Source organism: Perna viridis, chromosome 2 (genome assembly GCF_037379345.1).
Source record: "Perna viridis isolate PV_CMFRI_1.1 ecotype Kerala chromosome 2, ASM3737934v1, whole genome shotgun sequence".
NCBI lineage: Eukaryota > Metazoa > Mollusca > Bivalvia > Mytilida > Mytilidae > Perna > Perna viridis.
Window position 1 is genome coordinate 49,483,128 of NC_142446.1, and position 103,527 is coordinate 49,586,654.

At 34.1% G+C, this 103,527-nt stretch overlaps 5 protein-coding genes across 19 annotated transcripts; 4 read left to right on the forward strand and 1 right to left on the reverse strand.

Moving 5' to 3' along the window:
* The first annotated feature begins 13,091 nt into the window (after nucleotides 1–13,091).
* On the forward strand, nucleotides 13,092–25,997 carry LOC148625594 (glutamine synthetase-like). The gene is made up of 6 exons (XM_088571061.1): nucleotides 13,092–13,239; nucleotides 21,637–21,801; nucleotides 22,480–22,662; nucleotides 23,127–23,263; nucleotides 25,049–25,248; nucleotides 25,634–25,997. The coding sequence occupies exons 1-6, from the start codon at nucleotides 13,092–13,094 to the stop codon at nucleotides 25,995–25,997; spliced, it is 1,197 nt and encodes a 398-aa protein (XP_088427187.1).
* A 1,225-nt stretch (nucleotides 25,998–27,222) lies between these two features.
* Nucleotides 27,223–39,473, forward strand: LOC148625595 (glutamine synthetase-like). Of its 6 annotated transcripts, XM_088569192.1 has the most exons (9): nucleotides 27,223–27,511; nucleotides 30,859–30,965; nucleotides 31,462–31,497; nucleotides 32,777–32,926; nucleotides 33,418–33,582; nucleotides 34,073–34,255; nucleotides 35,660–35,796; nucleotides 37,568–37,767; nucleotides 38,967–39,473. In XM_088569192.1, exons 4-9 carry the CDS (start codon nucleotides 32,779–32,781, stop codon nucleotides 39,325–39,327), a joined length of 1,194 nt encoding a protein of 397 aa, XP_088425318.1. In that variant the 5' UTR covers nucleotides 27,223–27,511; nucleotides 30,859–30,965; nucleotides 31,462–31,497; nucleotides 32,777–32,778; the 3' UTR covers nucleotides 39,328–39,473. The 6 variants fall into 6 exon arrangements, with proteins under 6 accessions (XP_088425318.1, XP_088425321.1, XP_088425319.1 ...); XM_088569195.1 differs by lacking the exon at nucleotides 32,777–32,926; XM_088569193.1 differs by lacking the exon at nucleotides 30,859–30,965.
* A 5,655-nt stretch (nucleotides 39,474–45,128) lies between these two features.
* LOC148625596 (uncharacterized) lies at nucleotides 45,129–82,720 on the reverse strand. Of its 3 annotated transcripts, XR_015919955.1 has the most exons (7): nucleotides 82,601–82,720; nucleotides 81,768–81,799; nucleotides 78,292–78,350; nucleotides 77,858–77,914; nucleotides 74,272–75,052; nucleotides 45,653–45,758; nucleotides 45,129–45,269 (listed from the first exon to the last, which is right to left on the reverse strand). XR_015919955.1 is itself a non-coding variant. In XM_088569205.1 (6 exons), exons 2-6 carry the CDS (start codon nucleotides 81,791–81,793, stop codon nucleotides 73,834–73,836), a joined length of 936 nt encoding a protein of 311 aa, XP_088425331.1. In that variant the 5' UTR covers nucleotides 81,794–81,799; nucleotides 82,601–82,720; the 3' UTR covers nucleotides 73,721–73,833. The 3 variants fall into 3 exon arrangements, 2 of the variants coding, with proteins under 2 accessions (XP_088425331.1, XP_088425332.1); XM_088569205.1 differs by lacking the exons at nucleotides 45,129–45,269; nucleotides 45,653–45,758 and adding an exon at nucleotides 73,721–73,846; XM_088569206.1 differs by lacking the exons at nucleotides 45,129–45,269; nucleotides 45,653–45,758; nucleotides 78,292–78,350 and adding an exon at nucleotides 73,721–73,846 and having other exon boundaries at nucleotides 82,601–82,716.
* Nucleotides 61,419–72,598, forward strand: LOC148625597 (uncharacterized). 3 transcript variants are annotated; one of them, XR_015919956.1, is made up of 4 exons: nucleotides 61,419–61,606; nucleotides 69,671–69,743; nucleotides 71,321–71,457; nucleotides 71,743–72,598. XR_015919956.1 is itself a non-coding variant. In XM_088569207.1 (4 exons), exons 2-4 carry the CDS (start codon nucleotides 69,741–69,743, stop codon nucleotides 72,007–72,009), a joined length of 456 nt encoding a protein of 151 aa, XP_088425333.1. In that variant the 5' UTR covers nucleotides 61,422–61,606; nucleotides 69,671–69,740; the 3' UTR covers nucleotides 72,010–72,598. The 3 variants fall into 3 exon arrangements, 2 of the variants coding, with proteins under 2 accessions (XP_088425333.1, XP_088425334.1); XM_088569207.1 differs by having other exon boundaries at nucleotides 61,422–61,606; nucleotides 69,671–69,792; XM_088569208.1 differs by having other exon boundaries at nucleotides 61,423–61,606; nucleotides 69,671–69,768.
* Nucleotides 82,236–98,856, forward strand: LOC148625598 (glutamine synthetase-like). Of its 6 annotated transcripts, none has more exons than XM_088569198.1 (8): nucleotides 82,662–82,765; nucleotides 86,207–86,562; nucleotides 89,215–89,373; nucleotides 89,720–89,884; nucleotides 90,229–90,411; nucleotides 91,469–91,605; nucleotides 94,445–94,644; nucleotides 94,889–98,856. In XM_088569198.1, exons 3-8 carry the CDS (start codon nucleotides 89,229–89,231, stop codon nucleotides 95,241–95,243), a joined length of 1,185 nt encoding a protein of 394 aa, XP_088425324.1. In that variant the 5' UTR covers nucleotides 82,662–82,765; nucleotides 86,207–86,562; nucleotides 89,215–89,228; the 3' UTR covers nucleotides 95,244–98,856. The 6 variants fall into 6 exon arrangements, with proteins under 6 accessions (XP_088425329.1, XP_088425328.1, XP_088425324.1 ...); XM_088569201.1 differs by having other exon boundaries at nucleotides 82,687–82,765; nucleotides 86,207–86,251; XM_088569202.1 differs by lacking the exons at nucleotides 82,662–82,765; nucleotides 86,207–86,562 and adding an exon at nucleotides 82,238–82,386.
* The last annotated feature ends 4,671 nt before the right edge of the window (nucleotides 98,857–103,527 follow it).

Below are 103,527 nucleotides of genomic sequence, written 5' to 3' on the forward strand. Positions count from 1 at the left end.
AGAGACAATAAAAGTGAAAGTAATTAGATCAAGGGATCAATGGATAGAAGAAGGTGTAAAGCCTACACAATTTTTTTGTGGCTTGGATCAAGAAACTTTACTAGTAAAATTATACCCAAGATTGAAAAAGAGGATGGTACTATTGTCACAAATCAGTTCGATATACTAAAGGAGGCTAAACTTTTCTGTGATAATCCTATGAACAGATGTACTGTAAATACATTAAAATATGTTATATATAAATATATTTTTAAGATTTAGTTTGTAGAAAATTAACTGAAGAAGGAAAATTATATTTAGAAGGAGAGATTAATGTCACTGAAGCCGGTTTAACATTACAAAAAATGAAAAATAATAAATTATCTGGTTCTGACGGCATTTCTTCAGAGGTTTTCAATTTTTTTTGGAAGGATTTAAGACTTTTTATTGTGGATTCTTTAATTTATGGCTTACATACTGGAAAATTATCAGTCACACAAAAACAAGGAATAATCACTTGCCTTCCCACAGATAATAAACCAAGACATTTTCTGAAAAATTTTCTGTATTAAATTCAATATCTTGGGACTTTCGTATAAGTGTTTTGCAGTTTTTTAAATTTTAAATTTTGGCGATTCTATTATTAGTTGGGTTAAGTTTTTTGTTATAAAAATATTAGATCAACAGTTATACAAGGAGGTAATCTATCTGACTTCTTTAACATTTGCCGTGGTTGTAGACAAAGAGACCCTTATCTTTTTATTTTATGCTTAGAAATTTTAGCTATTAAGATAAGGGGAAATAGTAGGATTCAAGGTATAGAAGTAACACAAGTAGAGCATAAGCTATCACAATTTGCTGATGACACTTCCTTTATTTTAGATGGAAGAGAAGACTCTCTTAGTGAAGCTTTGGGAGAACTGGATTTTGTCACAACAGAAACTTGTCATGGGGATCAAATACTTTCTGACATTTGGGTATTACTTTTGACGTAAATCTAAATAGAATATTAGCAATAAACTATGAAGATAGACTGTTTCAAATAAAAAAACCTTGCCATAACTTGGTCCAAAAGAAACTTGACAGTTATTCGGAAAATATCTGTAGTCAAAACACTTATGCTTCCTGTTCTGAATTTTTTGTTTTTGACATTGCCTAATCATACATAGATATTGTTAGGAAAATAAATGAGATATTTTTTTTTGTTTTGTATGGAATTCTCCAGTTCATAGAATTAAGAAGGGAGTTTTATATATGGATTATATGCATGGTGGCTTAAAGATGGTAGATGTCGGTTCTTTTATTACTGCACTTAGATACACATGGATAAGAAAAATATTCAATTCAGAATGTAAATGATAAAATATTCTGTATACCAAGTAAGATAAAGAAAGGTTACATAAGTTAGGAAATAACTATACTACTAAAATGTTATCAAGTATAAGAAATAAATTTTGGTATGATGTATTCAGTGCATGGCAATTATTTTTAGAAAGAGAGGACAATACAGATTGGAATTATTTATTATTTACACCAATATGGATGAATAAGAATATTCTTGTTGAAAATAAATCTATATTTTATAGAGAATGGTTTACAAAAGGAATTATTTTTGTTAATGATATAATGAATGATGATGGAAGTTTTCTCTCCACTCAAGAATTACGTAATAGATTTAATATTTCCCTAACCATTATGAAGTATAACAGTGTTATATCAGCACTATCTAGATTAGCAAGATCATATTCATTTGGGAAAAGTAAACTTCAATGCTCCTTTGTTCCATCAGTCATACAAACTATTATAAAAAAGACAAAGGGTTCAGAAGCTATTTATCAGGTATTCATACAAAACATTATTCCAAATGGACAGAAAAGGTGGGGGTGGGGGGATCTGTTAGAATATAGTGACAATGAATGGAGAGATATATTTATATATTTAAACTTCCATTTTAGTTACGAAAAATACAAAATTACAGTGGTTACAGTTTTGAATAACCACATAATTATAGCAACAAATAAATATTTATACAAGATTAAAATTTCAGACAACCCAGTTGGTACATTTTGTGGTGATGTCACAGAAACAATAGAACATTTATTTTGGAATTGTTTTTATTGAAGGTATAGACTACTGGTTTTTATCGAATGGTATAAGCCTATCGTTTAATAATAAGATTTTCTTTTTGGTGATGTAAAAAAAAGATTTGTAAAGGAGAAGCCACAAACGTAGTTTTTTTAAGCCTGAAACAGTATATTTATAATATGACATATTTTTTAAAAAGTATTTAGTATCTGTACCATGAAAAGGACGTTGAAAGATTTATATTTGCTACCAAAAACAAACAAATTACAAAGTTCAATGAAGAGTGGAACAAATTTGATTTTGCAACACACATATGATTTGATTGTTAAATAATAGAAACATTGTTTTTTTATAATATATAGTATATAACAGGAAATATATATATCTAATCAAAAACAAACCATTATTCATATTGTGTTGCTAACATGACCCACCATCAGACAAATTTATACTGGACTTTATTAAGTTTCTTTTAGGGAGGAGGTTAGTACATCAGTATCCTTTTCATACTATACAAATCAAAAATCTTTTTTGTATATCTGCACTTTTGTCTTAAGAGTTTATTTTGCTATCGACAAAACATCTATTTGTCAAATATTGTTTTTTTTTAAATATTAGCATGCTATAGCATGCAAGATCAAAGAAGTCGTCAACGGTATCGCTTTGTCTTAATTAGGTCTACCGGGCTTGTTTTTTAACATAACACAGCGGCAAAGAAAGAACGATACAAAGTGTGTCCATATTTTAGTAGCACCCTCCAGTTCAAGTCCTGAAAAATAGTATACAAAGTAGTTGTGTATTCACCACTCGGTGATGTATGCCTAACGAAAATGTAAAGCCTAGTAAAGTCCAGTGGACCACTCTGCACCGTATATAGTGGCTATTTTCGAAGATTTATTAATCTTTTTTCGGGCACGTGTATACATTTTCAATGTACCTAAATGGAGATTGAGAACCAATGACGTAACGCTTCCATATATGGTCATTGAGCGTTACTTCCGGTTTTCACTTATGCATATTTATTAGGTCGTCGTGAAAACACAAATAACACTTTTCACGTTGACGTACTCCCAAACAGTTAGAGTGAGGAAACGCTCTCGGACCCACGTGGCGTCTTGGAGTAGGCTAGAGCGTCCACAGAGCACCCCAGCCGCTAGTAGGACATACTCTGACTGAGTTCTTTGGTCAGGTATCCCGAAAGCTGGGCTTCGTTACCTCCAACTACTAACACACATCTACTAACACAATCCACGCAAGGATAGTCAAGACCGAATAAACCACCAATCGAATCGAACACAAATAAATTACATTTTATTTAGCTCTAACCTGATGCGAAAATGTTTGTTACACTCGTCTGATACTCGCTGATAATTACTGTCACCGAACGCTTTGATATAAACATTATATATTGTTGTATATTGTATTTATTGTATTAAATATTTTTTTTCTGGAAAGTCTTTTTAGGTTATAATGCTTCTAGCAAAAACAGGACACTTACCCTTCCGATGCACCCGATACATGTTCCCTGTTTTGTGGAATTCGGGAATTTCTTTTGTTGTTTCTATGTGCGTGTAGTTTTGTTTGTTTCATATTTACAATGTACATGTCTATTTTCTTTGCCTAGTTGTTATACCTCACTGATGTTCTTTTTTTTTCGTTCGATATCATGCATCCCTTGATTTTCCTACCCATCTTAGTGTTTTCTAAATTAGTTTTATCCAAGTGTTGTCTTAAGAATAGACATTGAGGTTTTGAAAGCATTACTGTCTATACAGAATATATAAGGGTAACAAAAAAAAATACCGAGCACTAATCAGATTTAAAATCAAGTCAAGTCCAAATAAATCTTGCAAAATAGATATTACATCATCGGAGCAGCTGGTATCGCAATGGTCCTGTCGTGGTATAGGCACTTCAAACGAAATGGTGGGTTAAATATAGTTTCACAGCGTGCTGAACCTCCCTCTTCCATTGTGGCGTGACTATACCAATGGTGATTAAAAATCATTTGCATGCTATTGTCATAATAGGTAAATCAGCGGTCACAACAACAAAGAACATTTAACAAAACAGTAATCAAGGGAACCAAGGCTATAGAGGTAATCAAAAGAATGTAATCCAGGGACAAAGACCAGACATGGAAAACAGACATACACAACAAAGGACATAAAGTAACTAAAATCATATATACAAAGTAACAAAAGTAAATGAGCAACTCGGACTCCACTAAAAGCTGGGAGCATGGACCAGGTGCACCGGTAGGGTAAGCGTCCTCTGCTTTTCTAGAAACATCCGCCGAGTTTCTCATAAAAAGTCAAGTTCGGGGTAGACAAACGAGGAAAGGAAAACTATGACCCGTTGAATAAATCAGTTTTCATGGTGCTGATGGATACATTATAACGATCCACGAGTTCATGATGACGGCCATAAAACTTCTGTAGTGATGACTTTAATCTTGTAGCAACATAACTCATTTCCCTAAAATCCTTGAGTTTTCTTTAAACATTCAATTTCAAGTGATCTAGTATATTAAAATTCTCGTTAAGAAAGGAAGTAAGGTAAAATTGATTAAAATACTTTTTTATGTAACTTAGGCAAGCTTTAATAAAGATAGACGTTATATATTTGAAAGATTGTCATTACAAATAAGCAATGACCCCTTGCATGTTTTTCTATATTTAAATGAAAGACAAATGTTTAGTGCTACATATAATTTTTGTATAATGTACTACGCTAAAGTTCGGTTTAATAATATTATATAAATCATAATGATTTAATTAAAATCATGAAAATCGTTATATAAGACTTTCAAAAATCTTAAATTTCCAGTCTTTTATTCCATACTTGAGTTAAGGCTATATTTGAGTATCCCCGTTTCTAGATCTGTTAATGTAAACGGGACACAAAAGTTAAAAGTAACACATATCAGTAATTTCAGTTCATTACATGAGAATTGATCACCCAAACAACAGGAGTGTCTCTGTAGAAAGAGAATTATCAAATAAATACATGTTGGCCTGTTTGTATGTTGAGGTGAAGATATGTGGTTGCAACAGAGAAACCAATCAATCTATGGGAACATAATAAATAGTTCTTAGGTAAAAGACAACATGATTGTTAAAAAAGATCTGTAAGAAAAAGTTTCGGATATCTTTTTTTATAACTGTAAGCTCCAACAGAAGTATTATATAAAATGCATTGGCTTATTTTACCTGTAATAGACAAGAATAAAATGTTTTTTTTTATTTCGTGTCCTGTTGGTTATATTTCAAAGCATAAGAAGAATTGTTTTCTAAACAGTCATATGTAAAGACGCTACATTTTTCAGTGGGAGTACCAGATAGGTCCATGTCCAGGGGAGACTATTGGCGACCACCTGAACATTTCTCGGTATATACTGCATCGATTGGCAGAGATGTTTGGGTTGCGAGTGTCTTTAAGTCCTGTAACTTCCCCTGATATACCATTATAACCACTGCACATCGGAATTTTAGTACAATGAAAATGAGTGAAAAAAATGGAATAATGTTAGTAAATTACTTACGTTTTAAGACTTTACAAGCTGATGTTGTTTATGGTAAATGGTAAGATAATATACATAACGAATGTACCAAAAAATGAAAGAAAAAGCGTCTCATGTAAACTAGTAAACTATGGGAACGATCTTATCGTCTTCAATATGCAGTGTTGTCTTTGTTTGTTTGTTTGTTTGTTTGTTGGGGTTTAACGTCCGAGCAGCAATATTTCAGCTATATTCAGACAATGAACATGAAATGGATGATAAAATGAACATGAAATGATAAAAACAGGATGGGTCACAAGGATAATAGGGTCGACAAATTTTGATTGCCACTGGAAAAAAGGGCGGATAGGTAAGGTCGGGCAATTTAACCTCCTGTGGCGGGGCGCAAAGGTTCCTACTCCTATCGAATACCACAACAGGGTTCTTTAACGTGCGAGTAACGTGGCATCTTTCCCAACAGAGCGCACGGGTCTGAAAGTGTTGTCATTTGCACGATCACTGTACGACAAAAAGCATAAATAAATATTCATTAAACATTAAATACGCCTTCGTTTCTTTTATTACAGGCCCCGTGCAGGTCCGGGTGTTAAAAGAATAGGCCTGCAGCAGCGCTAAGCTTGTCGTAAAAGGCGACTAAATAGTGCTCAGAAACCTAGCCGGGGGCTAGGCGCTCTGCCCACAGAGCAACTTGGATGTGTGCCCCAGGTGGTGGAATGGGGTACCCCTGGCGTGTTGCATGCTGGGGTTGTCAGGCTTTAATACGGAAAACCTGACCGCAAACCATAGTGGTGCACCGTGTTGGGAAAGATGCCATGTTCATCGCACGTTTAAGAACCCTGCTGTGGTATTCGATAGGAGTAGGAACCTGTGCGCTCCGCCACAGGAGGCTTAGTTGCCCGACCTTACCCATCCCCCTTTTTCCAGTGGCAATCAAAATTTGTCGACCCTATTATCCTTGTGACCCATCCTTTTTTTCATTTCATGTTCATTGTCTGAATATAGCTGAAATATTGCTGCTCGGACGTTAAACCCCAACAAACAAACAAACTTTTATTACAGATTTATTCATCGTGCTATCGATCTTCTCGCTAAGTCTGAAGAAGGACCATTAGTGGGTATGTATGACCTTACCTTGACAGGAAATGATATAGAAAGACTGAAGACCTTTCGTAAGAAAAACCCTGAACTAAACAGTTTTAATGTAAATGTTGGCAAAATAAGATTTACAACTGTTAGAATTCCTCCGCTTGTTGATGTAAAAGGTTGTGGATATTTTGAAGACAGACGACCTTCAGCAGCAGTTGATCCTTACGCGGCAGCAGAGGGTACTTTGCGCGCTAGCATATTTGGGGACTATTTGAAACCCGGTTACTTACATTTGAAGGATTTAAGTTTTTGGGACAGTGTCCAATAACGTTAAGTATGTCATCAACCTTACAACATACCAACATTTAATGTTAAATATGTTTTAATATCAAATTTTAAAGCAGCTTCATATCTCTATTTGCTTGATAGTTTTACTGGTATAACAATGATAAAACAAATTTTGATATTAATAGGTGTAAAACCACTATTAAAAGTTCCATTACTTTCTATGTTGAATTGAGCAATTTTTTTTAAGTTGTTAAAATGAACTTTAACAGGTTTCATCATAGAGGCGACCCTTTAAAGACTCTCTCATAAAAATACCAGCATATGCAGCATACCTTTAATGCTTCTAAGAAAGAACGTTGAAATGAAAGTAGACAGGTACTAAAAATACTACTTTCGTTTGGAAATCAATGGGCTTAAGATCTACACTCTAAAATATTTTCTCTACATCAGAGTTAAAAAAACTGTTGTATTCAGTGTGTACCTTACATGATAAGCTTTCAGATGATACCCTGTTTGCATATACTGGATAAATCACAAAAAAATATACAATGCATCCTAGGAACTACTTTATTTTTTTACGGACTACTTTCCCTGGTTCCCTTTAATACTGGTATTATAGCTTAAAACGAAATACGTTCTGAGGTGTAACACATGTGTACAAAAACTACAAAACATTACAGACTAAATGATGTCCGAAGGAGTGCCCGAAAGGAGATTTCTTACGATCGTTTTTAAAGCAAACAAAAAAATAAACAAAACAAAAAAAAAAAAAAAACAAAAAACAAAACAAAATAAAACTAAACTTAATTGAACAAAAGAAAAGAAACCCCCCAAAAAACTTAGATTAATTCGCTTTGTTTACACAGGAGAAACGGGACACTTATACATATGAAGCCAAGCAACAGCTTAAAGGTTGATTATATAAGCACCGAATGTTCTTACTTCTATATAAATAGACTGAACTGTCATGCAGGGTAATATACTATCGCTTTCCACTTTTTTCTTAGGAAATGAACGTACATTATCAAACACCAACGTTAAAAAATCCATGTATTCGACGCTGAAACCGTAAAACCCTCGTTAGGGGTAAGAAACGGTGAGAGAGGGTTTTGCATTTTTGCTGTAACCCAACAAATCTTACAAATATCACATGCACATACTAAAGTCATATATACTCCAACAATGCAACAGAAAGTCGCATTCTTCTTATTACTAAAACGACTTTTCCCGCACCCATGATTAATGATTAAGTAGTACTCCAGCTACGAATCATGCAAAATGTGATATTTTGTTTAAAATGTAATAGTAAACAGAAATGTACATGTGGCTTTTCATATAGCCCCTGTTCATAGGAGATATTAATAATCAGGAATGTACTGTAGAATTCAGAATTAAAGGAGATAACTCTGTCAATAATACTGAAATACAATGGAAAGTATTGAATTTTCAATGTGAATTATCTTCTTAGAGCTAACGGATTGGAATGAATGATAATACAGTTCAACATATAAACAAACAAAAAATGAAAATGTGTAGCCTTTTGTTAGGTGTATCACATATTACAAAGTTTGCTTGATTCATACTAAGACTGCTACTTAAGTAATAATGCAGTTACGGTTTTTACAACATTACAACATTTTACAACATGAAAATTTAACCTCCATATTGATTTAGGAGGTGCACAACTAGAATACGTTATGAAGATTCTGCGAAAGTTTCATTAAATTCCATTCAGACATGCAGGAGAAGTAATGGATAAGAGATGGATACCCCCGTCTACATATTCATAAATGAAAAAGTTCATGCTTTGAAATGTGAGGCACTATTTGCACCTTTTCCCACATTGAACCCATATGGTAAAAATCAAACTCACATTTTCCTACCGCATCAGGTGTAAAAACTGCTTACATACACAACAATTTTCTCCTCTGTATTCTTACTATCACGGTCTAACTCTGTATCTTCACTTACATACACTGGTGCTTGTCCACTAAATCATGACTTCTATGAATCTCACAACATTGCAGTTTTTAAACATTCTATTCACTCTTTTTTTCACTCCAGCCACTTCTTTTCCTGTTGTTTGTGCTTAGAGTTCATAATGCTTATCTTTCTACTCTCCTCTTTACCTTTTACATTATCAGTTTTCTTGCAAGCATACTTTTCGACGTACTCCTTTAACTTTTTCGGACCTTCATCGTTTGTCATGGACTAACCACCAACTACTTTACTAAGTACATTTCTCTTCATAGTGTCCCTCTCTCCTTTAACACTCATGCTCTCACTGCCACCTTTAACTTCTTTTTCAATACTAGGTATCTGCAAACTACCCTTCTTAAACTTCAGTACTTTTTAACACCACTACTCTGTACAATATTAACTCTTCCAACAATTTCCATGCTCTCAGAAACACACTCAGCCATGTCTGAAAAAAGAAGATTCAGATGGTAAAAGTGGTGAAATATGTATAATGTAATTTTAAAATTGATAAATTCCGCACTTCCTTAATGCAGTTTGCAGATTTGCTTCGGAAAACAGTTCTGTATGCCCTGCATGCCACCCATCTTGCATATTTTTAATGGCACATATCTGCATGGATTTGTTGCAGAAATTCTTTTGAAGTGGACCATAGCAACCGACATCAATTGGTTGGTAATTCTTTTATAAACAGAATTAGATGGAACTGCTTAGTCCAATCTATTACACTTTTACTCATGTGTTCTTTAATCATCAAAAAGCATCAGTAGTGCGTGGTATGTCTTCTACAAAATAATTTGATAAAGTCTTAAAAAAAGAGTATCGACTTGGATCATCCAGTCTCAGAAACTTTGTCCACATACTAGAAGAAATTTTCAGCAACTTATCATTCATCCTTTCTCCAAGAAAAAATGAAAATTAGGAGGGAGAGCATTACCAGTAGCATTTCAACATCCTATATTTGCTACTGTTTGACCGTTACCAAATGTTCCCTCTCCTATACGTGAATGTGCTTGAAAAAGCTGAATTTTTAACGACATTGTAGATAAGGTTGATCGGCTAATACTTAGTTAATGCATTTTCGGGTTCATTTACTTATTTTTTATTTGTTGGATTGGCAGTTTTTGTCAACAGCGTTTCATGATTGATTGATTGATTGTTGGGGTTTAACGACTGAACAGCAATATTTCAGCTCTATCCAGGCGATGAACATGAAATGAATGATAAAATGAACATGAAATGATTATGAAATGAAAATGGGAAAGGACACGTTGACAATAAGGTCGATGGTTTTGATTGCCACTGGAAAGAGGGAGAGGTGGGTAGGATATGGCAATTTAGCCTCCTGTGGCGGAGCGCGAAGTTTCCTACTCGATAGAATACCAAAACAGGGTTCTTTAACGTGCAAGGAACGTAGCATATTTCCCAACACGGTGTACCACTATGGTTTGCGGTCATGTTTTCCGTATTATGGTCTTGCAACCCCAGCATATAGCATGCAAGTTGTCCAATTTCATCACCCCGGCCAGGGTTCTGAGCACTATTCACCTTTTGTGACATGCTTAGCGCTGCTGCCAGCCTATTCTTTTGACACCCTCAAGTTCTTTAGCGATTGAAGCGGTTATATATTCTATACCAACTTAATCATTCAACCAGGCTGGTGAACTGGATTGAGCTGGAATAAAATTTAAAAATCATGGTATTAACACATAATTAATTTCACAATGTATCAGTTTGACATCTATTTATAATGTCGAATAGATATATGCGGTCTTAACACAACTCGACAAATAAACATTGGGGAGTTAATGCTATAACTATCAAAAGAAGCAAACTTCAGCAATACAAACTCATTACTAAAATGACAAATCCTTGTTACCCTGAAAACCAAATTTTTGAACTCGTAGATCGTTATGGTGTATCCATCAGCACCATGAAAACTGATTTATTCAACGAGTCATAGTTTTCCTTTCCTCGTTTGTCTACCCCGGACTTGACTTTTTATGAGCAACTCGGCGGGTGTTTCTAGAAAAGCAGAGGACGCTTACCCTACCGGTGCACCTGGTCCATGCTCCCAGTTTTTAGTGGAGTCCGAGTTGCTCATTTACTTTCGTTACTTTGTATGTATGATTTTAGTTACTTTATGTTCTTTGTTGTGTATGTATGTTTTCCATGTCTGGTCTTTGTCCCTGGATTACATTCTTTTGATTACCGCTATAACCTTGGTTTCCTTGATTACTCTTTTGACAGTCGTTTAATTCAAAATACTACTAAGTCGAAAGGGTACAAAAGCCATGCAAACAGGATGATGAAGTGGTTATAATTAAATACCATAAAAGTGATGAATTATCAAAAGTATTAAAACCTTTGACTCACTCTAAATTTCTTTGCGGCTTTTCGTAGTGTTTTGGTGTTTTATCTATGTAATTTAATATACATAACATTTGTATATGGTTAATGTATTGCTTTAAGTAAGGTTACTTTATAGAATTTTTCGGAAATCTAGGAAAGATGACCTTGAATGAACCTACTTTAGAATTTTAATGTAAAAAATATAGGTCACCGAATTTGATTTCGAGTAAATTTAGTCTTAATAAAGGAAATTTTTACATAGATTGAGTGGGGAATTTTACTATTTCACAAACTATCACAAAAAACTGGTAGATAGATTTCTTTTAAATTAATAAAATGAACACTTTACTAATATTATTTCATATTTCAAAAAGAAAATTGAGGGTCATCGAACCTTTTTATTGTAATATTATAAAAACTAAGAATCCCATTATATTTCTACTGAACATCTCCCCATTAAAGAAGCTTTATACAATAAATGTATGTATTTTTACCAAACAATCAGTTGTGTCAAAAAATCTTTTAAAATAATAATGTAAAAAAAATTCTTTTTACATTATTTTAAACATTATTAGTTCAGTGAAAATATATAAGTCTGTATGATTTTTAAGAACACATAAACAACACTCAGTATGAGAGATATGCGTGTACTCATGCTACCGGTGCATCTAGATTATTTTTGATTAGCGTTCGAATCCTTGTTCCCTTGATTATCTCTGAAAACGATCATATAAATGAAAAGTATGTTTTATTTTATTGAATACTAGCATGTTCATTTAAAAATGGTAAAAGGTTTTAATTTAAAATGTAGATATTTCAGTCGCTACAAAAACAGGGATTCTAAAATGAACATACTTTTTTATTATTGTAATAAAAGGTCGCATGTTAATATTTTTTTCTGTAAAAATACAATTTTAGTGCAATTATGAAGGTAAAATAATATTGCAACTACTTTAAAGTTCAATTAAACTATTACTTCTCTATAAAAGATCACGCACTAATGTATTCTGATGTTCCAGATTAAATGCCCTGATATCGTCAATATATAACAAATATTGATCATTCAGAGATTTCTTATCTTCGATAAGCCTTTTCAATATGCTTGAAAAATATCTCTCACCAGAGAACAAGTCAAATATAATCACAGAACATCTATAAAAGGACATTAATGGCCACAAAAACTAATTCGACAATTTATATGTATATATTCATGATTTCTAAAAACTCAGCTTTATCTTGGGCATCAATCGTAAGATTCTGGGAGGACATGTAAATTTTCCCCGGACAAGACATTTAACAGGATTCTGGCTTTTGAGAAGAAAACGTGTTTTTGAATTCTTAGTGAAGAACAAGGAGGGCTTAGTGTCGTGTTTAAAACATAGGGACTAGTAAATATGGTACGTGGTTTCTTCAATTATGGTAAATATATATAAAAAAAACTACATGACTTAAAATTCAATTCAAACGTTGAAAAGTAGGCTGCATGAGGTAAATGGATCGTTTATGTAACATAAACGTTAAGTTAAGTTTTTAAAATGAAAATTTAATATAATAAGATGCATTCTCATATGCAATGTGTTCAAGCATTATTAAGAAGTAAGAAGTGAATGCAGATGACTACATAGAGTTGCTACTAAAATTAAAAAAAAATATGATTTCAGCATATTTATATTAATAAGTCTTGTCAGCGGAATTGATTATACTTTACCATAGATCGTAAAACTGAAGATGAAACGCATTTTAACATGGCCTCTATATGCCCCTCCAGCTGCTTGCTTGGATGTTTAATGTTGTATTTCAGATGTCTACCGACAAGTATGAGTTATTGCTTCCTGATATTGATTATAAAGGGGACAAAGTGGTTTTAGAATACGTCTTCATCAGTCATACTGGGTACGAATTGTGCACCAAATCGCGTGTTGTAGAAAAGGAGCCAAGGAGTGTTGAAGGTAAGCAAACATCACTATTGAAATGGAAACCAGAAAATTCATAGACAAAACCAAGTATTACAGATAAAAAGTTTTGCAGTTTCGTTTTAAAACAGAAAATTCCATTAAATAATACTACATTCGGAGCTTAAGGTATAAATAATACGCCTTAATTTCTATAGGAATGAGAGCCAAAAACCTGTTTCAATTAGAACCAATAAAAAATATTTCAAAACCATGTTGTGGTTCATTAATTCTGCATATATCACAGGCTCCATTGACAATGTAAACTTTTATTTGTTTCCAAAAATGTAGATAAAGCAAAACGCATTGAATGAAAATGAAACTTATTTTGGGGATTTGGTCATGCTTAGGTAAGTGAGCGTTTAATGTCTAATTTTTGGCGAGATAAACCACGCGTCATGATGGTGATAATTACCTTATGTGAAAACTAAGTTAATAAAATAATTATCATCTTTTTTTATATCTCGTGACAACTAGTGCATTGAGGGTACATCTAAAATAATTGTTCTGACCTTGAAAAGCTTTAAATATTTAATTGCTCGAAGATTTTGTGTTAAGCTGCATAATTTAACAAATGATTAAAGTTCCCCCTTCGTACTGATCACTTTTCAACATGATAACAACATTTCAAGAAACGTCAGTCATCTTTTGAGTTTGTTCAAATTGAAATCGATTAATCTTTATGATTACAAATAACTTTATGTCTATCGTCAGCTCTTGAATTTTATGAACTGATTTATTCATTCAAATACACTATAGACCATTCAAATTTCCCATGGACTATCCACTGTGTTTCTTTGTTAAATATTGAATTATCCAATTACTTTTTATATTTCAATTCTTCAACATTTGAATACTAGAAAAAAATTAGATACAATATTCATCTAAATAAATATTTGCCGATTTTTCCTTATTGTGTTTTTAAGTTTCAAGAAATATATCATTTTTTTCATTCACGGTCGTTCTAGAACAGCAGAGCACGCTTACCCTACCGTTGCACCTGGTCCATGCTCCTGGTCTTTGTCCCTGGATTACATTCTTTTGATTTCTTTTATAGCGCTGCGGACAGGTATCAAAAAGTGCTTTAGTTTTCGAGTTTAATGGGCCTAGAAGGTATACGGCTATATCGTATGTCAGTGGAAAGATACATCAATGTAGTTTTTGAATATCGTACTTATCAAAGTGAAAAACGGTAAAGTTTTCTGCTTTTTTGCATTAATTAGGGGAAGGGTCAAAGATCAATCGACCCCAATACATTTTGATAAGTAATGTAAGTGAAATCGTTTATTGCAGGTATTGGGAAACAAGTAACATACAAAGATCACATGCATAGAATTTCAAAAAATGCAAGAACTTTTTCTGACAAATTTTGACCTTTTAATCACAGAACAAAATTGCCCATAAAAATGGATGTATTTTAGTGCGTTTTTAATGATTAAGAGACACCGTAGAATATTACAATGTATATCTAAATATTCTTTACTGAATAACAAATAAAATAAACACAACATTCTCGATTCGATCTGCAATATGAGCTTTATAAAACGTGTTTGAGGTTACAAATTTTCCCATATTTTAACTACTAATTAATAATTTCCCGGACAACCTGTTCTATTTCCGAACTGTTAGTACAACAAAAAAGCATGACTATTATAAAAAAAATAACTTATTTTTTGACCTGATCAATATTTTAAGTGCTTTTTTAAGCAGGCAGATAAAAGTTTGACATATATTTTTTTCTGTTATTCAATAATTGAGCTTTTAACAATGTTCGTTTTGAGGAAAATGGAATGAAGTAAAGGATATCCATAGTCATGACAACGCCTCAAAAAACAAAAAAAATAATAGTCATAAGAATAACATATATAAATTTTAAGAATTGATTAGCAAGCCAAACTGGGTGTTTGGACCAGGTTCATTGGTAGGATATTAGTTTTGACGCCTTTTCTCTGTTTTACCTTAAGCGCCCGTCGATCTGTTCTTATACAAATGATGTCATTCCGGTTTAAACGAAGGAGGGAAACTCTGGCATTGGTTAAAAGTCATCTAGTATGTGACGGTGAAAAGGAGAACGTTACAAAGATTTTTCGTACATGGATTATTTCAAATAAAATCGGCCTTTACTATCATATAGAATGCTGAAAAGTTTCCAAGTATATGAGTGGCTTACTTCCGATCTAGATTTTACAGCATCTTAGCTAGGCAAGGGTTACAGTCCTACCCCTCCCACTGCGTGACAGGAGTGGGCATGACCGTAACCCTTGGCTAGCAAAGATGCTTTTACAGTTGTGATGCCATATTCAGTTTAGTTCTTATTGACATTTAGATTATAACAAATCAGAATGCGAGTGGCTCACTTATTCATTCTTTGTTTGAAGCAGACAGACGTGATTGGTTGCCTGAAATTTAAAATTATGACATTGCAAATGTTCAAAACAAATTTTCTACCTTGTCAAAATATGACAACAGAAGTAACGCACAATACAATGCACAAACCACTTACTGCAACTGCTCTGTACATGTATGTTTACGCCGCAAAAAAAGTAAGCTTATAACAACTTATAGACAGTAAATATAGCAAACGATAGATTGTATCTCCTGTTTATCAACGTCTTGATCAGAGCCTCTCTCTTTTTCTAATAATCTTGATCCGCCCCTGGCCTGGACAATGATGTTTCATTTGAACTAATATTCTGTAACGACTATATTACCATTGTGTCCTATTAATACGGGTACTAAAACTTGAGTCTTTTTGAGAGGTAAAATAAATCTTAGAAGTTTTTATTGCGTCTGAACTTCTTTCTTCTTTTTGCGTCAGAATTTTTACAAGGTATCTGGTTTGTTTTTAACAACTCGTTTAGTAAAATCCGTTCAGAGCAGCGGCGGTTCCAGAGCGGATGCATTTTATTGAAAAAATTGTTATTTTCATGTGTAAAATTGACAAAAAAAAACGGAAAATGATATCCAAGCACAACCCCCTTTTTGTGAGGAACCCCGGCTGGCACCCCTCCTTTTCATAGTGTGGATCCGCCACTGCAGAGGATATTGCATTACAAGCATCAACCTGACCCACAGTTAAACATCTTAAGACATAAATATTGTGATAGCATGCATGTACATGTTCTCTTCACATGCATCCATGCAAAGTTCAAAGTACACAGTTTATGTACTGTCAAATTTATTATGAAATCCAGCCTTATCATGAACCCCCGAGTTGCATTTTTCGTTTGAGAATCCCTCATTCATGGTTAAATCTTTCACGTTTTATTTAAAGTGCAAGCATATAAAGACAAATGCATAGAAATATGCATGAGAGTTTCAAAACCTCAAATCTTTTCATCAAAACGTAAGGCAGACTCGATACTTTACATGTGTCTCTGTTCATAAATCAGTCCGGAAACGATTCCGTGTTATACAATTTTAGTACATTCAATAATTTAAATACGTGAAACCCCGTGCAGGTCCGGGTGTTAAAAGAATAGGCCTGCAGCAGCGCTAAGCTTGTCGTAAAAGGCGACCAAATAGTGCTCAGAACCCTAGCCGGGGGCTAGGGCGGCTCTGCCCACAGAGCAAGTGGGATGTGTGCCCCAGGTGGTGGAATGGGGTACCCCTGGTGTGTTACATGCTGGGGTTGTCAGGCTATAATACGGAAAACCTAACCGCAAACCATAGTGGTACACCGTGTTGGGAAAGATGCCAAGTTCCTCGCACGTTAAAGAACCCTACTGTGGTATTCTTCCGGAGTAGGAACCATAGGGCTCCGCCACAGGAGGCCAAATTGCCCGACCCTACCCACCTCTCCCTATATCCAGTGGCAATCAAAATTTGTCGACCCCATTGTCCTTGTGTTCCATCCCTTTTTCATTTCATCATCATTTCATGTTCATTTTATCATCAGTTTAATGTTCATCGTCTGAATATAACTGAAATATTGCTGCTCGGACGTTAAACCCCAACAAACAAAACATTAAATATGTGAAAATTTGCAACTTTAAACTCATTTTGCAAAGCCCATGTGGCAGATCGAATCGAAAATGTTTTGTTTATTTTATTTGTTATTCAGTAAAGAATATTTATATATACATTGTAATATTCTACGGTGTCTAATTATCTCTTAATCATTGAAAGAGTAATCAAGGGAACCATGGTTATAGCGGTAATCAAAAGAATGTAATCCAGGGACAAAGACCAGACATGGAAAACAGACATACACAACAAAGAACATAAAGTAACTAAAATCATACATGCAAAGTAACAAAAGTAAATGAGCAACTCGGACTCCACTAAAAACTGGGAGCATGGACCAGGTGCACCGGTAGGATAAGCGTCCTCTGCTTTTCTAGAAACACCCGCCGAATTGCTCATAAAAAGTCAAGTCCGGGGTAAATAAACGAGGGAAGGAAAACTATGACCCGTCGAATAAATCAGTTTTCATGGTGCTGATGGATACACCATAACGATCCACGAGTTCATGATAACGACCATAAAACTTCTGTAGTGATGACTTCAATCTTGTAGCAACATAACCTTGTTCCAAAAGCCTATTTGTTAGAGTTCTAGCGCGATACAAAAAGTCTGCGTAGTATTGGCAAGCTCTGGCATAACGTATGAGTTGTGATATGAACACTCCATACGCAGGAGCCACAGATGAAAGGTAAGTTGACAATTTTGAATGAAAAGTCATCACGTTTGTCGTAAAGTTTGGTCAATAGTTTTCCTTTACCATCGATTTCGAAGTGTAGGTCAAGATATGAGGCTGACTTCCCAGTGTCTGTAGTATCCTTTATCTCGAGTTCTTTTGGGTAGATGCGATGTATCAAATCCCCGAAATTAGGATTGTTTAAAGATAATACGTCATCTATATAGCGAAAACTGAGATTGAAGGATCTAGCCAAACGATATTCTTTCTTTCTGATCAGATCAGCTATAAAGTCAGCCTCATAAGAGTGAAGGAAGAGGTCAGCAAGTAAAGGAGCACAATTTGTTACCATTGGAATGCCGACCGTTTGTTGAAAAACACGTCCATCACACTGGACAAATATGTTGTCGATTAAAAATTCCAGCATTTTGTAAACATCTTCCTCTGTATATTTGGAAGATGATTTGGAATTATTTCTTACAAAGTATGATGTTTGTTTGTTTGTTGGTGTTTAACGTCCGAGCAGCAATATTTCAGCTATATTCAGACAATGAACATGAAATGGATGATAAAATGAACATGAAATGAAAAAAAGAAAGGATGGGTCACAAGGATAATAGGGTCGACAAATTTTGATTGCCACTGGAAAAAGGGGGGGGGTGGATAAGGTCGGGCAATTTAGCCTCCTGTAGCGGAGCGCAAATGTTCCTACTCCTATCGAATACCACAGCAGGGTTCTTTAACGTGCGAGGAACGTGGCATCTTTCCCAACACGGTGCACCACTATGGTTTGCGATCAGGTTTTCCGTATTATAGCCTGACAACCCCAGCATGTAACACGCCAGGGGTACCCCATTCCACCACCTGGGGCACACATCCCAGTTGCTCTGTGAGCAGAGCGCCTAGCCCCCGGCTAGGTTTCTGAGCACTATTTAGTCGCCTTATACGACAAGCTTAGCGCTGCTGCAGGCCTATTCTTTTAACACCCGGACCTGCACGGGGCTACAAAGTATGAGGAATCTCTACCAAGAACTATATATTTATATATAGGTGTACCATCTATTTTGGAAAAACAACGATGTATAATGTTTTTAAGTCGGGATTTTAACTGAGTATGGGGAATAGAAGTATACAGTGTTGAAAAATCATAGGTTTTAATGCTATTATATTCGGATAATAGTCTGATATTAGACTGATTGTCTCCAAAAGATCTTTCGAATTTTTCAGGATCCACATTGAATTAATACCACTACGGGAGTAACAAGTGTTGTGGTAGGACTGTAGACCCTCTTTGACAGTTGTGAGTATAGAAGTTAAAAGTTTTGAAAGAGGTTTGGTGGTACATTTTGCAGATCATCGCCCTTGGTAGAGAGACCAAAAGAGGATAGCACAGATTTATGGTTTTTTCACAATCTCTTCTTTGTTTGTTTGTTTGTTTGTTGGAGTTTAACGTCCGAGCAGCAATATTTTAGCTATATTCAGACAATGATCATGAAATGGATGATAAAGTGAACATGAAATGAAGAACAAAAAAGGGTCACAAGGATAATAGGGTCGACAAGTTTTGATTGCCACTGGAAAAAGGGGGGATGGGTAAGGTTGGGCAATTTAGCCTCCTGTGGCGGAGCGCAAAGGTTCCTACTGCTATCGAATACCACAGCAGGGTTCTTTAACGTGCGAGGAACGTGGCATCTTTCCCAACACGGTGCACCACTATGGTTTGCGGTCAGGTTTTCCGTATTATAGCCTGACAACCCCAGCATGCAACACGCCAGGGGTACCCCATTCCACCACCTGGGGTACACATCCCAGTTGCTCTGTGGGCAGAGCGCCTAGCCCCCGGCTAGGTTTCTGAGCACTATTTGGTCGCCTTCAACGAAAAGCTTAGCGCTGCTGCAGGTCTATTGGTCTCAGTATCGTATTAATTTTCCCATAGACTTCTATAATGAAGTGCATATTTTTAGGATTTTTTAAAAAAATATGTAAATTGATTCAATAAAACTTTCACTTATGTAGCATTTCTAAGGACATGTGAAAAAATAATTTCCCGCAAAGAAAATAGGGTGAGTCCACGAAGATCGGACAGAAAAGTAGTCTTGAACTATAAATAGCCATTTTCCTTACTTTCACTTTCGTTTTGCACTCACCAAACCAACCTTTTCAGTGGAACATTTTTATGATATTATGGTAGATTTTCTCTTAAAAAAGTTCTTCATCTTCCAGTGTGATGTTTGCTCTATTTTATAAGTCATTGTTCATATCTTTTGACAAAACATTAGTTTGTAGAGAGGCAAAAAGAAAATGCACTATATTTTTATAGCATCCATGTTTTGACGTACACCCGCTCAGGGATATGCAATACGATACTGGTACCTATTCTTTTAACACCCGGACCTGCACGGGGCATCTCTTCTTTGGAGAGAGTGGTAACAGCGTAGGTCTTATCGTTGCTATTATTTTCTACGTCTACCTCTGATAATAAACATTGGATATAAAACGTTTTGCAGACAAAAACAATGTTGTCTTGGGCTTTGTCTGCTGGTACGACAACATACTTGTCATGTATAGTAGACAATGTTTTTGCTACATCGGGGTCTTTGAAAACTGATGTAGCCTTTAACCACTCTGACAGAGAATCAATGTCTTCTTGTCCTCGTTTTATCCATTTTTTGCATAGTCCTCGACGGCATCCATAAGAACTTTAAAGTTATAATTCCAATTTATGGAGCGTGGTTCACGATACTTGGGACCTTTAGAAAGGATATTACGCAGAGATTCGTTTTCGATAATGGTTAAATCTCCCGTAACGACGTGACCACAAGGACCATATTTGAATGGAGAGGTTTTGCAAAGACAGTCAGGTGGATTAGCCTTGAAGTCCTCAATCTCGAGTTTCTGCAATAGCCTTTTATAATTGAAAATTTTGGATGCGATGGGTGAAGTAAAGGAATATGAAATAATTGGTATGGAAAATTGAAAATGCACTAAAATGCTACCAATTTTAGGAACATCTTCGTTTTGTGATTAAATAGTCAAATTTTGTCGGAAAAAGTTCTTTTTTTAACTTTTTTTTACATTTTTGAAATTCTATACACATGATCTTCACATGTTACTTGTCTTCCGATACCTACAATGAACGATTTCAATTAAATTTCTTATCAAAGTGTATTGGTCGATTGATCTTTGACCCCTACTCTAATTAATGCAAAATAGCAGAAAACTTTACCGTTTTTCACTTTGATAAGTATGATATTCAAAAACTGCATTGATTTATTTTTCCATTGACACGTGATATAGCCGTATACCCTCTAGACCCATTAAACTTGAAAAATCCGTAGCCGTCCACAGCACTATTAGAATATAGGATCCCTTAATTACTCTTGTACCTTTCACTACAAAGCGAAAAGCAATAGATCTTTCGTGTTAAGTTGTTAGCATGCTCAATATACACTTCCGCGAGGTAGGGCTTGAGAAGACAAAAAAACAAATTCCCCGCGAAAATCTATATTGAGAATACTCATCCACTACCCCACAGTTAGCACAAAAGGTTCTATTACAAGAGTTCTTTTTATGAACTGTAATCACAAAAGGTTCTATTACAAGAGTTCTTTTTATGAATTGTAATCCAATATTGTGTCAAATATACAACATTTTCAAAACAAAATTTGGGTTATTTGCTTTTGCTGATACATTTACTCTTTCTTTTCACTCAAAGAGGTCAACTAGATATTGTCTCTTTTATATATTTTTTTCAGATTGCCCTGTTTGGGATAATTACATGTGGAACGATGTTCAAGGAAGACTTGAGGATTTAAGAGATATGATACTGAAACCAGTAGCTATGTTCGAGAACCCCTTTTTGAAAAGTCCGCACAAGTTTGTGTTATGTGATATCTGGTTATCGATGGATGAACCTGCAGGTTAAATAACATGACAACCTGTGCATTTAATTGCAAATGATACATATATTATTTACGTAAATCTTACGTGAATCGAGATTCACGTTGCAATTGACTTCACATGAAAGAATAATCAAGGGAACCAAGGTTATAGCGGTAATCAAAAGAATGTAATCCAGGGACAAAGACCAGACATGGAAAACAGACATACACAACAAAGAACATAAAGTAACTAAAATCATACATACAAAGTAACAAAAATAAATGAGCAACTCGGACTCCACTAAAAACTGGGAGCATGGCCCAGGTGCACCGGTGAAAGTATTTTCACGTGCATTTTACTGAACATGAACATAACATGAAGTCTCGATTCATATATATTTCAAGTAAACTGTAAAAAAAATGTATTCTAGTTGTGTTGGGGAAATACCAGATGACTACTTCCTGTATAAAGTATAATGCAATAGAAAACGTTGAATGTGTTAATAATTCGCTGATACATTTTAATATATGACGATGCATATATTTATTTCAAAGTATACAAATACAAAAATATCACTCAAACCAATATGGCAAATTTTGTTATGCTGCATACGTGCTTCAAGAAGTAACCTCTCATAAAATAATTCTTGCCTGTTTTTTATTATGAATTTCATAGAAGATATTTTCAGTCCAAATACAAAGTTCTTCATATTTTAGCCATAAACTCGCGTTTCAAATGCAAGAAAACCATGGAAAGACTTGACTATGATCCAACTACAAGTTTTCGACCGAAAAAGCGTCACGAGCCATGGTTTGGTATTGAACAAGAGTATTTCGTCGTTCAGGAAGATAATGTTCCTCTTAGCTACGAGCCTGATAAATTCAATTATGATTCTATGAGTAAGTTTCATTGCATGAACATGTCGTTCGTCTCATAGGCCTAATTTTGCTATGCGACAAACACGTCATCAACCTTTTTTGCGACTCATCGGTATATGTTGATACTGAAAAGTAATCATAAGGAAAGACATTTTCCTATATATTTGTAAAAAATGACTTCAATGTCCTTGGTGCATATTATTAATATAGACGGTGATTTAGTGTGTACTAGGTAATTGGTCTCATTATTTATTTTCCTTCTGTTTTTGCAAATGCAAAAAAGGAAAAAGACATTTAAGTATTCTAAAACAATTCTAAAAGTATAATTAGTCTTAAAAGAGAGTATTCAAACGAAGAGTTTAGAAAAATACAAAAAGTTCATTTTTCATTCATTATGGAAAACTTAAACGTTCGTTGTAAATGAAAAGTTCGATATTGTTTTCTTCTTCCAATACAATCCATAAATCCTTATTCATTTATTTCAGTTTTATGTACTAAAATAGGCCATAAGCATGCGAAAATGGTTGGGATAGAGCGAGAATTGGCCACACGTCATTTGATTGCGTGTTTATATGCTGGGGTTAAAATAGGAGGAAATATCAGAGAGAATGACCCATCTCAGGTACTAAAGAATGGTACAGTTCTTATAAGTTTCTATGGCAATAATTATTCAAACATAAAAAGACAAAATAAAAAAAAAAATAAGCAATTATTCAAATCCGATAAAAATAATATTATGAAGCATAAATAATATTACCTCAAGAAATAACTGCTAAGACCACCTGCAGAGAATGAAATATCCAAAAACTGACGAATGTCATTATATACATTTTAGCTACCATTCAAAAGAAGATACAGAAAAAAAATAGAATATGAACAAATGCAATTGATAAAAATTATGCCACTTAACCCACAAAAAAATAGTATTTAAAAAATAAAGGTTTTGTTTGTTGGGGTTTCACGTCCGAGCAGCATTATTTCAGCTATATTCGTTTGCTTGTTGGGGTTTAACGTCCGAGCAGCAATATTTCAGCTATATTCAGACAATGAACATGAAACGGATGGTAAAATGAACATGAAATGAAAAAAAAAGGATGGGTCACAAGGATAATAGGGTCGACAAATTTTGATTGCCACTGGAAAAAGGGGGGATGGGTAAGGTCGGGCAATTTAGCCTCCTGTGGCGGAGTGCAAAGGTTCCTACTCCTATCGAATACCACAGCAGGGTTCTTTAACGTGCGAGGAACGTGGCATCTTTCCCAACACGGTGCACCACTATGGTTTGCGGTCAGGTTTTCCGTATTATAGCCTGACAACCCCAGCATGTAACACGCCAGGGGTACCCCATTCCACCACCTGGGGCACACATCCCAGTTGCTCTGTGGGCAGAGCGCCTAGCCCCCGGCTAGGTTTCTGAGCACTATTTAGTCGCCTTATACGACAAGCTTAGCGCTGCTGCAGGCCTATTCTTTTAACACCCGGACCTGCACGGGGCCAGCTATATTCAGACGATAAAAAAATAAAGGGAGCTTCACACTATGAATTATGCTTGCTCAAATTTTCAATTTATAAATTGCAAGCGTTTTAAGTTATCGAGCAACTTTTAATCGCGAGGGATAATAATCAAAAATGAAATAAAAGAACAACGTCACTAATAAGAAATAAAAAAAACCCCATGAAAACCAAACAAAGTACAACTAAGTAAAATTAAAATGTAAGATTGATTGATTGATTAATTGATTGTTGGAGTTTAACTCACGAGCAGCAATGTTTCGTCTATATTCAGGCGATGAACATGAAAAGGATGATAAAATGAACATGAAATGATGATGATGAAATGAAAAAAGGGATGGGACACAAGGTTAGTAGGGTCGACAAATTTTGATTTCCGCAAGAAGGGAGGGATGGGTAGGGTTGGGCAATTTAGCCTCCTGTGGCGGGGCGCAAAGGTTCTTACTCTTACCACAGCAGGGTTCTTTAACGTGCGAGGAACGTGGCATCTTTCCCAACACGATGCACCACTATGGTTTGCAGTCAGGTTTTCGTATTATAGCATGACAACCCCAGCATGTAACACGCCAGGGGTACCCCATTCCACCACCTGGGGCACACATCACAGGTGCTCTGTAGGCAGAGCGCCTAGCCCTCGGCTGAGTTTCTGAGCACTATTTGGTCGCCTTTTCCGACAAGCTTAGCGCTGCTGCGGGCCTATTCTTTATGACACCCGGATCTGCACTGGGCTAAAATGTAAGAAAATCTAAAATTGAATGCGTTTTTTGGCAACTGTGTAATAAAATAAATGATAGTGAATTAACAACAATATATAAAACTTAACCAAAATTAAGAAAACTAAATATATATCCCAGTGTACTGCTCTTGAATAAATTGTGCAAACCTTTCTCATCAGTGGGAGTACCAGATCGGTCCGTGTCAAAGGGAGACAATTGGTGACCACTTGAATATGTCTCGATACATACTACAACGTCTGGCTGAGATGTTTGGTCTTCGAATCTCTTTAAATCCTATTCCTGTAAGCGGTAAACCCTTCACATCCAGTGGCCACCTCAACTTCAGTACGCAACAGATGAGAGACAAAGGTGGAATCAAGTAAGGTTATTAAAAAGGGTAGTGATGGAGGCAGGACAGATTTCATAAATAATAACCTATATATATGCACGTAACTACAAAGTGCATAATATACTGAAGTGTTTTAGATTACAATGGCTTCTCTGCATGTGTGAAGATATATTTATAATGACCAGAATATTTGTAAAAATCATTTTGCTTTAAAATCAGCTGAAATAATCAGGGAACCTTTTTGTTATTGACGTGACTGTTAACTATTTTTCTCAACTTTTTGAACATGAAATAAAAAAAAAAAAAAACGACAATAATAAAAGCTAAAAAAGGAAACGTAAGGAAAAAGGAGAATGTACGTGTAAATGTACAAAAAAATGTAAGTTCTTACATGCTCTTGCAATTATCAAATTAGGTTTATTCGCCATGCAATTGAGCTGCTTTCAAAGTCAGACGAGGATGCACTACTTCGTATGTACGATCCTACCCTAACAGAAGAAAACAAGAAAAGATTGGGTGATACATCTAACCTGTGGCACCCACAGTTACACAATTTTCTGTGCGATGCATCTAATAAGGCTCAAAGTTCCGTTAGAATTCCTCCACTGGTGTCAATAAATGGGTATGGATATTTTGAGGATAGGCGTCCATCATCTACTATCGAACCTTATGCAGCAGCTGAAGGAATAGTCAGGGCATCCATTTTTGGAGATTTTCTATTGCCAGGGAATGAAGATCTTAAAGATCTCAGCATTTGGGACAGTGAACCAGATTTATAGTTTTTTTTTTTTTAACTTTCTTCTAAGAGTGCTTGATTCCTCTAAACAACTGAGTAAACACAGTTTACACGGTTATACAATGTACGACAAGGACTGGAAGCGACAAAAAATGTGGTTTACTTTTAATTACTGTATTTTTTCAAACTTTATATACCAATAAAACGTGTATATCAGCGCTTAAGTCTGAATATTATAGAAGTGTTTCACAAAAAGCTGTAAAAATGCCTACATAGCCAAAAATGGTACATATGATAATCATATGGCGCTCGATTCAAATGTTAATTTAATTATATGGTATTCATATGATAATCATATGTTAACTTATAAGATAGTTAAAAGCGTATCATACGATAATCATAATTATATGATAGCAATAAGATTATCAGATAAATATCATATATCAATCATAATTATGTTCGTGAAAAACAGTCTAAATTTTATTAACTGATGACTTAAAATACAATGTAAATTGCCCCTTTAATACAACAGGAGATTTTAGCAACCATAATTTATACAGGGCAATTGCCCTGTATTAATTTAATACAGGGCACATGCCCTGTATTGGTACCAGTATCGTATTGCATATCCCTGAGCAGGAGTATGTCAAAACATGGATGCTATAAAAATATAGTGCATTTTCTTTTTGCCTCTCTACAAACTAATATTTTGTCAAAAGATATGAACAATGACTTATAAAATAGAGCAAACATCACACTGTAAGATGAAGAACTTTTTTAAAAGAAAATCTAACATAATATCATAAAAATGTTCCACTGAAAAGGTTGGTTTGGTGAGTGCAAAACGAAAGTGAAAGTAGGGAAAATGGCTATTTATAGTTCGAGACTACTTTTCTGTCCGATCTTCGTGGACTCACCCTATTTTCTTTGCGGGAAATTATTTTTTCACATGTCCTTAGAAATGCTACATAAGTGAAAGTTTTATTGAATCAATTTACATATTTTTTAAAAAATCCTAAAAATATGCACTTCACTATAGAAGTCTATGGGAAAATTAATACGATACTGAGACTTATTAATTCTGGCCCTGTATAAAAGTTAAACTTGTCCGCCATTTTGTTTGAAACAGACTATAGAATTTTGTTTGCCAAAAATGACTATAAATTTGCAGTGTTATGTGGAATAGACCATAACTATCGCTTTTATCCGAAATAGACTATAGTTTTACAATTTCTAGCAGACGTTAGTAAACAAACATGGAAGCATCTGAGAGGATGTCTGATCGGCATGCTAAAAGTGGTGAGGACATGCTGGAGGTGTTGACGCATGACCTTATGAGGTACGAAACACTTTCTGAACAGAGTGAACTGTTTGCCCTCGCGTCAGCCCTTGCAGAAACTGTCCAGACGGACGATAGCGGAACAGTTTATGTTGAGCTGCCAGTCACTGGTGAGCAAGAAACAGATGACCATGATGAAAAGGAGAATAAATGCATCAAGAGATTTGGAGTGTTACAGTCTTCACTAAGAAATATGTCATACTGAGCTGTATTTAAAGGTTTGTACAGATAACTCCTGTTATTTTAAGTCATCAGTTAATAAAGGGATCATAAAATGGTTATTTTCATATTAATCCTGTATTATGTCCTCGTACAGTCGTATTGGGTTTCGACCACTTGTATTGGCCCTCGGCTTCGCCTCGGGCCAATACAAGTGATCTCAACCCAATACGACTGTACTTGGACATAATACAGGATTAATATGAAAATAACCATTTAATAACCCTATAGTATAACACTCGTCTCATGATATATGTTGCAAACTATATGATTTTCACGTGTGGCACTTTGGCTTTGTATAACATCACAAAATTAAAACGAATGGAAATCTAGCGTCTTTACTTTTTTATAACAAATTATGACAAACTTTGACGTAAACAAAGTGCAATAAGTCAAGTATGAAAAATAATGCATTACAAAAATATATTGACGATAATACAATACAATACACTATTTAAAACAATTAATTTTTTTAGCATATCAACCAATATAAGTCGCTTGCAAAGTACCATGAAAAAGTAAAAGCTTGTGCAGTACAATTTAAGGTTAGAGGCACCATACTTCGTTTACACACAGTCACTAAAAAATAAACTAAACTAAACAACAACAACAACAACAACAACAAACAAACAAAATAAAACAAAACAAGACAACAAAAATATTAAAAGGTCAATTAATCAAGAACAATTGAAATGTTTTCCCCATCCATTCCTTAACTGTCCTGCTTTCAAGTACCTGACTAGATGCCATTAACCTCTTAATGAAACGGCACTATGTCTTAGGAGCAAATGGGGTCAATGAGACAGAGACTAGATGATTTATCTAGTGTATATACTCTATTAATGTCATCGAATACTCGCCAACGTTCGTGTCGTGGGGAATCAACACGCATTATTAAAATGTATGCTTACAAAAATAATTGTATTTAAATAATTCATTAATAATAAACCACTTATCCTCCGAATGAAATATGTTGAATAATTTGGTTTGATATCATAACGATCCAATTAAAATTATATTTGATCTTTAACCTCATATCAGTACGCGTTGTTTCTAACTAGTAACTTACTCAATAAAACAGTCGTTTACTCTAGGTATTCAAGTTGTCAACAAATGCATATTTAGGCATAATAAGCAATTTGATGTTTAGCTAGAAATTCAAATCATATGAGATTAAAAATACTCCTAAAATCTAGAAAAGAAATTTAGAGGGATGTTGAATACAAGTTTAAAAATATTTCATGCAAGGGCGGATCCAAATATTCAAAAAAAGAGGGGGCGGGAGGAAATGGTTTACACAATAAAACAGTCGTTTACTATCGGTATTCAAGTAGTATACAAATGCTAGACTAATTAAATCAACACAAGGATCTGTACATTCAAACTCCATATTTCTACAATCGCTTAGACTAAACTACTGCGACCTTGACATCACTAGGAACAAAGTTTCCCGCGATCTTCTGGAAACCCTCATAATTCAAGGTAATTTTCAGAATACAATAGCATCTAGACTTATTATTTTTCAACCTTTTATACTACTTTTCAGTTAAAATCCCGAGTCAAAAACATGATACATCGTTGTTACTCAACAACAGACGGTAAACTTTGATTCAGATACGTACGTGTAGTACTTAGTAGAGATTCCCCATACTTTGTGAAAAAGATTCCAAATAATCTTCCAAATCTACCGAAGAAAATGTTTTCAACATAAGGTTATTTACAACATATTTGTCCAGTGTGGTAGTTGCGTTATGAGACAAACGGTCAGCATTCAAGAAACATCGTTTATCCTGATCCTTTGATCTCACTGTCCGCTGTATAGATGACGAATTATCGTTAAACAATCCTTGATTAGGGGATTTTATGCATTGCATCTACCCTCAAAGAACTTTAGATGAAGGATACTACAGACACTGTGAAGTCAGCCTCGTATTTTGACCTGCACTTAGAGATCAATAGAAAACGAAAGCTACTGAATAACCTATACAACAAATGCGGTGACTTTTCATTCCCTATCGTCAACTTCCCTTTCATCTGTGGCAAATCATTTCAGCATCTGCGTATTACAGTTTTCATACCACAAGCCATACGTCATGCCAGAGCTTGTCGTAACTAAGCAGACTTTTTGTACCGCGCTAGACTTCTTTCAGTTGGGCTTCTGGAACAGGGTTATGTTGCTACAAGATTGAAGATTAATTTGAATGATTTTACTGACCTGGAGGTCGATATACTGGATTTCGACTTGAAAATTAAGTATTTGCAAAAAGCCAACTACATGTAGCATTTTGTAGTTCAATTACACAAAAAAGTCGGAAAGTTTTCTTTTTATGAATTTATCTAGATGTTCCATTAACCGACAACGAACCTGGATATCACACTAACTGTCGCACTGCTACTATGCCACGTGTATGTTGATGATTTTATAAAGTAAAATAGAGTGTCATTCATCATAGGAATATTGACTTCAGTGTTAACAATTTTCAACAAATTTATTTGAAGTCGATACCCATTCAAGTTCCTTATATCTTGCCCCTATAATTACAATTTGATACTTATTTGAGGTGAGAAAATTAAAAAATAATTCAGTACATGAGTACTTTGATATTAAATGTATTGCCGAAATACGAACGACCTTGCACTCTTGGGAATATGATGTTAATTTGTGCTCCTCTACGTAACTTATCGACCATTTTGATTATTGACAGCAAATCGAACAGAAATCGGTAAATTACTTTAGAAATCGAATACGTAATAATCAAATCCCTACAAGAGTTTGACAATTTTAACTACCAATATCGAGAGGAATTCGAACATTTTGAATTATTATTTATGACTGAAAAAAAAGACGAACAAATACGTCAAGCTATTACTGATCAATACCAATTCATCACCGACCATGCTTTATATGAGTAACCGATAAGAGTTCGATAAACAAAAACGTAGCTAATCAATATAAATTACCATTGAACGTATGAGCGACCAGTGAACGATCACTTAGATAAGTAATTCCATTAAAGGATAAGAAAGTGATTGTAACATATATATCGGCTGTGGTGTAAACCATTCATACATATACATCCATGTGTTTGCAACCTGAACTCCTATTACTATTTACCCGGATCTTAAGTTTTAGACAGATGTAGACCATTCAAAAACTTTAAGGAGAAGACAAGTGGCACGGAGGGGGGGACTTCGAACATTAATGAAATTTGTCTTCTAAATCTTATACTGCAATTAATCTAATAATTAATTAAAGGGACTGATAGGCATATATGTAAACGTCTACCCGAAAAATAAATCATAGGAATTTGATCAAGTAAAATGGGACAAACTAAATCAATTTCAGAAACATCGAAAACAACGTGAAAACAGACTGGTATTTTCGGTAATGATATAGCAACATTGTCTGAACATATTAAAAATGAAAACGGTTTATACTACTGCAAAATTAAGGTAAGGCTACCAAAATATTAATATATATTTTAGGAATCTTGCCTGGCACCCTTCCTTTTCAGTGTGTTTGGATCCGGCCCTAACTGTCTTACGTTAGAATACAAACACTAAAGTCCCCCTAGGCGCATCCCGCTGACTTACTAAAACAATCTTTTTTTGTTTTGCTATGTAAAGCCTATAAAATCAAATGCTTCGTATCACCATCAACAGCTCTTGACGTCTTTATTCTCGTTTTACCAGCAAAATGATTCACAGAGAAGATTATCGACATCGAAGTTCGTATTTATTGGATTTTTTGTTGATTAACTACTCCCAATTTATTTGCTTGTTATATACGTACTTAAAGTTATCGCCGAGCAAAGTCCATTATCGTTAGTCAATTGTCCATCAAAGTGTGCTTACACATTTTATGCAAATGTCATGAGAAAATATTTATTTAAATGACCTTATTGTAAATTAGTGTGTTCTGTTCAGTGATGAACTCTCTCTCACACAGCTAGATGACGATAACGGCCTGAACAGATTTTGAAAGGTAAGCAAAACGTTTTTTCTCTTTTTCCAGAAGCATTTAAAGGTTCAAATATGTGTCACAGAATTTTATTTTCCGAAAATTTGGAGAAACATGTAGGTTAAGTGAAAATACTATTAAAAAGCATCGATCAAAATAAAGTTAGCAAAGCTAGGTCATTTATTTAAATCTGTTTGACACTATAGTAGTTCATGGTCATTAAAGTAACATACTAATCGGTGTCTTCTGTTTATTTTCAACGTACATATTCTGTAGCTTGGAGTATTTATAAATCGGTATTTGTGAAATATAATTTTTATTTCCTGATCGACCCAAATAATTAATAATGAACCAGTTTTAGACTAAGGGTTCAAGTGAAGTAACCAGCCGCAAGCTTTTTTTTATTAGAATATACACAAAAACCAAAAAATAAAAATGTCTGAAATAGTACGTTTTGAAATTTGATATATTAAACACAACAAATTTAGACACAATAATTTATTGAAATACAAATAATTTTTAAATATAAAACTTGGGGTGCGGAAAGGTCACACATGTAATAATACTTCAAACATAAAACACCAGATGTCGCTGCGAACTGCATCTCAGTATGCAATGCACATTAACTATAACAATACAATATAGATATAGGATGTCATCAACTGACTTACATGTAACTAGGAATGTGAGGTAACTACAATGTAGTGTTGACGATGTTTGTGGACATGCCATTTTTAATAAGGAAACAATTTAAGCATTTAAACCGGTTTTTTTAATCTCGTCCGAAAACCTTATAGACCACTAGATAATCTTGGCGTTTTCCAAACTATATACATATATTTACATGTAGGACGGACACATTGAACGATCAAAAACTGACAATGGAAGTGTAATAATAAAAAAGACAACATACCACACATATATAAACATAATGCAACGTGTGTTTATATTATCTAAAAAAAAAAAAACACAATCCATTCCACTTACAATTCACCATTCTTGTCTATTCAGAAAGTATTGTTGTTGTTAAACTGTGTGTGTTTTCAGTTCTGTGCGGAAAAATAGGACATCAACATCCCAAAAATATAGGGATGGAAAGGGGACTTCTAACACGACATTTGATAAGGCCTTTGATTCGCTCTTGTATTGAATTGGAAATGTCGTTTAATTAAAATCAGTATCTGTTTAGATTTATAATTAAATAAAATTAAAAAAAATAGGGTTTTATAAATGTAATATCTTACTATATATATATATATATATATATATATATATATATATATATATACATTTCGAATTGTAGCTATGGCAACAAACAAGCATAACGTACTTATCCCTGATATAGACTACAAGGGTAATAAAGTAGTCATAGAATACGTCTTTGTTAACCACACTGGTTACGAACTGTGTTCCAAATCACGGGTTGTAGACAAAGAGCCAAGGACGGTGGAAGGTAATTACATGTAATTTGTACAAGGATTTCTCTTTATCTGTTTTCATGTTATATGCAACTTCTTAACTATTAATGGAACGTGTACAAAGATTCTTAAGAATCAAATTTCATGAGGAATTTTATGTCATCCTTTCAGACATGTACATTAAAATTTTAAAACGGAACATATTTATTTTCTCCGATAAGAGATTGTGTAAAAAACCTTCATTCTTAATCTGAAATCAATATGATGCTTTCATGCTACAGAATGTTAAGTTCATTGTTGTCGTTTCAGTAAATGGTTTACATGTACAGCATCATCTTTGTCATTTATCAATTTTATGACCATATATTCTTTGATCTCTAAGTAAACTTCGCCACTAGTATTTGAATTCTGTTTCATGGTTGTAACATTATGATAAGCTCTTTCAACATTGAGTAAATAATTTTAAAACTTGCCATTATTTTTTTTGGAGTTTACATTGATTTATATGGAGTCTTTATAATTGTAGATTGTCCAATATGGGACAGCTACATGTGGAACGATATACAAGGAGAGCTGAAAGATTTAAAGGACATGATACTAAAACCTATAGCCATGTTTGAAGATCCATTTCTGAAGAGTCCTCATAAGCTTGTTTTGTGCGAATTCTGGCTATCCATGAATAAGCCATCAGGTAATTCAAGAAGTTTTAGTCAGACAAGTCGACCCTTAATCTGAATTTTGATTATTTGTCCTTTTTATAAAGTTTAAAAGTAATGAAACAATAAAGAACAGAGGCAAGCTTCACTCATTGAAGAAAAACTATCTTACTTTTTGTTCAAAAGCCAAACAAAGCGATATCGTAGGGTATTTACAGACAGGATTATTCCCTTGTTTGTCTGTCAAAAGATAAATCGCTCACGAAGTATACCATCGCCTCACCTCAGTAACCGTATGGTTCAAATATAAATAGGCCGTCAGACGGGATGTTGATATTGTTTCAATCTAAAATAAAATCTTATGATATGGCATATTTAAAACTTCTTTCAAAATATAAGTATTTGCGGAGAAAACTGCGGCAAGAATTCTAGTGGCCTCGATATGTATGATCATATTGACCTGTCTTACAACATAATAATCGTGTTTAGGTTTGTTGCATAATTATCTCTGTTTTTTTTTGTCAGCTATCAACACTCGTTACTCCTGCAAGAAGACAATGGAACGTTTAGATTACGACCCAGCCACGAATTACCGACCGAGGAAACGTCATGATCCATGGTTTGGAATTGAACAAGAATACTTTGTTGTAAATGAAGATGGCTCCCCGATCAGTTACGAAAAAGACAAGTATAACTACGATTCACTAAGTAATTATTTGTTTTTATGTTTCGGTAAAAAATCTTCTTGTTTCCCTAGGATTCATTAAAGGTAAACATTTGGTATGAACAAATTATCGCAGATGACTTACAAACTATATTTCATAAACAGGTATGATTCTTTTTTTCAATAGTTCCTTTTGATTTTGTAACAAACTTTCTGATAGGTTGTTCTCTTTGAGGAAAAAAAAAAGGTTATTTTGTATAACCTCGCTGGGTACTATCGCTTAATTAATGCCGATTGGTCCACACTTCACGGTTTAAATTATCCTGAACGAAAAAATGTTTAGATTATGAATCAATTCTTAATGTTTGGTCTGTAACACATTTGAAATTAAACTGTACGGAATATTACTAATTTTTAACAGGTTGTACGCTATAACTGGTTGAAGCCATTTCACAATTTTTAAAACCACGAAACGTGGTATAAGTGTAAACTAAAACAAACCAGGTTATTTCGTTAATTATAACCTGTTCAGGTATAATAAACATTCGTAGACTACATATGGTCACCTGAATTATTTCTTTTCTTAATCATGTTCAACTTCGCTTTTTCGTTAGACTAGGGTTGGTCAACAGAATACGTTATTCTGCAGAATCTTTTTTTTCTACCAGTCAATATGTAATATTGATCATTCGGGACGTCTACCAGCATACAATAACTTTTACCCTGAGCACTGTCGAAAAAAGAGATGAATATAGATTAACAAATACATGTATGTGGAAAAAAGAAGTTATTTTATTTTTCTTGCAAACGCCCCTCCCCCCCCCCAAAAAAAAAAAAAAAAAAGGAAAAAGAAAATAAAAAAAATAAAATAAAATAAAAGAAAGAAAAAAGAAAGACAAAAATACTGTAGTAATCGAACTGTGTATGATTTGTACTTCCATTTGATTAAATTGAAAAGTTGTTTAACCCATTTATATGAATAGTTTTATTCTTGAAATAAACAAACCAGTTACTTACTCATTATTCATTACCGTAAAATGCTTACTGTCCTCGGATAAATACTATTGATCTTAACGGCAAGAATGGTTTTGGCATTATAGGCATATCTATCTCAAAGGGACAATAATCACTTCCCTATTATTAGTAAGTATTTTTAAGTATATCAGATTATCTTCCAAAAGACTAAAACAATGCTCCACCGTGATGACTCGGCGTTTTCAAAACCATTTAAATGTATTAACATGTGGGACACGTTGATCGATCAAAAACAGACGGAACGGAAGTATGATAAATTGAAAAAGACAACATATACCATGCATATATAAATATAATGCAACCTACTTTATATTATCAGAAGACCACATACCATTCCATTCATCAGTGAAACATTACAATTCACCATTCTTATTTATCTATTCAGAAGGTATTGTTGTTATATGTGTTTTCAGTTCTGTGCGGAAAAATAGGACATCGACATGCAAAAAATATAGGGATTGAAAGGGAACTGTCTACACGACATTTGATGGCATGTTTGTATGCAGGAGTGAAAATAGGAGGAAACATTCGCGAAAATGATCCTTCGCAGGTAATGCAAAAATATAGAAGTGAATAAAGCTCACAGTGTTAAATTATCAGTGACATGTACTACTATATCGTTTCCAGTCGGTTCAAGGGATATGTAAACAAATATGCACCAGTCCACAATTGTGTGATTGTTTATCGAACTCTATCGCTTTCTAAGTATTTTTCATGGTTTTAACATAAAATATTAAAAGAAAAAAATTCAAATTCTTAATGGGAGCCAGTCCATATGGGTCCCCTTTGGGTCTGCTTATGGTTTTTCTTCTAAATTGCGAAGGTCCTTAGCAGAAGATATGTGATTTTAAGTGGTAAAAAAGAGATCTTTTAATTAGAAGTAAAAGGCAAGAAGATGTTTGTTCGTGTTGACAGAAGTGTGGAAAGGGGAGAGTTTATTGTTTCGATATACTGAAAATATTGTCTAATGTAAGCTTTGTCATTGTACTTATTCTCATAGAAGACAATTTTTAAACTGTTCTGTTTATTACAAATTCTCTCAAAATAATAATAAAAAATACCGCAGTGTCTAAAGATGAACCAAGGAGACCTATGTTACTACATATAGCTGGACACGAAGAACAAAACATTTTTGAAACATTCTCAGATCTACCGATCCGGGAACTAACTATGACCAAGCTTTCAGAACACACGTAATTTGCTTTTTTTAGAAAGGTAAATCGAAAATACAGAAGTGCCAATAAAAACTGTGGATATCGAAGAGGCTAAGTCAATGGGCAAATAGAGGCTCCGAGGAGCCTGAATCGCTCACCTAGTTAAATGTTTGCCTTTCAAGGACAGTAACTCTAACAAGTTGTCCGATAACTTTGACTCAAGGAAGAATTTGTAAGGCTTATCATAAGGACAATTTCATATGTTGAAAGTTTCATTTTATCTATTATAGTTTTCAAGATATTGGATAAAAACTCCTAAAAACATAATTGTTTTGCCTTAAAAGGGCAATAACTCTAACTAGGAGTTGTGCGACAACTTTGATCCCCCGCAAAATATTGTAGGCCTTATCATTAGGATCATTTCAGCAACTGAAAGTTTCATTCTGTTTATCATAGTTTTCAAGATATTGGCTGAAAACTGTAAAAAAAAACCGTCATTTTTCACCTTTCAAGAGCAATAGCGCTTACAAGGAGTCCTCTGATAACTTTGATCCCTTGCAGACTTGTAGATATATGCAAAAAACTTCTGACTGACCGCTTTGTTCTATTTTTAGTAACAACAGCCATTTTTTCCACGGATCAAAAATCCCTACATCATTTCTATGAAAAATGCCCTAAGGAACTTTCATACCGAATTGGGTTCCAATTGGTCTGGTAGTAGTGTCGGAGGTTTGGAGATATATGCGTAAAACTACTGCCTGACCCGTATGTTCTATTTTTAGTGAAGGCGGCTAACATCAGTTCTATGCGGATACTCCATAGAGCATTCATACCAAGTTTGGTTCCAATTGGTCGAGAGAAGAGTTTTGAAAAAAAAAACGTTGACGGACGACGACGAAGACGACGACGACGGACGCCAAGTGATGGCAATAGCTTACCCGGCCTTTGGCCAGGTGAGCTTAAAACGCGTTCGAGTTCTACAATATAGGGCCATTTTTGAATTATAGGGATGCTGATGAATATATGATGAAATGTATGATGCTTTTTGGCATAAGATCATTTACAAATAAAAACTAATATATTTTTTTCACTTTTTTACTTGTTTTAGAGACAAACTGGCATATAAGAAGATATAGTACCCATATTTAAGTTGCTTTATAATTACAGTGGGAGTATCAGATAGGTCCATGTGAGGGTGAAACCATTGGAGACCATCTGAACATGTCTCGGTATATACTACACCGTCTGGCAGAGGTATTTGGTCTACGTATTACTCTTCATCCAATCCCTGTTCATGGTACACCTTTTACATCAAGTGGCCATCTCAACTTCAGTACCCAACAGATGAGGGACAAGGGTGGTATCAAGTAAGGCGTGTCTGAAATAATTGTCAGTTGTGATTTACGCTATAGCATTTATCCCAACTCCCAATAGACCCTTTTGTGCTTACGTTGGGGTAGTCGACGAGCATGCTCAATATACACTTCCGCGAGAAAAATTCTTTTGTTCTACCCATGCTCTACCTAGCGGAAGTGTATATTGAGCATGCTCACCAACTTATCATAAGACGGTCCATTAAATATTTTCCTATGATAGATCGCGTGCAATATATAACTCAGTTTACAGCTGTATGGATATTTAAAAAAGATCACGATTTCAAGCGATCATAACGTACAGTATTATAACAAATAAATACAATTCAGAAGTAGCTTCTTTTAACCACTATAATAATATTTCTTGAATCGATGTTGATGTCCAGACGATATTGAGTTCAGTGTGCAAAACTGCTAAGGTAAATAGCAAAAGTAAAACATGAAGTTCTTCATATTGGCGCAAAGGTTCGGCGATTTTGTAACAAGTATTTCTAAATCATCGTTTAAGGTAGATCATGGCTAATATGTCTAGAAGATGAATTCCCTTTTTTTGGAAGATGACCTTGAATGAACAAACTGCAGAATTTTAATGTAAATAACATAGGTCACCGAACTTGATTTGGAGATAATTTAGGCTTAAAAAGGCAATTTTTATATGGCTTCTGTCGGGAATTTCACTATTTCGCAAATATAGAAAAAGCGGCAAATAGAATGTCCCCTTAATTTACATAAAGGACAGTTAACTGATATTCTTTTATATTTCAAAAGTAAAAGTTGGAGTCACCGAAATCTTTTCCATGTAGTATAGAAAAAAAAAAAATTAAATTCCCATTACATTTCTTTAGAACATTTCCCGCCAATTATCTCCCCTTAAGAGAGGCTTTATACAGTTAATGTCTGTAATTTTACTATACAATTTTCTAGGTCAAACATTCTTTAAAAATAATTTAAACATAATGTTTGTAAACCATTTTTAACATTATTAGTTCGTTGAAAATATATATGTCTCTATGATTTTGTAAGCTAACAGAAAAGAATGCTTAGTGTAATAGGTATGATCTACCTTAAGATATAAAAGAGTCACATTATATATTTTCCGTCCGTGAGAGACCCGACAGGGTAGTCAAGGACGTTAAAAACCCCCTTAGTTAGACGCTTATATAGACAAGTGAAATGTGTTTTGCTTTTAACAGATTCATTCACCATGCTATTAATCTACTATCAAAATCCGACGAAGATGCTCTTTTACGCATGTATGACCCCACTTTAACAGAAGAAAACAAAGAGAGGTTAGGAGACACAACTAGTTTATGGCACCCACAATTACACAACTTCCTGTGTGACGCATCTAACAAAGCAATGAGCTCCGTTAGGATCCCACCGCTGGTGACGGTTAACGGGTGTGGATATTTAGAAGACCGACGACCATCTTCAACTATAGACCCATATGCAGCTGCCGAGGGTATTGTCAGGGCTTCGGTCTTCGGTGATTTTCTCTTACCCGGAAATGAAGCATTAAAAGATTTAGCTATCTGGGACACGGACCCTGAGTAGACTACAACAGCCTCTTGGTGGCATGGCGTCATACATGTACATGATATAAGTAATGAACAATTTATCATTATTGAATACTCGCTGGTGTTAGTACTGTATAAATATAGCTATTGAATATAATATTTTATTAAACAAAGAATTATGTATTATTGAGTTATCGTCAAACACGAATTTGAAATATACATAAACTGAACCCAGAATGGTAACAATGCATTCATTGTCACATGAGTGTATCATAATTACATGTATACATAATTAAACTGTTTAAGTAAGGCACAGACCATTTTCTTCTAAAAAGGGGAGGGGGACTGTTATTTTATGTTCAGATGGCACAAAAAAAATTATTTTCTTTTCAGTAGCAGTCGGAGTTAAATAAAAAATAGATTGAACATCCACATTGTCAGGTACGGAGCCATGTAAGTGCCATGGAAAAAAAATAATAATAACCAAGTTGTTTGCACGAAATATAAAATTGTGCACGAAATACGAAGTCTTGCGCACGAAATACTATATCGTTAGCACAACATACCATATTAAAAATGCTAAGGCGTGCACACGAAATTTTAAAAGGTGTGCTCCAAATATTTAAATGTGCGCACGAAATAATAAATCGCGCGCGAAATACTAAGTCGTACGCACCAAATACTAAATCGTGTACACTAAATACTAAGTTGTGCGCAGGAAATAATAAATCATGCGCACGAAATACTAAATCATGCACACGAAATACTAAATCATGCGCTCGAATTACATAATTGTATGCACAAAATAATAAATCGTGAGCACGAAGTACTAAGCCATGCGCATGAAATGCTAAATGCTAAATCGTGCACACAAAAGCTAAGTCGTGCCCACGAAATACTTATTCGTGCGCATTAAGTAATAAATCATGCGCACGAAATATTAATGCGCATGCGACTTACAGTCAAATGACAGTTGACACGAATGAGTTCAAGCATGTCGATGACATGTCGATTTTATAGTGTTTCGTGTGAACGATTTTGTATTACGTGCGCATGACTAAATATTTCGCGCGCACGGCTTAATTTTTCGTGTGCAAGGCTTAGTATTTCGTGCGCATGAATTATTATTTCCTGTGCACAACTAATTAGTATTTCGTGTACACGATTTAGTATTTTGTGTGCATGACTTAGTATTTCGCGTGCACGATTTTGTATTTTTTTCGCACAAGTTATTATTTCGTGCGCACATTTTAATATTTCGTGCGCATGTTTTAATAGTTCGAACGCACGACTTAGTTAATTAATCCTTCGACACGATAGTTTCCGTGGCCTGATGATATAACCTTCTCTCGTGTAAGTAATATTTTGATAATGACAATTATAAAAGATAAACCTTTACTCGAATTTTATCCGGTTCATAAATCGTGTCGACCAATTATTTCATGTCTGCGCAAGCATGTCATCAAATACGTGCATTTAATCTAACTATTGGACATGTGGACTATTCCATATCAATTTTATATGAAGGTAAGCATGTGGACTATTCCATATCAATTTTATATGAAGGTAAGCATTCTGTTAATTTGATTGTTCAGTGATGTAGTTAATTTTCATCACACGTTGGCTACGTAGAATTGAAGATTGATATTCAAGTTAGTTTTTTTGATCAATTACTGCAGATTCATAATTATTTTGATATGGTAATTATTTGGATACGCATATAATAGGACCTATCGAATCTTGCAGATAACGTGGTCGCTAAAAATATGTGTTTGCGCCTCTCGCGTAAAAAATGACTGATTCGGGAAGGAGTCATCATGTTTTCGACATTTTGTTTGAAATATGCTGATAATAATGTGGTCTTAGTGAACTAAAACGTCAACACTGAAGGTAAGTACAAAAATAAACCTCTTTTTGTTTTGGAATGGATGGTATAACTACAAATGAATTGCAAATTACACCTGATGATTTGTTATTGAGTTTTTCATGGCACAAGCTAACTTGTTTTAGACCTGTGAGGCATGTATCAGTTCGTTTTAGTCAGATTAGCTGAAAAATGTGGAAAGGATGGAATACGAGCAAACACTCGACTGCTGACAGTACAAAGAATCTTCCATGGTGAATTTCCGATTTTCAGTGCGAAGCACGATAAAAATAATGCCATTTCTATGTAATATTGTACACCTAGAATAAAGTAAGTGTCGGTTTTTGTAATCATTTGTAATGGGGTTACTTATAAAATAGTGTCAAACAAGTAAAATATACTGACAAAAAAAAAAACCTTAAATAACACAGGGGATCAACTCCGGTTTAAGCGGAAAAATTGAAATCCCAGCCCATTCTGTTCATAGGGCTAGTAAGCCTCGTAAATTTCGTCCCATACTTACACTCAATAGCATAGACGGACATAATGTTTAATGAGTGTAGACTGCAATCTTTTCAACAAAAGCAAAAAAGCAAAACAAAACAAAACAAAACAACAAAAAAAAAAAAAAAAAAAAAAAAAAAAAACGGAAAATAAACGATTTAAAATCATGGCGTTTATTTATTTATTAACAGTATAAAGTATCATAATAATACCCAAACTGGAAATTCTGCCAACTATTCATCGTATCAGGGGATATCATAGGGAAAGGGGAAGGAAACAGAGAAATATGCCGCAAGAAAATGGCGATTATTTCCTATCGGAAAAGCTTTGGTTCTTTAAAAATGCCCGATAAATATATAAAGTAACGCTGTGTTCTCGCTAACGAGATGTTCATTTCATTGGCTGTAAACTTAGACGAAACATAACGAATATTGTAATTAGCCACGTGCATAACAGCTTTGTTTTTTTTAGGTTAATCCTCTAGATTCGGCATCCTTTATATAATAATTTACAAATAATATTCAAACCGTAGACATTTATTTGAAAATTTAAACAAAGCAAGTACATATATCCAGGGGGTCATTTTTTTCTGTAAGTGGAAAAGGGGGGTTCAGTTTTTTTTATAACTTCAAAGAGGGGGGTCATTTTTTTGCACATGGATTTCAAGAGGGATCCAAATTTTTAGTTACGCAGAGCATTACACCAGTCAAATTAAAACATATTTTACCACCTTTAAACATTATATTTCATTGTCACATGCACGATCTCTGGTAAAATCAAGTTCACACACCAACATCACCATCAGAACCTAAAACATTTACAGTTATTAAATCAAATTGGTCTGACTTATCTGCTGACGATTCAATTTCCTTACCAATATCTTGAATCTCAAGAGCTGTGTCTGATTCTGCTTGATTTTGATCAGACTTTTCCAAAGTATCAAGTTTTGGAATTGAAGACTTGAATTTTTTATTGTAAGAATTCTTTAACATCTCAACTGCTTTTGCTTCAAAGAGTAATCAAAGAAACTACGGTTATAACGGTAATAAGAAGAATGTTATCCAGGGACAAAGACCAAACATGGAAAACAGACGTACAAAGAACATGAAATTTTGTTAAAAGCAAATATACAAATTAACAAAAGCAAACGAGCAACTATGACTCCACTAAAAACTTGGAGCATGGACCAGGTGCGCCAGTAGGGTAAGCGTCCTCTGCTTTTCTAGAAACACCCGTCGAGTTGCTCATAAAAATTCAAGTCCGGGGTAGACGAAAGAGGAAAGGAAAACCATGACACATTGAACAAATCAGTTTTCATGGCGCAGATGGATGCACCGTAGCGATCCACGATTTCATGATGACGACCATAACATAAAACTTCTATAAGGATGACTTCAATCTTGTAGCAACACAACCCTGTTCCAAAAGTTTATTTGTTAGAATTCTAGCGCGATACAAAAACTCTGCGTAGTTTCTGGCTCTGGCATAATGTAGGAGTTATATGAAAACTCCATACGCATGTTTAATAGAGGGGGTATCACATTTAAAAAAAAATGTTTTTAAGGGGGATAAGAAAATATCATGGGGGGGGTCAAGAAAATTTTATATGATTTCAAAATGACCAGTCCCCCCTCCCAGGTAAATAATGATAAATTTCTATATCCATTTGAATCGTAAGGGGAAACAAGGGGGCTATATAGTCAAATTTTGTGTCCTGGATCTTTTTATGTAATATTCAAACCAGAACTTTTATTCGCCTATTGCATCTTTGTATTTATATAAAATCATATATCTTGTCCTACCTTTCTATTTCAAATGTGATCCTGGCCCGACCCCCACTCATAAAAATCAACATGGTTACTCGGAGGCGTATTCAGGTGGGGGAGTGGCGGGCGTGCGCCCCCTAAAATTTGCAAAGCATGGGTTGTCAGGGGTAGATTTAGGCGGTTTCAAGTTGAAACTTTAAATTTCAAGCCAATTTTACCACAAAAGATATCTACATTGCACCCACTCTAAAATATTTCAAAAATTTAACCTCAAAATTTGTGTCACCTCGCTTCGCTCGGCAGAATGTTTACTGTGCGCCCCTATCTAAAATCCTGGATCCGTCCTTGTTACTCCTACAACGTAAGAGGTTGGAATTCCGTTCCACTATACCCCAGGATGGCATCAAGTCCGAAAATAGCTTGCCAGACAACCTCTAGCATTGCTGGAGTGCAACATGGTTTGCTAACTAAGCATTGTATTGCTTATTTATATATTTCTTTTTTGCTTTTATGGAGAATATTAAAATAGTTTCAAAACAGGCAACTTGTTTCATGCTAAACGGTTAAAGCAAGATATGATGAAGGCTATTTACAGGTTAGTGAACAGGGACGGCTCCAGACACTTTGAAAAGGAGAGGTGCAAGCCAATGTGATGGTGATGCCAAGACATTATTTTCCATGTTTTGTCAATTTTACACATGAAAATGACTAATTTTCTGGTAAAAAGGAGGGGTGCCAACCCCCTCTGATCAATGAACAGGTATTACCAGCACAGTTGACTAATAATCATTCGATAAAATGTCCTATTAAACAGGTGCATCATGAGCTTATGGTATGATTATCCTCACCTCAACATCTCTCTTAACTTGTGAACAAAAAAAATCACAATTTACCAGTCTTGTAGAGTTTATACAAGGAAACCATGAATTCAGACCAATTCAATGTAAATTATAGGTACAAGTACATGGCATGATTATGATTAGCTCAAAATTCAACAATAAATCCTTCTTTTCAAAATTTTTAATGTCTGTGAATGTTTATATTTTATTCTGTTTACCCATGGAACTTGTTTTTTTTTTCATTGATTGGTTGTGGTTTCAATGCATATTGCAATTATTTCTTGCATTTCAGGACAAGAATGTTTTACTGTATGAAATGATCCTGCTTTATACTACTCTACTATTATGACATTTTGAGGCGGTTTCATAGTGCTACCTCACAGAATCAACAGTTTCTTAGCCAAATAGTTGTTACACAAAATTACTTGTTTGAGAAGCAATGAAAGATTTAGCACTCACTAGTCATAAGTAGAAAACTTAAATGCATGTACCATTTATGTTTGCCAATCAGATAGTCATTCAAAAAACCAAGCAAGTAATGATTAAGCTTCTAGAAGTGAAATCACCACATGGTTATCAATAATGGGCAAACCACATACCATTAAGCAATCTATAAAAAGGCCCAAAAACAAATAAAGTAAAACTATTTACAAAAGACCATAATCAACCTAATCTAGAGAAAACAATGAAGTAATTTTTTAGCTCAGTTGATAGACTGACAGCTTGTATTGCAAGGGATTCTAGGTTGTATTCCAGAATGGTACTGTCAAGAAGTGTACATGGCTGTAATTGTATACATGTATGAAAGTGACTTTTACTTTTGAAACACAACACATTTAAACCTTGTACATTTGCATAAGAAATATGATTTTGAAAATCTTTATTTTCAAACTTCAGCTTCATATCAGCTTTCATTACAGTGCAAGCAGAGATTTGAACAGCATTGAAGATCATCTAAATTATACATGTATGAATTCTTTTCAGTCATATATATGCCATGAATGACCTGGAAGTATGAAAATCAATAATAAATATACATAATACTCATATTCAAAGTTATTGTGATTCATGATTCCTGTATTGAAGTAGACCTCTATTTAAGTAAACCCTACATTATATGGCTCATTGGATGTTTTTGTTCTTCAAACAAAACATCCCATTATGTTAAAATATTACGTCTATGTTACAACCTTCATTTAAGTGTAATGGGAACTGTGAAAGTGAGGGTCCAAGCTATTAATTTCCTCATTTTTGCAAAAAGAATTCCACATTACTTCCAACATTTCCCAATAAAAGAGGTGGTTCCTCCTTTTGGAACACCCTAAATCAAAATTAAAAAAAAAAAAAACAAGGCATAAATATATTGTATACAGAACCTCAAATACCTACACAATCTATTATCATACTTCATTTGAACAGAGCTTCCTGTTATGTATGACTTGTCTGGTAACTTGTATCGTTGGTAGATGAACATAATGGCTGCATCTAAAATTTTCTGGAAAATATCAAAACATATTTCCTTTTAATATGGAAAGAGATACTGAAAATCAACATGGATAGACTTTTATCATATTGTCATGACTATGGTATAATTGTACATGTTCATGACAACATACTGTGCAAAAGAAATCTGATGAGTGATAAAACTAGTTTCTTATCCTTAGTTACAGATATACAATGTAAGTCAACAGCTTGTATTTATGGATCTATTAAAAAAGTAAAAATATATAACACGATGAACTTCTTAAAAAATTGGAAATTGTGTCTTATATAAGGTCATACAAATGTGTATGTTAATGTTTAGATTAATTTCCAAATCATATAATTCATGTAGTTTACCTCAAGTTATGTATGAAATGTTCTCATATGACTTGCATGTATAATACCAAGGAACATTAAATATTGTTTTTGATTGCTCTTGGTCAACTATTCAGCAATACTTGTTTCACTGGAGTTTCCTTGACCTTGTACATGAATTTATTTTTGTTCTCAAAAATGAAATATGGGGTACTGTATACACAAATAACAGATCTTGTAAGGTTTTGTTTGTGTTACCCTATAACCAAGTAACTGTACAACTCATCATGTTCAAAAAGTTTGTATCATAGACTGTTTCATTTAAATGAAAATCAACAGTCATTGACTCAACGACAACTCTTCATGTCTTTAAAAATGTTAGTATGGACTATGGAACATGTATACAATACACGTATAAGGCTTAAGAAAGTTTTTTGTGTACCATAAGGTCCATATCTCCTGTAATTTGAACTGCACTCATTTACTTAGACTACTGCACATGATTTAGACAAATTATAATTAACAAATACATGGTATATGGTAAACACTTAAGCTATTTATCATAATTTTTCATTATTGTAACTGTGCTCGAGCTAAATAAAATATTTGTATTTTCATCATGGCGGCACTGTAAACAATAATGAATGCATATCATTAATATTCGTTCGTTTTGCTAATCAATTTTTTGATATATAAAAATATAAAAACAAAAAAAATATAGCAAACAATTGAAATAAAAACAAACTGTCATGTTCGAAATGAAAAAATATATTCAAATAAAACATTAATTTAGCGACAAATATGCCGAAGTTCATAAGCAAGCTGCTGATAAAAAAACACAATGGAGAAAATTTTAAATAGTTTGGCGTTTTTTGTAGAAGGTTTGGAATTATCTCAAACTACAATTTTCAGGTTCATTTGTATTCACCTTAATGTGTCACTTACTCTTTGGTGGAATATATGTCCATATGTGAGTACACGAAACTCAAATTCAGACGCCCCCCCCCCCCCAATGTGAAAGCATGATTTTTCACAAAATACCGTTCGGAAGTCTGATTTTAGTTCAAAAGTCATGTAAAAGTCCGAGAATTCCGAACTCTTGTTTCCATAGGCTGGTCGTATTGAGATACCCGGAACTCACAAATTAGATACAAATCGATCTTCAGTTTTGAATGTTTTCAACAGTAGGAATTCCGGAAAAAAAATAAAACGAAAACGACACTTACAAGCCCTTTTACTGTGTTTGACATCGGCGACGGTTGTGTAGCTTTCAATGGGTGATACATGTAATTTAGTAATTTTTTAAGTAACAGTCCATGTAAAATTAAGAAACTGCCTATAGTAGATGTGAATTAGGGTGTAGAAAAAACCACCAAAGAAATGATGTGTTCTTTTCAGTCTACATAGGCGATATATTTATATAACGACAATTTTTTTATATTTTGATCTGCACTTTTGAGAAAACCGTACATTCATCTTCCACTAAAATCAAATAATTCGAACCAAATGGTAACTCTTGCAAATGCAAATTTGATTCACAATCTGTATAATTTTTATCTCAAAAGCAAAACAAACATTTGAAAAACCAAAAATAGTTTTCTTATCTGAACAATAAATAAATGTGAATTTGGTGGGTTTTTGACATACATGAATCACTCCTATCTGAATAAAAAAAGACTGCTACTTTTTAAAAAAAAAATGTTAATGTCCGTCTTACAATATTTTAACAAAACGCTAGTATTACTTTTTGCCAAATCATTTTTTGGCACCGTTTATCCTTTTCATGTAAAAACACGTATATTTATGTATATACTGGAGAGGACTTCATCTTGTGTCCAATCCGACTGCTTTAACAGCAATAAAATATGTTGGAACTTTGTATATTTACGTATATGTAACAGTCTGCAATGTTGTTTTATAAGAATATTAAAATGTATTGTGTAATAAAAAAATATTTGACTTGTATGAATATGTATTATGTTATACTTTTTTTACTTCGACCAACGGAACTGGTGATTGTATTGCAATCTAGTCGTAATCTTCTATATTCTTTTTCATGCTTGATTAGTACGCACTTCTTTTCTCTTCATCTATTGGTTGGTAATCGTCGCGGTTTAATTCCTTTTTTATTTGAACACTCTAACCTAAGTATCTGAACGGACATGTTGGTATTTATGTTCATCCGAATCTAGCAACCTATATTCTTATCAACTTAAGTTTTTCCATATCGGACTTCAACTTAAATATTATTAAGGTTAGTTTCTTTTGCATTCTTAGATTAATTGTGAATGTTAATGGTTTAGAAATTAAGTAGCTGTCTTTGTAAGAATCATGCAAAATCTGAAAAATGTGATACACCCCAAAAAAGGCTACATATTTTTATTTTTGTAATTAAGTTGTTTTATGGGTCTATACTATGAAATGTGTAATTATTCATTCAAATCTGCCTTTGGAGATAATCGGCATTGAAAATGCAGTAGATTCTATTGTATTTGAGCGCCATTTACAGAGTTATCTCCCTTAATTTTAAAATTACAGTGCATTCTATATAATTTTTATCTCCTAAGAGCACGGGTTATATGAAAAACCACATGTTTATTTCTCTTTACTATTACATTTCAAACAAAATATCAAAAATAAAAATATGTAGGCTTTTTACCCATGAATCACATTTTGCATGATCCTTAGCTGGAGTGCTACTTAATATTTTTACTCTCAAATAATTTGGCCAAACATTTTAAGCAAAAAGTTACATTGTATGACTTATTTTACTTTCGGCAGTATGAAAGTCCGGTATGAATAATTGATTGATTGTGTAACTTTCATAAACATTTGCCTTAATGCATAAATCTGTAAGGATATTAAACTATGCATAAATAAAAGGGGTCAATGATTGATTCATTTGACAATTCGAATGGGCCGCTCGAAAGTAAAAGTATAAATCATTAAACCGATCACACACTATGGTCATTAAGTAATTGTTTTAAACTATAAATACAATAAGTGATTTTTGATACTTCAGGTAAAATACAGTAGTACTGGGGACTATTACTATTCCTGTGACCATCTACAAATGTGCCTCTTGCACGATATGTGAGATAATCTTTGTAACGGAGCTCAAGTTGTCTCCTTTTTCAACATCCGAATACACAATTGGAAATTATCATAGGAAACATCTCATAGGTTTTTTCACAAATGATAAATTTTTAAATTGTAACAAACCATTAAGCATCTTTTAAGACACGATTGTAAGATGGAGTTCGGGAGAGACCAAGGGCTAATTTCAACATTCATTTCGTTATTCGCCATTTTAGGTCGCACAGAGTTGGGAATGGTCGCCATCGACTCGGGAGAGGTCACTGATCTCATTTCAATATTCATTAATTTTCAACTTTCATTGCCTTATTCGCCATTTTAGTTCGCACAGAGTTGGGAATGGTCGCAATCGACTCGAGACGGGTCACTGATCTCATTTCAACATTCATTTCCTTATTCGCCATTTGAGGTTGCACAGAGTTGGGAATGGTCGCAATCGACTCGGGAGGGGTCACATTATCTCATTTCAACATTAATTTCCTTTTTCGTCATTCATTTCCTTTTTCTCCATTTTAGGTCGCACAGAGTTGGGAATGGTCGCAATCGACTTGGGAGGGGTCACTGATCTCATTTCAATTTTCATTTCCTTTTTCAACATTCATTTCCTTATTCGCCATTTAAGGTGGCACATAGTTGGGAATTGCCGCAATCGACTCGGGAGGGGTCAGAGATCTTATTTCATTTCCTTTTTCAATATTCATTTCTTTCTTTTTAAGCCATCATGTCCTTATTAGGCATTTTAGGTCATTTTCATTATTGTTATGTACATTTTGGGCTTCGCGAGTCAATCATGCACTACCCAACTCATCAACGCAATCATGATTGTTTTCGGGTCCATTCGTATGTCTCATTTACGAATCAATTAGGTACAATGGTGTCAGGTTACACACTTACAATTTTAAAAAAAATGAAAATTGCATGCCTCTACTCCACACAAAATGCTTATAATGACACGTTTTAAACTTCATGGGTATTTATGTTTCAGTATAACATTTTCTTTGTTTTTAAAGTTTTAATGAAATTATGTTGCGATTTGAATTTTTTCCTATTTTCAATAATGGTAGGATGCTTTCCTTTCTACAATTAATAAATCGTCTCAAATTTGGAATCATTCGGTAGTAAATTTTGATTAACTTCAAGGTAAAACCAAGAGAAACTATTTTAAATATTGAGAGAGTAATGAAGGAAACCATGGTTCTAGCGAGAAAAAAAAAAGCACAAAACATAGAAATATTACCCTTATCCCTATAAAAGAGGTCTCATTATCAATGTAAACTGTTGATTTACGGTATACCAACCCTGTCTAACTCAAATTTAGGTCATTTAGAAAACTATGTTTCTATCATATCTTTTTCGACACTTAGTTGTTTATGATGGAGTTATGATTGCTATATAATCGTAAAGTTGGGTATTAAGAATATCAAATTTTCTTGTGTTTTGCCTGTTGTAGACAAGTTTTCAAAATACTATATTTAAAACAAGCTATTGTATGATACAGTTGATTTATTAAATATTGTATCTATCAGACGACGTAAGGTAATAAATATTCCATGTCCATTTATAAGATAATTGCCTTCGCTACCTTCTCAAAAAATAAACATGTATGTATAGAAAATGCAAATTGTAAAAAAATGGGAAATTATGAAATAAACCAATTAATTTTAAGATTAAAAAAATAAAGTGGTTTTTCAGGGCATTAGAGAAGATTGCAACAAAATAAAATTAAAAAAAAAAAATTTTTAAAATTGATTTTTCGGGCATTTAAAAAGATTGTGAAAAAATAAAATAAAAAAAAAAGATTTTTAAAAAAACTAACAATGACAACAGACTATAACGGACATAAAGTGAAGGCAATAACTCGCGCTGACCTTCGTCTCAGGTGAGCTTAAAATATACGATAAGAAAACAATCTTTTATCTTCTAACTAAATTCTGTTACTCAGAATGGTATTTTCAAACTCCAGACATTAATTTCTTTAAGTTTTAATTAATCTAAAGTAAATATCATCATAGCGGAACAAACGGTACACTTGACGGAGGGAACGAAACGTAAAGTTGACCTGTAACTTATCATGGTGAACGTGTAAACCAAAAGTTCACGCCAATATCTGCAAGTGTTAAAAAAGTCCAAAAAAAAAAAAAAATGAAGATGGTCTGATGGACTGACGGACAGACGGACGGGTCAAAAACATTATACCCTTTAGAAAACACGTATTCCATAACAGAATGGTGTGTAAATGATTATTAGTCCTGCTACTGGAGTTAAGCACAAGTGATAATTGGCAAGTGACTCCATATTTATGACATATTATGAGGTGAAATATTTCATGAAATGAGTCATTAATTTAGGCACTGACGCTTTTTATACTATGGGGGGCCTGGGATTTTCAATTTTGATAAATATTTTTTTTCCGCGCTTTTTAAAATTATTTGATTTTTTTCAATAGCAAATGAATTATATTTTGTTTTCAGGAATATATCAGATTTTTTTGCCAGTCGTCTTGTGATAAGAATAAATGGAAAATATTATATAAATATCAAGGGAGTGCATATGAAAGTAAAGATTCATTTCAATGGGATATTTTTTTCTTGTTAAGACCAAAATAAAACTAATTAGATCAACATCCCCTCCTGCTCCTAAAAATGACATTTTCCAAAATGAAATGAGACGGGAATGTATGCACTTCTCTCTTGGAAATCTCTATTTTTTGTTTGAACTAAATTTAGTGGTTTGATCTTTCCAAGAACACCACGAATATTGGTACCCAGTGAATAATAATACTTTCACAGTAGGATATTCTTTTTCCATTTCAAGATGAACTTTTTTCAGCTGCCTTAATTAGTTGAACCACTTAACATGCGTGTATACATACTTGCCATGTCATAAGAACATAGGAACTTTGTTGTCATATAGAATCTGTAAAAGATCTGAGCTGTCTTGTACATAAGTTACTTGGTTTTTAAATATAGGAAGCAAGAATTAGTCAAGAAGTCAACGAAATTTTCACAATGGGAAATAATTGGACGGCTTGGTATTCTAATCTTTTCTCTGATGGGAATAAAATCTAAATTAGTTACAATGTTTAATGGTAGTTCGAGTATCTTTGTGCATCTTTCTTATTGTTTGTTTAACATACTGGATTAATGTAAAACTGACTCTGGATATTGATATCCATTAAGTTGCTCATTATAACATCATGAATTTTGCGACTATAAATCGTAAAATCTTAATATTAAAGACATTTGTTGAATACTTCTTTATACATAAATATAATAAAACATGTAGAATTGTAGTTTATGATACATTCACTATATGCACGAGATTCCTCTCCTTTTCTTTTCTTTTAATGTTTTTTTTTCTGCCTAAACATTTTTTTTACGAAAAACAGAATACAACTTTATTATTTTTTTTAACATTGTGGAACTTTTTTTCTTGCCACAGAAATTAAAAAAAAAATTTTCTTCAAATTGAAATTAATATTTTTTTTTCAAAAAAATACCAGCCCCCTCCTCAATATAAAAATGGTCGGTGCCTTAAGCCAAAATTTGGTATGTCATTTGACCATGAGGTCATAGGTCAAGTTCAAAAGTTGCACACCTTTGTACAAGACGCTCCGCCTTGGTGTGAAATACCCACATACCAAATGTCAGATATCTATGTAAAAAGAGAAAAAAGTCATGGCCCAGACAAAACTTTGGGTAGTATTTTGCCAAAATGTTTATGTTATTTGACCTTGAAGTTACAGGTTAAGGTAAAATGTCACCTACTCTAGATCTGGTACGCGACACTCAACTTAAAGAGGATATACCAACATACTAAATATTATAAGTCTAGGTCGAAAGACAAAAAAGTTATGATCCGGGCAACGTCAAAATTTTGTATGTTATTTGACCATGAGGTCAACGGTTAAGTTTGAATTATCTAGTACGTGACGCCTCACCTAAAGGTTATACAATCCAATACCAAATATCAGATGTCTAAATTGAATGACATAAAACCTCATGGCCAAGATACAGTTTTGTATGGTATTTTGTCAAATTATTTATGTTATTTGACCTTTGGATCAGAGGTCAAGGTCAAAGGTCACCTATCTTAAACATTACTCTCCACCTTGGTGTAATAAACCTATGCCAAAGATCAGATATCTAAGTAAAAAGACCAAAAAGTAATGACTGAAACAAAAATATGTATCGTATTTTCCAAAATTTATATGTTATTTGACATTGAGGATAAGCGTCAAGGTCAAAGGTCACCTACTCTGGTTCGCGACATTCTGTCCTGAGAGGATATACCAACATACCAAATATTTGAAGCCTACGTCAAAAGCAAAAAAAAAAAAAAAAAAAAAAAAAAATGGTCTTGACAAAGTTTGTATGAAAAGAGTTAAGAAGAAGAAAAGTCTTTATGGACAGTGATTTCGGGTCCAGATGAGCAAAAAAAAAAATAAAGATATGCTACATATTTGTATTATTTATATGTTCCAGAGGAGAGGTCCTGCTACACATCCATGCATGCATACATTTTAATTATATCTTCTTTCAGTCTTAGCAAAACGGGTCTGAACATAGTCTATTTTCGTATATTTCCAAATGTCAAGAATTAGGAATTTTGGATGCTATGGTAACCAGATCTTAACCAATCAGATTGGTTTGTACTTTATTATAATTTGTTTTATTTAGACACACTTCATTACTATAGTTATGTAGTTTGAAAAATTTCCATCATTAGATGTATATAATTACATTCAAATTGTGACATTTTTGTGATTATTAGGCACTAAATTGGTGGTTGCTAACGACTGGTTGTTGCGATGGTAACGGTGAAGATATTTTTCATTTTTTCATTTTATTTTTTGTCTTTTTTTTTCTTCGAACTTCTTCTTTTTACAAAATGAAGTAAACAGACACATATAGGTACCAACAAATAGCAGAATGTGAAAACAATGCAACAATGCAATAAAAATAGATTTTTCGATTTTCCTGTAAAATGTCGCATAATAAGTGTCTCAAATTTGGGTCCATTCGATAGATAATTCAATTTTCTACTGAAATAAATCACGAAAAACTAATTTCCCAGAAATATTTTCTAAAAAATGTTAAAAAATATTAACCCTACCCCTAGAAAACTGGTCTCACTTTCAAACAGAATTCGCCCCGTGCAGGTCCCGGTTTCAAAAGAATAGACCAGAAGTAGCGCCAAGCTTGTAAAAGGCGACTAAATAGCGCTCAAAAACCTAGCCGGGGACTGGGCGCTTTGCCCACAGAGCAACTGGGTTGTGTGCCCCAGATGGTGGAATGGGGTACCCCTGGTTTGTTGCATGCTGGGGGTTGGATGTTTGTTTGTTGGGGTTTAACGTCCGAGCAGCAATATTTCAGCTATATTCAGACAATGAACATGAAATGGATGATAGAATGAACATGAAACGAAAAAAAAGGATGGGTCACAAGGATAATAGGGTCGACAAATTTTGATTGCCACTGGAAAAAGGGGGGATGGGTAAGGTAGGGCAATTTAGCCTCCTGTGGCGGAGCACAAAGGTTTCTACTCCTATCGAATACCACAGCAGGGTTCTTTAACGTGCCAGGAACGTGACATCTTTCCCAACACGGTGCACCACTATGGTTTGCGGTCAGGTTTTCCGTATTATAGCCTGACAACCCCAGCATGTAACACGCCAGGGGTACCCCATTCCACCTCCTGGGGCACACATCCCAGTTGCTCTGTGGGCAGAGCGCCTAACCCCCGGCTAGGTTTCTGATCACTATTTAGTCGCCTTATACGACAAGCTTAGCGCTGCTGCTGGCCTATTCTTTTAACACCCGGACCTGCACGGGGCCTGGGGGTTGGAAGGATATAATACCGGAAACCTGACCGCAAACCATAGTGGTGCACCGTGTTGGGAAAAATGCTACGTTCGTCGCACGTTAAAGAACCCTGCCGTGGTTTTCAATAGGAGTAGGAACCTTTGCGCTCCGCCACAGGAAGCTAAATTGCTCGACCCTACCCATTCCTCCCTATACTTGTGGCAAACAAAATTTGTTGACCCTATAACACTTGTGTCCCATCCCTTTTTTCATTTCATCATCATCATTTCATGTTCATCGCCTGAATATAGCTGAAATATTGCTGCTTGGGCGTTAAACCCCAATAATCAATCAATCAATCAATCAAACAGAATTCTCATTCACTATAAAACTCACATTATAGGCATTCCTAATTAAGGTAATGATGTACCCAACATATCTGAAAAATTCAGGGTTACAATTGCTATAAAATCGTAAAAAAGGAATTTTCAGAATTTCTTCTATATAACCCGTTATTGCCTTTTTTCAATTTATCGTAGTTTAAATAAGCTTTTGTGTAATACAGTACATTTAAATAGTGTCAGCTTTCAAATGAGCCCGAGTATGTTGGGTGCTATTGTTTTAATTATTAATATATCCTAATTTTAGGCGTGTATTTTTTAGTTTCAATGTGGCATTATTGAGTTTTAAATTAAAAGGGGGAACTCCTGGAATTTTATATTTTCTTCCATTTCACCGGTAATTCGCAATGTTTTCAAGTGGTAATGCAACTTTGAACACCATGAATTGGAAGAATGGGGTTTGCACGGTGGACCCTCCCAGCTCATCAACTATACGTTTTACAGTGCTGTGAATGAGAATTTTGTTAAATACCGATATCAGATTTCTAGGGGTAGGAGTAATATTTTACGCTCTTTCAGGAAAATTAAGTTTTCGTGGTTTAATCATGTCGAAAATTGAATTATCAGTTGAATGTTACAAAATTTGACACGTTTCAGCTGAGAAATAACTTGTGGAGTCGAATTTATGCCTCTTTGTTTCAGATTGATTGATTGATTGTTGGGGTTTAACGTCCGAGCAGCAATATTTCAGCTATATTCAGACAATGAACATGAAATGGATGATAAAATGAACATGAAATGAAAAAAAAGGATGGGTCACAAGGATAATAGGGTCGACAAATTTTGATTGCCACTGGAAAAAGGAGGGATGGGTAAGGTAGGGCAATTTAGCCTCCTGTGGCGGAGCGCACAGGTTCCTACTCCTATCGATTACCACAGCAGGGTTCTTTAACGTGGCTCTGAAACGAAAAATTATGAAAGACAGCGGAAAAAATTTGAATTCTTTAAAGCAATTTAATTTGCTGTCCCTAAAGCCGAGAGAATGGTAAAATCAGCAAGATCCTTCACATGTTTGAGTTATCGAAGTCCAAGGGATTATTACATAGCAAAGAAACCTCAGTGTCTTGAGACATCTTGAGATGTCTTGAGACACGTCAGGATTAAATTCTTGAGACGCATCTAAAGTCATGTCTTATAGACACGTTAGGATTAAATTTTTGACGTGTCTTAAAGGAATGCCTTGAGACATTTTGAGATGATTAAATGTCTTGAAATCCTGTTTTAAGACATCTTGAGACATGAATTCCATGTCTTAAGATACCTTCGGGTCACGTTCACTGGTCTTTAAAAGACACATTAAAACACATCTGATGACAAAAAAAATCATATTTAAAGAAGTCCTTTAATTATACATGTAAATAGATATAGCTACAGGTTTTACATACACGTACTTAAAGTTGTCGAAGAGAGCTTAACAAACATAGACAATTCTTGATTTGGCCTACTAATTTGATGCATGGGAGCTTATATAACACAGTAGTTGATGCTTTTCTAAAATTATATCATTTTGCATTGCTTTTTTGTTAATTTACTATTTCAACAATTTAGTGAGGGCACTTTCCCTGCCTCAACCTACCCCTTAAGCCATGCAAAAGTGTTGCATCTTAAATCATCTGTAAACTGCAGTAAAAGCCAACATTTGACAACGTAACTTATACGTCTGTGTCTAGTACCATTCATTTATAACATACCATATTTGCAATTCATATATCACATTTTTTATCTGGTTTTATCTGTCAGTACAGTAATATCAACATAATATAATATGATAATGTCAAATCAGTCTTTAAACACTTCAAACAAACATCAACATAAGATCTGCATGTTTTAGAGCCCCGTGCAGATCCGGGTGCAGCAGCGCTAAGCTTGTCGTAAAAGGCGACTTAATAGTGCTCAGAACCCTAGCCGGGGGCTAGGGCGCTCTGACCACAGAGCAACTGGGATGCGTGCCCCAGGTGGTGGAATGGGGTACCCCTGGCGTGTTACATGCTGGGATTGTCAAGCTATAATACGGAAAATCTGACCGCAAACCAAAATGGTGCACCGTGTTGGGAAAGATGCCGCGTTCCTCGCACGTTAAAGAACCCTACTGTGGTATTCTCCCGGAGTAGGAACCATAGGGCTCCGCCACAGGAGGCTAAATTGCCCTACCTTACCCATCTCTCCCTATTTCCGGTGGCAATCAAAATTTGTCCATCCAATTGTCCTTGTGTCCCATCCGTTTTTCATTTCAACATCAATTTCATGTTCATCGTCTGAATATAGCTGAAATATTGTTGTCGGACGTTAAACCCCAACAAAGAAAGCATGTTTTAGAAAAATAGAATTACTTGTGGGATACATATTGAAATGTCTCAAAAGGCTAAAATTGTTGCGAATATGGACACAATATTCAAGCTGTAAAGCTGTTATTGAATTTAATATTAGACAAAAAACTAGAAATCATTGAGATGCAATCCATCTGTGTGGCCACCCCCTTTGAATTACGCCATTTTTATGAAATGTATTTGGAAAAAGCTTTCCAACTCGAAATTTGGGTTTTTAATATGGCACTCATAGTCAACAAAAATATTTACCAGTTGAGAAAGAAGTATAGAACCATATATAATCCAAACACAAGTTTCTCACTGAATTTAAGGAACTTGACCTTGAGATCAAAAATCAAGGTCATATGCCATTATCCATGGTACGTGACACATACTCTAGGTGATCTACCAAAAGCCAAATATCAAAAGCCCACATCCAAATACAAAAAAATACAGTCTGGACACAAGTTTGTCACTGAAAATAAATATAAATTTTACCTTGAGGTCTTGGCTTGAATCTCATTTTTTAATTCTATTTCTTAATAAAAATTAAGCAAGCCAAAGTGGACAAAAATCAATATTTTGTTATATTAAAAAATGGATTTATAATATTACAAAATAATGTTTTAATATTAGAAAAGATTTTTTAATACAAGCAATTCATTTTGTAATATTGAAAATTCATTTTCTAATATTACAAATTCCTGATTTAGTCTTATTATAAAATATCACACATTTTGTAATATTACAAATCGAATTTGTAATATGAGAAAATCAGTCACATTTTTTTAATATTACAAAATGATTTTCTAATATTAAAAAATCGCAACTGAATACGGCAAATCCATTTTCTAATACATGTATTAGAAATTCAATTGAATTTTTAATATTAGAAAATGAATTTGTAATATTAGATAGACAACTTCAACATTTGCCATTTATGTCGAATCTTTGTTGAAAGTGGTTTATGGTTTGATACCAGGAAAAGAAAGGACTTTTCAGATTTACAGGCTATAAGAAAAGTAATCATGGTAATAATTATATGTCTAAATACATCTCCAAACATAAAAATATTAGACTGAATGATTGATTGATTGCTGGGGTTTAACGCCCGAGCATCAATATTTCAGCTATATTCAGACGATATTCAGAACATGAAATTGCTGATAAAATGAACATGAGATGATGATGATGATGATGATGATGATGGTGATGATGAAATGAAAAAGAAATGGGATACAAGGGCAGGAGGGTCGTTAAAATTCAGATTGCCACTAGAAAAAGGAAAGGATAGGTAGGGTCGGGCAATTTAGCCTCCTGTGGCGGGGCGCATAGGTTCCTACTCCTATCGGATACCATAGCAGGGTTCTTTAACGTGCAAGAAACGTGACATCTTTCCCAACACACTGCACCACTAAGGTTTGCGGTCAGGTTTTCCGTATTATAGCCTGACAACCCCAGCATGTAACACGCCAGGGGTACCCCATTCCACCACCTGATGCACACGTCCCAGTTGCTCTGTGGGCAGAGCGCCTAGCCCCCGGCTAGGTTTCTGAGCACTATGTAGTCGCCTTTTACGACATACTTGGCGCTTCTGCAGGCCTATTCTTTTGACACCCGAACCTGCACCGGGCTAAAAATATTAAAAACGCTTCTATTATGTATTTATAATTAAAATACCCTGTGTAATATCGATTAAAATTTCCATTCCATTGGCTCCCACTGCAATGTCTCTGATCTTAGGCCTGTCAACCTCAGTTGACTTCCATAGAATTGAAGGGATTTTCCAGAAAGGAAGTGAATGCAAAATGCGTCTACGCTCAAAGTTAACACTTTGAGCATACAGGTGCTTCTCTGTTCTCTCTGGTTTTTTTTTCAAAGGACACAAGCAGGGAAACATAGTGTATGAATCTTTATAGAAGTCAAGAAGCATTCCTCCATCATGTCTGTTTTAAAGATTTTATTCCAACTACAAAATATGAACCACAAAGCACCAAGTTTTAAATATCATTTCAGATACAACAGTATCTTGTTCAATTAATTGAGGTTTATCATCTGGAAAAAATCTTATCAAATGATATTTGTCCATAAGTTGGATAATTACTTATATTGTGCTGAATTGGGACAGGTTGAATTTATAGTGTAATGCAATTTCAAAGCATATATACATATACCAGGGAAAAACAAACTTACTTTCCAGTTTCCAAATATCCTAAAATGTGTAATGTACTTACAAAATGTATTATATAGCGCTATAGTACCTGTATACGAATGTTTTGTGAATACACAAAGCGTGGCGTTTTCTGGGTTTCATACGATCTGTCGTTAAAAAGTGCAGTCTCAATTTAATCGGCTAACAAATAAAACAAAGAAAATACTTATCTGACTCATTGTTGGTCATTTTCTTCGGCAAAAAAAGTATGCAGTGCACAACTCGATCACAACACAATTTGTCCGTGCACATTAACTGGTGCATTGTTTTGCAAACCAGTCCAATACCAACTACTAGTTCGTCCCCAGAAAGGTTCGCCTCTATTTCAATTTCGTACCAATTTCAAATTCGAAAAAACGTATTTTATATAAATACTTGATCCTTTATAAAATTATTTTTTTTCCATATTATGTCTCCACAATAATTTAGATGGTGTGAATGAACCGTGAAATAAACTGACCTGAAAATGTATCTTTCTGAGTGGACGATGAACGAGTAAAATAAAATTTTGTTTTAATAAGTATAAAGTGCATACTTTTGAATTTTAGTGACCAGTGCTTCCAAAAAAGGATGTTTGAAGGATGTCTGAAGTTACACGATTTTGAATTCATTTTTCAATAGTTTTGCCAAGAGGCCAGTTAATTCTTAAACGGTTCAAGTTTGAATAACCTACTATAGGATCACATAAGCATACATTTCATAGTAAACCACATAGAAATATCAAAAACTCATAAAAAGTTATGTTATGAAGTTTGCTTTCCATTTTCTTTGTTCCTGGCATGACTTCGCGGAGCTTATTGTAAAGTATCTTAAAACACGTGAAGTCTTTAACCTATCTTCACTTACGAACTGTGTGAAAATATAGCGTAAATCAATAAGACGGCTTTAAATACTAATGGATTATTTTTTTCTTCTAACGCATTTTGAAGACATGTCTTCAAGACACACTTGTAGTGTCTTCAAGACGTGTGTCTACAAGACACGTCTTCAAGACATGGCATAGTCCATATCACTGAAATCAGTTTAAAATCCATTTTGGAGACTCCTGATCATTCTTTGACATCATGTCTTCAAAACACGAAAACAATTTTTTTCGTGTGTCTCGAAGAAATTTTTAATTCCAGGGATGTCTTCAAGACATGTGTCTTGAGACATCTCAAGACACAAAATAATCGAAACCAAGTCTCAAGACGTTCCACTTATGTCTCAAGACGTCTCAAGGTCACTGAGGTCTATTTCCAATGTTATTGTATGATGTTTAGTCAGAAAAGAGTTAACAATAATTCTTTACAACTTAAAAACTAATGTGCATGCACTCCATCAAAAACCGAAGTGTATAGAGCATTTGTTTCTTGTTTGATATCACAATGCTGAATAGGTGGCACCATATACAAATTGACAAATTTTATAAAACAGAAATATAAGCCTAAAATACATAAAAAGACTTATAAAACAACAAAGAAAAAAGAAACCAAGACTAAAATAAATAAAAATAAAACAACAATACTATTGTAAAAAACTTGATGCTACTGACATGTTATTCTTTCTGTTGTTTTTTTAAGATTGTCCATTGCAAGATAGTTATATGTGGAATGATGTCCAAGGTCAAATTAAAGACTTCGTGCAAATGTTGCTAAAACCAGTTGCCATGTTTCACAATCCTTTTTATAAGCGTCCGCACAAATTAATTCTTTGTGATACATGGTTAACAGATGAGGAACCAGCTGGTATGTATTGTATAATATTTCAGAAGAGGTACACTGACTGGTTAGTTCTTGTTTAACCCATTTCCGTATTTTATTCGTTTTTCCAAATTTTCCATACAGATTAAGATAAGTTTTTTGTCGTTGTGGTGTTTCTCAGACTTTCGAGGTATATAAACACGAAGTAAAACTGGAAAGTGATAACACTAATGTCTACAAGCTCTACGCATTATTAACCATTGCAGACAGGCCTTAAAAATTTCTCGGGTGTTATTCAAATCATATGTCGTTTTACAATCGGATAACGTCGCTTAAAATCATTCACTTTTTCCCGATCTTGCAAGATTTTTGCATTTTTCGAGAGGGCTGGCTGCAGCGTCTAGAGTGAATCACGAACGTCAAACGCTGTTTTGGAGCTTGTAGTTTCCATAGCTATCCTCGCACTGACGGTCTGCTAATAATTCCGGTTTCCTATGCATATATAGGTAGATCATACTTATTTCATGGTGTATGTTTTTTCTGTTACGATCTTGCAAATTTTACAGAACTATTTTTCTTTGTGCAAATAGTGTTTCCAATGATGTTGTATAGGATAGGAATTTTAGTTGTTAGAATATCACAATAAAAAAGGACCCCCAATTTTCTTCTTGAAATATGTCAAGTTAGTGTTTCTTGTACAAGTTTTAAAGAAATTTTTTTATAAGCATTTTAATTTTAACTCGATAGTTAAATTTCAGATTTTAACTATCTTGAGTGGAGAAATCCTGTAATCCCATCGATCGAGACTGAAGCCGCTCTAAGCTGGTGATTACATCTTATGTAAAAATGCACCTGACTTTTTAACTACCCGGTGGTGATTAAATTTTCTCGAGCGATTCCCGCCATGTTACATTTTCCAAATTTTCTACAGATTCATGCGAAGAATCGATTCTTCTTATTCTTAATTTGAATCATTTAAGCTCGCATGTTGAACATCTTTATTTTACCATCTCAAGGGGAGAAATAATTTGAACCACTTATTACTGAAGGAGAATTTATTTGTTTTTTTTTTAAATCAACATATGCTAAAAAATCCGTTTATGCCAGTACTTCTGTAGATATCTGGAATCATATGTTAATGATGGTAAACCACCACATGCATCTTTACCTGAAAGGCCGTAGCGAGAACGGTGAGCTATACGGTAACATGCACGTGCAAGTAAGCTAGTGTAGAATGATTTGAGCAAAATTTCAACTAGAACATCTAAAAATCATCGACTAATAACTTAAATAGCAAAATTGGATTGGAAGTACTTACAATGTTTGCATTATGAGAACGTAACATTTTAATTAATGTTGTCCCTTTTACTTTCGATTTAAACTCAATTCCGAAAAATTACAATATTGAAATGCCAAAATTTTAGGTGATTAAGAAAATGCATATGCGGTTAAACACACACACACACACACACACACATAATTACATTTACAATGATACCTTATACTGGTCAAACATATATGATGTGCTCGTTTATATGCAATGCTTACTCCATTTTATACATTTTTACATATTTACGATCTGCATCTTCATTTATGGATAAATTTGATTATTACCTTCCCTATATGTATTTAGCATGTTACCCTGTTTTTGTTGTGTAATTTTAACTACTGACGCAAAAAGTATTATACCAATATTTAAATTGAAATTCAAAATTTTTTGCAGTGTTTATCTACATATTTACAATATGCAGTTTATATCATAGAGAAATTAGCTAAATAACTTGACTGACGTTGTGCACACTGTTCATACCATAAAGTGTAACGCCAAGAAGACGTTTTTTAGCGTTCATAGAGAAACGTTTCTTTTAAAATATGTTAACGACGTATTATTGCTGTGCGTTAAAATTATGCTGGATTTGAGTTCATATTTTTTTGCGTTGCAAAAAAAAAATGCATTGGATATTTTCTTTTGGAATCAATTTAAGTTACTGTATTATTCATTTTTTTTGTGAAAGTTCTAAATGTCATATGAAAAATCCGTCCATACTATTTCATAATAGATTCTGTTATGAGTTAACGATCACGAACGAAGTAACACATCCGAACACATTTGACCAGTGTATGGTACAAGTTGTCATCAAGCATCAATGTCCCGTTTTCTAATTATATATACTACCAAAAACGATGAAAGAATGATACCGATATTATTCAAACTTTTTACTGCGTTTCTATGGGCAACTTTTGTTGTTTAGGGGCCGGCTACAGCCTGTTTGTTGTATGAGGATTTCCTCGTCGTTCATTGAAAACCAATGGGTGGCCTTGGGCTGACATTTTCATCCCGATGTGGTTGTTGTTTCTTTGATATGTACACCATACCTATTCTCGTTATATTTGTACTGTGTTTATATACATATAAAAAATGTGCAGCTTTCATTGTGAAGAAATTTGATAAATATTTTTTTTACTTTTTTGGGAAGGTGAACTTATCCATTTTTTTTGTCACTTGATATTGTAGACGGTACCTACATTGCGTAATCTGTAACTCAAGATGATATGGAGAAATATTTTTTTAAGTTTTAGCATGTAGAACGTAGCCTTTTTACAGCAGTATATGGTACCATTAGTACATTACATATACTTGAAGAAATCGGTTACCCCATTGTAGTAGTTTTAAGTCGCCATAACGAAGTTTTGAGACTTATTGTTTTTGCTCCGTTTCTTATTGTTATTATCATTAAGTCGCCGACCACGAAGTGGCGGAGACTTATTATTTTAACTGTGTTTCTTCTTCTTCTTATTATTATTATTTTAATTCTCCTGTCATAAAATTTTCATTGATTTGTCAGCACGTTTTCTCAAATACGCCTGATCTGATTCAGATGAAACTTCACAGGAAGTTAGAATTACTCTTCGGAAGATGCAGAATTCCAAAATTTTTATTCCAGTTGCCGCCATTTTTTTCAAAATGGCCGCCGGACTGGACGTGTCCATTTTTTACACCGGAAAATGGAATATCATATATCTCGAACATGGCCGCCTCCGCGATAAAAAATTAAGAGTTGTTTGATTTCGATGAAATTTGATATCCAGTTTCTATACGCTGACTCGATTAATTATGAGCAGTTCCTATTGACGATATGTTTCTCAAAAGACTGATCAGGAAGCGGGAGGCGACCTCTACTCTTTTCGTGGAAACGTAAATTTGAATTATTATTATTATTATTATTTTAATTCTCCTGTCATAAAAAAAAATGCCCAAGTGCCCGCCCTTTTTCTCAAAGAGGCTGGTCCGATTGAGTTGAAACTTTGCAGAAAGTTATAACTACTCTTTGAAAGATGCAGAATTTAAAAAAAAAAAATTTCTAGATGCCGCCATTTTTTTTCAAAATGGCCGCCAGACTGGACGTACCCATTCTTTACACAGGAAATTTGACTATCACATATCTCGGAAACCGCTGATCAGAATTTGATAAAACTTGGTGTATAAATTGACCTCCATAGTCCAAACAAAATCACGGAAAAAAATCGCATGCGTCCTGGCCGCCAGCGCGGTTGAAAATTAAAATTTGTCTGATTTCGATGAAAATTGATATCTAGGTATTTTAAGTCGTCCTGATTAACAATATGCGGCTTAATAGGCAATTTGAAGTACATATCGGACGCCATTTTCAAAATGGCTGCTAATGCGCGCGAAAAATCAAAGTTGTCCGATCTTAATGAAAATTGATATCTACGTTCTTTAAGACGTCCCGATTAAGAATCTGCGGCTTAATAATTTGAACTCCGGATCGACCGCCATTTTCAAAAAAGCTGACACCGCGGCAACGATTTAAAGTCGTTCGATTTCGATGAAATTTGATATCCGTTTTTTTTTTTTGGGCCGCCTCGATTTATCATAAGCAGTTCCATTGACGGTATGTTTTTCAAAGGTTGATCAGGAAACGGGAGGCGACTTCTGCATGTTTCGTGGAACGTAAATTTTAATTATCATTTTTTTTTACCGGTGAACTTGTCCGCGCGTTTTCTTGGAAACAAAAAGAGAGATCGGAACGAAACTTGCTGGTAAGTTGGCCTCATCCCACAAAATTTGGAGGGCGCTTTAGCGGAAAAGGGGGATAGTTCATAATTTAGGACATTGCGATATCTCGGAAACCTAGGTGGCCAGGAATTTGAAAATTGGTGTGGTGGTGGAGTTTGATGATCTCTACAATATTATGCAAAAAAGTGAATTGATATGTATTATGATGCTAGGCAAAACAAAAAACAAAAAAAAAGGCAAAAAATCGTAATTTTTTGTGATTTTTTAAAGGTTTTTTCTTTATGTAGGTTTGTTTGTTTGTTTGTTTGTTGGGTTTAACATCCGAGCAGCAATATTTCAGCTATATTCAGACGATGAACATGAAATTGATGATACAATGAACATGAAATGATGAAATGAAAAAGAAATGGGACACAAGGACAATGGGGTCGACAAATTTTGATTGCCACTGAAAATAGGGAGAGGTTGGTAGGGTCGGGCAATTTAGCCTCCTGTGGCGGAGCCCTATGGTTCCTACTCCTATCGAATACCACAGTAGGGTTCTTTAACGTGCGAGGAACGCGACATCTTTCCCAACACGGTGCACCACTACGGTTTGCGCTCAGGTTTTTCGTATTATAGCCTGACAACCCCAACATGTAACACGCCAAGGGTACACCATTCCACCACCTGGGGAACACATCCCAGTTGCTCTGTGGGCAGAGTGCCCTAACCCCCGGCTAGGGTTTTCTGATCACTATTTAGTCGCCTTTTACGACAAGCTTAGCGCTGCTGCAGGCCTATTCTTTTAACACCCGGACCTGCACGGGGCTCTTTATGTAGGAAAAATTACTTGAGATATCTTCATCAAGCTTGGGATTTATATAGAACTATCAAATTGCCATTGAATGTTTATTTCAGATTTTTTTTAGATGGCTGCCATCCAAAACAAGGTACCCTCTTGGAAAATTATGTAAATGTCATTAGAATTTAATGAAAATTCATATTTAAGCTTAAAATTGTATGCCAAATTCAAATATTTTTGAATGTTAACCCATAGATATTCACTTCACAAAAAAAAATAAAAGGAGGGGTGCTTCAGTCGAAAAGGGTATAGGTCATAATATAGGACATTGTGCCATCTCCTAAATCTTAGTAGCTATCAACTTGAAAATTGGTTTGGTGGCAGAGTTTTGTGATCTCTATAGTATTATCCCAAAAAGGTGTCTTGGTATTCCATGTGTTGCCATGGTACTTTTCCATCGCAACTTTCCCACTTTCACTTTGCTGTCAGCCATGCTCTTTGTGTGAATTCTAATCACTTCGGCACCTGGTTAAATCGGCACCAGATAGAGCCACTTCGGCGTCTGGTTAAATCGGCACCTGTTTTTCACTCGTCTTATATTATTGATTAAAAGTACCAAATCTACGTTGTAACAATTTTGTAAATATATGTAAAAAAAAGAGACTGAAAATTAAAGAAATTCGGACATCATATTTTAATCTTCTTCTCGGAAAACCATTTGGCCCATAAAACCAAATTTAGGAGGAATAGTGAAACGCCTCTGAGCTTCTGGTATTATTATCTTAAGAGGGGATAGCAACCATTGTATTACCTGTGGAGTGATGAGTCTACAGATGTGCACTCTACACACACAAAAAAAAAATAAATAAAAAAAGGTGCTTTGGCGGCAAAGGGGATAGGTCACAAAAATCAGCCGGACTTTTCAATAGAATTATCAAAGCTTGGTTAAGTGCATATTTTGCCCCGTGCGGGTCCGGTGTTAAAAGAATAGGCCTGCAGCAGCGCTAAGCTTGTCGTAAAAGGCTTTTTCATTTCATCATCATATCATGTTCATTTTATCATCAATTTCATGTTCATCGTCTGATTATAGCTGAAATATTGCTACTCGGACGTTAAACCCCAACAAACAAACAAAAATAAGTGCATCTTTTTAAATATCCAAGATGGCTGCCATTTCAAATGGCTGCCATTCAAAGTAAAGTGCCCCAATAAAAAAAAAGTGTTGAATTCATCGAAATTTTATGTTATTTTAGCTTAATATTATATGCAGATTTCAAAATTCTGGGTTCTGAGAGTATTTGGGGAACGTGATGGGACTTTTGTGACTTGCTTGCTTATTATTATTTTAATTCACCTGTTTACTTGAGTGTCCGCCCTTTTTCTCAAACGTGGCTCGTCCGATTGAGATGAAACGTTTCAATATGTTAGAACTACTCTTCGAAGGATGCAGAATCTCAAAAAGAAATTTCCGGCTGCCGCCATTTTTTTCAAAATGGCCGCTGGACTAAAGGTATCCATTTTTTACACCGGAAATTGGAACACCAAATATCTCAAAAACTGCTGATCAGAATTTGACCAAACTTGGTATAAATATTAAGCTTAAGTTCCAAACAAAAGCCCGAAAAAAAAATCCGCGTGCGTCTCGGCCGCCACTACGGTCGAGAATTTTTATTTGTCAGATTTTAATGAAAATTGATATCTAGATTCTTTGAGCCGTCCCGATTAATAATCTGTCAATTGTCAATTTTAGCTACGTGTCGGCCACCATTTTCAAAATGGCCGCCAACGCGTCGAAAATTCAAATTTGTCCGATTTCGATAAAAATTGATATCTAGGTTCTTTGAGACGTCCCAATTCTTAATCTTCAGGTTCAATTGACAATTTGTATAAGGGTCGGCCGCCACCGCGCTCGAAAATTCAAAGTTGTAAGATTTTGATGAAAATTGATATCTAGGTTTTTTAAGACACCACGATTAAGAATCTGTTGCTCAATCGATAATTTTAACTACATATCGACCGCCATTTTCAAAATTGCCGCCACCGCGGTGAAAAATTCAAAGTTGTTCGATTTCGACGAAATTTGATATACAGGTTCTTTACGCTACCTCGATTAATTATAAGCATAAGCGATATGTTTCTCAAAACACGGATAAGGACTGGGAGGCGACTTCTACACGTTTCGTGGAAACGTAAATTTTAATTATTATTATTATTATTTAAATTCTCCTGTGATAAAATTTCATTGATTTCTCCGCCCTCTTTCGCAAAAACGCCTTATCTGATTGAGATGAAACTTCACAGGACGTTAGAACTACTCTTCCGATGAAATATGATTTCCAGGTTCTTTACGCTGCCTCGATTAATGATAAGCAGTTCCATTGACGAAATGTTTCTCAAAAGATTGATCAGGAAACAGGAGGCGACTTCTACACGTTTCGAAGAAACTTAAATTTTAATTATTATTATTATTATAATTCTTCTTCTGAACGTAAAGATGTCCGGACGATTACTCCGAGACCGTTTATTCGATCCATATCAACCTTGGCTCAAATATCAAGCATGCTCAGGGGGTGTGCATGCTACTTGCGGAATTTCAAAATGGCCGCCAAAACAAAACTCGAAAAAAAATGAAAAAAAATCTATAAAATTTATGGAACTCATTAGATTAATGAAAATAACTCAAAATGCTGTTTTTGACATGTCGACATCATAGGCGGAAAACAATTTCAGAAAGCCCCATTTTTTTCAAAATGGCCGCCAAAATCGACAAAATTTCAACATTGTTGGATTTCAATGAAATTTGATTTCTATGGTAAACATTACATCCTGAATTCAATGGCGGCTTCAGATTTTATCTTAAAGTCGCCATTTTGTTTTCAAAATGGCCGCCGAAATCGGCAAAATTTAAACTGTTTTGGATTTCCATGCAGTTGATATTGACGGCAAAGAATGTATTCTAAATCAATGGCTGCTTCAGAATTTGACTAAATCCGATCATATGCCGGTTTTGGCGACTTTTGTGTTTTGCTTGCAAACACAGTATTACTTGTTAATTGCATAGTGTTTACACACTAACTGTCTTGTGTGGCCTCAAATTTACGACGGTAACACAGACCCAGACATTATGAAACAGTTGTAAAAAAACTCTTATGGACAACTTAACCAGTTAAAATCAAAGTTATAATATATATATATTTTCCGTATTGTATTACATGTAATGAAAAACAAAAACAGAAGAATAAAAAAGATTTACATAATACATTGTATTTCATTCTACATCTTGCAGCAGTCAATAGGAGATACAGTTGTAAAAATGTTATGGAGCAACTTAAGCAGTTTCAAGATGTAATAGATCCATGGTACGGAATAGAGCAGGAATATTTTGTATGTGGGAAAAACGGCTTACCAGTTAGTTATGATCCAGTAAATTTTGACTATAGTCGGCGTCACATAAATAACATACTGTTAAAATTTGAATAAAAATATTTTCTACGACTTTATTGACACCTACCGTCGTTTAAATTGTCTTAAATGACTTGCTCATTCGTTTAGCCAAACGGCTTCTCCCTAAACATTGAATCGTTAAATTCCGGTCAGATTTTAATTCTATGTGGCAATATTTACATTGTAAAAAGTCGGCCATGTTTACAGTGATCGGGTTGCTAGGAGATGTTGTTTACGTTTAAATGGTTTGTCCAAAAACCGAAGAACCCAGAATGCAATTCGGCGTTATTTCGGATATCTCGGATTTATTTTACGCGAACAACGTATAATACCGAGAAGTTGATCAAGCAGACGATTGTCACCGGAGTTCGACGGGAACTTACGTACTTCGTTTGTAAACAAATCGTCCCGTAAAAACCAACATGGCGGATATTAGTATGGGATTTTCCCGTAAGGATTTGTTACGCATGATTTAAGCTAATAAGCGACTTGTTTTTGAGAAGCTGTTTGGCTAAACGAATGAGCAAGTCATTTAAGACAATTTAAACGACGGTTGGTGTCAATAAAGTCGTAGAAAATATTTTTATTCAAATTTTAACAGTATGTTATTTATGTGACGCCGAGTATACAAGAAGTTACGTACGTCTTGTATTTGACAGTTATGAGTAGATAATACAATGTATACTAGTCAACAAAAGATAAGATTTAATATTTTTTATCAAAGAATTATTTATGTATATATAGGTAAAACAATTATGATTTGGATACCGCAGATTGAATGCGAAACATAATATTCGAGAAATATATGATCGTCATAACAACAGATTTTGGAATCAGCTACAGATGGGATAATTTTTCTTTCTATTTCCGCCAACTTAACTTCCGTCCGTTTTTGGTTCAGAAACTGTCTGAACGAGACTTGATTTTTTTTATATTGTAAGTCACGTAGAACCGTGACGTTAAAAAAAATACCAACCAATCAGAAAGCTTGTAACAAGTCAAATCAAATTATTGAAAAAAAATTACATTTTTGACAAGTTTAATAACCAACAAGGCAATAATTAAATCGGAACAAAAACTGAGGAACTTTTTATTGCTATCTTATGCAAAACAGTGCCACACCAGTAGGGTAGATGAAAACCTAAATCTGATATTGTTTGAAGTGCATTGTATTTTCCCCCGCCATTCCCTTTTTCAATGAAGGCAATCAAAAATATTTTGCACCGTAGGTGTATTCTAATGCATTCTATTATTGGGTGAATTTCAGAAATAAATAAAAAACAAAAATTGCATATAATTGTTTACATTTACTGTGCTTTGAATTGTTTTTCGTGAGTAATTTAATAAACATTAGAAAGCAAGTAAAGTTATCGATGCTTTGCAAAGATACATGCACGTTTAAATACCTAAAACAAGGTTTTTATTCATTTTCCGTCATACAAAAATAATCTGCATGCAACATATTTACAGTATCTGACGGTTCCTATTTCAGTCATGTTTAGTAAATGTGGATTTCGACACGACGCAAATATGTCAATTGAAAGAGATCTCTCGTCAAATCATATGCTGGCATGTAGATATGCTGGAATTAAGTATGGAGGGAACATAAGAGAAAATTCACCATCGCAGGTATAGAATACATTCAAACAAAACTTTTATTGATTAAGTGTTTGTCAACATTTACTGAAATGTACATGACATATAACATTTTTTATCTGTAAGTATTACGTTGGTATGCCATATGATGTATACAACATAAGCGATAGATATTCTAGTAATCTCTTTAAAAGAAGCATTCATTTGGTTTTTTTTTTACCTTATTTTAGATTGCCATTGTTATTTTAATCAGCCATTACCTACAGAGAGTTTGGCGTGTGTGATTATCATAAATATTACTCTATTAACATCTTTCAGTGGGAATATCAAATAGGTCCGTGCCCTGGTGAATCAATAGGCGATCACCTGAACATGGCCCGTTACATATTATGTAGATTAGCAGAGAGACTGGAACTACGTATCAGTTTACAGCCTTTACCTGTCACTCCACTCACCTCAGGTGGTCATCTGAATTTTAGTACCAAACAGATGAGAAATGAAGACGGTATGAGGTATAGTGCAACTTATTTAATGATTTTTTATACCCCAAATCAACGAGTGAATGGTATATGGGAATCATCTTGACCGTCAATTTATCTTTCATTCTGTCCGACCGAATTTCTTCACAGTAACCCCGACTCTGAATGAATGATATGATTTAAAATTCGGTATGCCATTGTATAAATAAAGCATGCATTGTAAACAATTGTTGTTATTGTACGATACCATTTTCATGTTAAGCAATACTTTGTTCCTTTTGAGTACAAGGAATAAAAGAGAAAAAATTCATTCTTAAAATTTCAGCCGCTACTTAGAAGATTTGATGTGGTATTTTATTTTAAACCAGTTGGGTAAAATAAGTATGCAATTGCCCATTCAATACTAAACGATCGTCAATAATTGGGCAAATATGAACAAACTAAGTCAATATTGAAAACCGGACCAAATACGGAAAAAAAAACAGAGAAAAAATGAAACAAAACAAAACAAAACCAATATGGAAAACATGTCCAACACAGCAAGCATGAATTTTTGCACTTCCGGTGACGTTTGCTACCGTTATTTAATGAACAAAATCCAGTTATGTCAGTTATGACTTATGGTATAGTGTAATAAGTTGTGGAAACAATTTCCATTGGGCAATCATCTACTGAAACGCTAAGATCGTTTGTTTATCGTGTGTTTAAACGCACGCTGAACGCGTTCGTTTATCGTGCGTTTAAACACACGATAGGAGTGATCGTTTAAACACACGATAGAAGCGTTCGTTTATCGTGCGTTTGGTGGGCGTATAGCGTGTGTTTGGGTATCGTGCGTGCGGGAAACCTAAACGTCTCAAGGAGTGTACATAAGCTTATATATTAATATGCATATGTGCCTTGCATGGGGTATCACTTATGTTTATAAGCTGGTTAGATATTTCAATGTACAACTTATTATCACCAACAATAGATTTACGTGATTATTTTAGAAAGGAGAACCAAATTGTTCATATTCCTGTTTTGAATGTACATAGAGCAGGCAATCAAAGTACTTGAAAATTCAGATGAAGAAAAACTGTTAAGCATGTATGATCCGGCATTATTGAAAGAAAATAAAGAAAGACTTTTAAACGCAGGCAGGATTGGCGGACATCCCATTCTTGGTCAATTTGTTGGTGGTGGCTCTGGCAAGGAATTCGAAACTGTTCGTATACCGCCACATGTAAAAATAAACGGTTGTGGGTACTTAGAAGACAGACGACCATCTTCAGCATTGGACCCATACTCCGCAGCAGAAGGGATCGTTAAAGCCGTCGTATTTGGTGAATATCTAAAAGCGGATATTCGTGAGTCATTGCGTAACGATACTTATTATTAAAATTACATTTAATATTCCGCTATCAAGTACTATGCCGCATTATCAAACAAATCATTGGAAGATGGAAGTCTCTAGCCCAAGATGGTTGTATTTCTATTTTGGACATTGTACTTCGATACGATGAAATATTTCTGGATCATACTTACTTCTAATTGCACTGCAGTATATTTTGTTATAAGAAAAAAATCAAACTTTGTAAGAAAAGTTAAAGAATTTAGCATTAAATACTGCTTATCGGCCTTTGATGAGTAAACTATGTTATGTCATACATATAAGAACAGACGTTGATATAATAAAAGCTTAATTTTTCAATAATATGATTTGCGTATAATTAATTTGTCTACTAAAAACTGTTGCAGTTTTGGTCTGGTTGTCGGAAAAAGAAAAAAAAAAAAAAAAAAAAAAAAAAAAAACAAAAAACAAACAAACACGGGAATAATTTCAAGATATATCTATATGTAACATTTTACAACTGTTTTACGTTCTATATATTAACAATGCAGTAGTCTTGTATTCTTCCCGTCGATGCTCAGTTGACATACAGATTGTTCATGACACTGAACTGCAATAAATAAATGCCCTCAGTTGTGGGATCAACTAAAACATACGCTCGCTCTATCTTGCAAATAAAACCGGTGTTAATTTTATTAATGTGTGTATGCAACATTCACTATATTTATTGTATTACTAAATTCTGCTTCTTGCAAGACACATGTCGTACTATACGACAAAATCACATCTGCGAGAAAGGAGTTAGATATCAATATGATTTTAATGTTCCGCCGATGTGTTTTTGAGAATGAAGTTCAATATGCGCGCCAGCCTTAGATTTGTCTTTTGTGACTTTTATTTCAAGGTCTTTGGAATAGATAAGATTTTCAACAAAATGAGAAATGTTCAGAGAAATAACGTCACATATATAGCAAAAACTGAAATAAAAAGATTGGACGAACTTGCTTTCAGTTACAGTTACAGTAACGTACATACCAAATTTCGCTTTTAGAATTCTTGTTTTTACTTCTTTCCTTGTGTAAGTCTTCCTTTAGGTCTTCATTTTCTTTTTTGAGTGCACTTACTAAGTCTTCCAACTTTTTTATTTTTATTTCGTACGATTCTTTAATCTCCATCAAGAGAAAGTCATCCCCTTGGAATTCCGGGATTTTTATTCGTTTTGATAGCTCGAGTTTTCCGAAACTATTCATCTCTTGCAATTGACAGCACATATCTAATAAATCCTTAACCTGTTTTTCGTTTCTTTGAACATTGTCAAAGCATACGCAACGACGGCTATATTGCTCTAGGAGGCTAGCAAATTTGTCGGAATTTGCAGACATATGGTTGAAAAATGCTTTTTCAGTCATCTTATAGTAGCTATCTAGGTAATAGGCAAACGAAAATAGTATTATAACATGATTGTAATGATTTGAACCAAACAAAGTAAGGTACTTTTCTAGTTCATCAATTTCATCTTCGTCAGTTAGTTTTTTTAAAGACAACACAATTATTAAAACATCGATACCATTTCTAAAGATCTTTACAAATGATTGTAATTTTGTCATTTGATTTTCTATTGTATCATCGATGTCTAGAAATCCTGGGGTGTCAATAACTGTCACACGCTGGTTATAAAGTATTTTCATATGTTCAGTGCATGCAGTAGTAATAGCTTGAAAACCAACTTTTGCTTTAAAAATATTTTCACCAAGGATAGTGTTTCCGCATGAACTTTTCCCTGACCCAACTTTTCCCATTAACATCATTGTCAAATCTGTAACAAGAAATAAGAAATAGAAATACCATATTGTCATTATGATTGTAAATTGAAAGACAAGAATGACATTGTAAACAAATTTGTATGAAACATAAAGTAATTTACTATTACGCACAAATACTCCTTTTTCTTCTGATTTTCACTTTATTTGATAATGGAAATAATGTTGCAACAACCTAGACTGATCAAGTTGAAACTAAAATTATATCTTTTACACATCACTGCTGAACATGTATGGTAAATTTTGATAATAACAAAATAAAAACAAAATATAAAAATTATTAAAAAAGGCATTATCAAATAAAAAAAAATATCAATCATATCAATTTTGAAAATTTTGGCATGCTGTACTCATGTAATCAAAAAGCATCAACTTGCATCAACTGCAGCATTAAAACAGTCATCGAAAGTTTTAGTGATCAATAAACGGATGTTTTCCTCTTTTTGTCTTTGTTGACTTCAGCATGTTAAGAAAAGAAGGTGCCGTCACTTGGTAGTTGCACATTACGTATACTTGTGGACCCTGATTATTTTATCAACCGATCTGCCCCGTGCAGGTCCGGGTGTTAAAAAAATAGGCCTGCAGCAGCGCTAAGCTTGTCGTAAAAGGCGACTAAATAGTACTCAGAACCCTAGCCGGGGGCTAGGGCGCTTTGCCCACAGAGCAACTGGGATGTGTGCCCCAGGTGGTTGAATGGGGTAACCCTACCGTGTTACATGCTGGGGTTGTCAGGCTATAAAACGGAAAAGCTGATCGCAAACCATTGTGGTGCACCGTGTTGGGAAAGATGCCATGTTCCTCGCACGTTAAAGAACCCTACTGTGGTATTCTACCGGAGTAGGATCCATAGGGCTCCGCCACATGAGGCTAAATTGCCCGACCCTACCCACCTCTCCCTATTTCCAGTGGCAATCAAAATTTGTCGATCCCATTGTCCTTGTGTCCCATTCCTTTTTCATTTCATCATCATTTCATGTTCATTTTATCATCAATTTCATGTTCATCGTCAGAATATAGCTGAAATATTGCTGCTCGGACGTGAAACCCCAATTAACAAACAAACAATATCAACCGATCTAGTTATGTCTTAAGAAATATGTTTTACGTTTTGCTTATCTGTAGGGAGGCAGGTTTTTTCGGCTATGCGTTGCAGATAAAGGTTAATAACAATATTACTGAATTCTTAAAATCTAGACAATGGTCAAGAGGAAATTTCTTGTAACAAATGGAAATATCAAGGTAAAAATCAGTAAAAAGAGTATTCAAGGGATTTAAGATTGCCGAATTGCTCAATGTCAAGTCTGGGGTAGACGAAAGGGGAAAGGAAAACTATGATACGGTGAACAAATCGATTCTCATGGTGCAGTGCAGATGGTGACACCGTAACGATCCACGAGTTCATGATGACGACTATTAAACTTCTAGATCTGTAGACGTCAATCTTGTAGCAACGTAACCCTGTTCCAGACGCCCAATTGTGAAAAGCCGAGCACGATAGAACGATAGAAAACAAATTTCAGTACAGTAGAGAAGATATCAACAATGAATAAGTTATAATAAAAAGAACCGAATAAAATTGAGATTAAGTAAAGCCAAAACACGAATTCAGAAATAAAACTTTATGGAGAAGACGTGTCAAGCAGAGACTTTTTGTTAGTTGATTACTGTTGTTGAGACATTAGTAGAAGTTGGCCTTTTCCTTGGAAAATAGGAAGGAGAACAAATTATTATTTATTAGAATCACCGAGAAGCTACGTTTACTCCTGTTGGAAGCAAAGATTTGCATTTTTTTTTAGATATATCAACATAGCTGTATGAATACTTAAAGCCATGTTACAAATTTAATTGAAGCTTATATTTGCAAAAAAGGAAAAAAAAATTTTTCAAAATGACATCTCGACTCGGTAAAACTCATAATGAAAATACCGCCGTTATTATTTAGCATTCTGTTTTGATACTCTTGGTATATACAATTTATTTGGATTTAGATCTTCTGTATTTGCTTTCAATGCTGCTGATGCAAGGTAACTCTTTGAAGCACGTGTACAGCAGCATATCATAATTTGCTATATCATATATGATTGGTACTTTTGTATTTGATTATGTCGATAGATGAAATCGGATAATGTATTAATAAAGCTATAAATAATAGAATATTTCGATTGATTGATTGATTGATTGATTGTTGGGGTTTTACGAGCAGCAATATTTCAGCTATATCAAGGCGATGAACATGAAATGGATGATAAAATGAACATGAAATGATAATGAAATGAAAAAAAAAATAGGATAGTTCACAAGGACAATAGAGTGGACGGTTTCGATTGCCACTGGAAATAGGGAGATGTGGGTAGGATCGAGCAATTAAGCCTCCAATGGCGGAGCACTAAGGTTCCTACTCCCATAGAATACCACAGCAGGGTTTTTAACGTGCAAGGAATGTGGCATTACTCAAGAAGTTGCACCACTATAACTTGCGGTCAGGTTTTCCGTATTATAGTCTGACGACCCAGCATGAAGCATCCCAGGGATACCCTATCCCACCTCCTGAGGCACACAACACAATTGCTCTGTTGGTAGAGCGCCCTAGCCCTGGTCAGGGTTCTGAGCGCTATTTAGTCGCTGCTGCTGCGGGTCTATTTTTTTGACATCGGGACCCCCACTGGGCGATTTCAATTAAACGACGTGAAATAATACTATATATGAAATGTACAATAAATTGTATTGATGTTTTGAAGTTTTATAAGAAACTGGTTGATGAACGAGGGATAAAGAGTATAATTTGAACACAAAATACTAACCTGGCTTGTTTCGAACAACATGTGCATGTTCATCTGCTGCTTTATCATATATTTTTCCTACAATACATTAATTTGATTTTTAATAAACTTAGTTATATGCGGAGGGAAAAACATCCCCGATGTTTTAATAATAACCAAAGATGGCTGTAATGGCCCATGGCAGCGCTGAGGGCCATTACAGCCATCGGAGGCCATTATTAATACTAAGGATATGTTACAGGACCAATATGGAAAATATGCATTAATACTGTTATTAACCAACTTCATTTTAGGACATAGTCAGCGTCTATTATTAATACGTATGATTTCACCATAATTTAAAATAAATTTCATATCTCGATGAATCAAACTTTTATGAAACTAAATCATGAGGGTTTTGATGTCTTTTCCAATAATTCCCCAAAAAATCGTTTATAGAACAAGATTAAACATACCTAACAATTCAGTATACTCAGTCTCAGTACCATCTTTCAGCAACTTTAAATCTCTTAATCTAATTAATTGAATTATTAGGTAACTACTAATGAAAGTTGTCACTTATTATAAGAAATGTACGTCACTTAAATTTATTCATAATGGTCTCGTATTGATACCCGGTTTAAAATTCATAATGCATGGATATGATTTTGTAATGACGAAATGTAGGGATATCCTGTCCATAATGACCAGTTGTCGAAATTTGTGGTTCATAAAGGATGGGCATTTCTATACATATTGTAGTAAGTTAGTTAATAATGATTTATATTTCTACACTGTTATACTTAAACATGTGTTAAGACAGAAGATGATTTGTATCAGAATCAGTGTGTGACAAGTGAATTATACATTCCACATTGATACAATTAAGAAAAAAAAATCATTATATTGACAAGGGTAAAAATTACAACCCTGATCATGACATGTCATTAGATAAAATGGACCCTGTTGTAAGGCAAATGCATAATACCATAACGGATTTAAGTAAAACCCTTTGTAAATGCATACTACATATAGGATTAAAGTAAAACCCGTAGGTTGTTGGAGCTTCGCGTAATGGTTAATTTGGGAACATTATCATCATAACAATTTACGTATGTCTCATGTGCATGTTTGTTAAACTAGGCACGGTCCCGAGTCCTACGAATATGTAAGCGTCTGTGGCATGTACGTTTTATGAGGAAAACTGAGGAATCAAACTTCGACCCTTAGGGGTTTATTAACGAAGCCCAACATGCCAGAAATTCACCTACAAAACTAACTACATTCTAAGTTAGGTGTAAAAAAAACTAATCACTAATAACAATTATAATTTTCTGAGGTCGGCTTTGTATCACTTAATTAATTTATTCACTTCTGAACAGAACAATAATGAACATGAACCTTATATCTTAGAATATTCGAGTTACACACATTTAGGTCAAACAAGTTCATAATATTAAGTTAAACAGTTTTTTGGATATTTGAAAATTATATACACCTGAGGGACCGAGTTGTACACGTTTGTGAAATTGACCACGCCATAGTAGGACTTGATTTGACTTCACAGTATTATCAAACCTGTTCATGAAATTGGAAACCTCTATGGAACCGGACAAACATTTGAGACTTACATGTATGCTCGATATAAAACACTGATTAAGTAAACAGATTTCTGTATTCAAGATCAGGGTAACATTTGGACGTTAGTTATATACGTTTTGAGTTACTGGTGACACAAACTACGTACCATCAACACCACAGGCAAGCAAAACATATTTAAAATGAAGAAACAAAATTTCTAAAAGTCTACTTAAGCATTAGTCCATACACATATAAAATACAGACGTTGCCTATGGTAAAGTAATTTCGTGGTGTAGAAAAACAAACGGAACAAACGATGCTTTTTTACTCTACTTATGCCTAATTTTTACGTGACAATTGTCCTTTCTGTATTTAGATTTGTACTTTTGAGAAAACTACCCTTTAATCTCCCACTAAAATCAACCAAGTCAAACCAAATCAAGAACAATAAATCTTGCAAGGTGCCAATTGCATACACAATCTTTATAATTTTTTATCTCAAAAGTGCTACAACCAAATGAAATACTAAGACTGGTTGTGTAAACAGGAACTGTTTCTAAATAAGAATTGAAACTAAATTCGTTGGGTTTTTGACATGCATGAATCACCTTCAGTCTGAATTTTAAAAAGACTGCTACTTAATACAAGAAACAAAATGGCAACAGACAGTAACTTTAGTGTTAATTAGCATCAATCGAAACATGCCATTATAGAAAGAGGTAAGCGTCTGCTCATCTATGAATAATAAACAGGTAACATATGAAACATTTGAAAAGTGGAGGAGTGGAAAGCTTGGATATTTTGACCATATGGGACTAAATATTTAAAAAGTTGTATGATTTAGTCTCTCTGATATAAGAAAATTAAATTTAATAGGATTGCAATTTTTTCCTGTCTTTTATATGTGAAAGCTAATAATTTCTTGTTCGGTTTTGCTAACCTATATAATGGTGTTAAATTAATCTTTGTATCGAAATTATTCAGTAACAGACTGCAGCTGATTCTACAACTATGGTTCAATATTCCTTTACTGGTCTTCTTTTGCATCAAGGGAACACAAATTCTAGCGGAAATCAAAAGAATGTAATCCAGGGACAAAGACCAGACATAGAAAACAGACACATACACAACAAAGAACATAAAGTAACTAAAATATTACTTACAAAGTAACAAAAGTAAATAAGCAACTCCGACTCAAAACCTGGGAGCTTGCAACAGGTGCATCGGACGGGTAAGCGTCCTCTGTTTTTCTAGAAACACCACAGAGATGCTCATAAAGAGTCAAGTCCGAGGTAGATCAAAAAGCGAGGAAAACTATGACACGTTGAACAAATCAGTTTTCATTGTGCAAATGGATACACCGTACCGATCCACCAGTTCGTGATGACGACCATAAAACTTCTGTAGTGATGACTTCAATCTTGTAGCAAAATAACCCTGTTCCAGAAGCCTATTTGTTAGAATATAATACTAATGGTAAGAAGTCTAGCGCTATACAAAAAAGTCTGCATAGTTACAACAAGCTCTGGCATAATGTCTGAGTTGTGATATTAAACTCAATTCGCAGGTACTGAAGGGATGTTGCCACAGATGAAAGGAAAGTTTCGGCATGAACAGTCATCACATTTGTCGTAAAGTTCGTTCAATGGTTTTCCCTTTCCACCGACCTCTAAGTGTAGGTCAAGATATACTTCTGACTTCACTGTGTCTGTAGTATCTTTTATCTCAAGTTCTCTTAGATAGATGCGATGTTTCAAATCCCAGAGACTAAGATTGATCATCTATATAGCAAAAACTGAGATTAAAGGATCCGGTTAACAGATGTTCTTTCTTTCGTATCAGATCAGCTATAAAGTCAGGCTCATAAATATAGGGGTGAAGGAATAGATCAGCAAGTAGAGAGGCATGATTTGTTCCCATTGGAATGCCGTCCGTTTGTTGAAAAACGCGTCCAACCACACTGGACAAATATGTTGTCGATCAAAAATTCCAGCACTTTGAAAACATCTTGTGTTTATTTAGTAGATGAATTGGAATTATTTTTTTACAAAGTATGAGGAATCTCTATCAAGAACTCAATATGTGTGTCTAGGTGTACCTTGATACAAAAATACATTGAAATAACGCATCAATTTTACAAAAGTCCCCCATGAATACTGTTTGTCTGTATTTTTGAAGTTTATAAAAATTGAAAATAAATACATCATTAAAACCACAACATCGGTTCAAAAAATAATGGTAATATATAAGTACCAGTATGTGTCAGATAAAAACTTCTGTTACTAGAATTTTAATGCATCAAATGATATTTAAATTGTTGGAATCATAGTGTTAACATAAACATGTTATGTAAGAATACACAAAATATTACCTGTTGCCATATGGTTCTTTAATCATCAATACCTGTAGAAAATTTTAAAAACTAATTAAAAAGCATATAACAGGAAGATTTTTGGGACACAAATGTTAGGTTTGGATAACTTATAAGGCTGTAAAAAGCATGCAAATCATATGATATGAGTGGCACAATATAATCTATTTCCACTGATATCTTTTGTTCCAGTGTATTGTTTGTATCATATGTATGTCAAAAGGTATATTTTAATCGCCAATATTTCATATAAGGATTTTAATATTCCCTAACAGAGCAGCCAAATGTTTCAATGAATTTCAATGCTTCCATTGTTAATATTTTGTTCTTTAATCAAATAACAACATTCCACGTTGTGAAAGAATGCATTTGTGATAAAAGTGGATGAAAACTTTTTAAAAATAAAATGTCATATGCTACACACTGCCTGGTTTTTGCATTGACACCCCTCTTTTTTATGACGTTCAAGACGATTACATATTGTAGAAAATAAATGGACAGCTTTCAGAGCCTGCTAAGGCCGGGTTAAAGAATGTATTTATATTTTAAATGGGGGGATGCGTGTTTAGGAATATGATAAGCACTATATCAAAGTATAGGATTCTTAGTACAACTAAATGTGAGTAAATTAATACATAAAATACAAATACTAAATTGTTGAAATCAGAACTGTTCCATAGCAGAACACACCTTTATGCATATTAAATCAATTTAAAGATTTGACTGTTCTTACCAAGTTTTAGACTTTGGTATCTTAATTGTTCAATCTTTAAAGAAAATCAATAAAAAATCTAAAACATATGACATAACTTGTATTAACAAAATTTGCTTACCTCATGTATGTTCCCGTTTTTAACATAACATTTGATAATAGGTAAGGTACAGACATTTAATAACTTCGACAGGTAGATAATATTTAACTATATTAACCATTTTAAAGATCCCTTACATTTGATCACTTTATAGGAATGTTATAAGTTATGGATCCCACAACGAATGTGAGTAGCTTACCATTTGTTGAATTGCTACCGGGGCTTTCATTAAGTTTGTTTCTTTTTATTTCTGGTATATTAAAATGCAAAAAATTCTTCCAAGAAGAGTCATTGTATAATTATTTTGGTTATGGCGTTCTGAACTATCTGGAAAGTTTCACAGGTACCCCGTGCAGGTCCGGGTGTTAAAAGAATAGGCCTGCAGCAGCGCTAAGCCTGTCGTAAAAGGCGACTAAATATCAGGAACCAACAAATCACTATTTTTCATCATGGTTTGACTTATATTTGACTACCATATGCCGATCTCAGCATATAATTTAAACAGCTCAATCATATGATTTCATACAGAGAACACACTTCTTCTTGTATGCTTTAAAACATTTTTATTTTTTATACAATATACTTATGATGTATAATCACGCTATCTTGCATTCAAACAATTCAGACATAAATATTTACATATGTCTTTATTTGATCATGTGATACATTTAAAATATGGATAACAAACAAATTACAACACATTAATCCGATTCATAATCAAGTCAAGTCCAAAATAAATCTCGCAAAATAGATATTACACCACCGAAGCAGTTGGAACCGCAATGGTCCTGACATGGTACAGGCACTTCAGACGAAATGGTTGGTTAAATCTAGGTTTAACAGCGCCGCGCTAAACCCTTCTCTTCCATTGCGGCGTGACTATACCAGCGGTGATTAAAGAGCATTTACAATCGGTAAATCAGCGGTCGCATCAGCAGAAAGAACATTAAGAAAAAAATTATTACTCGTCGTTTAGGGCACACTTGAGTATTTTTCAACTAAGGACTGATATCTAAAAAGAATTTTTTTTAAGACTCGGGTATGTTAAGAAGTTTTCTTGTACATCAGGTTGACGTCTGATCATGCACACAATACGTGACGTTTTAAGTTGGGGGAATTTTTTCCGGAAGTAACAAACATCTTTGTAAATAAGACCTAAGAATATTTTTAGTGTTAAATGAAGTCCTCAGTTCTTTAAATATGTGAAATTAACGATTGAATAAACCCTCATCTTAATAAAGAAACACAACATAACAAAACTGGCAGCACTTTTGTATCGATTTTGACGTCACAGGGAAGCTTGAAACGTCAGAGCACCTGTAGTAAACAAATGAGACGTCATGCTTGCATTCACCGAGACATTACTTCAATTGTCGATGAATTCTGAAGTCATATATGTTACCAGTAAGACAATTCTCCAAGTTGTGTAAGTTGTACTTTAAATTCTCTTTGTTTTGGTAAAAGACGGTTGTAACTATGTGCGGGACCGGCTTGGCCGGGCTTCATTCATCACTGACCTACTTGTTTGTTTGTTTGTTGGCTGATTGATTGATTGTTGGGGTTTAACGTCCGAGCAGCAATATTTCAGCTATATTCAGACGATGAACATGAAAAACGGGATGGGACACAAGGATAATAGAGTCGACAAATTTTGATTGCCACTAGAAAAAAGGGAGGGATGGGTAAAGTCGGGCAATTTAGCCTCCTGTGACGGAGCGCAAAGGTTCCTACTCCGGGAGAATACCACAGCAGGGTTTTTTTAAGTGCGAGGAACGTGGCATCTTTCCCAACACGGTGCACCACTATGGTTTGCGGTCAGGTTTTCCGTATTATAGCCTGACAACCCCAGCATGTAACACGCCAGGGGTACCCCATTCCACCACCTGGGGCACACATCCCAGTTGCTCTGTGGGCAGAGCGCCTAGCCCCCGGCTAGGTTTCTGAGCACTATTTAGTCGCCTTATACGACAAGCTTAGCGCTGCTGCAGGCCTATTCTTTTAACACTTGGGCCAGCACGGGGCATTTGAATTTGACCATGTGTAAGATGCTATATTATTCTTTTCTGTTTTCAGGTAGTGTTGTAATTCCAATTCAATATTTTCCAAAAATATACATGGTTCATATTCCATCCGAATGAAATAAAAAGGTCGAAATTTGAGCTTTCGGTAGTTGAATTTTACGTGATACCTGATCACGTATTTTTCCACTTAGGCACACCCTTATATATAATGTTTGTTCTTCACTATAAAACATATCATATGTAGGATAAAACAAGCATCGTTTGTTATGTGTCTTTATCTACACTATATATTACCTCCTCAATAAAGCTGGATTATATCTTTTTTCTGTTATTGCACACCTTTAAAGTTGTTAGACTTTTTTAATTGGATGGTGAAAAATCTTTGAATGCTTTAAACATTGATATTTGTTCCATTTACAACGTCATAGAGTATATTGCAAAGTAATGGGATAAAATCTGCATTAGTAATTAAATACTGGTATCAACCTACCTACTATTGAAACAATTGTTTCGACTGTCTTATTGTAAGAAGAGATTAAAATTAAAATTCATGATAAAATTGAACAATTTATTTTTTTCAGTCTTATGTTGTAGTACATTTATTTTGTGCGGAAAACAGATGCACACAATAAACAGTATGAAATAATCAAAATAACACGTACAAAGAAACAAAGCAAATGAGTAAACAGGACTCCACGAAAATTTGGGTGCAAGGAAAAGATGTACCAGTAGGGTAAAGGTCTTTTCTGGTGCTTCTCTGGAAATAGCCCGCCGAGTTTGCTCATGATATGTCCAGTCCAGGGTAGAAGAATAGATGAAAGGAAAACTATGACACGATGAACAAATGTGTTTTCATAGTGCTGATGAATACCCCGATACGATCAACGAGTTCATGATAACGATAAAAAAACTTAGCAATGCTTCCAATCTTGTAGAAACATATACTTGATCCAGATACCAATACTGAATGAGAGGTCAACGCGTTTGTTATATAGTTTGGTTCCTTTACCATCGATCTCTGGTTGTTTGCCATGATATGAGATTGATTTAACACTGCCTGTAGTTTTGTTTAACACTGGCTCATTATTGGGGTAGATGCAATGTATACAGTATTCCCCAAACTAGGATAGTTTAAAGATACACTTGTAATTCTACTTCTATATAACAGAAACTGAGATTAAATGATCTGGTTAAACGATCGTCCTTTATTTTTGATAAAATCAACTTTAAAGTCAGTCTTAAAAGAGATAAAGAATAGGTAAGCGAGTAGCGGTGTAAAATTTTTCCCAGTGAAATGCCGACCTTTGTTTAAAAAATGCGTCAACCACACTGGACAAATATATTGTCGATCAAAACTTCCAGCATTTATATTTGGAAAATGATTTGGAATCGTCGCTTGCAAATTATGAGGAATCTCTACTAATTACTACACATCTGTATCTAGGTGTACCGTCTTTTCTAGAGTAACAAATACTTTTGAGTCGGGAATTAAATTGAGTACGTGAGATAGTAGTATGAAGATTTGACAAATTATAAGTCTTAATATGTTATGTTCTGATAATAATTAAGCATTGAGGGCCTTCAGAAAATCTTCGGAATTTTTCAGGATCTATAATGATTTGACACATCTACAGGAGTAACAAATGCAGTGGTAAGACCATTTCTAGAGATGCAAGTATGCAAGTTTGAGGTTTCGAAAGATGTTTGGTAGTACATTTGGCAAATCCAGCTTTGAAGCGTTGCTTGTATGGATTCATATGGAATCCAGTACATTATAACAATCACTGTTTTCAGACGAGAAACCAAAAAAGAGGATATTTCGGATTGATGGTCAACCACTATATCTTCTTTTGAGAGTATTGTAGCAGTAACGGTCTTATTGCAGCTATTATTTTCTATTTCTACCTCCAAAATGTAGAGTGACAAAAATCATCATAAGATTATGAGGAAGAATCATTATTGGTAATTATGGCAGATTTAAGGTTTTATTATACGGTGCATCACAGGTTAAAAAGCAATTTAAATGCCTTTTCCATATGCACATAAACATATAATGTTTATACATTATCAAAACATTACATCAGAACTGTTTGTGCATAGATCAGATATCTTTTTTAAACTAACATATGAAATTTATACTTTGAAATTTGTATCCTTTTGTATATTTTCAAAGATTGAGTGTGTTATGACAATACTTTACCTTAACTGTCATATAAATAGAATGCAATTTTGAATTAGAATTCAGCCTTCATATATCATATGGTCTCAGGGAATAAATTTAAGTTTTTTCATATTGTTAATATTATTTACATCATAAAACTTTATTGAAATAAACGGTATTGCCAAGATACGATCGCTCTTTTGGCATTGATAATGCTCTTTTGGCATTGCTAAGTATTTTGATCGTTATCATGAACTCGTTGATCGTATCGGTGTATTCATCAACACTATGAAAACACATTTGTTCATCGTGTCATAGTGTTTCTTTCATCTATTCTTCTACCCTGGATTATTGTTTTTTTATCCTACATATGGTATGTTTTATAGTGAAAAACAAGCATTATATATATGGGTGTGCCTACATGGAAAATACGTGATCAGGTATCACGTAAAATTCAACTACCGAAAACTCAAATTTCGACCATTTTCTTTCATTCGAATGGAATATGAACCATGTATATTTTTGAAAATGTTGAATTGGAACTACAACAAACCTGAAAACAGAAAAGAATAATATAGCATTTTACACATGGTCAACTTTCATTGAAATTTTAGTTGTGAACGGCATTAATAAATAAACACTTTTTTGTTATTGAAATTGCTATTTCTTTTGTTTAAACATTCATTGATTTGATGTAAAAGTTTCGCCATTCTTTCATGCAAAGTAAAAAAGCAAATGAGCAACTCGGACTCCATACAAAACTGGGAGTATGGACTAGGTACATCGGCAGGGTAAGCGTCCACTGCTTTTCTAGAAACACCAGCCGAGTTGTTAATAAAAAGTCAAGTCCGGGGTAGACGATAGAGGGAAGGAAAATTATGACACATTGAATAAATCAGTTTTCATGGCGCAGATGGATACACCATAACGACCCACGAGTTCATGATGACGACCATAAAACTTCTGTAGTGAAGACTTCAATCTTGTAGCAACATAACTCTGTTCCAGAAGCCTATTTGTTAGAATTCTAGCGCAATACAAAAAGTCTGCGTAGTTTTGTCAAGTTCTGGCATAACGTATGAGCTGTGATATGAACACTCCATACGAAGGTGCTGAAGGGATGTTGCCACAGATGAAAGGAAACTTGACAATTCTAAATGAAAAGTAATCATGTTGGTCGTAAAGTTTGGTTAATAGTTTGATGAAATGTTTCTAAAAGGGTCTCCGCGGGTGTTTTAAGGAGAAATGTCATAAATTGTCATATTTTTATCTACGAAAACCAGATACTTATAAACTCATCTTAATACGTGAAATTTCGTGGATGTTCATATTTTTAGTATACAAGTTCATAAAATAAAACTTCCCAAACACAAAAAGATGAACAAAATTTCAAAATGTTCAATAAAAGTGAGTCACGTGATTGGTTAATCAAGCCTTGGTCGGACCACATAAATGTCAAAGTGCAGTGGGAAGATGAAAAAATTGTATATCCAAATTTTAATAGTAGGTCAATGAATATGTATATTTCTCAAAAAGTGCTGCGGGAAGTGTGAAAAATCTACATGTAGATTTACAATTTACCCAAACTTGGAGAATTTTCTTACTGGTAACATATATGACTTCAGAATTCATCGACGATTGAAGTGTAATGGCTCGGTAAATGCAAGCATGACGTCTCATTTGTTTACTACAGGTGCTCTGACGTTTCAAACTTCCTGTGACGTCAAAGTCGATACAAAAAATGCTACCAGTTTTGTTTTTTTATTAAGATGAGGGTTTATTCAATCGTTTATGTCATATATTAAAAGAACTGAGGACTCCATTTAACACTAAAAATATTCTTATGTGTGATTTACAAAGATTTTGGTTACTTCCGGAAAAAATTCTCCCAACTTAAAGCGTCACGTATAATGTGCGTGATCAAACGTCAACCAGATGTACAAGAAAACTCCTTAACATACCCGCGTCTTAACAAAAAAAATCCTTTTTAGATATCAATCCTTAGTTGAAAAATACTCAGTTTCTTCTAAAACAATGACTAATATATTTTTTTAAATGTTCTTTGTGCTGATGTGACCGCTGATTTACCGATTGCAAATACTCTTTAATCACCGCTGGTATAGTCACGCCGCAATGGAAGAGAAAGGTTTAGCGCGGCTCTGTTCAACCTAGGTTTAACCAACCGTTTCATCTGCTGTGCCTGTACCATGTCAGGACCATCGCGGTTCCAACTGCTTCGGTGGTGTAATATCTATTTTGCAAGATATATTTTCGACTGGACTTGATTATGAATCGGATTAGTCTGTTGTAATTTGTTTGTTATCCATATTTTAAATGTATCACATGATCAAATAAAGACATATGTAAATATTTATGTTCGAAATTTTTGAATGCAAGATAGCGTGATTATACATCATAAGTAAATTGTATAAAAAATAAAACATGTTTTATAGGATCAAGTCAAACCATGATGAAAAATAGTGATTTGTTGATTCCTGATATATCTTATAATGGCGATAGAACTATACTGGAGTATGTTTTCACAGATCACACTAGATACAACATGTGTTCTAAGAATAAAGTTGTCGATTTTGTTCCAAAGGCTGTTGAAGGTATTTGTTTTGATATGCAAATTTCGTAGTAAACTTACCTTTTTTTTATTATCATCAGTAATTGATGTAGGTTATTTTGACTTTAAGACCAACCTAGAATTAAAAACCACAAACATCTCATCGCTGTTTTATGCTGATAAAATCACCAGAAATGTTAAGCTTTATTAATTGCAGGTAAACTACACTGTATTTTCTTTATTGTTCATTTATCAATTTATTCTGATATGCCTGTTACATTGCATAAAGTCTGTATTAGCAGGTTTAGACCGATTATTTTTACGATACATCCAGAATCATTTGTATAACAAGAATAGTTAATCAACAAATGTAATTGTAAATTTTAAAGATTGTCCAAACTGGGATAATTGTATGTGGAACGGACTATCTGACAATTTTGAAGATTACAAGGACATGATCCTAAAACCAGTTGCCATGTTCGAGAATCCTTTTTTAAAGAGTCCACACAAACTAGTCCTATGTGATGTTTGGTTGACACTGGATGAGCCATCCGGTAAGGAAACTTTTTTTGGTGGTGATGTGATGTAGAACAGTATACAGACAAAATATTTAATTTGATTAAAAGCCATTTCAAAAGACCATTTTTTTCTGTTACACTTTAAGGTCGTGTTACTTTGTCTTTGGTCAATCGAAAACTATGAATGCATACATTTTTCACATTAAAAAAGTGAGACCAAAAATAGGAAAATGTCGTTTGTAAGTACAAATACTTTTAAACAAGTCAAATATTTATTACTGAACACAAAAATTAATGGAAACCTTTTATAGTAGAATCCAAGTTTGTACAACTTTTTGCAAGACAAAAACACTAAGTATATCAACATCATTTGATTACAGTCATCAATACTCGTTACTCATGCAAAAAGACAATGGAGAGATTAAAGTATGACCCAGTAACAGGACACAGGCCACAGCAGCTGCACGACCCTCTCTTTGGAATAGAACAAGAGTATCTTGTAGACAAAAATAATGGATCGCCGTTTAGTTATGATCCCGAAGAAATGGATCCTTCGTTTAAAAGTACGCATTTTGGATTGTACATTTGAAATATTATAATTACAAATAGAATAAAAGCTCTAAGTATGGTTTTATAAACAATGATTTTCCTGATTTTTTTTTCAGTTTTCTTCAAACATTTAATTTCATGTTATCTAGTTTATAAAAATTACATTAAAAAAGATTTGAAATAAAACCTGATTCAAATACTGAGGCATGTTTTATAAAAATAGACGTTTTATATTTGAAAGGTTGTCAAAACAAATAGCAATGACCACTCAATTGATTTTCTGTATTTAAATGATGGACAATTGCTTTGTACTGCATGCAATTTTCCTAGAACGTACGCCCCGTGCAGGTTCGGGTGTTAAAAGAATAGGCCTGCAGCAGCGCTAAGCTTGTCGTATAAGGCACTAAATAGTGCTCAGAAACCTAGCCGGGGGCTAGGCGCTCTGCCCACAGAGCAAATGGGATGTGTGCCCCAGGTGGTGGAATGGGGTACCCCTGGCGTGTTACATGCTGGGGTTGTCAGGCTATAATACGGAAAACCTGACCGCAAACCATAGTGGTGCACCGTGTTGGGAAAGATGCCAAGTTCCTCGCACGTTAAAGAACCCTGCTGTGGTATTCTCCCGGAGTAGGAACCTTTGCCCTCCGCCACAGAAGGCTAAATTGCCCGACCTTACCCACCCCCCCTTTTTCCAGTGGCAATCAAAATTTGTCGACCCTATTATCCTTGTGACCCATCCTTTTTTTCATTTCATGTTCATTTTATCATCCATTTCATGTTCATCGTCTGAATATAGCTGAAATATTGCTGCTCGGACGTTAAACCCCAACAAACAAAGAACAAACAAACCTAGAACGTACTACGCTAAAGTAAGAATTACACTTTTAAATAAATAAGAATGATTTTAATTTAAATCATAAATATTTGTCCTTGAGACTTTCCAAATTTCTTAAATCCCCAATCCTTTGTTCAAAAATTGTGTTTATGCTGAATTTGCTGTATCCCCAATTTGAGATTTGTTTATGTAAACGAGGCCCAAAAGCTAAAATTAATTGATACGGACAATTTCAGTTCATTACATGAGAGTCGATCATCCAAACAACAGGAATGTTTCTATAGAAAGAGAATTATCAAGTAAACACGTGTTGGCCTGTTTGTATGCTGGGGTGAAGATATGTGGAAGCAACAGAGAAACCACTCCATCAACGGTAACGCATTAAGGAGCAATCCGCATAAGAATCATGCAGTGGGTGATTTATCGATATCAGATATTGTATCCGAATTGACTTTAAATCAGTTGGAAATATTCGAAAAACAATAAATAAAATGACAAAATTGGAAAATATTTTCATTGTTACCATAGCAACGACCACTCCTTAGGAACCACCAATGTTGGGCCTAATTATCATAAAAATATCACAATTTGAATGTAATTTGAGATATCTAATGGTGGAAATTTTTCAAATTACATAATTATATTAATGAAGTGTGAAGTAAGGAAAACAATTTAGAATAAAGAACAAAGCAATCTTATTGGTTTAGATCGGGTTACCATAGCAACAAAAATTCTTAATTTTTGACATTTTAAAATATACGAAAATAGGCTATGTTCAGACCCGTTTTGCCAGCACTAGAAAGAAGATATCATCCAAATGTATGCATGCATGTGTGGCAAGACCTTGTTTTTTGCTCATCTGGACCCGAAATCACCAACCATAAAAACTTTTCTTCTTAACGCTATTCATACTAACATTGTCCAGACCATAACTTTTTATCTTTTGACCAAGACTTCTAATGTTTGGTATGTTGGTATATCCTCTCAGGACAGAGTGCTGCGTACCAGAGTAGGTGACGTTTGACCTTGACCTTTAAAGTGTTTTGATTCTACGAATTTCTTTCTCTACGGAATGAAGTAAACTGATATATGTATGTATCATCGTATAACCCTATGTCTCACCTTTATAATGGTACCAAGAAAGTACCACTTAGGGTTTTGCGGTAAAATGAAGAAAATGTACTCCGAAAAATCGCTTAAATTGACATATTTTTCAATGTCAAAATTCCTAGAGTATTTATGCTTCAATGAAAATGGTTTATTTGGTATTTTCTGTTTGGTATTATCATAATTTATACTTCTGGGGTTCTTTTGATGAATTTTGGGGAATGGAATTTCGTAGTCAGAATTTATCAAAAAATGCAAAACATGGGATTTTTTATTTTTCGGTCAAAAGTAAAATAAATTCGAAACTACAAGTTATTACTCAAATAAAACGTCTCAAATTTGGTATCATTCGATAGATAATTTAATAACCTTCATAAAATAATCACGAAAAACTAATTCTCAAGAATGAATATTTAAAAAAAAATGTTAATATACTACCCTACCCCTAGAAAACTGGTCTCAGTATCAAACAGAACTCTCATTCACAGCATACTTACACCGTAAAACTCATTTTAGGCATTCGTAATTAAGTTAATGATGTACCCAACATATTTTGTCAATTCAAATGCTTAGATTTTCTTTTTGTGGTGACAATTACTATACATTTGGAAAGAGGGAAATTTTCAGAATTTCAAATTTTTTCCCTTTTTTACAGAATACCGTAGTTCAGTCAAGCTTTTGTGTGATACAGTACATTAATATAGTGTCTTAGCTTCATAATGAGCCCAAATAATAAATATTTGAACTTTTCTAAGTCAAGTTAGGTAAAAAATTGCCACCCCTTCCCATGAAAAAAAAATGCCTCAACATGAACCGAAATGTTAATAATTAATATATAAACGGTGTACAATAGACATGTTGGGTACTATTGTTTTAATTATCGATGTATCCAACAGATCTTCTCATTATGGCCGAGACAAAGTTTTGTATGGTATTTTGCCAAAATTTTTATGTTATTTGACCTTGGGGTCAGATATCAAGGTAAAAGGTCATCTACCTGAAACATTACTCTCTGCCTTTGTGTGATAAACTTAAATGCCAAAGATCAGATATCAAAGTAAAAAGACCAAAAAGTAATGGCACAGACAAAATTATGTATCGTATTATGCCAAAAGTTGTATGTGATTTTACCTTGAGGTTAAAGGTCAAGGTCAAAGGTCATCTACTTTGGTACGCAACACTTTGCCCTGTGAGAATATACCAACATACCAAATATTAGAAGTCCACATCAAAAGTAAGAAAAAAACATGGTCTTGACAATGTTAGTATGAAAAGCGTTAAGAAGAAGAAAAGTCTTTATGGGTGGTGATTTCGGGTCCAGATGAGCAAAAAACAAAGACAGGTTACATATTTTTATTTTTGATATGTTCCAGAGAAGAGGTCCTGCTACACATCCATGCATGCATACATTTAAATAATATCTTCTTTCAGTCTTGGCAAAACGGGTCCAAACATAGCCTATTCTTGTATATTTCAAAATGTCACAAATTCAGAATTTTGGCTGCTATGGTAACCCGATCTAAACCAATCAGATTGCTTTGTACTCTATCGTAAATTGTTTTCCTTACTACACACTTCATTAATATCATTATGTAGTTTAACAAATTTCCACCATTAGATATATAAAATTACATCCAAATTGTGATGTTTTTGTGATAATTAGGCCCTAAATTGGTGGTCGCTGAGGAATGGTTGTTGCTATGGTAACGGTGAAAATATTTTTCATTTTTTCATTTTATTTATTGTTTTTTGGAATATATCCAACTGATTTGAAGTCAATTCGGATAAAATATCTGACATCAATAAATCACTTATAATGAAAATTGCATGATTTGTAGGCTGATTGCTACTTAAATACTTCTTAGGTAAAAAACAAACAAAATGATTATTAATAAAGATCCGCAAGAACAAATAGAAGTTTCGTATATAATTTTTGATAACTGCAAGTTCAGACAAAAGTATCAAAACTAAAAGGAGAACTATTTTAACTTGGAAGAAAATGAAAACGTAGTCTTTTTTATAATTCCAGTGGTATAGATTTCATCAGAAGGTTATGTTTTTAAAGCGCACGGAAAAAAAGCAGTCATATGTACTGTATTTTTCAGTGGGAGTACCAGATAGGTCCATGTCCAGGGGAGACTATCGGCGACCACCTGAACGTTTCTCGGTATATACTACATCGATTAGCGGAGATGTGTGGGCTACGAGTGTCTTTATGCCCTGTTACTTCGCCTGATAAACAATCTATAACCACTGCACATCTGAATTTTAGTACACAGAAAATGAGAGAAAAAGATGGAATAATGTGAGTAAATCACTTACGTGTGAAGACTTTTCTTGTTGATATTGTTTATGGTAAATGGTAAGGCGATATACATTACATGATTACCAAATAATGACAGAAAATAAAAGACTCATGTTGACTATGAAACGATCTTATCTTCACTCTTTATGAAGTGTTGTCATTTGCACGATCAATGTACAATAAAAAGCATATAGAGGTATATATTCATTTATCATGATACACACCTTCGTTTCTTCAATTACAGATTTATTCGTCGTGCTATCGATCTTCTCTCAAAGTCTGAAGATGGACCATTATTGGTAATGTATGATCCCAGATTGACAGGAAATGATATAGAAAGATTGGAGACTTTTCATAAGAAAAACACTAAATTTAGCAGTTTTGTTGTTAATATCGGCAAGAAAAGGTTTACGACAATAAGAATTCCCCCGCTTGTTGATGCAGAAGGTTGTGGATATTTTGAAGACAGACGACCTCCGGGATTAGTAGATCCTTACGCGGCAGCGGAGGGTATAGTGCGCGCTAGCATATTTGGGGACTATTTGAAACCCGGTTACGAACATTTGAAGGATTTAAGTTTTTGGGACAGTCAACCATAATATGTTGTTCACGTTCTTCTCAAGTAATTAGAAAAAAAATGTATCTTATTACAAACAGTGAAGACATCTAAGTAACTGTCAATGGATAAGTTGTTATATTCTTATGTAAATAATTCAAATTTCCCTAAAATAATTTATAGGAAATAATAGCACTGTCATTTCTTTCATTATTGTTTTTGTTAACACTTTCTATAACATACAATCTTATACCTTCAATGTCAAAGCTGAAGTAGCGTTTTCTCTATCAAGAAAATGGACTCTCTGTAAATTTACACCTGAAATATATTTAATGTTTACCAATTAAATGCCCGATATAAATACCCTTGGTCCTAGCCGACAGTTTCTATCTATTAATCTATTTAATCTATTACCCCCAAAAAATGTAAAAACTCTGTAAATCTGAAAACAAATGAAGAACAATAGCTCCAAATTATGTAGATGTGGGATATCATTTAATACGAATGGTGTCCATGAAACCTTTCAGTTGAAAAGTTGATTAAAAGTAGAATGACAAATAACCAACATCGGTCTTATAACAAATTTACATCACACGTCCTAACAATGTGTCTTATTTAAATAGTGTTTCATCATAAAATAAAAAAAAAATGGTACACCAATTTTAATATATTGAGGCAAGAACATGTGGTCGTGAAAGAGAGATTTGCTTTATGAATTTTCAAGATGGACAGATTTTATCCAGGGACAAGCATCATTTCGGTCTCTGTAGAATTACTAACAAAAATACTTCTATGTTTTCATTTTTTACACTAAATACGTCCACTGTCTATGTATTGTAAATAGTAGATTTTTAAAAGCCACTTGTACCTGGATACTATATAAAAACAACTTTTAAATATGTGTTAAGCTCTCCTTGACCGAATAATATTGATACATTGATTTTTGGTAGACAATTTATGTCATTACATTGAGTGTAATAGTTATATTTAATAAGGTCTTTTATTAACCAACTACCCAAAATATGTCAAAAACTGACCAATTGATATGAATTTAAACCGGGCATCTATACGGGCCAATATGAAAAAAAAGAGGGCCAATACGGCATCATAATTTCCGGTCGTTTGACACTGCCATTTTGAATTCAATATTCTCAATGCTTCATCCTTCTGGATTATTTATGCATATGTACCTAACCATTACATGCATATAATTAACCAAACAAATAAGAAACTAAGAATAAGGTAAGAAAACTTAATTTTGATTTGGCATGTCATTCAAATACAATCATAAGCTCTAAGGAGCTTCAGACCAAATATAAAAACATATATTATGTAACATAAACCAGACAAACTGGAATCAAAGGATGTGCGCATAGAAACAAGAAAAAAGGAATCCAACATAATTTTGATATGCAAACCAATAATTTAATACACCTGGCAACCCTATTGTAATGTCTTAAACAAAAGAGCATAATATAACTTCAATTGCACATTTGTACATCTAAAATGTGCTTTCAGAATTGTGTTATTTCAGTAATTTTGATCACCAGGACTAAACGTTGCAGAAACACAAAACAATCTTCCATTTTATACAAAAAGGGATATTTAAGACCGATTAATGCCAATAAATTTTCATGTTCTTTGTAAAACACGAAATTAACTGTCATTTACAAATCATCTAGTTGAGTTGGTTAATAAAATTGTCGATAAATATGTAATTTCATAATGGCCCAGTTATAGATTTCGGTCAATCATATTGGCCTCGACAGCCGTATTGGTCATCGGTGATGTCTCGGAACCAATACCACCGCCTCAACAAATTTGACAGACCTCAAACCTATAACAGGGCCAATATGAAATTACATATTTATTAACATATAATATAGTTTAATATTGTTTGTCCGTTAGTTAGTCATTATATTATTTATTGACATATCAGATACATAATGGTCTCGAAATTGTTATATATTACACATAAATTTGCTCTTTCTATAGGTCTTTGTATGCTTATGACTACTTGAATAACACTTGTATGTGCCAATTTTAGTTGCTCTATTGTCTTTTTAGTTTCTTCAAATACCGCTATTTTTGCATTATTCTTCGCAATCAGACTGGTCAACTTAACATGTGTTCTCGTTTCAAGTGCTACGGATTAGTTCCCGTAATCTGAAAAGAAAACATTGATTCCATTATCCTGTTACGATAGGATTTCATGTTGTATTCCATTTTTGTAAAACTTATGTGCAACATAAAAGTTTAAAACGTGTAATAAAGCTGTTAAGGGGTGAAATAAATTACGTGTCCTCTTCACTTAAGTCGTGATTTAAAAAAAAACAAAGTCTGGTCGAGTATTACTAGTACTATTGCACATTGCAAACAACTGCAAAACTTAAAAGGTGAAGGTACAAAAGTCTCAAATTAATCTTCATGGAGATAATTTAATATTCGTCTGGATTATTATTTCTATTACGTACATGTATCTGTCACTATCAGTTGAATTTCTAAAATGAAGTCAAAGTCATAAGATTTCTTTAAAATCAATGCATGTAAAACGTATACATACATAAGCTCCGTTGAGCAATAAAATACTAGTTATAAATATTTACATAAAATAAAAGTACAGCCATATAATGGCATAAGATACAATTTTTAAAAAAAAATATTACATCTAAATTGATAATATAAAATATCGATAATGTGCACATTAAATGTAGGCAGTACATCTTAACACACTTAAAAACTGCTTATCTCTCATGTGACAGATGTATTTCCCCCCGGTGCGTTATTAATGTATATTATATCTATTCTTTAAAAACTTAAAAAAAAGTAAAACTAAACATTTTACTATTAACAAAAAAAACTATGTAACGCAAGAAGAGAAGCCGGGAAACTTTGCACTTACTGTTTAAAATTCTTACATTTATGAACGAAATATAGATTTTTTTCTCTTTTGAAAAAGTAAGACATCTCTGCACAAAGAATCATGGAGAGTTTTGCATAGGCGGTGGGGGGGGGGTATTTTGTAATAATAAGCTTCACATAAGAACATCCTCTCCTAATATAAGTAAGGAAGTGTCACCTTTGCAACGAGTGATTTAATGCAACTGAGATATTATCGGGTGTGTGTTTAGTTTAATCAACAATTGTGTAAATAGATGGGGTTCCCACGTCTTGTCCACTTTGCAAATGAACATAATAACAAAGGTACAAAGTTAGGTTCTGGACACTTGTAGTATCACAGGATCGCCGATCATCAATAATCTTCCTATCTATTATTGTTTCAATTCAGTGAATTAATGTATTATATAATTTAAAAAAAATACCCCCCTCCCCCCCAAAAAATCATAATTTTTAAGTATACGCGAAGTCTGTTCTCTGCATGGAATCATGTGATTGATTTGTTGAAATAAGAATTTGAATTCGGTATATTGTAGTCAGAAATGAGTTGAGCCATGACGAAGACTGATGGTTTGATGGTTTCTGAAATATCTTTTAATGGCCATAGATCTATACTACAGTATGTTTTCACAGATCTGACTAGATGCAACATGTGTTCTAAGAATAAAGTTGTCGATTTTGTCCCAAAGACTGTTGAAGGTATTTGTTGTTATTATGCAAATTTCATATTAATTTTTTATAAAACTTTTCATCATGAATTGAATTTAGCTATTTTGAAAGCTAGACCCACCTATAGCAAAATTAACCAAAGCATTTCATTACCGTTTGATATTGATAAAGAAGTTTACCACATAGTTTTTGCTTTATCAATTGGGAGGAAACAACATTGTACTTTCTATATTTTTCATTTAACTATTTATTCATGCGTATTACCTTGCGTAAAATTAGTATTTACAGGTTTAGACCTGTTTTCATCACACATCAAGAATCATTTGTATAACAAAAATAGTTAATCAATTAATCTAATTGTTAATTTAAAGATTGTCCGAAATGGGATAATTGCATGTGGGACGGACGATCAGGCAACATTGAAGATTACAAGTATATGATCCTTAAACTAGTTTTAAAGATTCCACATAATCTAGTCCTTTGTGATGTTGACATTGGAGAAACCATCTGGAAATTTTTTTTGACATTTTTGTGGACAATCGAAAACTCATGAATGCATATATCGAACATTCAAAAAGCGATACAAAAACATGATAATGTATATTAACGATCCTTTGTTAGTACAAATACTTTTAAACAAATGCAAAGTCTGTCATTTTTTTTATTACTGAACAGTCCCGTGCTGGTCCAGGTGTCAAAAGAATAGGCCTACAGCAGCGCTAAGGTTGTCGTAAGGTATTTTTCAAGAGAATGTTAGAAAAAGAGATTTTTGATAGAGTTTTCTGCCTTTGAAATTTTCATTTTCAGTGCATTTCAATGAAATTATAACTCGATGGTCCAGCATAATATCTTGTGATGAAATATCTTGTCTGTTTTCCTTGATTTTGATTGAGTAAACAGTCAAAATTCACTATCAAAATGATGGTTTTTTTCATACCATGTTTCACCGACTGCCCGATTCTTACTGGGACTGACACTTAATAATATAACATAAAATAAAATGATTTTAATCACAAGTATCAAGAAATGTTCCAAAACCCTAAAATCTCCAGTTTTATGTTTGAGTTTAGGCTGAATTTGAGGTATTCCCAATTTGAGATCTACTTATGTAAACGGGTTCCGAAAGCTTAAATTTACTTACGTCGACAATATCAGTTCATTACATGGGAATCAATCATACAAACAAAAGGAATGTTTCTGTAGAAAGAAAATTATCAAATAAACATATGATGGCTTGTTTGTATGCTGAAGTGAATATATGAGGATTGATTGATTGATTGTTGTGGTTTAACGTCCGAGCAGCAATATTCAGACGATGAACATGAAATGGATGATAAAATGATCATGAAATGAATAAAAAGGATGTGACACAAGGATGATAGGGCCGACAAATTTTGATTGCCACTAGAAAGAGGGAGGGATGGCTAAGGTCGGACAATTTAGCCACCTGTGGCGGAGCGCAAAGGTTCCTACTCCTATGAAATACCACAGCAGTGTTCTTTGACGTGCGAGGAACGTGGCATATTTCCCAACTCGGTGTACCACTATGGTGTGCAGTCAGGTTGTCCGAATTATAGCCTGACAACCTCAGCATGCAACATGCCAGGGGTACCCCATTCCACCACCTGAGGCACACAACCCAGTTGCTCTGGACAGAGCGCCTAGCCCCCGGCTATGTTTCTGAGCACTATTTAGTCGCCTTTTACGACAAGCTTAGCGCTGCTGCAGGCCTATTCTTTTGACACCCGGACGTGGCGAAGATATGAGGAAGCAATAGAGAAAGCAATATTACTATGGTAACGTATTAAATAGTTCTAAAACAAAAGACAAAATGATTTTCAATACAGAAACACTAGAAAAATGAGAAGTTTTGCTTCAAGCTCTGACAAAAGTTATATATTAAATGGAGGGCCTTCTGTTACCTGAAATAATTAGGAAGAAAATGTAAAAAAAAATAACATTGTTTTAATTCGAGTGATGTAGATTTCAAAGGTAGATTATGTTTTTGAAACAAAAGAAAAAGTGCTAAAGAGGCATATTTAAAGACGCTACATTTTCCAGTGAAAGTACCAGATAGGTTCATGTCCAAGGAAGACTATCGGCGACCACCTGAACGTTTTTCGGTATATACTACATCGATCAGCGGAGATGTTTGGGTAACGAACGAATGTCTCTATGTCCCGGAACTTCATCTTATATACCATCTATATGTACTACACATCTGAATGTTAGTACAAAGAAAATGAGAGAAAAAATGGAATAATGTTAGTTCATCACTTACGTTTTATGACTTTACTTGTTGATGTTGTTTATGGTAATTGGTAAGAAAATATACATTACGTGTTGGCCAAATAAATACAGATAAGAAACAAATCATGTTGACTAAGAAACGATCTTATCGTCATCCTCTATGAAGTGTTGTCATTTTCCCGATCACTGTACAGTAAAAGCATGATATAGGCCTTCGTTTCTTTGATTACAGACTTATTCGTCGTGTTATCGATCTCCTCTCTATTTTTAAAGAACTATAAGTTGATATGTATGACCCCACATTGACATGATACAAAATAGAAAGACTGGAGACTTTCCGTAAGCAAAACCCTGACGTGAGCAGTTTTGTTTGTGAGCAATTTTTTTTCTTCAATTTTTGGTTTATATGAATTATTACACCTAATATATATAATCCAAATTCTCCTTGTAGACACTTACGTGGTTGAATTGATGATAAATTTATTAAAAATCGACGATTACCCATGCCATACAAATTTTAATAAGTCATGTGGTCACGTGACCGTGTTACGCCATTGGTTCTCAATTCATAGATCGAGTGGTTGAAGTACGTGCATTTTTTATCTGATTTCTAAAACTGAGATTGAATATATACCCTTTTTATGGAACGTTACTCCTGACAAGTGTACCAGTACCAGGGAGTGTAATGTAAAGTCACTGCAAGAACATGTTAATATACTTTTATTGGTTTTTGATGATTTTATGTGATAACACATAAGGGTTTCGTGCTGAAGCTTCCTCGTGCTCTAAATCTTTTTTTGCTAGATTAAATGTTTTAACTGACCTATGAAAATATTGTCCGTACCAGAAAATCTCCCATAAACGCACCTAGGGTCATCTATTGTATACTGTGTATTGTGTCAAATTCTCATATACTGTGTATTGTGTCAAATTCTCCATGTAAATTGTTTCATTTCAAAATCCGTCAGACAAAAGAAATTTAATTTAATTTTAATCATTATCGAAGTCACCTGGGTCGACACGTGTGTCATTGGTGGCCGAACCATGTAGAGATCAAAGAAGCATCTAAAATTGCCAAGGTTGCAAATGCAAGCGGCAACTACAATGAGCAATACTCTAGGAAAAAGCAATATCAAGTGTACAATTTCCCTTGGCGTGAGAAACAAGATCTTCGTCAAAATTTTATTGAGATGGTTAAATCTGATTTAAAAGTAACACTTGAAGATAGAGATATTGTAGCAATCCACCGCCTTCCTGCTGATCAAGTACGTTGACCATTAATTGTTAAGTGCTTTAACACAGATGTGTAGAGAAAACTTATGAGAAAAAGAAAACAGTTGCAGAACAAAGTGAAATTTGTTGATGATGTGACTACACGTAATATGGCATTGATCAATAGAATGGAAAACACAGGACTTATTGATCAAGTTTGGTACTTCAACTGTGGTATCTATGGTAGAACACAGGACGACGTACAGATGAAGTTTGGCATGTACGATGATATCAACCATGACTGAAGGAAGGGAAGTAAGTCTGATTTATTTCGTACTTTAAATTAATATGATTATGATATCTCAGTATACGGTAACATTAGGAAAGTTTTAAAAGAGAAAAAAGATCTTAATGGAAACTACTTAGCACTAGATATAATTGTAGATAAAGAAAGATTAACATTGTTATCTTTATATGGCCCCAATACAGATGATCCTCACTTTTTCCAATAATTAATGTGTGTTATAGAGGATCTGGGAAATAAAAACTTTATACTGTGTGGTTATTTTAACCTAGTCACCGAACCAAAAATGGATTATTGTAATTATTTGCATTTAAATAACTCAAAATCAAGAGATAAAGTGTTAGAAATGATTCAACAGTATTGTCTTGTTGACCCATTTAGAGAATTATTTCCTAATACAAAGAGGTACACAAGGAGAAAAAAAAACTCCATTGCAACAAGCAAGAGTAGACTTTTTTTCTTTTGACGGATAGCTTTTTTACAGCTCTCAAAAATTGTAGTGTGGAATCGAGCTACAGATCTGACCATTCAATGATTAATTTAGAATTAGAATTTTGTCCATTTTTCCGTGGCAAAGAACTATGGAAGTTCAATAACTCTTTGTTATATGATTAAGATTACATTAATTTTGTTAAAGAAAAAATTATTGAGGTTAAAAGACAAAGTTGTGCTTTGGTTTACAATTTAGAAAATTTAAAATATGTGTAATGAACATTTACAGTTGACTATTAATAAGCAATTATTTTTTGATACTTTGATGATGGAGATAAGTGGGGAAACCATTTAATATGCTAGCTATAAGAAAAAGGAAAGGTGAAAAACAGAAATGGAATTACAGAAATAGAAATACTTGAGACAAATTTAGATGAGTTACAGTTTAAAGATTTTGAAGATAAGAAATTAGAATAGGAAAATATCAGAAAAGAGACAATAAAAGTGAAAGTAATTAGATCAAGGGATCAATGGATAGAAGAAGGTGTAAAGCCTACACAAT

Excerpts from the sequence above, each read along its gene's own strand:
- LOC148625594 (XM_088571061.1), top strand. The coding sequence starts at position 13,092 with ATGTCTACCGACAAGTATGAGTTATTGCTTCCTGATATTGATTATAAA. Across the intron at positions 13,240-21,636 it reads GGAGCCAAGGAGTGTTGAAG|ATTGCCCTGTTTGGGATAAT; the intron begins GTAAGCAAACAT and ends TATTTTTTTCAG. Across the intron at positions 22,663-23,126 it reads ATTCAATTATGATTCTATGA|TTTTATGTACTAAAATAGGC; the intron begins GTAAGTTTCATT and ends CATTTATTTCAG.
- LOC148625595 (XM_088569192.1), top strand. The coding sequence starts at position 32,779 with ATGGCAACAAACAAGCATAACGTACTTATCCCTGATATAGACTACAAG. Across the intron at positions 35,797-37,567 it reads GCGAAAATGATCCTTCGCAG|TGGGAGTATCAGATAGGTCC; the intron begins GTAATGCAAAAA and ends TTATAATTACAG. Across the intron at positions 37,768-38,966 it reads AGGGACAAGGGTGGTATCAA|ATTCATTCACCATGCTATTA; the intron begins GTAAGGCGTGTC and ends TGCTTTTAACAG.
- LOC148625597 (XM_088569207.1), top strand. The coding sequence starts at position 69,741 with ATGGTACGGAATAGAGCAGGAATATTTTGTATGTGGGAAAAACGGCTT. Across the intron at positions 69,793-71,320 it reads GTGGGAAAAACGGCTTACCA|TCATGTTTAGTAAATGTGGA; the intron begins GTTAGTTATGAT and ends TTCCTATTTCAG. Across the intron at positions 71,458-71,742 it reads GAGAAAATTCACCATCGCAG|TGGGAATATCAAATAGGTCC; the intron begins GTATAGAATACA and ends AACATCTTTCAG.
- LOC148625596 (XM_088569205.1), bottom strand. The coding sequence starts at position 81,793 with ATGATTAAAGAACCATATGGCAACAG. Across the intron at positions 78,351-81,767 it reads AAAGAACCATATGGCAACAG|ATTAAGAGATTTAAAGTTGC; the intron begins GTAATATTTTGT and ends TCAATTAATTAG. Across the intron at positions 77,915-78,291 it reads TGAGTATACTGAATTGTTAG|GAAAAATATATGATAAAGCA; the intron begins GTATGTTTAATC and ends AATGTATTGTAG.
- LOC148625598 (XM_088569202.1), top strand. The coding sequence starts at position 89,229 with ATGATGAAAAATAGTGATTTGTTGATTCCTGATATATCTTATAATGGC. Across the intron at positions 91,606-94,444 it reads GAGAAACCACTCCATCAACG|TGGGAGTACCAGATAGGTCC; the intron begins GTAACGCATTAA and ends TGTATTTTTCAG. Across the intron at positions 94,645-94,888 it reads AGAGAAAAAGATGGAATAAT|ATTTATTCGTCGTGCTATCG; the intron begins GTGAGTAAATCA and ends CTTCAATTACAG.